The sequence below is a fragment of the Amblyomma americanum genome, chromosome 2, assembly GCF_052857255.1.
Source record: "Amblyomma americanum isolate KBUSLIRL-KWMA chromosome 2, ASM5285725v1, whole genome shotgun sequence".
NCBI lineage: Eukaryota > Metazoa > Arthropoda > Arachnida > Ixodida > Ixodidae > Amblyomma > Amblyomma americanum.
In genome coordinates this window covers 13,759,184-13,868,960 of record NC_135498.1, presented here as the reverse complement: position 1 = coordinate 13,868,960, position 109,777 = coordinate 13,759,184, and the positions used below count along the sequence as shown (strand labels likewise).

General features: G+C 47.1%; 4 protein-coding genes across 20 annotated transcripts; 2 read left to right on the top strand and 2 right to left on the bottom strand.

The window, feature by feature from the left end:
- Window positions 1-2,253: 2,253 nt before the first annotated feature.
- On the bottom strand, window positions 2,254-14,920 carry Aldh7A1 (aldehyde dehydrogenase 7 family member A1). The gene is made up of 8 exons (XM_077653205.1): window positions 14,706-14,920; window positions 13,599-13,844; window positions 11,269-11,547; window positions 7,285-7,590; window positions 5,330-5,506; window positions 4,443-4,649; window positions 3,773-3,865; window positions 2,254-3,034 (listed from the first exon to the last, which is right to left on the bottom strand). Exons 1-8 carry the CDS (start codon window positions 14,880-14,882, stop codon window positions 2,915-2,917), a joined length of 1,605 nt encoding a protein of 534 aa, XP_077509331.1. The 5' UTR covers window positions 14,883-14,920; the 3' UTR covers window positions 2,254-2,914.
- A 156-nt stretch (window positions 14,921-15,076) lies between these two features.
- Window positions 15,077-19,442, top strand: geminin (geminin DNA replication inhibitor). The gene is made up of 6 exons (XM_077653210.1): window positions 15,077-15,217; window positions 15,284-15,382; window positions 15,439-15,556; window positions 16,268-16,350; window positions 16,428-16,517; window positions 18,757-19,442. The coding sequence occupies exons 1-6, from the start codon at window positions 15,200-15,202 to the stop codon at window positions 18,793-18,795; spliced, it is 447 nt and encodes a 148-aa protein (XP_077509336.1). The 5' UTR covers window positions 15,077-15,199; the 3' UTR covers window positions 18,796-19,442.
- Srrm234 (Serine-arginine repetitive matrix 2/3/4) lies at window positions 18,914-95,198 on the bottom strand. Of its 17 annotated transcripts, XM_077653187.1 has the most exons (17): window positions 95,045-95,198; window positions 91,541-91,789; window positions 82,647-82,757; window positions 53,750-53,914; window positions 50,355-50,441; window positions 49,064-49,141; window positions 47,918-48,001; window positions 46,783-46,917; window positions 43,434-43,554; window positions 37,917-38,242; window positions 37,267-37,428; window positions 36,622-36,765; window positions 35,757-35,849; window positions 32,395-32,493; window positions 26,972-27,079; window positions 24,603-24,634; window positions 18,914-21,135 (listed from the first exon to the last, which is right to left on the bottom strand). In XM_077653187.1, exons 2-17 carry the CDS (start codon window positions 91,777-91,779, stop codon window positions 20,987-20,989), a joined length of 2,133 nt encoding a protein of 710 aa, XP_077509313.1. In that variant the 5' UTR covers window positions 91,780-91,789; window positions 95,045-95,198; the 3' UTR covers window positions 18,914-20,986. The 17 variants fall into 17 exon arrangements, with proteins under 17 accessions (XP_077509313.1, XP_077509316.1, XP_077509327.1 ...); XM_077653188.1 differs by lacking the exon at window positions 24,603-24,634 and having other exon boundaries at window positions 18,915-21,135; window positions 32,395-32,490; XM_077653189.1 differs by lacking the exons at window positions 18,914-21,135; window positions 24,603-24,634 and adding an exon at window positions 25,328-25,717.
- Window positions 95,199-95,252: 54 nt separating this feature from the next.
- On the top strand, window positions 95,253-108,432 carry thoc6 (THO complex subunit 6). Its single transcript, XM_077653206.1, has 13 exons — window positions 95,253-95,388; window positions 95,879-95,997; window positions 96,088-96,158; window positions 96,986-97,037; window positions 97,175-97,264; window positions 100,371-100,419; window positions 100,499-100,579; window positions 101,281-101,383; window positions 101,993-102,045; window positions 102,199-102,267; window positions 103,783-103,896; window positions 107,469-107,594; window positions 108,195-108,432. The coding sequence occupies exons 2-13, from the start codon at window positions 95,891-95,893 to the stop codon at window positions 108,273-108,275; spliced, it is 996 nt and encodes a 331-aa protein (XP_077509332.1). The 5' UTR covers window positions 95,253-95,388; window positions 95,879-95,890; the 3' UTR covers window positions 108,276-108,432.
- Window positions 108,433-109,777: the final 1,345 nt, after the last annotated feature.

Sequence of the window (109,777 nt, the reverse complement as noted above, 5' to 3'; positions counted from 1 at the left end):
CCAGCGCAAGAGGCAAGGTCGAAGGGAGAAGACAACACAACGGCGTCTCTTGCGCTGGTACCATGTTCCATAATAATGCAAACAACCAACCAGCCCAGCTGTCTACCCTTAGCAAGAATGCAGTGCAAGAATATCAAGGTTTAACGAAATGTTCTTAAACATATGACGACTGGCACCAATGCTCACAATCTGTAAATATGATGACACACGAAGCATCAGGAGAGGGGACGAAAGAGGTGCAAAACTGCTGAATGAAGAAAGACCGCCATACATAAGGCCACCACTAGCAAAGGCTACTCCACTGAGAACATTCGTGCCGCCAATTAACTTTATGAAGAAGCTGCAATTGAATTAGCCAACACATATGACAGGCAACGCCAAGCGATCACTGAGGCAGCACACTAAATGCCCCAATAGGCCAGATTAGGCTCATTCCTAATCACGGTGGACGAATATAGTTATAACATGTATCCTACATAGCCCCTCAACAAAAAAGCGTTTGTATCCTATTTTTTGCCCCATACTCAAGGAAACAAATAGGGGGGAAATGTGTACACTAATGCGCGGAGTATGCCAGCTAGCTACATTACACAAACGAGGGACGTTGCATAATAAGTGTGCTGCAGGGCGCCTTGCTTACCGGCTGTGGCTGGAGTATGCGGGTGTGATTTCACCGAGTGCCGAGGATGGTGGGAGCGCGCAGCGGCTCTCCCGCTCTCGGCACATCCCACGCTCAGAGAGGCTTTGCTGCAATAACTGCAGAATTAATTGTGGTGCTCAGTAGCTTTGTGAAGGCTGAGAGCACAGTGGAATACAGTCTAATCTGGTATATACCTAACTCAAAAGGGACCGCAAAATAGTGCGGTATATAAAACATGGCGAAATACAAGCTGTCTAACCGAGAAGGAATAACACAGAGTACCGATACTATAGTCGGATACAACTCAAGAACGCAGCAGTTTTTCCCCACCAGAGGATCCCCTTCCAGCCATTAGCGTACGTAAGCAGTGTAGTGTAGGGTAGACAGGGAGTGGTGGCGAAACCTGCCACTAGCCTTCGGTCGGCTAGGCTGGCTTCACCGCATGACAAGCGGTGTAACAAATGCCTGCTTTTCACCACGACAGCGGTGTCAAGTAAAAAAATGAGCACCAAGAGCACGAAATGTGTTTGCTGCGTTTGCTCTTTCCTTGTACACTGTACGATACAACAGCTATCCTCAAGCACTCCCTATGTTCCCCCCGTCACGCGCTTTTGCAGTGGTAGCGCTGCCAGCGAGGTGTCCAAGGCCGTGCAGCCAACCCGACTCCGCGCGCAAAAGCTGATGGCGAGAGTGCCATTAGAAGCACCACTTGCAGGTGCGTGGCACGCCATTAGATATATTGGGTGTTCCACTGAACGGCAGTCCGATAAATGCGAATAGTGCTGTACTTTTGCATGGGACTGTCAAGGGGACGCTCAGACTTTGATATAAACAATAATTCGAAGTATCCACGGTCGACTAGTAGCCTTAACCTTTGAAACAGGTGGACACAAGCGCCACTGTCGTGAGCACACTCGTGTCCTGATTACCCTTTCACTAGTTTCACACGATCCTGCGTGGTCATCTAGACGATGCTACATGGACTACACCAGTGCCCTCTTTGCAGCCGCTTAACCAGTCGCCGTTACTGGTCACATGGCTGCGGGTACCGAACCTTGCCCTCACGAGTGCACCCGTTTCCAGGCCCATCTGTACCACATGGAGACGGGCACCACATTTCAAGAGTCCACACCCAACCATGTTCCTTGAGGTGCATGCCCAGCAGCACAACACTACATAGCAGCTGGAGGAGAGTTTTCGATTAGGAATGGTACAACACCAGTGACTCTTGCCTTAACAAATGCTGTAAGAGATGCCAGCAGAAATTTAATGAAGCCACATTTCCCTGCAATATTAACACATAGCAAGCATGGAAGAGGCTGACTGGCACTGCCACCCTCTACAATGGCACTCCTCAACTTTAAAGAGCTAATCAATTACACTGAAACATGGCAGTCAACTGTTTCCAGCAGAAAGGAATTCTTACAAAATGCAGTTTGACATCGAAATTACTTTTAAAGCAGAGATTTTTGCTTGCAAGCAGGCTACTGAGCTGAAGGCGGTTGGCACAGAATGCAGCAAGTGGCATATACAACTGTCAAAATGTTGAGACACCAGCACTAGTCACACAAAATGTGTATGGAAGTTAAGTAAATGCATATTTGAAGCAAAGCTTGCTTTTGTACAGAAAAGTTTATTCATGACTGATGGAAGACAACCTTGGTCAGATGTCAGGCCTCCGATAACAGACTTGCATCGGTGTAAACTGCAGATGCAATACACATGCCAAAAGAACGGCACTGAACAATACAGCATACAATTCCTGGTGCACACCACCACGGGTCAACAAAAGTTAGCAAAAATTTACCGTAACTACTTGCACTGTAAAGAGGTACAATAATACCACGCAAGTTCCTGAAAAAAGGGATTACAAAAATATATATAGTGTTCTTGTTTAGTATATAACAAGTCTAGGGCAATACACCCTTTCTTAAAAAGTGAAGTGCTCCCAAAAAGAAAATCTCACGGAATGCAGCCCCTAGAACAAAAGATAGAGTATCAAAAAAGCCTAAGATATTTGCTTACAGCATTTTGTCCCATTGCACACAGTGTCAAAGTGATACCAGGAAGTTTTTCCCCCAAAGGCCCATGGAACAAACAGAAGGTCGCCATTAAGACAGTGGCCAAAATGAATAGTACTATATAACTTCCCCACCCCCGCCCCATGATGAAGGAAGTCTGCTCTTGTAGTGCTCCAGAGAGTGGGATGCAATGCAGCCAAGCAGCCCAAGCCAGCAGGCCGCCAAGACTGGACCACTGACTGATCACAGCCTCTCACTGGAACTTAATGCCCTGTGCCAGGGGCAGCTCCTTTGTGTAGTTGATGGTGCACGTGGATCGACGCATGTACTGCTTCCATGAGTCGCTTCCCGACTCCCGGCCACCGCCAGTGTGCTGCACATGAAAGCACAGCATTAGCAGTGCACATGTGCGCGGCATCAACAGAAAGTTGCACTGGAACTAAACTCCGATAGCATCGACGTGGCCTAGCAGCAGGAACATCCTTATGTGGGAGGTGATGGTTTGATTCCGCGAATTGCTGAGTACCCATCAGCTCCTCAATGGGCACAAACTTCCCCATGGACTGGTGCTCAGCTCTTCAGGGGTGAAATGCGAGGGAAGAACGGGTCTTTGACCCACCTCATGCAGGATGAACATGCTGGCCATGGTGCTCTTTGGCTGAACTGCCCTTGTGCCATTAAACTCAAATCGTTACTATCATCACAAACTTATCCCTGAATGGCACCACTCAAGAGGCAGCATATTACAGAGCTGGCCCTTGGCAAGTAGTGCTGAAAAAAATGTGCCTAGCTGAATCACAACAGCACAATGAAAAAGCTCGCAAACATGTGCTTCGCTTCCAAGGAAGAATCTTTGCACTTGCTGGTGAATTAACCTGAAGAGTAATTTATATGCTCACGCACAAAAGCAGGCCCTGTGCCTGACGGATAAGCTACCAAAATTCACCATCAAAGCTTAGAGTCGTGTCACACTCGGCACACTACGACACCAAGCAGCCAAAGCTGTCACAAAGTCAACATGTTGAGAGTTGTGGAATCCACATATATCCTCTTCCCAATGTGCATTATACAATGCAATGTGTATTCTAAAGACAACAATGGCACATCTCACCTTTTCTCCACCAAAAGCGCCACCGATTTCAGCTCCGCTTGTTGGAATGTTCACGTTCACAATGCCACAGTCTGAGCCCTTCGGTCCCAGCCACTGTGAGAACAAAAAGGTAAAGAAGCATTCGCAACGATGATGCAATGATGACGATCCCATTTGGTGCTTGTAAAGTTGCAGTGCAGGGAGGATTAGCCTCACAAAATATGACAGTTGCTCCACCCGTACCTCAGAGAGGTGCACTTTCTACCCCTGACCTCTAGTAGAAGGCCACTGGCCTCAAAAACTTCATAAGCAGTTTTGTTACATGCCTCTCGGTTGCAACATTTGTGACACCATGAAACATAGGGCACCTTTAAAGTAGTGCTCTACATACAATCCATGCTTCCGCAGTCGCCTTAAGACATTCCAGCAAATAAAGTAGACTCTCGATAATTCGAACTAAAGGGGATCGAAAATTTGTTCTACTTTTGCAGGTATTCAAATTGAAGGGAGCTTTCTTAATACACCTGATGCTACTGGGACAAAATTACCAGTTTAATTACAGATGTTCAAATAAGGAGTTTGAATACACAAGAGTCCACTGTACTATTTGTCAATTTAGGCGACTGCGGGAGACAGCCGCCCTGCCCCACTTGGAAGAGAATGAGAAGCCCAATGCAAGCAGCAGCCTCACCTTGAACACGTTGCCCAGGCTGTTTGTGAAGAGGCTGCTAGAGAGGCCCTGCTCCACTTCATTGTTCCATGAGATGGCCTGGTCTAGGCTGTCACACTTCAGCAGGTACACAATAGGTGCAAATGTTTCCCTGTGTACGACTGGTGCATTGTGTGGCAGACCTGTCACAATTGTGGGTTCCACGAAGTACCCATCGCCTTTCACCCGCTGCACATGAAAAGGTAAGTTCACTATGAACAACCAGATGGCATAAGGTTGCAAACAAACAGTGCAAAGGAAACATGCGTTTACAATGCGCGAAAGGTGGAGTTTACTCATCCTCATGAGAAGCCATGTGAGCATTATGTACTGCATCACACAGGAAAACAAGTACACAAATGACATGCCCCATCAAAAGCATGCAACTGCACAACGACAAACATACACCATTTCACGTATAAAAGCGCAGGTTGCATATGAGAATAGACAAAGCTGCATTTCACATTTACTAACAATGTTTCAAAAATACCAGCAGCCTCCACAAAAACAGGTGTCACTGATTAAAGACAAACAGCCAACAAATAGCAACCCTTGCGTACAGCAAAGAGGGAATGAAATGAACAAAAGGGTACCAAGGTCAACAGTATACTCCCACTACTTTGACAAAACCAGTTGACAAAGAACACTTCAAACTATTAGGAAATGATGAAAATGAGCAGTCCCTGCAGCTGATCCGAACAAATCGCACAGAACGCTGACAGCCGGGAAAGCAAAATGTCAAAACAGCTTCCGATAGAACGCACGAGTTCCAAATGCCTCGCTTCCCGCACATAAATCAACATCTCCATGAAACATGCGAGTGCCATGCAAAAGTGTGCAGTGCCGCTTTCGCATTCCATTTCGCTTACCTTGCCACCGCACTCAATGGTTCCACCAGACTTCGTTGCCTCGGCAACAGCTTCAAGAAATTCCTCCACAGCGCGCTCTGTGTGCAAGGGTCCGCAGAGAGTTGAGGAGTTCAGAGGGTCGCCCAGCCGAACCTGGCTGTACGCATTCTTGAGCCTTGCAAGTACCTGGTCATACACCTGCAGACAACACGACATGTGAAGTGAAGGCGCATTTGACAGAAGCTGGTAGCATGGGCATCACATTTTGAAGTGAAAGACTCAACGAAGCTTAGAAACAAGACTTCTTTGAAAAAAAGAAAAGAAAATCCAGTCAGCAAAATGAGAGCTGCCCGGTCACTGTCCTAGAGGGCACAGCACCTCCAGCCAAATTTGTATCGAGATGGTGGTTACTTGAGCCAGTTTGTGCTTATCTGCTAAAGAAGGTTTTTAAAATTTTAAAAACAGCGTGACAAGACAAGCAAGGGGACGAGACAGTGGCCTGACCCTTCCACTACCCTGTCTTGTTCCTGTGCCGTTTCTACATTCTGTAGCTAAACCTCTCACTGCTCACATCCAGTTGCAGGCAGGGGCATATTTTAATTCCTTTTGTTCACCCCCACATACTCTTTGCTCACACCCAGTCCCTGTCCTATACTGGAAACAGTTAATTACAGAAGCAAGACCAGCCACTACTCAGCACACTACCGAGGGCAGAACTGCTCTCGACCGTTGGTTGCGAAAGATTAGTCAAATTCCGAATTCATGATGAAAAAAATGGTATGGTTTTAACGTATTTAAACCGTGTATATGTGTGAAAATATGTGTTCAGCCTGGCTGGCTCATGGTTTTGCTTTAATGGGTCGCCTGCACGTCTGCCGACAATATTACTCAGGTTAAGCCCTGATCGAGGTTAAGCTGATTATCAGTTCGCGCTGTAGATGAAAGTTAATAAGACGACGATGTGCAATGCATAGCGCGAGTGTCTGTTGCAGTTAAGCAAGAGGTGCGATCGGCTGCAGCAAATAGCATAGTACCTTTGTGCAGTGGCCAGCGAAGCTGAGTGAAATTCAGTCGCGGCAACATGTATTTTATTTCTGCATGGGATGTTGCTGTGCTAGGTTTGGCTAAGGTCACCCGCCCATATGCTACAGCTGGTGCAATAGTCCTCCGAACTTACGGGCGCTTCATCCCATTGGCTGCAACTCGCACGACGCTCCTCCGAACTAACTCAAACTTACTCTAGTTACTACGAGGCTTCACACAAGATTCTTGGTTGGGACAGCATTAAGTAGTGCTTTTACACTAGATAGAAGCACTAATGGTGGCAGCACTGACAAAAACCAAGATTAACATGCTCACTGTAGGGTGAAAATTACTGCTGCAACACAAGTTTTCAGCAAGCTACACAGCCCAACCACAAAACCATGCAATTAAGAGTACCCTTTGAGTACCCTGCAACTAACAGTCGAACCTTTTTTCTGTATGGAAATTGTAGCAAGTGTGTGTCACCATATAAGTTTAGTCGAAATCAAGAGGAAGAAATGGGCTTAGGCAAGGCATGCAATGCGAAGGCAAGATAACCGCTGGTCCTTAAGGGCAACGGAGTGGATTCCAAGAGAAGGCAAGCGTAGCAGTAGGGGGCAGGAGGTTAGGTGGGCGGTTGAGATTAAGAAGTTTGCGTGCATACAGTGGCCTCAGCTGGCAAAGGGCAGGCTTAATTGGAGAGACATGGGAGAGGCCTTTGCCCTGAAGTGGGTGCCGTCAGGCTGATGATGATGATAAACCTAAAATGTTAACACTGAAAAATGAGGTGCTTAACACTGAGATGAGGCAATAGTCCTCAAAGAAAAGAATGTTCATGCGGAACAGACATCTTCCCACCACACACTCCCATCCCTGTGCTACAGTGCTAGTCCAGCAATAATGTTCATCACTGCACTCCCCAACTTCAGTGCCCCATTTCAATGGCCACCCACCTTGTGGTGGGCAATGATACGGCGGGTGGTGGTGCAGCGCTGGCCTGCAGTGCCCACACAGGCAAACAGCGCGGCGCGCACCAGCATGTCCAGGTCAGCATCCTCATCCACAAGAATGGCGTTGTTTCCCCCAAGCTCCAACAGGGGCCGCCCAAAACGCTCCTGCACTTTGAGCGCTACCTGGCGCCCCACCTGCGTGCTGCCCGTGAAGGAGAGCAGGCGCACGCGGTCATCGCGGGCCATTGCATCACCAATGGGGGGGCCGCCCACAGTCAGAGCGCACACGGCGCCGGGCAGGCTGTTGGCCTGCAAAGTTAATAGGGAGGGAGAAGGTGCAGGGTGTGCTACTACAGAACTGTCCACAGTGCACCTTAAACCACACTCGCTGCGGAACTCCCGCTAAAAGGCTGCTTGACAAGTGGTGCACAGATTCCATTCCTAGGACTTGATGAACTGACCGAAGACAAGCGCAAAAGTTTTTGCTGAGGATGCGGACTACAGCGAGTATAATGCTAAAAATGTAGCAAATGCAGGGCTGCCTGAAGGAATCACTTTAAACAAGCCAACAGCAAGGGCAAATATAAAGACTAATTTTTGCCGAATTATGATGCGCAGCAGCAAAATTTGCATAAGTAGACCTGTAACAACCATGTACGAGTATTATGTTGGCAACAGTACATCATCGCTGGATAAGTGAACAGTACAGAGAAGAGACTACAGCAACAGCATAATTAAGGGACACTACCTCAAGAAACTTCCAGATTTGCTCTGAAGACTGGCCCAGAGACAGCTGTTGAAGGACATTTAGGGCCCTTTTTTGGACAGTACTTCAGTACGCAGCCCACATCTGCTTTAAGCTGTAGCATTGTATGCTCGAGACTGGCTGCATAGTCAACGGCATGACTGCGACTTGCAGTCAGAACAGCTGCCTTTAGCACAACCTGTTTTTAACAGGCCACTGGCACTTTTCTTTCTTAAAGTAGCTACTTCATAAGTTACCAGGGGACAATACTGCAGTAAAACGCTCACACTATATAGATTGGTTTGATATATGGGGCTTAGTGTCTGAAACCGTCTCAGGCTATGGGAGACGCCATAGTGGACGGCTCAGGAAAATTGGGACCAACTGAGGTTCTTTGCTGTAGATGATGTCAGGACAGTGCGAACGGAACAAGGATGAGAGAGACACAAGAACACAACACAACACAGCCTGTCCTGTTGTGTTCTTGTGGCTCTCCCATCCTTGTTCCTTTCGCATCGTCCTGACATCTCTACAGCTATGAACCAACTAGCCCAAACCAAAGTACTTCTTGAGGTTCTTTAACGACCACACACATCGCACAGCACATGGGCCTCTAGCATTTCGCCTCCATCGAAATGTGGCCGCCATGGCTGGGATCGAACCTGTGTCCTCCACTGGAGGTCGGGAGCCGAGCATCACAACCACTCAACCACCGTGGTGGCATCTAGATTGGTTCTTGTGCATACTGTGCCACTATGATGGACCGCAGCAGCAGTCCCTCCAGTCAACATTTGCCTCGAAACAATGGCCCACGGAAAACCAACAGAGCACCAACAGAACACGAATCCCGCCCCCCCGCTCGAGAAAGTCATGCATTAAGCCATACTTACGTGGGAACTACATCTGAAAACACCAGAATATGAAGTTAAGACAAATTTTGTGAACACGCATAATGCATTTCGTGCCTTATGGATGGTAAGATTCCCATCACAAAGCCATACTCAGTCAGCAAAAAAGGAACATGCCAGCCTGAGGATGCAACACACCAGAGTGGTACTGAGAAAAAAAAGATCTGGGAATGCACAGGAGTGCTATACAAAGACTGCAAGAGCACTAGAAAAATTAAACATTTGCAAGAGGTTCGTACGAATGTGCTGATTGTGCATGTCACGAATCCCGCTTGAAGCAAGCTGAGGTGCAGATCCTCAAACAAGGCAGAGATAGCAGTTTGGAGTGGAGAAGAAGAGATAACTGCCACTGGCACCTCCACTGCACACTTTCTGATAATGATTACAATGTGTGGAAGTTGAAGGATGTCCATGTCCCCAGAGAAACAACCCAAAGAGATTCGAGACAACCCTGACTCAGTTGCACAGAATGAAACGCAGCATAGTAATGAAAATTTGCAGGATGAGACCTAGCTAATACAAAGCATGTATTAGCTTTGTGCCTCAAAATCTGCAGCAAAGACCACAAAAAAAGGCCAAACTAAGGATTTCAAGCACCTAATCTCAGAGCCTTCTTAATTCTTAAATACCTAAATTATGAAGGGATCAAAGAAATAATTAGCTCCACATTATGCTAGCCAATGTACTCTGCATTTAAAAAGCCAATGAAAGAAATTGCTAGCCCAGCTGAAGTTTGGAGAAACATGAATTCGAAGCAATGGGCGTTCAGTCCATTTTGTGCATCTACTCAGAGTTATGTGAGAGACCAACTTGAAGGCCTGAAACCAACTCTAAGGCTTATACCCCTGTCACACGGCATTCCTTGAAGGCCTTCCCAGCAAAAGCACCTCAGCAAATGCTCAAAGGAGCAGTGACGCAGCTACATACAAAGAGCTCACACAATTTTTTGCTTTTACTGCTTCCTTCAAAAGAACTGCAACAGCTACTTATATCAGCAGCAGCAGGTTCTGTGTATTTTCTTGGACAAGAGGGGCACTTGGTGGTGCTGCAACAATTTCACTTTCTTGAAATCTGGACGTAAAATATAAACTTTTGTCCGAAAGGCGACACCAGACAAAGCTTTCATACTTTTTAACGATGTTCTCAAACACTGTTCGCTACACGTATTTTTTGTTTTATTTTTTGACGTTGAACGGCATTGCGACTGCAGGTTCTTGAAGGCCGCGCCTTTGGGCTCGAGAGGTATTTGATGGGCGCCTTCGCCTCCAAGGCCCTTAGCAGCAAAGGTGCAACATTTGTGCCGTGTAGCTACACTCCTTACGCTTTTAAACATAAGGACCCGATTTGCAAAGGCCTTTGCAGTGCCCGTGTGACAGGGGTATTAGGGACATTTATCCAAATGTTTTCTTGTTTTCCCAGCAAAAGCTGTCAGAAAATGGAGACGTGCAGCAGAGCGCCGGCCGAAAGTCTCAAATTCACGCCTCCCTTATCTTCACGCAGCTTCCTCACAGAGATGCCGAACGTTTTGATCAGCAAGTGCTGCCTGCTGTGAACATGGTGACCACAGACTGTGCAAGCAACCTCTATTTAGTAATAAGTACCCAGTGTGCAACGGTGTGCCACGAAACTGACACTGGGCACTAAAGGGAAACTGGAAATGGAAAAGTTCTCTTAGCTACCCAAACCACTTTGGTATAGCATGCAGTTTCACAGCACAAGAATGCTTCCAGCCCACACAAAAGTTCTGCAATTATGTCTAAAACAAGTCTAATAAAAGGCAGCACAAAATGTACATCTATTTACACATACAGATGTCTGTGTGAAGCAGCAAATAAAGAAAAGGAAAAAATTATAAAGGGCACTGGATGCATGGGTAGAAGATTTGAATGATAAGAAAGATGGCAAACTTTGGAAGGATGACCCATTGCAAGGATGCGATGGTTGGGGTATGATGATGTGCTCAAACATAAGCCAAACCCTTGTCAATAACAGAACACAAAAAAAATGTTAGTTTTTAATGCTACCATAACAAGCTAGGCATGAAATAAGGTTCATACATAGTCCTCTTTCCATCTATATAACAACCTTGCAACCATGGTCACCTGCATTTCTGTCAGTCAAATCACAGCCACTGTAATATAATCAGCTTTTAATGATGTTGATGAATAATGCTTACACGGGGTATTTTACGTCCACCATGAGTGCATTACGGCAATCGCATGCCTTCACAATTACAGGTGCAATGCAAATAAGGGCAGCTGCGACAAGTAGGTATAACAGCTACCATTCAGACGCCTGATTTCTGCGGTTTACCTTAACCTAGGTCAATCTCACCTCAAGGACTTGCGAGATGATTTTAGTGACGGCCACGCCGCACAGTGGAGTGGTGCTAGCAGTCTTCCAGATTAGCGTGTCGCCGCAGACAAGCGCGATGGCACTGTTCCAGCCATAGACAGCCACAGGAAAGTTGAAGGCAGTGATGACTCCAACCACACCTAGTGGGTTCCAGGCCTCAAAGAGTGCGTGACCAGGCCTCTCGCTCGGTAACCACTTGCCTTCGATGGTGCGTGAAAGACCCACAGCGTAGTCGCATACGTCTATGTACTCTTGCACCTGCCAAGGAGAGTGCACTGACTATTTACTAGTGGCCTTTTCAACCGTGCCGTTAGGAAGCAAATGCCACAGATAGGCAACCAAGGGTCTCACAACAGCACTTATTCAGCAGCAGTTCTCTCCATGTAAGGAGCAATAAAGTTTGTCTTGGGAGGTGCACTATGCACAGTCAGCCCACACCAAACACATTCGGCTTAAACCTTCAAAATTCTAGCTGTGTGCCCGACATCCAGTTTTTCCTATTCATTTCGGCTGGGATATCAACCTGCATTTCTCATCCGGTCTAACCCATTGCCGTCAACAACTCTTCACGGCGGCATGCCAATCATGCTGATTTGTCCCCCACTGCCCTATCCTCCGTTTCTAAGCATTTCCTCCAAACATTAAGCAAATTGGCAAGTATTGACCAATTCATTGGCTACAAATTTTTCAAGGATGCAATAAAGCGGTGTCCAACACTTCAGACTGCCTCCCCAGCCCTTACTACGAACCATATTATTTTCCAAATTTCCTCCTGCTACGTTGGTCTGCCATAATTAGTTGGCTGAGACAAGTGCAATCACTCCAGTTAAACTTTAGTTTGAAATAAGTGATGCAGCAAAAACAATGCAATTCCTAACAAAAGCGAAAAAAAAAGGCACATGCTCTCTCACGCACACAGAGAGAAAGAGATACGGACAGAGAAATAGCCTAGAATAAGTGGTCTTGTTTGTTCTTGTCTGCATATATCCCACATCATTCTACAAAAAAGAAAAAAAAAACCACTAGCCCAAACCAAAGTTATGATCATAAAAGCCTCTGTAGAAACCTGTGTACTTAACCCTGCCTTGTAATAAAGTACTCTTCTGTGAGTGAATATAACAAGCCTTCCTGTTATATTCATGAAAGGCAGGAAATGATTGGCATTTCTGTGAAGCCCGTTAGTCCAGAAAGGGTGCATACTGCTCTGAACTCATTCAATGCAGCAACTTCCACATGCCATACGCTGCATGTAAATTAATAAAATGTCTCAACTTCGGTGTTCCAAGCTGTGCCAATGGCACACGCACGAAATGAGCCATTTCCACAGGTTGACTGTTCCCAAGAAAGCCACCTTTTGTTTCAGCGATATTAGAAGCAGGCAAGCCCATGCAACTTTCTCAAGGCAATGGTCACACAGGAAACAAAAGAAAAGTGCACTTGTGGTGCTCTTAGCTCTAAAATCCTTCTTTGCTGAATGCAATATTAGTAAGGCCTCTAAACACTGTCCCTTTGCCATTCCCATTACAGCCTCTTCACCAGTTGTTACTGTGCCCCCCTCCAGTATACAAATTTCTGCAGTCAAGGTCACCAACAGTCATACAGTAAGAGTTATTGTGGAAGAAATTTGGCTCCTTTCAACCAGACATATGGAACACCTACGTGATGCAAAACGTCCCCCAAGGGGAAATATTTTCATTATTTTCACCTCTTTACGTTATCTTGCAGATTTTTATCGTGAAAAAAGAAACTCTCTGCACCCAGAACGAAAGACTACAATCCCTCAACACGTGCCTAGCCTATACTGACACAGTGGGTAAGGAGGACCACAGGCAAAAGGGTTGTAATTGAGCAGGAGGTCTTTGCACATGCTTTTGCATGCCAGACCACATGTTCAGAAGCAGAAACAGCAAACATGAATGGGCACTGCTCCCTTCTAATAATAAAGGTAGGACTAACCACCAGCTTTGGTTTTTAGAGCCGGAACATAAAAACGTTTCCAACGACAATTTCACGAAAAGTGAACATTACTGCACAGATCTGCATAAACCACTGGCTTAAGACCCCGTTCATTAAACCTCGCTGAATCCCTTGCTCCCATAAAGAGCAAAGACAAAGGTGGCTTGCATTCAGACAAAGTAGGCTATGCCTAAGACCTGGGGTCAAATATCTTCCATCTCACTCAACCTGAATGCAATGCATGAGGCTGGGGTCAAAACCTTGCACCTCACACACTTTAACCGGCTATTATGGTCACTGCACTCTTCTCGTGAGGTTCATTTGAAGCTGCCTTTTCTGCTGGCTTCACACACCTCGCCTTCCCCTTCGGCCAGGATCTTGCCCATCTCAAGGGAGACAAGCTTGCCAAGAGGCTCCTTGTAGCGACGCAGTGCGTCGCCCATTTGGCGAACAATCTCTCCTCTCTTTGGAGCTGGCAGGTCCGCCCACTGCTGCCAGGCTGCTGTGCTGGCAGCCATTGCAGCTTCATAGTCGGCTGGAGTGGCCTGGACCACCTCGGCAATGGGCCGGGCATTGGCAGGGCAGTAAGACGTCAGGACCTGCAATGTCACAAGGCCTTGATGACTGTCACTCACATAGAGTGGATGCCAGGGGGCAACAGCCACCGTGATTAGGTTTTGGGATGTCACGAAAATGCAAGTGGGCGACAGTCAGAGGAATGGCTTAGAGACAATTAGTGGCAGCTGAACACCTATTTTCAAAATCAACTTGCCAACTACAACAGCTCAGCAGCATTAAGTTTTAAATGAACTGTGTACATATGAGTAGGAAAATGAGGGGCTCGTTATGATGCACACAGGAAAGAAGGTACTTTCATGACACGAAGGTGCAGTATGTTCAAAACGGTTTAAGTACTTCATAGGCCAAAGCTTGATTTTGCAGCGTGCTTCAATGCAGTTGCCTAACGTACGGCTGCGGGATAGAGATCTCGATGGAGAGAAGATTCCTTTCGGGAGCGCCCTGGAACAAATATGGGGCCTTATATCCTAAACATGCCGTGATGCACGGTACCACTTGTGCACACCACAGTACTATCAGCTCAAGAAGCTTCGACATGTGGAGTTTAACCCTTAGAGATGGACCTGCACTTGAGCAACAGAACGCAACCGGTTTCGGCGTTTCGGTTCTGCATCGACTACGAAGCCCGTTTTGTTTTTAGTTTCTACTTGGCCGGGAACGAAACAAGCCTGCCGCAAGCCTACTATCAGCCTGGCCAAAAGCCAGATTTCACAAACAAGACAAGAAAGCAGTCCTTATTTTACACTTGACCGTAAGGAGGGGGCAGGTAATGCGGCATTTAGATCGGTCAAGTAGGCAGAATGACGCTGCAAACCGGTGCCACATGTGCCCTTATCAGCGGCGACCTCCGGACGCGCCGGGTCATACGAGCATCCGCTCACCTGACCGCTACCTCGCCACTGTCCGTCGTAAACTCCCAGGTTCTTCTTTGAAAGACCGAGGTCCTTGAGAAAAGAGTACTCGGCCTCATCGATCAGGAATCCTGAGGACGACATTCTCCTGTACACAACTTTGGACGTAGCGAATTTCACACCACGCCGTGCTAGCAGCAGCCACATGACGCCCACTCCGCAGCCGACTACCAACTAACGAATCGGGCCGGGCCAAAACCAAGCCACAAATAAGCGCGAATCAAAAACTCCTTAAAAAAAACTCTCGGCAAAAATTGGTGGCGAAAAAATTTAATTATTAGATTACTACTGGAATCCTGTTCGCGGCTGATATTATGTTTTTATTTCTGCCGAATTAAAATTGATAAAAATTGCCAGCCGCGGGATTGCTACGTTGCTTTACTGGCGCCATTCTACAAGTTGCGAACGCGGTGTTGGTGGGACGTCTGCATTGCCTCTCATTGCTGTTTTCTGCGGCTGCAATTATGAAGACGACAACTAAGGTTCGTCCTGTAGTGACCATTTTAGAATTTGTCCAAATAGTCACCTTCTTGTTTATGATTTTGCAGGGTATGAAGCGGAAAGCGCTGAGCGAAGTGCAGCCAACCGCGTCTAAACAGTGTGGGCTTGCAGTCACTGACGGCGTGATGCGTCTCAATTTGGTAAAGGTAAATGCACGACGCGTATTGCTGGTTCGACCTTGTTAACGGCTCTTTTTCTTCAGAATCAAAAAAGGCTCACTTTCGACGACCCCGAGAATTCTGCTCCGCCAAAGCCTGGGAAGACTGACTGTGATGCTGCCTTGGAGACTCCATGCGATGCCTACGACTTGATGGTCAATGGTACTTGAAACTTATCCTCGTTGCCGTGTAATTTACGCGTGTCTGCACGGGTGTCCGTGCGAAGTACCGCCTTGGTAATGTGCTTATTACATTAGCTTTGTATTACCTTATCCTGTATGGCGGCATTACGCGCGGCAGGCCACCTATTTCATTGCCATTGCAGCATATTTAGGGACTTGCAGGGGCGCTTGCAGAAAGTTGGCAGTCTGTTCACGAAGCACACTGCCGTCCGCGTGGCCTGACCAAATGACGGAGCGTTCTGCAGTAGATAATATATTTACTTCGACCTTGGCAGACTGAGGTGTACCAGAGGCACTGCACCGTGGAGGTCTGGCTGGGAGTAGACGTGCTTGCCGTGTCCCTGCACTTGCTGGAGGCGTATATTTTTCCGACGCCGTAGACCACATTCCATTGTATGAGCGAGGGTCTGGCACACGTGTATTTTGTTTTGACTGCAATGGGAGCCCTTCACTACGGCGTCCCTCATAGCCCGAGTCGCTTTGGGATGTTAAGCCCCCCATAAACCATAAATTGCCACTATGCTTGGTTTTGAAGAATGGCCACCTCAGGAAGGCGTTTTCCTTGGGATGGCTGCTGTGCTAGATGTCCAAGCTACCAAACAGTTTATTGTTGCCTGCCGCGATGGGTGGCGAAGCACTTGGTGGTTGCCAAGAAGCTCCGTACAGGCACTGATTGCACTTCCTCGTGCAGAGCCAGTTCCAGCAGAGTACTGGCGGCAGCTTGCAGAGCAAAGGCGCATTGCCCTGGAGAAAGCTCTCGAGGAGAACGAGCAGGTAATGACTGTGTTGGTGCTCTCTGCAGCACCCAGCTAGCATTGACAATTGTTATAACCTGTCGTCCTTACTTGCAGTTGCAGGACCAAGTGGACTTGCTGACTGCTGAAAACAAGCACCTCCAGACCCTTGCAGACCAGGCACTCCCACTGGCTGAATTATTAAAGGTGACGCACAAATGCCAGCCATTAATTTTGCCTTTTATATTTTTTTCCGACATGCACTTCACTTAGTACTGCATGTTATTTCAAAATGCATGCGCTCTGCTTGTTTAGCTTACCTCTTTATTTCAACAAAATCTAGTTTCAACAAATCTACGCATGAACAAAATCTAATGAATCATTTGCAGTGTTGCTGTTATTTTATACTTGTTTGTATCAAATTATTCTGCAATGTATTTTCTATATTTTTTTATTTTCCTGCCGCTATGTCTTACGATTATGTTGTAACTCTCTCCTCCCCACTGTAATGCCAAACAGGCACTGTGGGTAATGTGATAAATAAATAAATAAATAGTAGTCCAGAAGTTTGCCCCTTTAGCTTAAATTAAAGGAAAAGCCTTTCTTTTGTTTCCAAATGCTGCTGCCACAAGCAGTTCTTTTTCAAGTCCCCCCCGTTATCCAACAGAAGTTATATTGAAGCCTATCCGAGTGTTTTCATATCACATTTTCTTGTTTGTGTTCCGACACTACTAGTACTTCGCAACTGTGTAGCTTCTGTGAGTGGGGGACATCAAATATGTTTAGTTGCAATTCTGTTTTTTAATGTTGGTAGTGTCCCTTTCGCGTGTCCTCAGTCTGTGCCTTGTACATAAGCAGCGTAGTCTCCTGCTTTTTTTTTTCTCTCACTGCTCTAGTGGTTTTAGTTTTAGTGTCCTCCTTGCATGTGGATGGTGCGGGGTTCAATTCACAGCGCCACTGGATACCCACCTGTGATAAAATGGGTCCATGCTTTCCAATGGCCTGGTGCTCTGCAAGTCATCATATCAGTCCTGCCAAGCCTCGGCCCTTACTTAGGCCCTTACTTAGGTGCAAATAGATATTGTAGTGAAAGATGCCTAAAATTACTTCATTGCAGTTTTGTTTTTGTTTTGAAAATCTCCCGCCAGCTTTTTAAGGTCAATCCTGTAGTGACTAACTCTCTCCAGTGCACAAAGGCGCTCAAACAAGGAGGCTGCCATTGTGGCAGGCATGCATCTCTGCTGTGCTGCTCAGCCCATGTGTGATGTCAATATTTGTTCCATACTGTTACGGAATGCCACCTTGGTACTGCTGAGTTCACCTTCAGTCTTGCTGTGAAATGCTGTCACATGCTTCAGGATAGTTGCCGGCCCAGCTTGACTGTGTGTTTGAAATAGGCTTTGTAGTGCAAGACATTGGCACCTTGAGAGGCAATCTAACTGGCTGCGTTCCCTCCTAGTGGTGCTTTAAAGCAGCATTTGGTAACTATGATCCCGAGTTGCAGTGCAATGAAAAAAAGGTTTGTGCACCTGTGATACATAGCTGGAAGCACACTCAGCATTCTAGCTTCCAGTCTTTTCTTCTCTCTGCCCACATTGCTCTTTGACCTCCAAAACCTAGGAACTTTGTGGCTGATTTGCACGAAAGTGGTGCTTGTAGCATTTTCTAAAGTGCCACTTATCCTGCATTCATCACCAGAATTATCTGCCCCTTGTGTTGAAACATTGCAGCAAATAACGTCAAGGCTACTACTAAGCGGTAGCTCAGTGGTTATGGTGTTCAGCTGCTGACCCGAAAGACATGCGTTCGATCTCGGCTGTGGCGGTCACATTTCGATGGAGCAGAATGCTAAAGGCTTATGTACTGTGCGATGTCAGTGCACATTAATGAATTCCAGGTGGTCGAAGTTATCTCGAGCCCCCCCACTACAGCGTCTCTCGTTGCCCGGGTCGCTTTGGGACATTCAATCCTATTAAGCCATAAGCTACTACTAAGCATGGAACTTCTATATCTGTTGAGGACATTTCCACTGATGATTACCCTGTGTCGCCTCCATGGCTTCCGACACTTTGCCAATAATGTTGGTTGGAGGCCAGGAATGGTATATCATGTCTACTACCTCAAATCTGTACATGGGCATTGAGAGACCAAGGCAATGAGAGAGTGCTTTGTAGGGGGCACAAAGGGCAAAGTAACAGCTGACCAAATTTAATTGGTAGGTTGCACAGTTACGTGCAGTATAGTATCTTCTTTTCATAGTGCCTATAAAAACAATCTGAATGATCCCCTCAGAGTGCTTACTGTGTCTTTTATATTGTCTAATAATTGCTTGAAGAAGCACAGTGATGTTCACTTAAAAAGCGCCTTTGAGCTTCCTGACAGGGGTTTTTCTTTACTATGTTTTGGAATCTTGACTGATTTGTTGGTCTTACCTGTTCTCTTCCAGGAACTAACTGGCGGGACTGAGCCATCCCTAGCAGAGTGAGATATCAACCCCGCCACCTTTGCCACATTTTGTAAATATTGTAAAATGCATTCTTAGGGTTTTTTTTTTTTTAATGCATCTGTGTGTATGAGAGCATGAGACAGATAATGCACATGGTACACAGTTTTTCAGTGCATTTATTTTGAATCTCTGGACAGTGTCTAGAATTTGTTTTATACAGCGATGTCAAACGCTCAGTTCTGAATGCATTGGCTTGTATGTAGTTATTAATAAATAGTACGAGCCCTACTGAGCTTCCCAAATCGATTAGAAAGTGTAAAAAATGGGGAAGATGTCGTGGAATGTGACTGGCCTGCAACTGGGCTGTATCAAGACAAAGTCCACTGCCTACTGTGCTATGTACATTGCCTTGTACATTTCCATCTTGGGAGAAATGTGTGCCAAGTTGTGTGAAAGAAAAGAAATTCATTGTGAGCAGTATGTATTCCTTGCTTGCAATCCATCGTACTTTGTCAATCAGTTATTGTGCACATTTTCAGCACAATAAATGCGCTTGCCATTCACACAGCATGCGTTAAGTTTATGGCTGATATCTAAGCATCTTGCAAAAATTGTCTGCGGTATCTATGTAGCTGAAACCAAGCACCATTGCTTGAGCACAATATTAAAGTGAATGTGTATCTTCATTATGCTGTGTTCTTGTTTCATTTGTTCTCAGAATAATTAGGTGCAAAGAATGGCCATATTCCTTATCTTTACCTAGGAATCGGGCGGCTGCCTTGCTGGGGTAGTTGCTTTAACAGCCAACCGTGGTGGCTAGTAGTAGGACTGTGCCAAGTAGAACAGCTTGAAGCAGGAATGGCGTTAGTAAAATTTTTCATTGACCATGGCATTCCATTCAAAAGAATAGTTGCAGTAGGCATCCGCCTCAATGCAGTTGCGTGGCTATGCTCAAGTGAGTGGCAATTGCAATTACTTTATTTGAAGGTATTCTACTTTGGGCACGTGGGACTTCACTTTACCATTTGTCATCCTGCTTATCTTGCATTGGAAATTCAATTACTGTCTGCCCATTCTGCAACTCTGCACTTTGGCATAGAGACCATGAACAGTATACATACCACCATTGTGATCTCTTAAAAAGGGTGGCCAGCCTGCAAGCGTGATGCTAGTGTAATGCACTCGGCAACTAGTGGCTGTTCCAGAAAAGTGCAATAAGTAAATAAAAGGAATGTATGCAAGAATGTCTGCAATGCCCCAGTGAGACAGCATGGACATTGAGCCAAACACAAAAGCAAAAGTCAATGAGCAGAGTTGGTTTTGCCCATACGTGCTTGGCCACTAACAATGTCAGAAGGGAGTGGCCATGCTAGCTTTTCTCCTTGCATGAAATAGCCGTTCTGTATGGCTGTTTTGGTTTTTGCCACAAGTAGTCTTAATGTGCCGAGTACTGCTGTGTTACCTTCTTGATTTATCATTCTCTAGTTGTGTACCATTGCATTTAAAATGGAAATGATTCTTATTCAGTACAATAATTTCATGTTTTTACGGTGTCACTATTATCAGAATGGGCTGATTCACATGAAATTATTGAAAACAAACGAGAAAAAAATGGTGGCCTTTTTTTTTTTTAGCTGTTCTGTGTGAATCTATTTCGGTAGCACTCAATGTTATCACATCCATGAACCATCTTGCACTTGAACATTTCTTTGCCATTCAAGTCTTGCATTTCACATTTTTGTTCAATGTCTTCAGTCTGATTTTTAGCAATCTTTGTGTTCACGTGCACATGCATCTGACATACTGACTGCAGTTTTGCTAAATGACAGGAGCATTTCTTTCTTGTGTTGACCTTCTTTTAGTTCCTCTCAACATTACGGAATGTTGAGGGAATGGTGTGCTGAGGTGGTGTTGCACATGCACATATAACTGGTTGACAGCTGACAAGACATACCACTCTGCATCTGTGTAGGCATATACCTCTCTTTTGTATTTGCTGGCTGTGCTTTCTTTTGTTGCTTTAAACTTTGAACCAGGCTGTATGGCTGGTGCAAAGCGCCTGTTAGAAGTTGTTTGCCAGTGCAACTCGAGATTTATGCCCGCTGACTAGACTGCAAAACCAGCAAAACATAAACAGAGGCTTTGACAGTATTGACAGTAAAATTCATGTAGACTGTCACAACCTCTGCCTGATGCCTGCCATAGCAGAGTTGCGCAAGTTATTGTAGCCTCATTTCCTTCTATCAACAGTTGTCCGATGAGTGCTCCGAACTGCTGGAGCGACTTGACGTGGTTGATGACGATGACCAGGATGCCGCACTGCATGAACTGGGGCTGGGCGGTGTCGGCCGTCGGTACGGCACTGGTCGCTTCCGTGCACTGCACACATACAACTCTGAGAGCCTGGCAGAGAAAGCACTGTTCCCGACCCAAGCACAGAACCTTTCCCACATGCTGTGTACAGCAGCAAACTTATGGGCCATCGCCGGACGATGCTTTACATCATGTTCAAGGACTCGACCTATGCATAACACACTGCCTGAAGTGTGATTTCATTTTTTTAATTCATGGAGGTTATGCAGGGTTTTTGCCAGGCAGCGGCTACACGAGTACAATTTGTCAAATTTGCAAGGACAGCATCATTTCTGCTGGCTGATGGGAGCAACACATTTGTTTAGAACTGCAAGTATTGTTAAACCAGACATGCAAAACACCAAACCAAAATAACAGAAGAAACTTTTTTGGCAATTGCTGGGTGAACCTGCTGTAGACCTCTTAGAGAGAAAATGACTTGTAGATCCTTGAAAGCAGAACTGAATGCTGCATAGGCTTGCCAGTGACAGATTCTGTACCAATGTGAGCCAGAGCACATGAAGTTGCAGAAATGATGTGGGGATGGGCATATCTTCTACATACTAATATGAAAGCATGTTAATGAGAATACAGTCTAACCAAAGGTATTAAAAGTTGGGTGTAGTTAGAAGTCTGTGCCTGTCAGAAAACAAGGCGCATGGTATATGCCAGTGGTTCTCGATCTTTTTAGCCTTGTGGGAACCCGAAGAGCTTTCAAAAGGTGCCGAGGAATCCCAAGTGCCTTGGCTGTGTAATACCGATCTCTCAGCAATACAGTACCCCTGCTTCCGGTTTCACCTCCCAGCTTGTGCAACAACTTTTTGAATGGAGTTTGTCAAAAGCATTTCCATATACAACCTAAAAGTTAACACACCCAAGGATAACTGTAGATATTTACATGCTGTTAATTTTTGTGCAATTCTGTTTTCAATGGTACAGCACCTTGGCTGTTGCCTGCCGGCTCGCCTTGCAGCTTTTTGAACAGCAATTTCAATTCCAAAGAATCAAAGAATGCGACCTAAATGGCACCACATTGCCAAGGGACAACGGTAAAGGACTCGTGTACTGCGAATTTGTGACATTCAAAGACGCAAAGCGATGCTAAATGATAGTGTCACAGAATTTTTTTTGTTCATTGCCTTTAGTTCACAAAACAAAATACAGACTGGACGAATCAACCAGAATGCCTGGTTTTAAATGCACTCTTATTCGGTCTCATAAAATTTCCCTTATTTTGTATTAGGTGGCACTGTTCAACCAGAAGGTGTGGGACTGCAACATTCAGATAACGGAATCATGCATCTTTCTGCTTGAGGTGCAAGAAAAAAGAAGCATGGCAGCTCAAGAAATGCGCACATTCAAATAATTACTGCCCGTTCTGTGAAACAGATTGCAATGAACAATTGCATACAGTGCGACAGGTCCCATAATAAAATGGATAAAGGAAAGGTGGGGGCTAGGGAATGTATGGACTCCGGTGCTTAGGGAACACCAAAGAGCGCTCCGCAGAACCCAGTTAGGACCCCCAGTGTATAAAGTACTTCAAAAACTGCACACATTGCTGGATTTCGAAACATGAAGCTCTTGGAAGTTTTGCAACTGGTGACGAGGCAGTGCAAATGTGTTGCAAATGACCTCAAAACATAACAGCTAATTGCACGCTAATTTTGAATCTGACAAGTTTCAACACGAAACATCTTAGAAAATAGACTGCTCCAATTCCTCCTCCCATCAGCCCAGACAGGAATATTCAAATTTGCTTTGCTTTTTGAAGTCCAAATGCAACATAATCTGTAAGCACAGATATTGCAAGCACAGAAAAGTCGCTGCCTGCACAGGTAAAACCCTTTAATGTGGCACTGCCTTATGATGCATGGCAAAGTGCCAACCACAGCTACTGCAATGCGTGGACTAGCAACAAAATCTTGTACATGGTGCCCCCGCCCTAGGCACTGAAAGCCTGTCCTTTTGGGGCTTGAGATTAGGCAGTCTCCAAGGGGCGGCAGGCCTTGCTATATAATATTGCTTTCTTACAGTGCTAAAGTCAAATCAGGCAATAACTCTGGTGCAAGAGCTGCCAGTCTATCATGGCCAAGCCAAAGCTTGCTGCATGTGCATACACATGCAGTGAAAGCTAAAGGACACAAGAACGGAAAATAAACCCGCAAGTCCTCACTTGGTGAAACATTTAAAGGAAATAGCTTACATATATGTCATGACACCAGGCATGAATCCATCCCTAAAATCGGGACCCCCCCCTCATGCCCTACAGAATTAACTTGGGGCCCCACCCCCAAACAGATTCTGGCTACATGCCTGCATGACACTGCAGTCATGCTATAGCCAAATAAAACTCAACAACTCTGCAGATGCCCCTCAAAGGAAGTCCTCCAGCCAATCGCATTGACATGTCCCATCCCCTTTCTTCTACCACTGCAAATGATGTCATGCTAGCAGGTCCAATGGGATTAATCACAATGCCATGAGAATCTGTAGATGCCTCTGGCTGAAAGGACTCCTTTGATGGGCACCTGCCACTTAATTCTTGATAATTCGATTATTTTTTCAGCGCAAAATTAGGTAGGACGTAGGAAAGACACACACATGGGACAAACGGACAAAAGCATTTGTCCTGCGTCTCTTTCCTACGTCTGCCTTATCTTGCGCTGAAAAAAAGCATTCGAATTGCCAAGGCAAACTAACCAGTCTTTCTACGCTTAACAAGTATTCATTCTCGAGTTTTCTCACTCAAGTAAGGCTACACAGTATTGACCTCCATGCTTTTGCAACTTTCTTAAAATATGGCCACACTTGCTTAAACGTACCAATTGTGATATTTCCATAAAAGCTCATCAAAATCTGGCACTGCAGTCCAAAATTTAGAGACTACTGAACTGTCACAATACTTGCGGTGTTCAAACTGCTCACCACTACTAAGAGCATGGATGTAGTGAAGAAAAAAACTGCAAGGTCCCATCAAAAGTACTGTGCCCAGCCAACAGATTGCACCACCATTTGTAATTGGTGAAGTGGCCACAGTGATTAGCCAAGTTTAAAAGCACTGCTTTGCAACTGATGCGATCAAAGAGCTCTGCAATATGACCATTGCTTTGGTCTGGAGTCAATTTCTCTGGCTTTCTGTAAAAAAAAAACAGGCTAGTAGAGCACAGGCATGCAGCTCTTGCAATTCTGGCCCAAGAACACGTGAATTTTAGATGCTCCTTACTCTGCTGCTTTGTGAAATAGTTTGGGATAAAGCTTGGCTTTAAGGCAGGGGGTGTGCTGCTTCCCCTTGAATGTCCAAGCACGCTCCCCTTTGGCCCAACTGAGCAAACCAAAAGAAACCAGGCAAACCCAGCATGGAAAAGCGGCCGCTGCCAGTCTAAAGCCGGCAAGGGCACGCACACTCTTCTACAAGAGAGGTCTGGCAAGAAGGCAGGCTCTCTCTCGTACAGAAAAAGGAATGGCGCAAAACAAAAAGAAAAGGGATCCACCTGTGTCCATCCTCTGCATTCCATGGGACTCGCTTGCAAACAAAAGAGGAGGGCACGCCAAGGGTTAGTGGCGACCCGGCAAACGGGAGCCAGAACACAGGGCAAAAGTGGGAGGAACAAGCTGCTCACAACAAAGGTCACACACCACCCACAGGTGCAAGGCTCTACGGCACACACGGGGAGAAACCCTCCTCAGCCCTGCTCCTGCTTGGTACCTGTTGGCTTCTACATATCTATGTGCACATTGAGAAGAGCCTAAGCAACTTTTACTAAATGCTACTCAGGCTGTCAAATTAATGCAACAGCTTTACAAGCTGCAATGCGACAAGCTTCTTGCAAAACCCAGCAGTGGCATTGTATAACCTAGCAGGGCGGCAAAGACCACCATTTTGCTACCTCCAAAATTGCACCAGGGAAAAACAAAGGAATAAAAAATAAAGCAAAAAATGTGTGTACAATCAAGGGCTGCCAATAAAATGCCTGTGAAGACTTGTTTCACGGCATAAAAGCCACAGGAAACAAACCCACCACAGGCAGTAAGCATGGTTCATAAAGTGCCCTACATGCAGTACTATGAATAGTGATGAAATTTGGAACATGCACATACCCAGGCTTATTCAGCCAAATTGCTTGTAGACACAGAGAAAATACAGTGCTCTACAGCAAAGTAAATGCAGGCAAGGAACTGCAAACGTAAACTAGAAAAAAGCAAACATAACACAATGTGAAAGCATGACATTTTATTACTCTTGGGATCTACTTTTTGATGGCAGTCGTGCCACTTCACATGACAACAGCGTGCAGTCCAAATGAAAAAAAGAAAAGAAATTCTGGATTTCTTTCCTGCTCCTTACACTGACCAATGGATACACATGACAAAATAGATACAAGATCTTGTCAGAAAACTTTGATACAAGAGTTGTCTCTCTGAAAGGAGCAAGACAAAGGTCTGCCACAAAACAAAGGAAGCAGTGCAGAAAAAAAATATAAGAGCAATGAAAGGTAAAGAAAACGGAGGAGCAGTCTTGTGGGGTCACCGCCTGCGGCGACGATGGCCATGCCGCGAGCTGCTGCGACTTCTGCTGCTGCTGTATCTCACTTTAGCATCAGGAGCCCTGGACCCAAACCAAGGAGCAGTCAAACAAAATCAAACAAAAAAGCATGGTGCACTCTAATACAACAGAAGCAAACAAAACAATTCCCCGGGGAATGAGTCCTGGTACCAACCATGGCTCCACCCAGTCTGTTCAACCACTTCAGTGGTGGGGGCAGGCACGAAAAATATGACTTATGAAAAACCTGCCAGCAGTAGTGCCGCTCTGCCACAAGGGTGATCAACCACGGTTAATGCATTACCTCCTCCTCCGATGCATGATATCGTTCACTGAACCACACCAACGGGTGGTTCGAAAACAACGGCAATGTTTGGCATTCAGTCTCTTTGAGCACTGGTCAGTGCCTCCTTAGAGCGTACAGCAAACGTTTTCCATTGAAAAGGCCGACTGGCACAGGCACCAATAATGCGGTACATTTTTAGCACACTGTAAGCACCAAGGCAGATGCAGACTTCCCGACTGGGTATTAAGCAAACAAAGAGACAGTCAGCAAACTGCTGCTAGAAGACAGCAGCTTTAGGCCTAACAAGCATGACCTTAAGCATTATCCTTGACAGACACTTTTCTCTGCACACTTCCAAGTGACCACAGCCACACATAGACGCCACTTGTTGCTCGTCCAAAGCAAAACAGCAAGCCTGACGTAACAGACGTGTAGGGCAATATAAAAGAACCAAGAAGTGCCCAGCAAGCCGAGAAGGGGGTAGGGATGCATTCCAGTCAACAAACCAAGAGAGCAAAAAGGGGGTGAAAAGAAAAAGCATGCAGAGAAGGCTGGAGACGGGTGCCAGATTACAAAATCAAGGCAGGGCCAGACAGCCATGAACAATGATGAAAAGGCAGCAGGCAGAGTGTGAGCCTGTGATGCACCAGTGAAGAAAGAGGAGGAGGAGCCTCCACGGTTTGCGCCACCCCAGGGGGCACCTGCTGTTAGTGCATTCCTGATGCTAAAAAGCAATCATGCTAGTCACATAAAGCACTGTGAAACGTGCAGTGCAATGTCACAAACCTCCTGATCTGTGCTGCCTTTGATGAGAAAAGTGTATCTAGGGTGATGCTACAACTTTGATGGAAAAAAACTTTTTTGCAAACAGCATAAATTTTCCGCCACTTAGGGCCTGCTGACTTTGCGACTCTCCACATTTCTATGCGCTGCTCACAATACTAGGTCTATTCGTGCACCACCTCTGGAGACTCCTCCTCTGTGAAAGTAACCCCAGGTGCGTTGCAACCACTACGAGTGAGTCCATTTACCTGGTGATGCGCCTCTTATCTAGAAAGCTCGGAGACCCTTTGCGACGCGGTATGGAGGGACTACGTGCGTACGACCTCGAGCGAGACGACGCAGACCTCGAGCAAGACCTGCGAAAAACCAGTGCCCCAGGCATGAACGGGCCCGACTGTACATGTCTGTATTAGCAAAGTGGCACTGCAAGAGCAAATTACAAGTGGGCTTGCAAGTCTCATGTAAGAAATTTCTTCAGCAGTATGAGGCTAGGAGGCAGTCTTTGGCACACAATGTGACAAGATTACAGCCCATCATGTATTAAGATGATCGGTGAATACAGGGCCTGATGAGAATTTCTAAAATGATTTACAAATGTTTTCCTGGTACCTTTCTCATTTATGCAAGTCTCAGTCACGGATTACCAAGAGTATTTGTATACTCAGAAGTGTACTGACGTTTTGGTTACCTCTAGTATTAAGCTGAATAGTTTCATGTGGTCTTATGACGCTCATGTACTGCAATTCACGTAGTTACCCGATTCTAACGCGGACCAAATGTCTGCAAAAATGCAAAAAGCACAGTTTGTGCAGAAGCCTGAAGCGACATTTATAACCCCTTCCTAATAACTTCTAGTCACAGCAAGCGTACCTGAAAGCAACAGACACATAACAATTGCTACGCAAGCAGCTGAAGAGAGATGCAGATCAATGAGAGTGTGCAGTGCACCTTCCATACTTGCTGGTAAGCCACAAACTGAAATGTTAATGGTACTTTAGCAACAGTACTTGCAGATTCCAGCGTGGCGTATGCTATACCTTAAGTCACTAATGAACTTTTTCTTGCGCTACCTATCACTCCGACAGGAAAGTCATGCGACCGTCATCGCGAGTGAGCCGGGTAAATAAAACACAGCTTGAATTTCCGTTAGCGAAACCAGTTTGCATACTGTTTTTTTTTTAAATGCATACAGTTCCATGCATCCTGGCGGGAAGTGGGACTTCGCGACTCGGTCCTGGAATTTGCAGTGGTCATTATAGGGAAAAAAAAAATTGACAATAATCATACAGTAAAACCTCATTCATTCGGCCTTCAAGAGACCAGAAAAAATGCTCCAATTATCCGAAAATTCAAAATATTGAATGGTCCTCAAAAAATGTGGAAAATGTTTGCGCCACAGTAATGTTTATCTAATGCACATCTGGATGATGGTCGTCTACATTTGCGATCACAACCAGGCGATGATTTTTCACAGTTTCGTGAACTGCTTTGCTTTGCGCACACAGCTGGCAATGTCGAAGCTCTGGTGCCTCTTCACTAACAGCCCTGTCGCATTTTGAGGATGCTTCACCTTACGGACCATGAAAAGAGAGTTTCAGAGTACTGGAAGAAGGGAAATGTGCATAGGCATTAGAACGGCGTGACGTCATCCCAAAATAAAAATAAAAGAGCAATGATGCACCTGAAATGCCGCAGCTGATTCACGCGCGCACCCGATGGCAGCCTCAGGATGATGTGAAGTTAAGAAAAGTGAAACCAAAAGTATGTGGCTGAGCTTAATTTCAACAATGGGGTATTCCGAGCATCGTCGCGCTTACCACAGAGTGCACGTTGAGGTGTGCGGGCACCACTGTTTCATGCAATTCAGGTAGGTCTATCTGGATAACTGCTGACTGTGCTTTTAGTTTGAATTATCCGAATTAACAAGATTTCATTGTACAATGTGATGTCGCATTTCTATGTCAGCAGTATGATTTTATTCATCTTTTGAAATTCATTTTAATTGTGTGTTTCTGAATTCACAATTCTTGCAGCGTGCCGCCTCCTCTCTCATCTTTCCGTCTCGCACTTCTTCACTCCACCCACACAACCCCCTATTCACTACACCCACAACAGTGCACTGCTAATGTGGGCTATACTGCTGACGCAGTAAAAAAGATGTTTGGTCTAACGTCTCCAAGATACCAACCATGCCAACTGCCAGCACAGAAAGGTTAAGCTGGCATGTTGTGATGGTATTCGCGCCCAAGCTTGTTCGTAGCAGGGCGCCTTTTTTGCATTCGACTAACGTGCAAAAGAGGCACTTTGGGGCTGGCAAAAAGCACGTGTCAGAATCGGGTAAATACGGTATACTGTGTTCAAAATAAGCTGTCTACTGTTAGCTAACCGATATTACAGAATAAGCACAGAAGTCCTGGCCCAAGCAAGACATGGACGAAAGAAGCAATGAGCAAAACAGATGCACGCAGTTCACCAGCCTTGGTTATTATGTCATGGCACGGGCAGGCTGAGAGGTTAGGCTGCATCAAAAAGCAGACAGATCACAAGGTACGAGAGAAAACAAACCACCTGCAACAAAACACCACAGTTTTAACAGCAAGCAAAACCGAAAAATGGTCTGCATTAAATACCACTGCAATAAGATCAAAGTAACAACATGTGCAGTGAGTACAAAACCTTCAGTGCAGTTCTGTTCATTTAAATATTCCTAGCATTCCACAGATGCAATAATATTCTACAGGACTCTAGAAAGAAAAAGCACCCTTATTTTGTTATTTTTACCAATACATTAAAATCTCACTAATTCCAAGATTCAAAAGTGATAGTAAATACGATGGAATAGAGTAGCAATTCGAGCTCTCTGGGTCTAACCCTTCACCCCATAAAGTTTACGTTCGGCAGGCAATCATGTGCCCATATCATCAACAGCCTTTCTCCATAGGCAACAGAAGTAATTATGCGCCACGACACCCTTACAAGTCACCAGACACGAAAACCAGGAATGGGGACAGCTTCTGACCAGTGTTGCAGCTTCAGCGAGAACAGGCCATCCTGACAACTCGAGTCTGAGGTGAGATGCTGATCTGCAGCTTCGGAGGAGGAGGTGCTGTCAAAGCCTTTCGAACAAGGCACCAGCATGCCCACGTGTGAGGGCTTGGGAAGAGAGGGACTCTTATGAATGTGAAGCCGGAGAATGGCGATGCCCCTTGACAACAAAGTCCATCAAGGCTTTGACTATCACAGCAACAAGTCTCCCCTTCTCACCTGAGGGACAGAGTCTGAACAAAAGCGGTGTCTCCTTTGAAACTTGCCCTGTGCTGTCATGATGGCCGCCCTGCTTTGGGCAGTGCTGGTGGGTCCAGTATGTCAACATGCTTCTTTTCAGGACATCATGACATGTTGATGCAAAATATGTTAAACTCACTCACACATTTCACGAGCAGTCTGCCTGTGAATAGCCCCAGTGGATCCAATTTTTGATCAGTTTCCAACTATCAAAATTGAATTAATGCCATTCTGGTTGGGCCCAATTATATGAGATCAACTGTAAGTTGCAAATGCCAAGAAATCTGCAGCTTCAGAGGATTACTAGCATGCATAGGAAAAAATTAATGCTTAGGAAAAAATTAATGCTGACTGATGACTAGTCTAATGAGGAGCCGTGAGACAGGCTTTACCTGATGTTAACTTGGCAAAGCGGGAAAGATGTATGGCCTCCTCACAACAGTCTGGGAAAGCTATAGGTTAGTTTAGAACACGTAGTTTGCACAAATTTACTTAGTGAAAAGTCGGTGTGTGTGAATATTATATTTTGACTGTATACAGAATTATTTATAGCAGTACTGCCAATTTCTCCTTGGTTCTTAAGTTGTGCGATATTTGTGATGACATTTCTTTAGTTACTTTGTGAATTTACTTGTGGTATTTTCTTTGCCTCCTGTTTGCATAAATGTACAGTCATGGACAAAAGTCTGCGGGATGCGGATTGGCAGAAAAAAATTTATTTCTGTGTTTCCTCACTAGCCAGTCATATTATTCTTCTAGCAGATGGAGACCACCTGTCTTGTCACTCTTCTATGCATTTAATTCACCTGCTGCGCCTAACAGCGCCGCAATAACTTTTTTTCTGCGAATATGCATCCCTCGAAACTTTTGTCCATGACTGTACATAACTGATGGTTACCTTGCTATTATCGTTCTGGAGGGATAGACCTGTGTGTCAGGTGCGGGTAATACCTTCGTAATACCTTGTGCCTGTCTACCTTGAGTTGTTTATTTTCTTGTATAGAAACTGAAATAAAACATCCCTTAGCTACCTCCAAAATTAATGCCACCTGTCGTTTCAACTAGGAGCCGTAGGAACTCTGCAAGCCAAACCTGCTAGTTCCTGATCCGTAGTTTCCAAGGTTTCGTGCATTCTACGTTGGGTTTTGAGGCGCACAAGTGGCTAAGGCTATCCAGCACCAAATGCTACACTAAAGTGTTTTTGTATTAATTGAGCTACATGTTTTTAAATGTCATCATTTATTTATAAGCTTCACTTCTTTTAGAAATATAAAAATCGACAAGGAATCAACAAATGTATTTTCTCCTGGAAGCAAGCTAGGATGGAAAGTGATGAGCTTGTTGCAAAATCATGAGCCAATGCTTTTTTTTCCTTAATGTCTCGAGCGTTTGAAAAAAAAAAAGTTTTTGTCTCGGAAATGAAGCCCAAATTATAGCTAAGCTGTGGAACTATGGTATCATTTGTTCAAAAATCCTGCATGGACGATGCAAATGGCTCGCCAAAGAGAGTGAAAAGCAGCTTCTGCTTTAGTGCTGAGCAATGGGCAGGACAATAGATGAAAAGCAATGTGCCCAGACCCCGCTCTGCGCATAGCTATCAAAGCTTGCCAAGTAACAAAGAAATTGGAGTTTAAACCTGTTTTCACTTAAAAGCTGCCTGAAACAGGAGTAGCGAGGAGTGCATATTATTGGAAAATCATCAATACGCCACATGTCGTAACAATATCCACTCACTTTACTTCTTGCCCGCAAGAGCACATGGCCCAGGCAAGGATTTCTGTCAGCGACAAACCTGAGCTGGATTCTCAGACCTGTAATGCTGAACAAATGCTGTTCTACCATGACGGCGATTCCTCTCTGTCCCCTACTTAAACCCACTCATCCCTTCCCTTATGGGGCAACGCAAGTCCCCAAACTGATTTTCACCATAACCTCAGCACCCAACCCGCAATGTCAGGATGTTTCTGCAACATATACTGAACCCATATTGATTTGCTGTGCTTCCCTTGATTCAAGTCAAAATGTGTGTTGTTTCTATGAAACATGCCTGGATATCCCCCTCATCCTTTTTCACCCTTTACTGTTGGGCACATTGCAGCTTTCACCACGCTGCATGCCATGTCCAAATGAGGAAAAACTGAGCTGCCTGCAGCTTCATTAGAACAAAGGCATGCGTGAGGTACACCAGTGACAGCCAAAAGACAGGCTGAGATGGTCCCCTGCACCTGTCACTCCTCCCTCAGTAAGCCCCCACACCTATTCGCCGTTCAGCCCTCACAGGAGATGAGAGACCCCAACCCTTGATGTGAGACACAGGGGCCCTATGAGACCCACCAAGTGGGCGAGCATGGGCCTTCCAGTAGGCTAGACTCAAGACAGAGCTCACCTGGAGCTGTGCGAGTAACTCCGGCTGCTGTAGGATCGGTCTCGTGAGCGGCTCCGCTCACGAGAGGGTGTGTGCCTGCGCTCCGGGCTGTGGGATCTGCTGATAGTGGGGGTAGGGGGAGGGGAGACATGGGTTGACAGCGGGAAGACGAACGCACAGTGGTGGGCAGCAAGAGGAACGGCAGAAGGGGGGCAGGGGAAGACCAGAAGACGGCTCAGTACGCAGTCACATACTTGCTGCCCCTTTCCTTGAGCAGCTGCCATTCTGAAGAGGACAGCGACTGTATTAACCAAGGGTTAAAAAAAATGAAAACTGGTTCTGAGGAAAGGAAATGGCGCAGTATCTGTCTCATATATCAGGGGACACCTGAACCTCGCCGTAAGGGAAGGGATAAAGGAGGAAGTGAAAGAAGAAAGGAAGAAAGAGGTGCCGTAGTGGAGGGCTCTAGAATAATTTCCACCAGATTAACGTGCACTGACATCATCGCACAGCACACAGGCGCCTTTGCGTTCTCCCTCCATCGAAACGCTGCCGCCGCAGTCAGGTTCGAACCTGGAAACTTCGGCTCAGTAGCCGAGCACCCTAACCACTGGGCCACCGCGGCGAGTTTAACAAAGTGTACTGCCTGCAATTTCAACATGGAGACTGCACTAATGGTGCTTGCCAACCAATGTCCCCCTCCCCTAACACTTATTCAAGCATGGAACCTAAGGGCACTGGACTAAGAGCTCAGCTACCTATCACTTTATATAAAGGCTTTTACTACCCCTCCAAGTATGCAGGAAACACCAACACCTGCTAGTATCTGGCAGCTGCATGAAAGCTATCTGTGCAGGCAGCATTTCTCCAGTTTTCCTTAAGCCCACACTACAATTTTCTAAACACCAAAACTCACACCCCATGGCACCCGTAGCAAGCTATGAGAATGGACAGATATGGCCCTTAGTAGTGGCTGCAGAACAGATGGAAACTGTGATGTCTCTCTAAGCTGCCAGTGCCGACAGCCCATTTTGTCCTACTGTGACAATGCTGCCCGTACATTGTCTTTAGCATAGCGCTGATTCAGCAGGCCCCCCAAAATTACTTTTTTTTGCTTTGGATGCAGCGAACGAACATCAAACTCTGACAACTTTAGCTTTCTACAGCAAGGAAAGCCTTAATGGAAGCGGTCTCTAGGTGCGGAAGAAAAACAATCAGGACACCCACCGGGAGACGTACTGAGGACCCAGCAGAAGGGACTCTGTCACCCCTCAGCTCAAATTGAAAAAGCCATCTTACTGTTTTGTCAGTTGTGCTCATCAGTGTATGCAGCAACCACTATTACTTTAAAAACCAACATTATACAAGGTGTGCCTGTGCTGAAGGCTGTTTTCTATGTGAGAAACTCTACCAAAAAGCTCGTTACTTCGAACTCCATGGGGTAGCTGACGCAGTTTGAATGAACTCAAGTTCGAACTAATGAAAGTGAAGAGAATATGCAGTATGCTGCAATCATGAAGCAATGAAGTAATAAGGTTACCCTATTTTATTGTTATAAAATATTGCATCAACTTCTGATTTCTTGTTCCCTGTAAGGCAATTGCCAACATCTGTTCTAGAGCCCAAACTTATCGGAAGGCCTCTTCTTCACCTTCAGAACTGAAGAAAAGCGGGTGGCGTTCTCTGCAGCCAAATTTGCAGCGGGAGGCCGCACTCGTGATGGGCACGCAAATTGCCTTGAGCTTGAGGTTGTAGAAAATCGAGTAGCGTGCAATTGTCCCTCGACGGCCACTTTTCGACCAAAACCATAGCACAACCTCCGTGACTCGCAAATTCACACATGTGAGTTGCGGAGGTTAAGTGACCGTTTAGGTTGCAAAGCGAAAGTTGCGAGGATGACCGCACGTACGCTGCAGACTTTCTAGCTTTCCGACCGCGAGTCGCAAACTTTCAAATCAATTAGAGTGCTTTTTGGCAACATCCTGTTTCAATGGCGCACCGGCACTAACTTCACGCATGGTTTCGATCCTCTCTGTAATTGTTTTGGCATGGTAATTACCACACATGGACACCACTAATAAACCATTACACCATGTCTTACCATACAAGTTGACTGCTACGGCTGCAACCAACTGCGCGGAACGTCATGCAAAGAGCACTGAAAATCTGGGGCAAAAAGCGCAGCAAACAACAGCAAAAGATCCAATTTGTTCATTATGCGCATGTTGCGGTTTCTTGCACGACCAAGTGGTTTCAGATTCAGAGAGCTGGAGGTGCTGTGCTGAGTCTAATTCGAACTCCCCCACAATCTCCCGCTCACCCAGACTCGCGTCTTGCACGCCGATTTTACCCTCTCCATATACCTTCCGAAGAGGCGGTGCAGCCTCGCGGGAGCGTTGCTTGGTTCGCCGCGTGCCCAGAGCACCCACGCATGGTGGTGCTAGTTCGAATTATCGGATGCACAACCCATTCACGTTTGGATTCATGGGCTACGTTTTTTACATAGACTCCAATGGAGCATGGATGGACAAAGTCACAGTTCGAATTACCCAGAAATTCAAATTAACGAAGTCTTAATTAACGAGCTTTCATTTTACCATTACCACACTTGAAAAAGAGCATAGGTGTGCTCATAATTCCCTAAAGCTAATGCTGGTCACCACTCAGAAAAGGCAATGTTTTGGCAAAAACAAAGCATTGCAGATACAAACTTGAACCAAATCTGCATGCAAAAATGTCACAGGAAATCATAAGCAGCGCCATAAGTAATTAAAAGCATCCTATAATTGCCTTGCTGGCACTGGTGCAAATGGCCTGGAAGCCTGCTGGAAAAGTCTTTTTGAATGACAGCTTCAAGACCATTTCACTTCAGAATGCTCAAGTAGTCTCTTGATCTCGATGCTCATGATGCTCGCTTTGCTTACTAGCTGAGGCAGAAATGGACAGCACAATAAAAATGCATCAAGGGGCAAAACCTAACCAGGCTAACGGTGACCGCATGTAGTAGTATTGAAAGCACTGCACAGAAGTCTGCTCTGGTATGTTATAGTCAGTAACCACTATGCAGAAGGCACAAAAAGTCATCAAGATAAAGTTTCCAAGCCATGCGCTGCTTACGCTGTTCAGAGATCAGCTAAAGCAAGTGACTTTAATCAATTTGGCACTGACCACTTCTAGGAAAATTCCTGGAGGCTGTGTAATATCTGAAAACAAATAACAGCTCAGGCAAAAAGGAATGGGCTCGGCCCCATGGCATCAATTAGGCTCACACCTACCCTTTACTGTTATAGCATCATGGCAGATGCCAAACTGCGTCCTCATTGAAACTGCTCTGCCAAAGTGCCACAACTAGGGCTGGCACACTCGAGAGCTGCTGAACTCACTTGCGGTAAGAGTTGTACGATGGAGAGCGCGAGTCCCTCCGGCGACGACGTGGTGAATCCCACGATGAATGCCGCCGACCCTTGCTTCGAGACCTGTGGGCAAAGGGTAAGGCAAGCTGCTCAAGCATGCTTTGTAAACAGAGGGGGCAAGCCAAGTAAGTTATGTTTGAGCCCGCTGAAGCAAAATTTCAGCTATAGTACAACAATCTATTTCCCATTAACCAATTATACAGAATAACGCAACAAATATTCCTCCATAACAAACATCTAAGTTTTTGTGAAGAAAAACTAATGCTATGAACTTATTAAACAATACAAGAAACTAAGGATGCTTGGCAATTTGTTTTTGCATGCACAAAAACTCAAACAGAGCTTTATACTACATATAACTTGGCTTCACCAAGAACCAGCTTCCAATGACAGTATCAAGTTTTAATTGTGCTGACATTCCCTTTGGGCTGAAGCATGGCCATTCCATCATGCGTGTGCAAGCATGTTGCCGCACGTTCTCTGCTGTGCGAAGCTCAGCAGTAGTTACACTTCACACTTCAAGTAACTCCCCAAGTAGATTCTCTTTGTCCCTGTGCACAAACAAGCAGCAGCTAAATGCATGGGAGGCATAAAGCTATGCCAAGACTATAAATCGACAAAAACGGCAGAGCTCTTCAGAGCACAAACAATGCACTTATTACATCATGCTTCGTCGTCCTCCCTTTTTCGCTGCTTCCTTCCCATCTTCTCTGCCACCTCCACTTTCCTGTTTTGGGCCTCCCGCTCTTCCACTCGGGCACTTTCGACAGTACATGCTAACTTTCCCACTCGGGCTTTCGCATGGGCTGCTTTTGAATCATGCCAGAGGCTCTACCTGGAACGGGATCTAGAGGAGGCTCGGTGAGGTGCAGGGCGTGACGGGTGCCCATTGGGCTGCTGCGTCTGCTGCTGTGTCTGCTGCTGTTTGGGAGATGGGATATCCACCCGAGGACTGTGCTCTTTGGGCTCTTTGGAACGCCTGAACGGTGTAGACAGAAAAAGGGAACCGCACAAAAAAACTTTGGTAAGATTCTTACCCAGCAAAAGTTTCATCAGTATAGTAGCAGGTTACCTGAACCTACCACATGCATTCCATCACTTTCATTCAGTGCAATGTTCCTTGCTCTGTAGAAAACACGCAAGGCTGCATGAACTGCGGTAGCAGAGAAGCAAGGCTGGCTTTCATTTAGTGCAGCATCGGGCTCAACAGAAGCAAAATTCTCACATTCCACACAGACATACAGTCACCAATATGTGGCTAACTACACAGATGCTACCGATGTGTTTAAGTCAAACGTGAGACGAGTGATAACGTCAACACATGCAAAACTAAGACATTCAGCTTAGCAGCACTTAAAGGCCTCTTAGCTGACACTGATGGCTCAGATTTCAGTGCATGTATGAAGACGATGCCATACCAGAGCGGCTTCAGTACAGATCTCTGAAGTCAGCCACCCAAAAAGGGGCAGTGGGGTCTTGCCTGTCATTGGCTGTGACCTCTGGCTCATCATTATCGTCGCGGTCCTTGATCTTCTCCTTGTCCTTGTTAGCCTTGCTAGGCTTTGCTTCTTTCTTTTCCTTGACAACAATCTCCTTGGCACGATGGCGGTCCACATCGCCAGTTCGCGGCGCCTTGCTTGGCCTGCACACAGAACAGAAGAGCTTTGCTTGTAGGAAGCTGGTGGACACACTGAACCTTTTTATGGGCAACACAGGAAGCCAACCATCGCCACCTGTGGTCCCATGCCAAATATCCAAACAGCAGTAAAATGCCAAGAAATTGGAGTTACAAGCATAGCTCCAAAAGCATGTTCTATGTAGTAAGCTGTAATGCTGTGACATCTGCTGCAATTTTTGCGAGCTACAGGGACTCGCATGCTGTCCAATACTAGGGACGTATGTAATACTAGGTAGGTTAGTGTATTGGAGATGTACCTGGAATGACAAATAGTAATAATAATAATATGTAACTAAGCATTTTGAACAGCACAGAACATGGCCACTGGTCGAGAGCAGAATGTGCATTTCACAAAAAATTAAAATATAAAGGCGAAGATAATGAAAGAGGGAAAAAAAGGAAAGATGCATGGAAATGAGGCAGGCTGAAGCTCGGTGAGGATAATGACTAACTTCTTCCGTGGCTCCTCCTCTTCCTCCGAAGAGCTAGACTCCTCTGAGGACGACTCTTCGCTTGATTCCTTCTTAGACTTGCGGGAGGACCGCTTTTTCTTGCTGCCACTAGCTGCCCTGGCGGCGTGCCTCCTGTGGCGGCTCTTTGGGGGTGTGTCATCCTCAGAGTCACTGCTGGATGCTTTGGCCCTGCGGCTGCTGCGCGCCGGCGGCTCGGACTGGCTGCTCTCACTGTCACTGCTGTGCGGCCGCCGGCGCTTGGAGGAGGTCAGCGCCACGCCTCCTCCCTTCCGGTGGCGCTCCTCCTCCTCCTCGCGGCGCCACTTCTGCACCAGGGCCCCAGATTTGTTCAGAAACCCCGCCCCACTGTATCAAGCACATGCTAAGCCATCATGGGCTACCTCCACCAGAACAAGTCGAGACCAGCATTCCCTAACTGACTGCCACAGTCTTGGCATGTACACTGCTTGCAATGACAGCAGCTTCATTTCTTCCTAAAACAGGCATCCACTTATGTAATACATGTGGCCAAATCAAACTGGCCTGTAATACACCACAGGGCTTACTACCGACGGCCAGGAGAAGCGTAGGACTAGCCTTTCTAGCCAATATAGCATTCCAATTCTAACCAAAGAGCTTGACTGCTACTTAATGGCAATGCTGCTGTCACTGCTAACAATTCCTGTCCTTATATTACACCTGACACTTTAGTGAATTACTACACATGCTAAACATACACAACATAAGTAGTCGACAAGGGCCTGCCAGGGTAATGACTGCAAACATAAAAAAAGCAACCACAAATTGTGACAAATATATGACCAGGTGTGCCAATGCATCACCATATGACCAGAGAATGCATGAATGTGCTTAGCGCATTCATAGAGGGCAAGGCATGTTTGAAGGGGTGCACTTTCTGCTCCCACGGAAGAAAATAAATGCAGTTGTCCACAGGACAGGAGAGATATTTTCATCACTGCTCTGATAAATCGTAACACTGTATCACATTCCTGGTTATTTTAATACAGGAGTAGTACTTATCAGTTGTGCTCTTAGCCCTTAACAGTATACTGGGCTTGTGGAAATAATTGTTCTTGGTTCAAAGCAAATTCGAAAATTTTGAATACTTTTGGCACACAAGAGATGTCAGACATTTCCAAGCCATGTATTTTTCTACCTTAAGGGCCATTACTTGAAAAGAAAAAAAAAAAAGAAGAGTACACTGAAGCTTTGCCCTGATCATAAAACCTTTGTTAACCTTTTGCAAAAATGGCCATCCGAAATTAGGGGAGTCAACCTACATGCGCAGCAGACTTATTCGCTGGGTCTGAGGTAAGCCCGGCCGAGGCGCAGGTATTATGTGCCTCATGCTGGTGCCTGTTCTGGCAATGGTTCATAAAACTCCACATATAAAAAAAAATGCCAATGTGTACTCAAAGCGATTCCGCTAACGAAAATTGGAACTGCACGTTGTATACCGAGGCTCTCATGCTGACAGTGACTTTCTTCCCCGGACGAGCAATAGGTAGCACGGCAGCAAACTTCAGGTAACCTCCGAAACATGCATTGCGCCGGAATCAAAAACTAAAGGACAGCTAGCAGTTCCGAGTCATTGTTCAGCCAGCCTGGTCGCGTGCAAGTGCAATACCAAACACTTGGGTAGAATCGAATATCAATATTTTACTGTATTCGACTGAATATTCGAAATCATCGAATAGTTCCACAAACCTACAGTATACTACTCATGCATAACCAACTTCTTGCATAGATTTCATTGTGTGTGGCATGTGCGAAAAAACAAGCAGATAAGATACAAATGACATTCTCACAAGCATTGTTGCTCCCCGCCAATTACCAATGCCTGCTGCTCCCAAGCACTGCAGGGAGCCATAAAGATGAACTACAGGGATGTTTGTTCAAGGCCTCCTTTGTACATTTGTCATTTCATTAAATATTAAGCACATGGCTTTCCCATCCGGTATATGCCTGCCGTGCAATGCACCTGGAATATCACCACAGCTACACAGGAAGCTCCATGGAAAATGACACAAGAATATGACATGCATGCAAGTTCCTGTGCACTGGTCAGAACACCAAACACTCTTACCAATGACAGAATTCTGGCAGCTTTAAACAAGGTTTCTCATTTCGGCAGTCAGCCCATATAAATATCAGCCAGCAAAATGACAGGCTTTGCTTTCTGCAGAGAGAACTTGGCATACATGCTACTGCTTTTACATTTGCACGAGTGTCTGTCCAAATGAAATTCAGCTGGAAGTACAGCACTCAGTCCGCTGGTTTTCCACCACTTGTCCCTTCCCTGGCTGCACAATGCAAAATTTAGCAGATTTGCCTAACAGCATCGAAATGCTTACAGTACTCTGCGGTCTAACAGTCTCCTTGCTCGGTTTCTAGACTGGTGTATGTTCTGAACAGCACAATGGCAGCAAATGCTACATCCGTATCTCAGGTCAAGGTATGCTATGAACTGGAACAAGCAGCTTAAGTGTACTGGAATGATAACTGGCCCAGAATGCCAGCGCTCAGGTGCAAGAGGGAAACTCAACACTGCATCGGAAACTACGAACAACAGTAACAGACTCTCGGACTCAGGTTTAGAGCTAGTCCCTTATGCTACAAGGCTTGCTTTCATGAAGCCAATGCACAAGCAGCAGAGAGGATAACAGCCCGACAAGCTCAATGTGGGTAAAGTAAAAGCTTGTTAATTAAAATTTCAAGGGACTGGAAAAAATGTCTGAATTGTCTGAGGCTCCAAAAGACTGACAACTGCTTCCATTACTGTAAATTTAATGGGTGAAAGACTGAGCAATGGTCACCTGCATTTTAGACGAGAGCAGTGTGATGACGCTGATTATCATTTCTCACATTTCCATCAATGCTTTATGGCAGCATGCACACTGTAGGAGCATTGAAGCAAAACTGCTCCAAAATGTTAAGGGCTTCCATGGCATCCTTCAAGACAGGATGAGGTAGTGGTGGAGCCCCCTCTCACAAGAGTCTGCGTCGTATGTGAGCAGTCTTCACTGCACATATAGCGAACGGCACATGACAAGTGCGCAGTTTCGTCATAATGCAAGAACCACGCAGATGGAAGCGAAGAAGACACGCAGTGTAGCCAATCAGCACCCGAAACGGCGCGTTGCTGGGCTCGGCTGGCCACCTGACGCATGGCCGATAGCCACTGTTGCCACGGGCTGGCACGAAGCTCAGAGAAGCAAAACCGAAACTAAGCTGTCAGACTGTTCCCGGAGACTGGGCCTTCCATTTTTTGTCATGCCTCCTGATGCACGCAATGTGGGAGACTTTGTAGCATGCAATTAGGTTTTGAGTAAGACTATTTTGCAGACTGCTTGCCAAGCCGCATATATTGGGATGCAGCCCCACTTCAGCAGCAAGACTCGTTTAAATTTGCGAGCATCTGATCCCACAGACTAACATGAACGTTAGCCAGGATCATGCCTGCAGCTCAAATTATCCAGTTTTCCGAATAAATGGCAGTCAAATTAAGAAGCTTTCACTCTATAAAGGCTAACTGTGCATCCCGCACTAATCCTCAATTCAAATAAATAAAAACTGGCCCTTGAATCCATCCCAGGAGAATCTCTGGCTTAAATTATACTTTAGTCTTTGAAGCCGAAACTGTGAACGTGATAACAGGAACAATGTGAAAAGAAAAGCAAAAAGAATTCAATCAAACTGCTGGTGTACACTTTCTGAACTGTGAACATGTGCACGTTGCCATCTTTTTCTCGCACTCCATAACGGCAGTCTGAGAAATGAAAAATAAATAAACAAACAAACATCAAAAAGGTGCAGCCCCAAGAGCGGATGAATGAAAAAAGTGCTGCAACTGAAGACATGCCAACATATGAGAGCAAGAGCACAAGAGATGGAGAGAGAATAGCATGTGGCTGCAAACACAAAATGTGCCCAGTCATGCAGGCTTCCTCTCCCAGTGATGCCCCACCTACGCCTTGTGGGCAAGCCCAGCACGTGTGGCGCATGTATGTTAGCACACTACAGTCGTCAGGCCTCCATCCCACCCCCCGGGCCACATCGGGGCACAAAAACAAGAGAGCCGAGCGGACAGAAAAACAGGCTTCAGGGCAGAGGACATTGTTTTGTGTGTACTTACGCTGGCTGTGCCTCCTATGTGCAAGCGACCAAGGCATCAAGACAGAAGGGCGGCACACATTTTAATCCAGAGAGACAGCAAACCTTCCTCAATAGTAGGGCATGCACAAACATCCTCACATAGGTTCTTCTACTACACTGCCCTCCGGAAGAGCTACTAGGCTATATGCTCACCCACACGAGAACAGGACATGCTGTGAGACCCCCTACTCCAACCCCCCTTGTAGTCTTTCGTAAAGGAGGGCTTCTTTTCTTCAAAACCCTTTTAATTCGCAGCACCATTAGCAGAATCCAACGAAAGAGAGAGAGAGAAAAAAGTAGCCAGATTCCAGCATTAAAAAGACAAGTGAGACAGGCATGTCACTGCCATTACCTGGTTGTCATCCTGAATGCCAGAGGATAGAAAGAAGTAATTATTTATGTTTATTAATACAGCAAGAAAAGTCCTTGTTGTTTGTGTTCGGGTTTATGGCACATTATACGGCTAAGGCTATCATGCACCACACACAAGGTAAATATGTTTCTTGGAGTAGAGGAACTAATTGTCTAACACGTTAGCTTGACGCTTTATTCTTTTAGGAATCTAAAGATCTGGTAGACATCTACAACTGCATTTTCTCAGAGAAGAAAGCTGGAGCAGAATGAAATTCATCCTTGAAAGAAAACTATGTGAGAAACTTATACATTAGCTTCTAGAGTTTCGTATGAGAGAATTAAGTTTTGTTTACTGTTGTCATGTCTCCACATAATTCATATATAAGGTGTTTCTTGTTTGGCAAGTATGAATCCGTGATAAGATGGCAAAGAATATAATGAGAAACTGATCCAGAGCAGCCCTCAAGCAGCACTTACTCATCGCACCATAGTGACCGTTGCCAATTCGCCACCACTGTAGCAGTCAAAGGTGCATAGTGCATGCATAGGTAATTAAGTAACATTACCTGCTGTTTCTGGATCAATGGTGAAAAAGAAAGATTTCTCACTTTCTGTCACTCGTGCAAATCGTCGCTCGTGCTGCTCCCGATCACAGTGCGCCTTTAGAAAAATGCTGAATCTGTAAGAAATCTCTCCACTGACAACTAGGCTACATTACAAAACAAAGGAACAGCCACCTATAATCTCCACCCAGTGAATCTACAGCAAAAGGCTCTAAATTAAAATTTACAAATTTGATCCCCGAATATTTTTGTTGGGAGGGAACACAACACAAAATGACATGTTCGCATCCAAAAACAACAAACAACAACAACAAAATAAATGTTGCAGGCATGTGGAAGGAACAAGTTGTAGGCGGAAGTGATAAAGATGACCAGTCATGTCTTCTGTTACTGCCCCCCAAAGAGAGTTGTGCCCCGAGCCCACCTTGCCATCATTGTGCCGGTCCTTGCGCGACTTCCGAGACTTTGAATTGCTGCTCTCTTTGACTGACTTGTGGTGGGGTCGCTTTGACTTTTTCTTGTGGTCTTGCCTGCTTCGCTCCGGGCTGCAAGCAGAAAGAGGGAAGACCAACACCAATGTAGCCGTGCGCCATGCAAACTGGTGTCGAACAGTTCCTGGGCAAGCAAAGGTGCTATTCATAATGCGAATGTAGCTGCAATAGCTATAGGTGCGGATTTTTAGATAACAGCAAATATACCAACAACATGTTTTGCCATTGACACAAGTAACATAGTTAAGTTACATGAGCAGAAGTGCCCATCTTCATCTGACAATGCTGTGGAAACTACTGGTGCAAAATCACCAGGCAGCACAAAACGAAGCACTGGCCAAGAAAGAGTCACACTAGTGCTCCTCACCTCATGGCTTCATGTGTTAAGATTTAAGATGATTGAACAAAGAGAAAGAATTGTAACACAGATCAGGAGATTAGGTTAAGTGAGGTATCTGCACAATTAATCATTAATTTAAAAACAAGAGATGAAACTTGCGGGAATGGCAGCCTGCTCAAATCTGTTCTAGGTGGCTGCCCAAGGCCCACCCTATCAAAACTTGCAAAGCCAAGTTAGCTTTGCCATTAGGCCTGTGCAGCCAGGGCCTAGAATAGCATCAGGCTTGTGGGTTGCAATCTAAGGACTCCATTCTTAAGCATGCCACTGCTACACCACCGAGTCTAGGACAAGAAAATCAGAATCAGCCACTCACACATACCCTCTGCTTCAAATAATACCTGTAATTACAAAAGGGGGAGGAGGGGTACTCATGCGTGACTTGGAACTCTTTCAAAGACTCAAATTTCTCAACCGCGGCTCACAATGGTCAAAGCGACTTGGCAAAGCCAGACACTAAAGTCGCAACAACAGCAGCAACAGCACTGACTGAACACAAGGCCCACCTTTCTTCCTACCCTCCAGAATAAAGCAAACATGTTTTTCCTGCGTCTTTTGGTAGCAAGTAACTTGTCAGCAAAAAGATAATCTGGCAACAGAGAATACACTGGTCCTCCACGCTGCCATGGATCCCCGCTAATGCATTTGCCCACGGCGCTGGCACAGGTACACACCTACTTCCCACACAGCACAGAATAAGCAACGCAATGAGTGACGCAGCAAACACCACTCAGTGTGGCTGTGCGCGGGCAAATGGGCACTGGGACATACCACAGGAAGCAGCACTGTCTTCATGTGTACAATGACACACCATAAACATGACTTTTTTTTTTGCCCCCTTTTTTAACAAGGAAGCTAGGGCCGCACTGCAGCAGCTAGGTGTACAGTTCCACCAGACAGCAGCATGACATGGTCTGCATACACGCATTCTTTCACTCAGCTGCTTAACAATAAGTAAATTAAAAGAGCCTGCTTTATTCTGACATCTTTCTTTATGCCCAAATATCCACATAGAAAGAAACAAACAAAAGGAGCACATTTCATGAATTTAGTAAGGTACAGAATATTTTGAACTCGTGCTGACACGCTGAAGTTAAAAAGATACTGACAGTGGCATAAAACAACAATAACAAAGAGAAGAGCTCCAGAGAAAGGCAAAAAAGCAGAAAAAGGAAAAAATGAAAAGGACTTCAAGTAAAGCAGACCATGCCATGCAGGCACGCTCTCTCCCAACATGCAAGGGATGCACTGCAGCACAGCGCTCAATTGCAAGGAAGCACACAAGACTCTAGATACGATTGTACTCACCGCAGTAAAGCATGAGTGTGAAATGCCTATCTGGAAGTGTGTTGGTAGCAACTTAAATGAATAAAAATCCAAGAAAGCCAACATAAAGCAAAAAAATTTCTGCCGAAACCACTCCTCAAGGAAGCACAGTTCCGACAAGGCATAGCATGGATAAACAAACACGATGGTTAACAGTTGCCGGCACACTGGCAAACCTTCAGTTAATACATTGAGAGATAGCAGTCAATTTCACACAAGTCAGGCACTTAAAACACAAACTGCTTGCAAGATCTGCAGAAATAAGTTCTTGATGTTCTTTAACAATATGCTCCACTAGGTAAGAGAATAAACCAGGGTGAGGCAAAAAATCAAGGATGTTATTTCAATTAAGACATAACTGAGAATGAATGAAGCTGCAAATTACAGAAAGCTAAACAAGGTTTTCTGCAGATATCTAGACAGCTTTACAACTGCAAGCTTACCCCCTTCTCATGCTGAATCAAGTTTCAAGCATCATATTGTGTTGTAACTATACGATCAAAACACAGCAAATAAGCACTGAAGGCTAGACAAGCACTTGTGATCAAGCCATGCCAGACAGGCAAGCGGAGTAAAAGTTTTCACATGCGAAGCAGAGGCAAAATGAACAGACCACATCAAAATTGATAAGCAGTGAAAAGAACTGTATAGTACACTTGAAACAGCACTTTACAGATGTCATGCTGCATTGCCCAATTGGGATGACGGAACAGGCCATTACAACCACCAGCGCCCAGAGACTTGGGCAGAATTTCTATCCCTAGGCAAGGCATTACCATGAATTTCTCTGCGCGAAAAAAAGAAGCTTAAGGAATTTTCCTGTGCAGGAGCTGCAAGATTAGAATGTCACAGAACAACGTCCAGTTATAAACACAATTGGAAATTCTTGCAAACTGGTTTTCAGATCAGTGTGTTGATGCTTTGCCACTGTACCAATGGAATCTTTTACACACCTCACATGCTGCACTTGCAAGCCATTTTCAAACACCTCAACAGAAATACACTGACATTACAACATAGTTATCTGACATACATGCTTGGAGTGTGCATGCTGAAATTAGTGGTGAAATGCGTGGAATAGGAGATTCATTTCTAACTAGAAGCTGACAACATAGCACTACAAAGATGAGCAACAGTTTCGCTTGAATGGCAATCTCACCAACAAAGGCATTTAATCTTGACCTCCGGTGACCTGAGAAACTAAACAAGACAGACTACAATCCCAGAGCTGTAAGCAAATTCAACTGTTGGTCGCGCATGAACCCCCATCAAAAAAAGTACCTGATCTGCAGTTTGTAACGGCACTAATCGCTCCTGAGTTAAATGACAGATGAAAATTTTATAGAGGAAAGACCCAATTGTCACTTTGGACTGTGCTCTCTTCATTTTTAAAAGCAACAATTGCCTGTCAATGCATTCAGGCAATACCTGACAACCCCCCACAAGCATGGACAGAGAAGCACAGGAGACTTTTCATGCAGGGATGCAAGTAGTAGGGAAAAACAAGCCCCTCTTCAAGTCTGGACTGAATGGACAAGAAGCAATCAAAAATGGGCTACCTGCTCTCCTCGGATGAGGAAGACTCGCTGTCTTCAGATGACGACTCCGAAGAGTCATCGCTGCTCTGGTCAGCTGAGCTGCTGGACTCCGATGGGGAGCGCCGCGAACGCTTGCGCCGGCTCTCGGCCACAGGGCTGCCGGAGAGTCCAAGAAACAAGCATGTCTCCAGAAAATCTCAGAAATCTTCGAGTCCCTTTCTTATTACATAGCAAAGCGGAAAACTAGAGACAGTACCCGTTTAAGCAGGCACAACCTTGGGACACTGTAAATATGCACTTTTACAGTCATGCCTGCCAGTTGTATGTATGGGGGCTCGCTCCGCTCTGTCCCCTTTAATTTGCTTCCCTGCGATGTCCCCCTAGTTACCTTAACAACGGAGGGTGCCTGAGTTGTCAGTGCCACTAGCACTGTGGATGGCAGGATTGCTCAGTGCGAGCGGTAGACAGCTCTCTCTCTTTTGCCTCGGGAACTCGATGCCTGCCGACGTTCCAGCACGGCGCTCCGCTTTCCGCCAGTGGGGCGAGGCCTTGTGGAAACTTTTTCCTACGAGCTCATCCCATCCGGCCTCGGCATTTCACCCCTGCCCTAGCGTGGGCGAACATTCACTCGCAACCTTGCTGGTGAGGTGGGTGACCTCAATTCCTTAGTCTATTTTGTAGCTAGGTGGCATTATTGTTGTAGCAATAGATGCCTTTCTGTGTCAGCCAGTGAAGTCATTCCTTTGCTTCCCTCAGAGCAAGGCCCACCATCGTAGGTGTGCGCTTGCCAACGTGTGTGATCACGGCATGGGGTGGGCGGTTTCTGAACTCTGTCGGCCGCGGTTAAGCGCAGAACGCATTTATCCCACTATTTAACCCCACATATGATAAGCCGGTTATTACTGCGAACCACTCGGTTTCAAAAACTATTTGCTGAATACAGCTGTCTAGCTTTTTTACAAAAAATCGGGCTAAGAACCAAGGCGTGCTAGAAGCCATATGCAAAACAAGACTGTTTCTTGCAGTCAACTTGACTGAGATGGCCGCAAAGTTTGCCAGAGATGTCCTTTACGGCTATACTCAAGCTGTCACTGTCACTTCAAGCTGAAGCCATCAAAGTGGGATGGAAAACTAGGAGACAGAGAACAAGCCACACCTCTTGCGAGACTTCCGTTTGGTCTTTGCTACCTGCTTTTTCTTAGGCTTGCTCTTTCGGTGCTTCACTACTGGTGATTCTGACCTGCAAGGCAACAACACCAGCCCTGATTAATTAAGAACAAAGTGATTTTTACGTTACAAACAGTGTCAAGCTATAAGGCATCGAGAAGCAGCATGCTTTCTACCAATTTCGACCAAATGGCGTCCTTTGCCGTGCACAAGAATATTGGCGTATACGAGCGCTCGCGTTCTAGCTCCATCAAAATGCAGCTGTTGCAGCCAGAACTACGCCCACTGCCTCAAGCTCAGAAAAAGGACGCCGCCACCACCAAGCCATCGCAGTGGCCAATGCAAGCCTTCTACACACTTATGCACTCCACACAGGTCCTAGAGAACACACTCAGGGCTAGAAGGAACCACTCAAGCTAGCTACCCAGAGAATGGCGAAAATTGTAGGCGACTTATTTACCACATTCTAATGACAAAGGGTTACTCGCACCAAAAACTGAGCTTCTATATGCTCGAAAAGACCAAGAACTGAGATGCAGGTGCCTACAGGCCATTTTCACAGGCAAGCTGTGGTGACGGGAACAGCATTTTTCTTTTCTCCAGATTTCAGAAGGTAGATCACTCTTCCATTCACTTCCAGACAGCCATCACTGTCTCCTCTTTTGCGCTCGATGCTCTTGCTAATGACAAGAGTTTGAATTAAGCATTGGGATTCCGTTTCTAACTCCAAATATCTCAGCACCACATCTCTCACTGCAAAGTATAAACATTTATAGGGACACAGACATTTTACTAAGAACAAAAGCTGGACAGATGGGTTTCAGTGTCCCTTGAAGGGACAAGTCTGAAACAGAACAGGCAGCTGGTTTCTGCAGTCTGCACCCAGAGAGGCAGTGAAACAAAGCGGAATTCCAGCCTCAATCTATTCTTGCACGATACACACGCACTGAAGCTTCTGCTATACTAATTAAAAAATGAATTTGTCATGCATTAACCCCCAACAGTTCAAACGGTTGCCAATGAAACAGACTGCCCTCTCTGAATGGGCAGCGCCGCCTTTCGCAGCGCCGCCAACATGCCCAGACAGCACAGTGGCCACGGCCCGACAGAATGCGGGGCCGTGGCGGGGACTTGCCTGGCCCGCTTCTGCTTCTTGGCGGAGGAAGAGGACGAGCTCTTCTTCTTCTTGGGAGGCGGCTCAGGAGATGGACTCCTACGCAGCGGCACAACAAGACCACAGCGCGCTCAGTGGTCGCCCGACAGTCGCTAAGCAAGCAGGCAGGTGGCACACACACACACAGTTAGGAAGCGTGACAGAGAGAACTATGCAGGCACTACTACAGCAGTGTGAGACAGAACACGAGCAGAGCACAGAGGGAAAGGATGCTCGGGAGGAGAAAATGAAGGAAAGAAAAAAAGGAAACCAAGGCAGCACTACTCACCAACTGGGCCCTGTAAATATCAGGGTTTCTTTTACTAACACAAAGACAAAGGAACAGTGTAGATATTGTGGTCATGGCATAAACATTTCATAATTTAGGCAACAACATTTGAAGTAAGGTGGAACACATTACATAAACAAGCAACAGCTGCAATGACGGGCTCAACAAAAGTGGCAGCTGGGCGAATTGGGAATTAATTGCAGCAAGGCAAACTCAGCCTGGCAAACAGAACAAAGGACAAGGATTGTCTCACAGCCGCATGTTGAATATTCAAGAAAGCATTTGTGTGAGGAAAGAATCGTGATCAGCAACTTTGTTGGAATGCATACCAAAATGTTATACCCAATTTTTATAGTGCAAAATTTACAGTTCTTCTAGTGTTCTTCACTGCCATCATGTGTGCATCTCGCATTCTGGAAATTTTAATGCGCAAATTGTTTACATCGGATGTTTGAATTTATGGATTCTAATCGGGCACCTATGTTTTCGTGAATAAAATGTTTTAAGACATACCTCTCCTGTGTTCTTTCCATTACTACTGAATTCCTTCTACTATGGCAAACTCTATTGTTATGGTACTGCTCGTCGTACTTTTAGCCAATATGCAACAACTTTCCAGTGCAAGCTTCACAAAATAAGGTTTCATGGTTTCACGGAGTTTAACGTCCAAAGTGACTCAGGCTATGAGGGATGCCGCAGTGGAGAGCGCCGGATAATTTAAACCACCTGGTGTTTACCGTGCACTGACATCCCATAGTACACGAGCCTCTAGCATTTCACCTCCATCCAAATGCAAGTACAGCAGCCAGGGTCGAACTCATCTTTCAGGCATGCGGCTGAGCCGCATAAACAACGAGCCCCCACGACGGCCTTGGTCATCAAGGCAAGGTTGCAACTAGCGCCAAGAGAAAAAGCCCACATGCTCTACTCACAAACAACCGCTCCAAAACTAGAGGCACGATTCTACACCGCTGCACAACTTACCTTTTGCTCTGTATCTCTTTTTCGCTTTTCTTTTTCTTCCTACTTTTCTGCTCGGGCTCAGGCGAGCTTTCAGAGTCGGGGACAAGACTGTAAGGAAGAGCACACAGGCACACATGCAAGATCAGAAAAAGACAAGCAAAGCCTTTCTGGAAGAAAAAAATGCTGCTGGTGCTTACTCACACCGCGTAATGACAGGAACCAATGCTATAGTGCTAACATGAGCTCTCTGCTTACAGTACTCTTCTCCTTTTCAATACAAAAAGTCCACAACAATATCCTTACAATGCTTTACACTATATCAGCCATCAGTGTAAGCTAATGCTGTTATCATCATGCACATGTGTGAAGTTGATGCCAAATGACATGAAAAGTTCACCATTTACTGAAGTGCGAACTTGTCAACCTCTCGGTCAGCGTGTAAAGTTTCAGACCTGTACAAAACATGGTTCTATTACAAGCTTTTCATTAAAACTGTAAATCGTGGGGTTTAACGTCCCAAAGCAACACATGGCTTGTGAGGGACTCCGTAGTGGAGGGTTCGAGATTCACTTAGACCACATGGGGTTTTTACAGCAAAAGCTGCAATAGCTTTGTTCAAGCCATTTATCAGAAGCAATTTAAGGGCACCACCATAGCCACGTACTGTGTGTAACACATATATGCAGGTGGACACCACGGCCACAGCAGCCAGTTATGCGCCTTTCCTTTCTTCAAAACCAATGGAGTTCAAATCCTCCACACCACAGCCTCAATTTGTAGGTGGACACCACTGCCACCTCACAGCAGGAATGAGGTGTCCAATGACCCAGTCAGCCAGCTATGCACCCTTCCTTTCCTCAAAACCAATGGAGGGTTTAGACTGCAAATTAGACAATGCTGGGAACTAAACTATTTACTTTGTGCAAGCGGACCCTGAAGTCTGAAAAGCGCAAGGAATGCAATTGCACCAGAGACTGCGAGCAGAAGGAGGCCAACTCTTAACCAAGCAGTCGCCTGTGAAATGTCAAAATGAGTCTGCCATTCCAGACCTCTCAGCCGCTAATTCCAATTAACTAACCGAAGAACGCAAGCAGAAGGCAGAGAATGCACGTGAACATATAGATGTCAAAACGGCCTGCGAGACGCCCAACAGAGCAGCAGTCAGTGAAACGTCAAAATGAGCTTGCAACTCGAGGCCTCTCAGCCACTGATTAGTGTGCTAAGCCAGTAAGTTTAGATTACTAGTAAACTTTTTCCTTACCACGCCATAGGTCATCGGTCATATGTGACCGACATTTTGAACCTGCTGCCATAAATTCAAGTCGGCGCTCATGGACAAGCTGAGCCACCTAGCTTGATTTGTAAATGATGAGAGTGGTGTTATTTGGTGCTTTAGAGTCTTTGCAACATAATGCCAAGATATTTTACCAAATGTGCCAGCAGAATTTATTATGATGATGTCAAGGAAGGCCATGCCTACTTTTCACCCGTGGAACCCATTCGCTACCAACTGAAAAAAAAAAATGTAAAAAAAAGGAACTACAAGCTCTGCTATAAAAAAACAAGAACAGAACTCAGAAAAAGTGCAATGTGCAGCACATTCCAGATCTATCTCCACTTCACGTCCTCACTCGACTGCTTTCTCTAGTGGCAAAGCAGTCTTATTTCCAACTTGAAAGGCCACAGAAAGTGATGTGTATTATGTGTGCAGCTGAAAATGAAACACATAGCAGTGTTTTGTATATTGAAAATTGCACACTGTCTACTCCTCGCTACCTCCTCTCATGGCCATGCACCTTCCTTACCTAATAAAGGACTTTCAGCTCAACTCAATTTTTTTTGTAATCAACTTCTAGCTCAGTGCAGCAGCTTATTTTTGTTTTGCTTTTGTCTTATCCGGTTTGTGTTGCCAGCATATTTAACCAATAATTTTTTGAAAAGTTTAGCACAAACAGCTCATGCTTTTATATAGTTCGATGCCTTACAATGTGCAATGTATTTGACACTTCTTTAAGAAATAATTTCGAACTTAAAACACTCAAAATCGGTCATTTTTTCGTGGTAACAAACGAGTTAATGTGCGGACATCTCACAGAGAACTCGGGCATCTGTTAATCTTCACCTCCATCGAATGCAGCCGCAGCGACAGAATTGAGCACATCCATGGCCGTCGCATTTCGACAGAGGTTAAATGGTTTCCATTACATCAACACACAGCCAAGTATGAGGAGATGGAAATCAGCACTTGAATCATATAGCCTGCCTTTGACAGCCTATTACAATAAAAAATTTAGCAGCTATGGGTTTTAATGAAAAGTCGTTTCCCGACTGAGGTATTCTGTTCAAACAATAGTTTTATTCTTTGGGTAGACTCATAACAAGCTTTTGACTACCAACAAGTAGTGCAGCAGAGTTCAAAAACAAGTTCAAAGTGAAAAGATAATAAGTCACCTGTGTGCTTGGCTCTGTTAAAACACACAAGCCTACAAAAGAAAAGCAGGCTTGCCTAAACAGTCATACCTTCCCACCAAAAAAAATAATTTTAACAGTAGATTCAATATAACCTTGAAAATACTATGTTCAACACAACAGGAACATCCTAGTACCCTGCCAGGTATGAAAAAACTAGACCTGAATATTTTCAGAAGATGACATCAAAAGGTGGCTTTTTTCGGCAGCTCAAGTTAGAAAAATCTGCACCAGTTTGCTTGATTCTATAGGGAGGTGTCAGATATAACGTCAGAACTTGGCACGCTCAAAAGTAATTCTTAGTGAACCAGCGCAACGGCACAAGGCCAAAAGGAGAAAACAGCACGAGGAACAGCACTAAATCAAGCATTCGTGATTTGCACAAAGCTTTGGTTCAGCACTGTGTCTTATCCGGTCTTCTCCTTTCGGCATTGAGCCACTGTGCTGGTTCACTTAGAATTACGTCTGACAAACTCGCCCACCAGTTCATGCTCTAGAGTCTAGAACAAGAGTCTTCAATCTTCAGAGAAAACCCAACAGCTTTCGAGAAGTGTTCACAAACCCTGTGTGTCATAGCTTCCATCCAGTCCTGAATAACACACATGCAAAAAAATGGACTGCAGATACACAGCACCTCATTAATAATTAGGGGATGTAGGGGGAAACAGTTTGGTCCGAGCAATTATAGCATGGTAGGATCTGAGGCACGCATGAATTTTTGTACCTGAGGAGCTCAAGAAAACACTCCAAGGAACCCATGGGTTCATGAAAACCCAGTTTGATAACCCCTATCCTAAACCAAAAACAAAAAGTTTCTACCCTCCAATCTCTGGACCGGCACAAAGCCACTTGCTCAATAATCTGGGAAGGGAGTTATAGCGCACACTTCTAGTCCACGACTCTCTACAGCACTGCTATGGAGAATTTACATCTGCAGCCCCCCTTACCTGTGGAGCTGCTTGTGGGCCTCGGCGGCTGCTTGAGCCTCACGGTTCTTGCGGTCTGGGTCCAGGGAACTGCCTTCCACAAAAAAGTTACTAATGCCCAGGGCCTCCTTCAGTTTGGCGTTCTTCTCCTGGTTAGCCTCAGCCATCTGGTGGGTCTCCTTGACACTGCAAAAATGGTGTTCACACTTCCGCTCGAAATTCAGCCTCACAAAGCAACCCCAACGCCCTAATTTTTTTTTTTTTTCAACCAGAGGCGCCACAGCCCATGACTATCAGCACAAGCTTGTAAAGCACAGCACACATAATAAAACTCAGCCATGAGATGACAGAGTTCAGCGAGGAAAAAAAATCAAGATAGCAGCATAGATTCTACTCGAGATTCATCAGACAAGAGAGCAGTTTTCTTCAAATTTTCAAGGCGCCAAAGTCAATGGTTGACATTTTCTCCACAAAGAGTGGAGGAGGGTGGAGACATGTTCTACTAGCACCACTACACTTCCACAAAGTATAACACAAAAAATCTTTGTTCCAGCCGAAATGCACAATCAACAGAGCAAACTTGGCAACAAACCAATCGGTGGCAACTGTACAACATTCAAACTGCAGCAAGGAACTTATCCACATCTCAGCACTGTTGCATACAACAATAGGAAATTTTCATGCAGCTTAATATGAACTTGACAGCTTTGATGCCAAATGGGGAAAAATAATTTTTTTTTTCTGGTGTGACAATGCTACATTCTCTAAAAGAGTGGCAGTGAACTACGGTGCAACAAAGAGCCAGCTATGACAGCATCTTTCATTGTGTCTTCTTGCAAACATGAACTGCGGTGGAACACTCTGTCCCTGAGGGTTTTCCGTAAAGTGACTAGTCTGCGTCCCATTTATTAAACACGGCTACAGCCCAACTGCTACTGCAGTTTCTGGACACAACTTCTGCCTCCTGAAAAAAAATATGAAAAACAGACAAAAACGAATGCCCCTAAACGATGCCGATGCATACAACTACACAAATTTTATCCATGAACTTCAAGGGGGGGAAGTACTAATAAGATTCCGCCATCGGTAGCAATGCACCGGACTGGCTGGTTACTTGCACCAGGAGTTTAAACATAACCCGGTTTAATTTGCTAACGATATTCTTATGCCAGCGTAATTCTGTAGATATGAGCTATTCTTGACCACTCATCCAATTTTCCATTTCGCTGCGGAGCAGATAAATACAGGCAGTTGCAGGCAGATGCGCCCGCCCTTATGGGCGACTTGGAAGATTCACGGTCACAAACGCACACCAGAAGGCCCGATGAGGGAAAGGAACAACCCGCGTTCGAGCCACTAACTGAAACACGCAAGCAGTGGCGGCAGTTACCGGATAATCGCTCCACGTCCCACCGAACTCGCTCGGCCGAGTCAGTCGAGAAACGCCGGAGACGCAGCCGCTCTGTACGCGCACAGGCCCTACCCACAACGTTAGGAGAAGAGACTCGCTCGGCCAGTTCGACGTCCTACGTGCGGGACGCAGTCGACGATCCCCTTACCCGTGCTGTACCCTCCGCGACAGGACCTGCAGCAACGAGGAGACCCCGCGGGGAGGCACGCCGAGCCCGCGCAAACGCGGGCAGACGCGGCAGCGCCTCGGCTCCGACCGCGGGGCGCCGCGGAGCCCGCCGGGAACGCCGCTTCAGCCGCGCCGATCGATGGCGCAGCTTCCACGGGCGCCTCTCGGGCCTCATCGCGGTTCTGCCCGCGGACAGCGCCTCGGGCTTTAGAAAAAGCGCGACGAAACTCCCCCGCCCCGACGACGTAGTACGATGCCGCGGACCCACCGCAGATGATGGCAGCCGTAGCCCAACGCGCTTCTCGACTGTGGTGCGAAAGTGCGTTGTTCGCAAACAATTGCCGAGCCCGCCGCCGTCCAGGAGCGGAAGCGTGGACACAGGCGAGGCATGCATCCGAGCGCCGCTATATACGCTCCTAACGCACTGTTCGGGCCTGGGGCGCGAAAAGCACGCCGAAAGCGGCCGGGCAACCCGGACGCCTTCGCAGGCCGGAAAAGCTGCTGCAGCGCAAGCTGATCGCGCTTGCCGCTTGCAAGGGTAAACGCACCTGCCTCGCGCGGGGGAACCCAGCTGCTCGGAGCGCCTGCGCAAAGAGCGCCACGTCGACGCGGAAACGAGCTGCGAAAGCCAGACGCGCTCCCTCGGGTTCCGACTCTCGATCGGGGTGCACGGCTGGCTCGAGCACAGGCGACCCCGGTGGCTACAGAGACGCAGATTTCATTTCACCACCACCACCACCGCGAGGACACGAAGGCAGGAAATCTGCTCACTCACACGAACAAAGCGCCACACCAGACGCGGAAAGGGCTGGGGAGTTCGAAAGCGACCACCTGCACAAGCGAGGCAATTAAAGCACGCCGGTAACGAAGCACAATGCGAGCACCAGCCCGAGCCAGGCGCCACCTGCACGTGAGGCTCAACGGGTGGATGGCTGCGTTGGGATCTTTATTCCGCTGATGCCGCTTTTGCTGCACGGCGCCAACTCGCGCCGATGTTCGATCTATCCGCGAGACGTGGACGCCGCGTACACGGGCTGCACTACGTCTCCCCCGTACACAATAGCGATGACGTCAGAGCCTTCATCACCCTGCGTCACGAAGCCTATCGGAGAATGCCCATGCTGCGCATCCGTGTCCCTTCCTTCGAACACCCACAGGGAGCTTAGCAGAGGCTGCGTCGACGTGGCGGAGCCTCCGAGACGGGGCAGCCGTTCCAGGACTGCGTCCGACCCCCCGGACATGGTTACCTGGTCACCTTCCTGCCGCCGGAGATGGAGAACGGCTTGACGCCGCGAGGCTTCTTGGCCGCCTCGGTCTCGACGGGCACGAATCGGCTGCTGCCGCCGCCGCCGGTGCCGTGCTTGGGGCTGGTCTCGGGCGTGGAGACCACCAGGCCCTCCTCCTCCTCCTCGTCGTCCATGGGCGGGAAGGACAGCATTCTCGTTGCCTCAGACTGCTCTTGTTCCACGGCGAAGACGACCAGCGGACGCCTCTTGGCCGCTGTTTTCGAGCGCGTGCCTTCTTGCGCGTGCGCTCGCACACAGCGTTCCCAGTGCCGGTCGCCAACCACCACCACCGGCGCGCGACTCAGTCAGTCAGCCGCGGTTCTCCCGAAGGAGGAAGAAGAAGATAAACAATCACGCGGCGCAACCGGCTCACGCACAGCTGCTGTCGCCGGGGGTCGCGTGAACCGCCGCCGGGCGTGCGCGGAACACGGGCGCGACAGAAGGCGACGACGACCGCGGCGCGCGCCTTGGGCCACCGCCGACGCCAGGGCGGCGATGCAATTTCTGCGGCGAGGGGCTGGGTAACGACGCAGACCCACACGTCGGCCACTGGCGGAACCGCCGCGACGACTGCCTGGCCAGCTGCTGCTCGCCGCGAGCGTGCGCGCACCGAAACAACTGGCGCGTTTCCCCTCCGCTGCACTCGCGCACACTCCGTTTATTCGTAAGGGAAAAAAGAAAAAAAATACAGTGTCATAAATGGGGTATTAGAGGAGAGAGGTACAAACAAAGAGGCCGAAGCGTGCGATGATGAAAGCCCACAGCGAAACGTGTCATCGAGGACGTTTCTCAGACGAGTACAATCGGCCAACACTTGCGGGTTGTATATACTTCTGGAAAACGAAACAAACGCTTTCAGTGGATGCTCTGTGCGACGATGCGACGCGAGCCAAATGCGCGCAGAAATAAATTGCGGCGACAGGATGCAGTTAGGAGATGTGTGACGCGACCATTGCCGGCTGTCGACAGAACTGCAGTTTTAAGATCTGGAGCGACTGACGCGGATAGTGGCATTGTGGCAGCTGCAGCCTCCAGATGAGGGATGCGTCTTCAGTTGGGGTCTGATGCATGTTTTACGTGCAGACGAGTGTCAGCCTGGCCGTAAACGCAATGTTTTCTGCTGTAGCAGGCACGTCTCGCAACGCACCTCAACGCAAGAGTGCGTTGCTAATGGTCTGTTTTGTACAGCCAACTAGACAAAGCACGTTATGGCACCAAAATTATCACCACCGACTTCGTGACGTCACGAGAGCACATGGGGCTGAACTCTTCAATCTGTGTGATAAAGAGAGACCATACAGAAATTCGGGCATGGTCAGCGACTGTTCTAGAGGCTGGCATATGGAGTCGCGGTTATTAGTACAGCAGTGAGCTAGTGGCGGCGCTTCTCCGACATTAGTTTTTCAAGCACCACGGGTCAGTTCATGTGACCGCCGAAAGTGAGATGACAGATGACCGGATAACGGTCACTATCTCAAACCGATTACAAAGCGCCGCTCCGACTGGTCAATCACCAACCCCGAACTGTACTTACCGTGGGACGTGGGGAGATTGCACCAATTTCACCAGTGACGAGTCACACTCGTCCGGCCAGATGTAGCGTTGCTCTCTCCGCTAAAGGCAATTTTGAAGCTAGAGGGCGGTAGTTTCCCATGAAACTTTTTTTTTTTTTGGGGGGGGGGGGGGGAGGAAATAACACAGTATCTGTCTCATATATCGTTGGACACTTGAACCGCGCCGTATGGGAAGGGATAAAGGATGGGCTGAGATAAGAAAGGAAGAGGTGCGGTAGTGGAGGGCTCCGGAATAATTTCGACCACCTGGAGATCTTTAACGCGCACTGACAACGCACAGCACACGGGCATCTTCGCGTTTCGCCTCCATCGAAACGCTGCCGCCGCGGTCGGGTTCGAACCCGGGTACCCCAGGTCAGCAGACGAGCGCCCTCACCACTGAGCCACCACGGCGGTGAAAAAAAAAAAAACGCGTTTCGCGCCTTTAGCGCGTGTATCGTTTCATGATGGCGTCACACATGAAGAATGCCGGCGGCGGCGATGACCCGAGAAAAAGGGCTACTTAGAGCAATTTTGGTTTATGGTTTATGGGGGATTTAACGTCCCAAAGCGACTCAGGCTATGAGGGACGCCGTAGCGAAGGGCTCCGGAAATTTCGACCACCTGGGTTTCTTTAACGCGCACTGACATCGCACAGTAAACGGGCCTCTAGAGTTTCGCCTCCATCAAAATTCGACCGCCGCAGACGGGATCGAACCCGCGTCTTTCGGGCCAGCGACCGAGCGCCATAACCACTCAGCCACCCCGGCGGCTTAACTTCGAGAAATTTTGACAGCAGCGTTGATGACAATCTAGAATTTGTTCCCGACAGTGACTCTCTATGCGAGCTGGATGGAGACGGCTTTAGATATGTCGAGAGCAACGGCGGTGACGCGCCGGGTAGCGCGCGTTAACTGCTAATGATAAAACCCTGTTAATGCAACAGCATAACTAGTCCCATTACGAGAGAAGCCGGTGGCGTGTGTTATGTGTGTGTACTCGCAGATGGTACAGAAAGTCCCAGCAAGAAATATATGGTCATGTCTTCAAACGGCCGTGGAACGTGCACAGCAAGCCGATCACCGCCATTTCAACACAATCATCTAAATCATATACAAGTTCACTTCCATCATGCGCGGCACAGCATCCCGCATTTATTTCTATATTCTGCATTTGTACATAGTGTATAACCCGCCGCGGTGGCTCAGTGGTTACGGGCGCTCGGCTACTGATCCGGTGTTCCCGGGTTCGAACCCGACCGCGGCGACTGCGTTTTTATGGAGGCAAAACGCTAGGGCGCCCGTGTGCTGTGCGATGTCAGGGCACGTTAAAGAACCCCAGGTGCTCGAAATGATTCCGGAGCACCCACTACGGCACCTCTTTCTTCTTTCACTCCATCCTTTATCCCTTCCCTTACGGCGCGGTTCAGATGTCCAACGATATATGACACAGATACTGCGCCATTTCCTTTCCCCAAAATCCAATTCTATACTATATAGGAAACGAAATGGCGCAGTAACTGTCTCACGTATCTCGGCAGACACCCGAACCGCGCCGTCAGGGAAGGGTAAAGGAGGGACTATGAGAAGAAAGAAAGGGGTACCGTAGTGGAGGGCTCCGGAATAATTTCGACCACCTGGGGATCTTTAACGTGCACTGACATCGCACAGCGCACGGGCGCCTTTTGCGTTTCGCCTCCATCGAAACATGGCCGCCGCGCAACCTGCATTGAGGTCGAACGCTCATGACGGCACACTAATGCTTTTGCCTTCACAGCGTAAGCAATCTTGAGTGCCCTCTGAATTTTTTATGTTGGGACGAAATAACATCTATGCCCTTTTGCAGTGAGTTACAGCGCATCGGATCACACAAATCCGGCGCATTTCTGTACGTTGTACCCCTTTACTAAAGAATGCACTGAGGAAAAGCCGCCCTCAAGAGCAGCATTTGTTTTTTAAATCTCTGTGTTAGTTCCAAGCAGAAAACCAATGAAGTAATACATTTTAAGAATCAGAATTCCAAGAAAAAAATTATGACTACTTTAAAAATTTGGCGATTTTGGTACAGTTTTTGGGAATTAATTTGGCGGTTAAAGACCTGTTTTGAGATTGTTCCGAGACTGTGACCATTCCGTAACTGCACGTCCTCACAGACGTTTGAGGAAGGACGGCAGGATCGCGGACAGAGGCAGCAAGAACAAGCACATGCTCCGCGAAACAATCTTTAGCCCGAGGCGTGGTTATGGGTCTCCCAGACTTGTACCAATCTTTTGTTGCGAATAAAGACCCCGGTGGCGATGGCATCACAACTGCGCTCCAGCGCAAGCCGGCCCTTTTCAGCCTGTGTCCGTCAGCACGACACCCACCCATGGAGTCAGAAAAAAAAAATGACAGAGGGTAGGAATGTACAACTGTACAATGCACTGCAAGCCTCAGCGTAGCTTGGGCTGCAGACAAATTCGAATCATGCCTTGAAACTGAGTTCAAAAGCTACGTGACCATTTTTCACTATCCTGGTGGCAGCAGCTGACAAAGGACAGGGTTAATTGGAGAGACATGGGAGAGGCCTTTCCCTGCAAGAGGGCGTAGTCAGGCTGATGACGATGACGATGGGTGTTAGCATAAAGTCGAGCACTGGTCTTCCGGCCATAGGTCTTCAGCTGTGAAATCAAGATGAGGATGGTCTTGAAAGTGTTCCTGCAGATGCTCTCAGCAAGGCTTCTCTCCGCAGTAAAGGCTCCCCAACCAACGATAAACATTGTTTTCCCTACGAGGGGCCAACCTCAAGTTTGGGAATGCGACTGCAGCGCCATCTCGCTACACTGGCGGAAAGAAACTACAACCTCTTGACCACCTGTGTGTGCATTTTACTCTTTACTATCGGCACAGCCAACCATCATGCAAACTGAGCGTGATCCGGCTTCTAACGGGGAGCGCCCGCATTATGGGTGCGCGTTCTCGGACGTGTACCACGTGGTGTGGGCATGCCCATCTAACCCTGCTTACCCCCCTTTCCCCTCACCTACACGAAAGAGCTGGGAGGCTGCCCTGCTCGGCTGCTCTACCTTAGAGAGCCAACGAGCTCTCGTGGCTATAGGGCCCGAGCTGCCGCGGAAGCCACAGGGGTCCCGGACTAGGGACCCCTCCTAGAATTTGTAAGGGGATGGCCTAAGCTTAAGGGCAGTCCCCACTCTCTTTCCTGTAAATAGCCTTGAATAAGTGTTTTCCACCGCCATCACACCTGGCCGGGGTAGAGTTCAAAGAAGCCACTGCCGCAGCAGTGGAGGACGTCATCTTCTTGAGCGGAGTTAAACGGCGACTTGAAGAACGGTACCGTGACTGTCAAAGCTTAAAGAAGTGGAGGAGACAAGCCATCCAGGCAATGATCCAGGTTGAAGCCTCCCCGTTCACTTATCGGAGACTGCGGCTACTGCTTGAACACAGCGGTAGCATGAAAGTACCCTGGTCCCGAGGTCACCTTCGACATCTCGCCTTGAAAATGCCCGAAGACCAGCCCTGCGGTGCGGACGCCCGTGCCGGGTTTTCCAAAACCATCAAGCGCGTCTCGACAAGATTCGCAGGACTCGGCACCTGAGCTGATATGTTTCTAAGCGTGCCCAACGATGCGAGGTTTGCTAGCACGCAAACAGACTTCCCTACAGAATACGTCATCACCAGACAGTGGGCCACAACCCAATGAAGTGCTGATATATCGTCGGACCTCTGCCAGCTACACTCCGTGTTCCTAAATATTAGGTCGACAAGTTACGAAGTTCCCCGGGCTTTTCGGCTACACTACGTGTGTGTTGGTGACATAGAACAGCCGTCGCCATTACAAGTGGCAACAGTGCTTGTGCTCGCGCAACGCGCACAATATTTGTCAGCGATACTTGTCCGCATGCAAGGTCACAAATTTTTCGCATCCGAAGGAAAAAAAAGCACCTTTTAAGCTCGCTCGGCTCACCTACGCCTAAGGACTCGTATAACGGCGACTACACGACAAAGCGTTACTTTCGACGATTTTTTTTTTGTGAAGGAGACAGACTTTAACCGCTTTGGAGACATGCAGAATGTCTTCTTCGATAGAGGAGACGCCTTATCAACCAGATCTTATCAACCAGTTCATGCGGGGGGAGGTCACTGCAGATATAATCTCAGGCGTACATACGCTGTATAGCAACACAACGCTAAAGAAGAGAGAAGCACCGCGATGTGAGACGGCAATGCCATCCGACGCCACCAGACCAGGGCAGCTATTCGACCTATAAAACGTACAACTTTTAAGAAGCGTTTAGGGATAACCTTTCAGTGTGTTCAGAAAAGTTTTCATGAAAAAAAAGAATCTTGGATTCTTCAGTTTTCATCGGCAGGCTTCTCTCTCGACCCACAAATCGGCGCGGCTGGAACGCCTGGCTGTTTCAATAAGTATACGCTCGTCTCCCCTTCTTCCGATCGCGTGATTTAAGTGACGTGTAGGCCAAGGCACTTTATGCTCGGCCAGACTCGTAAATTAGAGAGCGAAGTTTCTTCCCCTATAAAGCATGCTGTTTTCAAAAGAATAGCCAGTTCGGCTGCAAGACCGATTTCAGCAGTTGCGTTCCGAGGGCCGACAACGATTTAGTGAGACAGCTGGAAACAGCCGTGCACGGAACCCGGCGCGTTCTATTCGTTCTTTAAGATACGACTCATATTTCTTTTTCAACCAGCTTGCTTTTTTCTAACTTTGTACGTGCTGCAGTGACTGATGTTCACATGCTCACCTTAAGGAGGGAGGGGCCAGTGCAGTCGGAATCTATGCGACTGTATCCTCCATGTATAACATTCGCGCCTGCTTTCAAAGCAATGAAAAAAAAAACTTGGCCGTGATTGCGAGCTGAAGCACCCAATCGGAAAAGACTGCAAGTGCTGACCGCCTAAACGGTGCTGCACCTGAAACTGTTGTGTCGGTTGCGGAACAGAGTTGGGAAAAGGAACAGGGCCGCACAAGGTCCGACTTGCAATGTCGATTTTAACTTTTTTTAACGTCCTATTACAGCGATAGCTGTTAGGCGCCCGTCCCTGGCTTTCTCGCCGGCGTCGTCGCCGTCGGCGTAACCAATGGGTGCGTCAATGAAATCCACCCCACCAGGTGAATGTCATTAACGCATTACCGCACTCACCTCATATCACGGTCAATCTGGGTCGCATAAGTCTACGGGTGGCTCTGTTTAGAACAGCCGCCTGCCAGTGCAGGGGTGGATCACGTGACCACTGGCGCCTAAAATAAACGCCTAAACACCTATCGCGTTACACAGTCGTAACTGTCCTGTGAGTTTTCTGTCGTAGCTTTCAGAAACCTATAGTACAATGAGTTGTTTGTTTGTTTGTGTGGTTTAACGTCCCAAAGCGACTCAGGCTATGAGGAACGCCGTAGTGGAGGGCTCCGGAATAATTTCGACCACCTGGGGTTCTTTAACGTGCACTGACATCGCACAGCACACGGGCCTCTAGAATTTCGCCTCCATCGAAATTCGACCATCGCGGCCGGCATCGAATCCGCGTCTTTCGGGTCAGCAGCCGAGCACCATAACCACTGAGCCACCGCGGCGGTTGTTGCAAGAGGTGTACAAGAAAGTTTCAGAATGCGCGATTTCAATTTTTTCGAAGAAAAAAAAACTTTAGGGATGGTCCAAGTCGAAACCGTGCCTCTTCTTTCAAATACAAATGAGTACTTTTGGTTAAGACATTAGTAAACATCAACCCCCACGTGGAATTCGTTCAAATACAAATGAGTACTTTTGGTTAAAACATTAGTAAACATCGACCACCACGTGGAATTCGTTCAAATACAAATGAGTACTTTTGGTTAAGACATTAGTAAACATCGACCCCCACGTGGAATTCGTTCAAATACAAATGAGTACTTTTGGTTAAGACATTAGTAAACATCGACCACCACGTGGAATTCGTTCAAATACAAATGAGTACTTTTGGTTAAGACATTAGCAAACATCGACCACCACGTGGAATTCGTTCAAATACAAATGAGTACTTTTGGTTAAGACATTAGTAAACATCGACCACCACGTGGAATTCGTTCAAATACAAATGAGTACTTTTGGTTAAGACATTAGTAAACATCGACCACCACGTGGAATTCGCTTGCATTCAGTAATATGCGAGTGAATTTCTTCTCTAGTGTATTTTCAGCTTCGGTAGCCGAAAGGTGGTAGCGACGTCACACGTGTCTATGAGATCGCGTGAAGGATGCAAAAAAATATAAAGCCTCGGGTTCGTCGTTTAAATTCTCTCGAACACGTAGGCTAGCCTGCTCCAGAAGCCGAAACGGCAGTGAGTGAACAAACAGCTATTATACTGCAGTTTTTGTAGCCTCACGTGACACCACGCTGACATCTGACGTCACGACCGCTGTTCGACTGCTGAAGCCTACACCAAAACTACACGGGAGCTGAAATTCTATTACAATTTATTCAGCGCGCGCAAGCGAATCTCACGTTCCGATCCATGATTACTAATGTCGTACGCATCACTTCGAAGCAAAAACACATGACGAAAAATTTAGTGTCTGTATACCCTAAGAGTGCTATTGCCCGCACCCCATAGGAAGCCATGGACCAGAACCACGGGTCCTGGTAGTCACCAGGGCGCCCGAAAGCTCCACTGTACTACGCCGGCACCATGGATGCAGAGCAACTGTAGCAGAAGCGAGAAGCGTGAGCGCACTCCCCCAACAATCACCGCGGTAATGGTGAAACATTTTAAGCGGCAAACCTTTAGCAGAACCGGGCAGCAACTTGCTGCCGATTCGCTTGCCCAGAGTGGCCGGGTGTGGGCACGCACGTGCCAGTGCGCATGCGCAGTAGGCGACCGACTGGTATGGTACACGTCCACGATAGTAAGTCTCCGCTGTGTTGAGCCTTTCTGAACACGGGTGAAAAACGTCAATGACCAAAGGCGATCGAGCCTCTTTCAAAAGTCCATCAAGCTCATTCATTAGCGTACAAATGAAACAAATAACGGAATTGTACAAGGTCGCTACGGATAACGCCGGGCGTTCTAGGCGTGGCCGCTGGAGGAAGAGAAACAAATTTCTCAAACGGACTCGAAAGCGGCCGCGAGCGAGTCCCAGCTCATGGCCCTGGTCCTCTCCTCCTCCTCGCGACCTGGGCGAAGCGGCGCGCGCGGACAGACAGTTCGAGATGGCTCGAGCCCTATCGAGAAGACAACGGGGTGGGGGTGGCGGTAACTCTGGGGTATTCTGGGGAGGGGATACTGGACGCGGGTTATGTTGCCCTTAGTGGTGGGATCACTCTTGGCGTCCAGGCGAAGGGGAATGGGGATGTGGAGAAACGCAGCTTAACGCGTGATGCGGCGCCTTCTCCCTTTCTCGGTGCCGCCACCCGCTTGTAGAAATTTAGGGCTTGGTTGTTTAAAAAGAGTGTCGCGTAGAGTTATGCGGTTCTAGGTCATGGCCTGCGCAGGAAGTATAGAAAGGTTACGGCTTTCGAGAAGCCGCGAAGCGCGAGCAGTGAGCTCAAGAGTTACTTATATTGCGTCAGCTTCGGTAGCGGAGCATTAATTGCTAGGTCAGTTTTGGTATATACGTGTGAAGCTTCTGTCTCTTCTGTGTGTATCAGTTTGTGCATTGTTGTTGAAGTGTTGTTATAGAGTCCAGTTCCTCTGCTCCTCCGTGTATCATCCGTTCGCCTATCATCTGCTAGTCTGTCCGCTACGAGTCGTATACGCCGAATCAACGTGCACCACGAATAGTGAGGTCGAACAGAAATAACCTGATCCTTACGGGGGCGTACGAAAACGAAAGGACTGTAAATGAACAGTCATCGCGAATTAACGTTCACGGTGCGCACACCAGAGCTCGGCTCTCCGACCAAGTGCCGACACTATTCGTACGGGTCCGGGCCGGCGGGGCTAAATACAAACGCTGCCGCCTGCCGATTCCTCCATTCGCTGGGCGACAGTGCCAGATATGGCTGCCAGGGGACTACGCATTTAGGACGTAACGCCGTGGCTTAATTCAGCCGGAGCGCTGGAGTGAGTTTCCTGCCTTCGCTTAAAGCCACCCACAAAAGAAGCAGTGACATCACACTAATATCGGCGGTCTATAGATCACATCACGGTTGTTCGAGCTGAACACAGAACGGTGGGTCATTTTTAAAGAGCCGATAACCGACGCTCAAAAAAAGAAAGAAAAAAAGAGAAAGAAAAGAAAAGCGCGCCTATCGCGAAAATGACAAGACACGACGACGCCATGGCTTCTGTGCAGACTCGCTTCTCGCACTATCTTCCGCACATTCGCTCACACAGGAAAACCGCTTTACTCTTCGTGACCGCACGCAAAAACGCAAAAGAAACGGTTTTCACGAAAGTCCGTTTCACCCACAGACTCCATCTCAGGGGAAAACGATTTATCCGGCCGCTCCGTTCAATCCTCAGCAGGAGGCCCAGAATGGAAAAAGGAGAGTGCTTCGAGAAGGGGGGCGTTATCGCAAAAAGAAAAAGAAGCGCCGTTTTTAACGCGGCGCTTCTCGGACCTTTTGTTACCGTGGAAGCGCAGCTCAGAGGCTATATCGGCACAGAGGACTCTCCCCGGCACGCTCAATGGCACGGAAGAAAGCGACGGCCGTCCGCACATCCGAGCGGAAAGCGGCCGATAACGCGGGCAACTCACCTGACGACGCTGCGAAGCAGGACGCGGGGTCTCGGCGGCCGACCCCTGGCCGGCGGCTCTTGGAGCAGGGCCCTCACGGTGCCCTTCCAGAGGCGGCGGAAGAGCTCGCCGTTGGCGCTGCTGCTGCCGCCCCGGGGCACCAGGCGAGCCGTGCCTCGGAACGAACACACCACGGCCTCGTCCATGTGGCCCCAAAGAACGAAACGGGCGGATCTCGCTACGCTCTTCTTCGTTCGACCACGTCCCAAAGTCCACCGAGACGTTGCCGCACAATCAACCGGAGTGACCTGAACTAACGTCCCCGCTGAGCAACCGCTGCAGGAGCACGACAACGACTACAGTGCAGTGCACAAAACAAAACTGTGAGAGAAAAGCAAGCGGACACGAACGCGCAACCGAATACGTTGCGGAATCAGACCAACTGAGAAGCAATCAACCCTCTCTATTCTGGAGCTGAGGTAGTAGCTCAGAGCCAGGAAATCTGAGCGAAGAACAGAAATATACAAACCGAGAGTTTTTAGGAAGTACTTTCAGCAAGGTTCGGATGACGATTCGTAACAAGCTACACAAGGCGAACCGAAAAGCGATCAACGGGCTCAGTGCATCAGCGTGCTAGTATCGCGCAGAGGAAACGACACAGCACAACGACTGCTGACAAGACGGTTCCCACAACAAGCTAAGCAGGAACCGCAGGTGGAACCAGCTCTGTTCGGAAGACTATAAGGTGAGACTGCAGCAAGGCCCACGGGACACGCAGTGGGCTTCCCCCTCTACGACGTGAACGAGTATACTGCAGCCGGTGGAAGACTTTGAAGCACCAATGGCTAACTAACTAGCACGCGGTAAAACGACGACCAAAACGCGCTTTCCGATAGCCGCCACAAAACAGCGTCTACAAGCTACAGAGAAGAGCGGAAGCTACGAACACAGCTGCAAACCTCACGGGTCGACCACAAACGGATATTCGCCAACGATACACAACACTCTACAGTGGAAGACTGACTGGTGGCGCAAATCGCCGTATATAGATGAGCGTACACAATGGAAGACAGTGGATTACCGGAGGCCACCGCGCAAATGCGGCAGGGTTCCCCGCAAGCTACGCAACGACGACGAACATACGCGGGCCACGCCGCGCAGGACTGCGATACACGGTATAGCGTTCTCTTACAAGTTAAGGCAACTCGCGGGCTGGAGATGTGGCTCACGAGCTTTGTGGAAGACTTGGTTTCAAGCGACGCGGGTTCCTGGCCTGCTACATGGCGGTCAGAGCTTGCAGGGCGACAGCGGTGGAAGCCGCGTCACGGCGACGGCGCGCACAGGACTCGCGCTGGCGACACACGCACGTCATAGCGATGCGCTAGGCGGATCGAGTCGGAGCGCTCCGCCGTGACTCCGGGAAGAACACCGAGCGACACTAACGAAAGGGACGGCCCCTCCTCTGGCGCTTGGCGTCGAGACAAAGCGCGAGGCGTCCGGACGAAACAGCGCAGAGACCTTCCTCCAGCGAGAAAGCCTACTGGTGACCGAGCCACGCAGGTCGGCTCGCATTCGCGGCTGTCCACGGAGCAACTCACGGCCGCGGGCCGACGAAGCGGCCAGTCCAGGCGTCGATGTCACATGACCGGCGGCGAAGCCCACGCGACGAAGGAAGCGAGAGGCGGCGACCGCACGGGAAGTCAGGAGCCGAGTCGTGACCACGGAGCGTCGGCTCCTGGGGAAGGACGCTTCGAGGAGCGACGCCGCCGCCGGGAAGCCAATTTTTTCCCTCGCGCGCCATGACTGGGAGGAGGAGGAGGAGGGGGGTGCCAGCCACTCCGGCGGCCGCACGCGCGGTCCTAACCAGCCAATTCCGAGACACGCGAGCCGCGGGCTCCGCAGCATCCGCGGCGCATGCGCGTTGGGGAGGAGACACCCTGAGGGAGAGGAAGGGACGAACATGCGTCGGCTCCCGATTGCGCCGCCGAGGGAAGGGAGATTTCGGGAGTCTCCACAAAAGCGCCACACCGGCAGGTGGCCGCTGCCCCGGTGGCAGTCCCGGGGAGTGTTTCTTTTTATTATTTTCTTCCCACATCTCACGTCTGAGGGTGTGGAGTGGTCCATCACCGGGAAGACCACTGCGTCTATCTACGCAATCAAGCCTCCAAGTATCGCTCCTGAAAAGGAACCCCTGCTCGCGATACAGCGCACTGATTGCGAGCCCCCACTAAGCGGTTTCCCTTAGCAGAAACGTCTTCTTGCAACCTGTCATCAGAACGGTATTTGCACAGTATATATATGAAGCGAGTGCAGTGGAAAATGTTGACTACCAGTAACCGCACGAAAAGCGAGTATTTCGTGGCGTCAATTACTGACCACAAAGAACCAAACCGTCATTTGAAAGGCAAACAGAAAAATAAAACGGAGGATGATGATGCTTCGGTTGCCAGCGCAAATGAGGCATCTACAGTGCGAAAGGGGAATTTCCCGAAAAAAAAGAGAAAAAAGCGAGCAGTCAACGTGGAGAACACACAGTATAATGCGAGTGGCACATCATCACACCGTCAGGAAACGTCTGTTGACGCTGTATGCCTACATACGTACGTGACACAACCACAACTCAGAATTTTTCTGGCTAATCAGATTAGCTAGTTCCCCAAATAAAACCGATTGTGCTGTTCTCTCTTTCATCGGTGGCGTCAGAAAGCACGGCAAGAAATTACATGCATTCCCTCTTCCCACGCGAGCGAAATAAAAGAGAGAAAAAAAGTTTTTGAATGGGGGATCTACAGTAGTAGTCCCTGTAATGAATGCCGTGGAATGCAAAAAAAAAAAAGCCCCGCCGCGGTGGCTCAGTGGTTAGGGCGCTCGACTACTGATCCGGAGTTCCCGGGTTCGAACCCGACCGCGGCGGCTGCGTTTTTATGGAGGAAAAACGCTAAGGCGCCCGTGTGCTGTGCGATGTCAGTGCACGTTAAAGATCCCCAGGTGGTCGAAATTATTCCGGAGCCCTCCACTACGGCACCTCTTCTTCCTTTCTTCTTTCACTCCCTCCTTTATCCCTTCCCTTACGGCGCGGTTCAGGTGTCCAACGATATATGAGACAGATACTGCGCCATTTCCTTTCCTCCAAAAACCAATTATTATTATTATTATGCAAAAAAAAAAGGGTTCGATTTTAAGTTGACCTTGATCTTGCATGGCGCCTGACACGAATGACCTGACAAAGTGTCAATCTGCTTTTTAAGTGCGTTAGCTCTTACTCATCACGTTTCTCGATTTCTTGGGGTCTGCTACCATGCACCTCCCTTCGGCGTGAAATTTTGTCAGATCAATTCAAGGTGGCGGTCCCTATAGTAAATCGATATAGCAACCCAATTGGTGACTGATTGGTGACGTCATTAGTATATCGAATTGGTGATTGATCAGTGTCGTCACTTATAAATCCAAGATGTCAAATGAGTATTTTCATCGGTATACCTCACTTTAATCTCATTCATATCAATTATAGTAAACCAAACAGCTAAAGCTCGTTACTCCAACGTCTTCCAGACAGTGGCAGCAGCTTTTTTTCAACCGCTTTCACATACAAACAGCGCTCAAGCACACAACAGGGGCAGCTACGTCAAATAGAAAATGAATGCATAAAACACAACTGCGTCTACGAGTGCGAACGCCAAAGCTAGCGATGTCAGGCCAGGCAGAAGAAGCAAGCGAATTTACGAAATTGTTGGCAATTACTATAGATATTTCGGTTTTAGTTCTTCGCTGTCACTTTAAAGACAGGCGCGGCCACAAAAAGAAAACACAAAGTTACAATGCGCCCGTTGATAACAGCAAACCACTCCGATTACAAGACGTAAACTAACGCCCTGCGAAAAAATTTTCGAGTGTTAGCTCTCATTAGCTCGTTTTTCCTCGCACGTCGTCAGCGTCCGCAGCGCCACCAGCCAGCTGCCTCAGGTGGCAGGTGAAAAATGGAGAGAGTGAGATCACCATCTCCACTTTTAGGGACAGGAGATAAAGGGAAAAGGGAGGCAACCGACTCCGCTGGACAAAGATGGGTACAAGCGTCCCACGGCCGGGCGCCCAATTTTCTATGGGGTGCGCGCTTGTGAAAGGCTCCGCAAACCCCGCTGCACCCTTTCAGGCGCAAACCCAGCTTCGAACACCCCATCCTGCAAAGGTGGCTCGTGTTACCGTATTCACACGGCGGTTCAAGATCGTACGCTCCAACCAGCGTGTCTAAGTATACGCACAGGTCAACTCCCACTGCTGTAAGCAAACTGTCGAAACAAAGTTCCCTTCAGAATATAATTGCAGTCCTCGACAAGTCCGGATTCATTCCCGGCTGTCAGAGTTTGCGAGAAAATAAACGGAGCGTGTCTCCGAAAATTTCTCTGCTTTCACACCGCAGCTAACGCTCAAACATTCGCGTTCCATACTCGTAAGCGTTCCGTGATTCTTTCACCGTTTACAACTATACGACGTCTGTGGGAAGGCAGCTTTTTTCCTGGCACATGTACGAAGAAAGAGTGATTGAAATGAACTACTACATTCCTCCTCGACAGCGGTGATCGATGCGACGTTTGACACGCTCCGCGTGTGAGGAATGAGGTCGTCGCGAAGATCAGTACGACGGAAAATAACTAACGAAACAAGAACAGCACGAACCGAGCAACACCACGTCTGGTGCTCCAGGGATCGAAGGGTAAAGAGTTCTTTCGTGTACTCTACGCCTAAGGATCGGCGACAGTTCGAAAACAACGCCATTACCAGCTACCAGCTGGAATAGGGGGGCAATCAGCTAGCAACCAGTCTCGCGTGTGGCAACGACTTCGGGACTTCGTCGATGCAAAGTCGTCACCGCTGTATGCCGCGGGAGACGGCCATGGTCATTCAGCGCACGATGAGCGATGCCTCTCTTCGCGGCCCAGAGCCGCGCCACGCATGCCTCTTCCACGGCGTAGCTGCGAACAGCGCTGAGCCACTCCGTGGGCGTTGCTGCGTGACGTCCGCGCACTCCGAACCCGTCGCAGCACTGCCGCCCGGAAACAGGAATAAATAGAAACGGGGCATACGCGCCAGCCAAGTACGCCAGGAGGAAGGGTAATGGAAGAGAAGTGATGGAGGCGTTCCACGAGTACAGAACGTGCTCAACCGCAGAGCAGCTCTGTCGTTCCATAGCGGCAGCTGCCACGGGCTCAATGCGGATCATTCCGCCGAGGCTCAAAAACACTCCTTTCAATCTACGAAAAGAAAAAGTTCGGTTTTAGTTTTGGCTTATGGGGTTTAACGCGAGTGAGAAAAAAAAGAGTAAATGTGGGCGATAGCAAAGTCGGAGCGCTTGCGATAATGTATTCATATACATTCCCTTTTGCGACGCACCCACGTCAGAGAAACTGCTTTAATATCTACAGCTTATGCATGCATGATCCTTGCTTATTTGACGGCAAGGCATGGAGAACTTGCGGTTCAAGCTCGCAAGCAGCGCCCTCATACGCATGCCCCCTTGTGCACTCGACGAATGGCTAAACACAAACCACTGCCAGTTAAAGTGGCAGGTTCCAGCCGGTTTTTGCGAGTAATCAGAATCAGCAAAGGCAGTGTGTGTGCGTCCGAACTTCGCACGTCGCGTTCAATACATGAAGCAACCACCCACGTCTGCCTTTAACTATCGCCTCCACCTTCACGGACCATTGAAGGCAGCGAAGGTAGTCACGAGCCCTCGACACCCACGCCCACCCCAGCATGCGTGCAAACCGACCTGCAGCTCAGCGTTACATTATTTACCCTTACTTAAAATAAACTGCGCAAGTATTTTTTTCTTCCCCCTGGTTTCTTGTTCTTTCTTCTTTTACTTAGAAAAGTGCGTGTGCTGCCGACTTGCAGACAACTTTCTGTGACTCTTACGCCTGCGCCAAATTCAGGACCTCCTTATTTTTTACGTTTACCTTGCTTCCTTTCTTCTCGACTGCTTCCTTGTCTTTGCTGCGACGAAATGTTTTCGCTACACATGTTTTCTTCTTTCCACAAACTGGAATATTAATTGTCGCTTTCATAATGCAGAAAGAATACAATGTTTCTTCACTTTTTTTCTGACGTTATTTTAAGCCACTCCTTATTAATTTTTCAGTTGCCATCAAGCCTGCCGCTAAAGCTTGCTGGTTCCGACTTCCTCTCAAAAGCTCACTACTTTTTAACACGAAAACGTTAAGGAGCTCGCGAGGGCTAGTCTAGGGCTACCGCGGCACCGCTATGCTCCACCGCGTCGTTCGTGCCTGGAAAATCCCAGGAGCACCAGCGGCGGAGGCCTTGCGCAGCTGCTCAGTCAACGTGCGGAGCCGGCACTGCCCCCACACCGACCCCCACGCGCGCGGCTAACGATAAGCGAGGGCGGACTGATAACGCTATCGCGTTCCACTCTTGAAGGCTAAACTTAAGCGTCCTGACATTTTTTTGAAAGGTTATATCCCGGGTTCTGAAGGCAACCATCACGTGTGCGACGTCTCAGCACAGCTACGACAATGGTCTTCGTCGTGGCACGCCGAGTCTGGAATAGAGGATCGCCACTCAACTCCTCAGGAGCAAGCTACCACAGTCGAAACGGCCGGCCAGAGCATCCGAGTGTCGACGCACCGGAGTCCCGTCTGCAAAGGCGGATGAACAGTAACGTATTCCATCACTTTTATTCCTTGCGTTCAGAGTCGCCTTCCCAGTCGCCCACGTTCAGAAGAATACACTCGCTTGAACGAGGCACGGGAGGCAGCACCGGGAGAAGGGGGCAGGGGGGGGGGGGGGGGGGGGGGGGGTCGCCGCCGTGATGGGCTTCTGGTGGCACACGCCAAATTGCAGGAGAAGCACGCTTTACAGGCGGAAAGCGGCCACCGCCACCACCTCGGTCGAATGAGGTGTGCTCGTCCGCATTCACAGATCGCCCGCTCCCAACCGAGCCAAGACCCGATGCGAAGAAAATGCAGAGGGACCCATCTTCCGTGCGTTCCGTGCTGTGTGGCCGGATCTCGCAACTTCTATCTGCAGCGTCGACAGTTCGAAGAAGGGACACACTAAGCGTCGTCGCCACCGTTTCGCCGACCGGGCCACAATGCCGGCTCTTTACCCGAGGCAGATGAGCGAAATGCGCAAGAAAAATCCCCCAAAATAATCCACCAACCAAGAAGAGGGCATACTGGCCGCGCGAAAATGTGCACAGCGCGAGAAAAGCACGCATGTATGGACCACATCATGCACGCGAAGCACGCCTTCCTCGAAAGGGACCGGCGGCATAGCCCTGCAACGCTTGTCGGCGGCGGCGATCCCTCCCTCCGCAGGAGGAAGCCCACTCGAACACTGCGCAGATTCCCGGGATGCGCTCCGCAGCTGGCGAGGAAGTTGAGCGCAGCCAGCGGAGATGTCGACGCATCTTGATCGCCCAATTGTGCAAGCAGACGCGCAGTGAAAGAAAGCGGCTGTTCAATGCGCGTTGCCCTGGGTGCACCCGCGCGGACTTTCCGGCGGCGGACGCCGTTATGAATGCGTGGTGCGGCGCAGTGACCGCCGAAATATACACGTGCTTTCCCGACAGCGCGAGTGGCGCACCCAGCACCGGACGGGTACGCTCAGTGTTCGGCAGCGTCTGAGAAAAATGCGCTGAACGGGGTGCGACCGAGTAACACAGCTATGAACTAGCTTCAGCCAGAGCGAACGAAAGAATCCGCCGCGAGAAGACACTCGTTCAGAAGTGAATGAATTAAAAGGGGGGGGGGGGGGGGGGCGGTACGCCGCTTACGCCACAATATGGAAGACCCGCTGCGGGCGATCCGGAGTTGCACGTTTCAGCTAAGGAGCAGCAGTAACGTCCCGCGTTGGTCCCGCGATTTATTTGGCCTAATGGTGTGATCCGCTTCGAAAAGTTTCACGCTCGCGAAATATACGTCGTTTACGTCAAACGTTTCGCGCACATGTTGCAGCCGGAGACGGGTTCTCCGAGAATTCGACACAATGCAGCTCGACTGCGACACTGCAGCGGCAGGCAGGCAATAGGCGGCGGGCCGCTCAGTTTCCATCCGCCACTGCCGAGATCTAAAACGTGGACGTAGTGAGGGTTATGCGGTCTCCGGTGTCTACAGATTACCTCGCTCGCTTTCGACAAATATGGCAAACCCGCGCGCCGAAGCCCCAAACGCCGCCGCCGTGGTCGGTGCGCGTGACTACTTATATAGGGACCATAGCGTGACTGCAGCGGAAGCGCATGTATACGCTACGCAGCTCCCGAACGAGGAGGACGCCGAAATGTTCCTCTTCCTTCACTGTGGGAGCGAGGGATTCCTTCGCCTGACGACGTCTAGTCCCACAGGAGGTGCATGGGCTACGCTGCGCCGCGACGCAGATTCCCGCCGCGAACGAGAGTCTTGCGTACGAGCAAAAAGGGACAACAGGGGCACTTAGCATACCGGAGGCTTATTAGCGTAGACGTATACCGGTATGGATATGGGAGAGGATATGGGCATGGATATGGATGTGGATATGGGTATGGATATGGGTATGGTTATGGATATGTTTTGCAGTAATGCGCGCATTACTGACTACGCAGTCAGGTTGATGACGATGATACTAGTTAATGAGGCCGGCTGCGCAATCGCAGTGGGCCCGCGTGGCACCACCCGTGGAAGTGTCCGGTAAACCGGTGTGCGTCTACGCTAATGCATCTCCGCTATGCTAAACGCCTCCAATACTGAACGCGAAAGCCAATGCCCGCGACTTGGGGGGAAACCGCGGCCTTTATCCGCCACAGCGGGCTCTCTGAGAGGACCGACCAGTGCGGCAGGAGACGTCACTCCTCGCGGTGTGAGCGGCACAACAATGGACAGCAGCCCACGAAGCAGCTCGCCGCTCAATTATAATCGGCCGAGGCGCGCGAAGTGAAAGGCGGCCATCGCGCGGGACGGTGATTGCGTCTGGCGCCTGATTTGCCGCCTGCCTCGTCTTTGTACTTTGTTCGTTTTTGTTGGGCGTACATTTTTGCGAGAGGCACTTCAGTGCCCTTCGCCGCAGCCAAGACCGTAGAGCGCAAAAAAGATAAAAGCACTCCACGAGAAAGGGGGGCCTTAATGGCTCTGAGCGCTCTACAAGACTGCATCGCCTATCCAGAACAAGGGGCGAGCGAAATGCGTACAGCTCTTCGCACGACCCCCATCGTTTTCCGCCACAATGGAAGGCGAACAACTAAGCAAGCAAAAGCGCGAGCCTGTGTCTGAAGAGGCCTTCTCATTTAACTCTGCTCCAAGCACAAAGCTGAACAAAGGAACAAAGGGAAGCCAAGGTTCGCTATTCGAGAACTATCTTCCTCCTTCTGTTCTGCCGTTAACTCTGTTCCAGCAACGTTCACACGAGGACCACGGGGTGGATACACGACCCAAAAGCACAGGCGGATGATTACGAAGTTCCAAGCGGCAACCAGCACCGGTTGCCACACTTGGCATTTAAGAGCCCGCGTTGCTCTGCATGCGCTCGAAGAAAATCGCAACGAAACACTGTTCGGCACACGCAGCCACCGTTTCCTGAAAAAGTCGCGCTCGAAAAGCGGCGACGAAACCAGCGAAAAAGCAAAAAAAAAAAACAGCCGTGGCAACTCGGCATTCAGGTCAGAAGCAACGCGACCAAGCAAAAGCCTTTCCGCTCAGCTGTGCCACATGTTTCCGAACGCAACCCGAGCGGCTTTCCCCCGTGCCCGGGTGCGGCGGGTCCCTGCAGCTACACACACACACCGCGACGACCTACCGTTGCATCGAGTCCGGCGAGGTCCCGGAGGAACGATGTGGCGCGCGTGCAACGAACGCTTCAGGAGGGAGGAGGGAAGGAAAGGCTGTGTTTCAATGCGCGCGCGCCTCGCCTCGCTGAGAGCCGAGAGCAGGTGCGGACCGCTGGGAGGACGATTTACGGCCGGCGAAACGCGGCGTATTTACTCCGGCGACGCGCGCGCGTAACGAGTCCATTCCGCCTTCAAAAGTTTGACACGCGACTCGCGAGATAAGGCAGAGCGCGCCCGCGCCTGCCACTCGCGAGGCGCCCCGGCCGGGTAAATATAGAGGCGCGAAATTGCGACCAGCGACGGCGCAGGTAAACGCGGGCGCGTCGCGACGTCAATCACGGACACGGACGCGCGGCATAATAGTGCGCCGCCGCTTCGATGTACCCCCGGCAGTGAGGACGCGCACGAAACCCCCCCACCCCCCCTCAAGGCAACCCGGCTCAGTGCCTCAAAGGTTGCGACGTTCGGCTGCTGAGTAAGAGGACGCGGGTTGGAGTGAAATTCAAATGACGGCCATGCGTTAAGAACTGCAGGTGGTCAAAGTAAACCCGGAGCCCTCCACTACATGGAGTGTGCCCCAAGGGCGAGACAGATACGGGGTCCTTCCTTATTTCATAACCAACTTGTGGTCCCAGTGAAGCGCTGCAGCAGTATAGACACCAAATTTTTGGCTGCGTGTTTTCCTCGCTATAATGATTAGTAAGACACTAGTACACACAAACCACCGCGTGGTACTCGCTTATGACTGCTAAATAATATGTAACTAACTGAATTTCTTCTCTCGTCTGTTTTGGTTGCAACAGCCCAGCAATGGCTATGACGTCAAAGGTCAGTATGGGTCACAGGAGGCATAAAAAATACCTGCAATATAATCGCTGGTTCGTCATTTTAGTTCATTACTGATGCTAAAGCCAGCCTGCCCCAAGAGCCGGAATCACGAGTGAAGAAGCAAAGATAACGCTGCAGTTTTCATCATGTCTCGTCAAACCTATTATGACCTTTGACGTTATAGCCATTGCTTGGCTGTTGAAATTGAAACCGAAGCAGTTGAGAGAAGAAATTCCATTACAAATTACTTAGCAGTCATAGGCAATTACCACATGGTGATCTATGTACACTGTAAGGAATGCGCATAAAATTACAAATATTTTATAAGAAGACTTCAGTTGTCATACATAGAATATCTGTTAAAGACCCTTAACAGAAACCTGTCCGCAAAAAAACCCCCCAGTATTTTCTGTTCTTGCAGTAGCTACACCAGAAGTTCCAGAAATTTTGCTCTGCTAAATAAAAAATTGTTTTTAAAATGCATGCAACTCATTATAAATCAGTTTGCATATTTAAAAAGTAAAACAGCGAATACAGGCAATTTTTTCACAAACGATTATGTAATTGTGTGCTCTGCGTTTCAGTGTCTTGCTGCAGTCCGGCATTCTCCAATATGGTTGCCCTTGTACTGCACATGCCTTCGCTGCTGGTTTTGCCGATCGGACTATTTGTGAAATAAGGTACGCTATGCACAATTCTGCCCGAGTAAAACTGGTGTCGCCGGACACTGGACAGCGCTTTACACATAAGTGCGCGCGTCCCCACCTGTCATAGTGGTCGTTATCCTTAATCAGGTATTTCGCAGCTGCTTACGCGACTGCACTCAATGACACGGCTGATTGAGAACGGCCCCAACCGTGAGTACAGATGCATGCAATATGAAGGAACATGTGAGCATGTGGCGCACTGGGCACGTCTAAGCGGCTTTCGTCACTTTGAAGAAAGGAAGCAAGCGCCATTGAAGGTGTATATTGTGTATTCGACAAAGCAGGATGGCACTACACACTGAAGAACTGTTTTGAGGCATGCTGTTGTTTGTGAAATTGGACGAAAGCCTTATCATGCTTACGATAACACTTGCATCCGGATTTTAGAGCACCTACAGGTGTGTGACCTTACGGTGGCGCGCATTCATGAGTATCGCTTCACACTGCCCGTACCTGTATACCCGCTGACAAGCGCACAATAATCGTGCTAACAATGAACCTGGAGTACTCTAATTAGCAAGATGACCTTTACTTGTTAATTGACAGATGTATTAAATTTCGCCATTTGAGAACCAACCGTGGTACCTCTGACAGCGGCTAGAAAGGATTTCTGCATGTTCATATCAATAGTGTTGGAATCATGCTTTATTACAAGGGCCGCCCACAATTAAACTGTGACTTTGCGACTTCTACAATATTACGTGTAGTACTACAATGTGTAAAAACCTAGATAAGGCACCTAACACAGGCTACACAATTCTGTCCTCGCATGAGCCTCAGACACTTGCAGATTTTTAAAAAAGGTCACTGCTATCTCTGGATCCATAACGAGCTGTGAAGTGTGCTGCGTATAGTATTAGTCATTCTTCTACAATATTTCTTGTTCATTATGTGACTGATATGGTTCAGACATTTTTGTACGCCAATCATTTACATGTCCTTCCTTCCAGCAGAGCCACAAGAGTTGTAGATATTTGGGAGCAGCTTTCAAGAGCCAGCCCTGCCTTGCAAGAAAAGTTCCTGCACTAATAACGTCGATTAAGAGCTTCATGGTTCAAATGGATCCTTCCCCGCATTCTTGAAATAAAAATTTTACACATACTGTCTCTAAGGTATAACATTTAAAGAACAAGAAAACAAAAGCTTTACATAAAATTTCAGTTAGCTGAAAAGACGAAGCCTGGTAAATAACAGAAAAAAAAACAAATTTCACAAAACTCTTTTGTACATGACAAAAAATATGTTAGAAAACAGGAAAGCTGTTACAGAACAACAGAACATTACAGAATATTTCTTCCAGGTCAGCTGCCAGAAAATTTGTTCTTTTCAGCAAAAATTTTTTACAATGTACAGTAATGTCTTAGGCATCATTACAAAGAAGAAAACGCGCAACTGAAATTTGGTGTGTACACTTCTTTAAGAATGGGCATGCCCCGGTTTGGCTGGGAGCGACCTTTTTTAATGGGCAACAATGCGAATTCCATGCTGTGCCCCTGCAGATTCAGACACTGTCACCTCAGGCGTATGACATCGGCTGTGAAGCAACGTATGCCTGAGGCAACGTATACATTGATTTATATTTGGAGTCATTCTTTTGGCCAGCGAGGGACGCGAGGTGTGAGGTCGATTTATATGTACCGCTATACCGTAGACATTGCGCATTGTCACCTTTATATAGTTTTTTTAGGATGTGTTCGCAAAATTTGCGCGTCATTTGCGCACCCGCTTTTTTGAAGCCTTAATTTTAGGAAAAAAGTGCGCAAACTATGCAAGTAAAAACTTGAGCTCTGCTTTAAGGGTATGACACAATAGCATAAGGGACTAATTCCGATACAGTCGAGCCCACATATAATGGCCCCACTTAAGACGAACTTTCGCTTATAACGAACGAGACCTACGCGACCGTCAAAATATACATTGTTTCAATGGCACAAAATCACACATATAACAAACGTTATTAAGCACACATATAACGAACGTCATTAAGCCCTGCTGATCGGTTACAGCGAACGGACGGTGTAAACCCGACGCCGCGATGCGAGATAACCGTGGAACCGTGCATGGACAAGGGCATCATTTCTGAAGTGCGGGACGAGAGTGACGCGGAGGAATCAGATGAGGATGAAACTTCAGAGCCAGCACCCATAAGCGCACCTGTAGCAATGAGCTACATGGAGAGCCTCAGACAGCTTGTCTATGCCAAGGGCCTCGGTGATAGCATGCTTCTGCTTTAAATAAACTGGAAACCCTCATCGGATCTGCACTGCAGAAACAGATGTCCATCATGGACTTTTTCGCAAAGAAAAAATGTTGTGTTTTGACAAGCAACTGTCTTTAAAGCTGTGGTCCACTTATTACGAACTTCGGCATATAACGAACGGACGCCGCATGACGCTCATGTTCGTTATAGGCGGGCTCGACTCTATATACAGAACGTCATTCTCTACTTTACATTCATAGATTCCTGGGAGTCATCATACCCTTCCTGGCGCAGTGGTGCAGCGGTTAAGCGATGCGCCACTGCCCTGCGATGGCAGGTGCTCCCAGCAGTGGGCCTTGTGTGGCCCAGGTTGCTCTTCCCGAGCGACCAATCATTAATGCAGTAACTGCCACCTGCCACGGTGGTCAGATTGGTCACTATCCAGTGGGCAGGTTGTGATGACGCCGCAAGGTCACGTGACCTAGGTTGCCCACCTGCCTCCTATAGGCTGCTCTCAAGGGACCACCTGCCAGAGTCATGCTCGTGATTTTTCGCTCACAACGCCGACGCCGCATTTTCTGGACAACGGGGCCTTTAATGCTATCGCATTAATACGGTACTCCCCTGTAGGCAAACTATTCCTGCTTGTGGTTACACAAAGCCTTTTGCCGCCTGTTTTACGCATCCTGCACGACGACCCTATATGTGGTCATCTCGGACCAGCTTGAACACTCTGCCGTGTGCAAGAACGGTTTTAGTGGCTGAAAATGTGCTCCACGATTGAATGGTACGTGGCCAGTTGTATGCAATGTCAGCATCACAAATGCCCTGCAGCCGCTCATGCTGTTTTGCTGCAGCCGGTGACACCTCCCCATGCTCAGTTTGAGCAAGTCGGCGCAGATCTGATCGGTCTGTTTACGAAGTCTTCTTGTGGCAATCGCTGGATCGTCGTCTGTGCCAATTATCTTAGTCACTACTGTGAAATGGCAGCCCTCCCATCGGCCACTGTGTATCAAGTGCCCCTGTTTCTACTCCACAACCTCATCCTACACTATAATACCCCCCCCCCCCCCCCCCCCCCCCCCGACTTATAAGTAGTGGCCGAGACAGAACTGACTGTCTCAGTCACTTCACGGCGGATGTTGTGGAGGCACTCCTGTGTCTGTGCAAGACAACTTTCTGCCACCCCATGCCTTACCACCCACAAACAAACTTCTTGACTGAGTGCATCAACAGAACTTTAACCAACACGCTTTCGATGTATGTGGCCTCGGATCACAAGAACTGGGGACACTGTAGTGCTGCCTTTTACCACGTATGCATTCAACACTGCAACCCATTAGACGACAAGGTATAGCCTTTTCTTTCTCCTGTATGCCCGGCCACAGCCCTACACCCTGCACACCAAATTGCCTTTTTCCACCAATGACGACCTCCCATCGCAGACCCCGCACCCTCTGCCTTGCCAAAGAAGCACTGCATATCGCCCACCTGTGGACAATAGCTTCGCAAGAACACTCCAAGGAAAGCTACGATGAGCACCATCGGCACGCCACCTACACTCCAGACGATGTGGTCTGGCTTTGGTGGCCGCTCAGGTGGCGGAGCCTTCACCGAGAACTGTTGGCGCAATATGACGGGCCTTACATCGTTATTACTCACCTCACTGATGTGACCGACGGGACTGCATGTCCTACAACTGGTCGCTGTTCCACAAAAATAAAAATTTTGCACGTGGCACGGTTGAAGCCATGGCACCCTCGTGAGTCCCCATTGCTTGCCCCGTGGGCATCGGCTACATAGGGGGAAAGTGTAATGGCCACAAAGGCGTTCAAGTGCTATGTGTGTACGAAAGAGACAAACAATCCTGGCTCTCTTGTGCAGGGCTCTCAAGGGACTCGTAGCTGGCACAGGGCTTCTGACTGGACTTCGTCCTTCATGAGAGCTTGAACTCATAACAATATAAACAAATCACCTTCTTAAAGCTGCAGAGCACATTCACACGTTGTGCTATGTACCTTACTCCAGTATCTTTTACATAAAGCGCTTCGACAGCTTTCAAAAGATAACACAAGGCCAGAAGACGTACTGTAATAGGTGAAATCCATTTGTTCAAAAAAAGAAAAGAAATTACTGTGACATCAGCACTCAGTACCAGGTGTCCTGAGTGCACAAGTTGCTCAACAGAGCTCTTGCACCCTTTTAGCACCTTCTGTGAAACAAAAATAAGGCTTCAGCCATGACACAGCCTTCCCCATAGACCCCAGAGAAGAGAGAGCCAGCTTACATGGGGCGCCCCGCTTCATCCTTCGGAGTTGGGAAGTCGAGCAGGTGCCCCTGCTGCTGCAGCAGTTCCCGCAGTTCATCCACTTTGGCTGTAATCTCTTCTTGGTCGTAGCTGCAGGCACACAAGTTTCAAATATACACAGCAATTAGTGGAGCAATATGAAGAAGCAAGAGATAAAAATAAATTTTCGCTTCCGTTTGACAATTTATGCAAATGAAGCCAAAGCATGGTGGGCATAGTGTATGCTGTACCACTTATTAGTGGAGACGTGTTGTGTACTTGGTGCAGATCCAGTATCGAAGAAATAGCAGTACGCAAGACAAGCACTGACACAGGTAGTGCTTAACTAATGACTGTCATAGGCTCTGTGTCGTGTGTTTGTTATGTAAGCCTTATAAATTTCTCGCCTAGAGTTTACGCTGCAGTATCCCAGCTCCAGTTATGCTGACTGAAAGCAAAAGCATTTATTGCTTCTAGGAATTCACTTACTCAATTCACTAACGCAGCAGCAGGAATAGGAAATGACACACATTTCACTGGAGGCTAGGAAATATGGAAATCCGGGCCCTGGGCCCGGGCCCGGATTACGGAACTCGCTCCGACCGCTCTACAATTGAGAGCGCTCTAAAATGCCCGCTCCTATTGGTCACCGGTGCCATTTTGAAAAGTTGCGTCACGGGAAGCTGCAATGGCGTCACAAACGAGAAAAAACACATGACGTTGCACACCGAATTATGCCCGCAGTTTTAGACTGTTTTTTGCGAGTGCCAAGAGTCGGTCTACGGAGTTTTAGAGGGAAAATGGCGGCGGCGGCGTCTGCTATCTATTGGTGGCGGAGGCGGCAACATCGGCGCCAGCATTGACGGATGGTGTACGAGGACATGGATGACTTGCCAGACGAGCTGTTCCGTCGCTTATTTCGACTGGATAAGGAGAAAGTGGAGTGGTTGTGCGGCGAACATGCCAACGAACTGCGAGGCGTACGGATGAGCGCTTTGTCGATGCGGCGGCAGGTGCTGTGCGCTCTCCGTTTTTTTGCCACCGGGGGCTTTCAAGTGTGTGTCGGCAACAAGCAGACCGTCGGCCTCGCACTACCGACGGTCAGCAAGTGCGTGCGGTGTGTGGCTGAAGCCATATGCAAAGTCGGTGCACAGAAGGGATGGGTGCGTTTCCCGGTGCACTCCGAGAAAAAGGCGGCGCGAAGGCAACCTTCCTTCGCCGCGGCTTCATCCCCGGCGTCGTTGGCTGCGTCGACAGCACGCTGATTGCCATCAAAGCGCCGCGGGGAGACCCAGCAAACAGGACAGCAGTCTGGAGCCACAAAGGATACTATGTGGCGAACACCATGATCGCGAGTAGACTGGTTTTCTGACCGCGTGTGTTCAAAAGCCGCGACCTCGACAATGGAAGTTCACAACTAAGATTGTCTTCCTGTGTTTCTCACAGATCTGCGACGCAAACATGAAGATCCTTGCGGGCGACCCTCGCTGCCCGGGGTCCTGTCACGATGCCTTTTCTTGGCGTTATTCATGGCTGCGTCGGAAGGTGGAGCGCGGACTGCTGGAGGATGGAGTTTCTTCTGGGAAAGCATGCAGCCTGTTGATCATCGGGCCACTTCGACAACATATATTAAGCTACAGTGCTGCGTAGTGGCTCATACCTAAATGAGATGCGTTATAACATGGATGACATGTAACAGTATAACGTACCGTATTTATTTTTGTGTATTTACTGTTACTACCGGAGCAGTGCCACAAGACACATTGTTAAAAAGTGAACCGTACACAGTACATCATTAACCTAGAAGGCTGTGCTTACAGAGGTACACCTTAGTCATGAATCTTCTGCACACCTATGAATTCTGGCAGCATTTTAGTTTTGAGCTGCTTGGTATGAATCATTTATTACATAGACAACAACACACTTCACTGCAAATATTGGTCGTGCAGGAGACAGCGGATACCCACTGGAGCCGTGGCTGCTCACGCCAGTGTCAGGGCACCCTGATGCAAACACTGCAGAAGGGCAGTACAACGCAGCACATGCCTTAATGCGATGTGTTGTGGAACGCTGCATTGGCGTTCTGAAAAGCCACTTCCGGTGCCTTCAAACGTACCGGACACTCCACTACGAGCCGGAGTGGGCGGTGGTCATCATTGCAGCATGTGCTGCGTTGCACAACATCTGTCTAGAGGAAGCCCTGGCAGCAGACGAAGACGCCACTACCGATGAGCCCGACAACAATGAGCCACCTCTGCTTGCCGGGTACTTGGTGGGGACAGGAACCCGCATGACCTACCTGCATGGTAGAGCCATGCGAGACCGTATCAATGGCCTCTTTGGCATAACTCGTCCGCAGAGGCAAGCACACCTGCAGATGGTACGGCGACAGCGGCAGCGGCAACAGCAGCGGCGGTAAGCTCCACACCGTCTGGCAGCTGTGGTTGCAATGACTCACAGTGCTGGCGTGGCGAGTTGTCGCAGCCACTCTTGCTACTGGCAGTGCCATTGCCTTGTGTTAGTGCGTGAGCCCCTGTATGATATCATGCCCTTGGCCACAGGTAGCCACATTCCAGCATTTCTAAAATACTTTTTCTTACGTGTGCTTGAAAGCCTCCAGTGGCAAGATATGTAGTGCACACACCAGCAGCTGCTCCACCGACAGTGTTCACCAGTATGCCTTTCAGTGCATCAGCAAGCTTGCCGCACAACTACTGCACTGTCTCCTCCTCAAGTCGAAATACACGCCGGAACAGCTCGTCCAACAAGTGAAATGCATCCTTGTACTCCTTTCGCCCTTGCTTTCGTCGACCTGCCCATTTAGCCATACAGTTACTTGCGGCCACTACGTGTTTGATGAATGTGCACGAGGAAAAAGTGTAGTGTGGAGACTGCAAGGCACCAGTCAAGCGTTTGTTTTTGCACCACATTTATTCATTGGTCTCAATAATTTTTTTTGCCACAGCTGTTCATACCAGTTTCCCAACTGTAACACACAGCAGGGAAACAAAAGCATGTAGCATCAACAGTGATTCCCATATGCCTTGTCGAGTGCTGCGCAGAGATTGCACAAAAAAAGTTGTATCTTACACTGCGGCAAACGGGTGAGTTGGCTGCACATTTTAAAGGGCGAACAGTGCGAAAGACATAGCCGGAAAGCAGAGGCAACACAGGATAAGCGCTCGTCCCATGTTTTCTTTGCTTTCCGTCTAAGTCTTAATTAAGCACTGTTTTCCCTTGAAAAAAGCTTCATCTTGACTGCAAATATGACTGCTAGTAATTACAGGTTTGGCATGTTGTACATACTTGTAGGCCCGTTGTAGCCCAGGTTAGCACTTTGCTGAAAAACATTACATAACTGGCGGAATGCACAGCAAGTGCTACACAAGTGCTCTTCGTAGATTTTACTGGACTAAAAAACCATGTTCCGCGTACAAGACACACGAGTATCACAGACGATGATGCCAACATGGCTGCGTTTAAAGTTGTAAATGGACCGACCCACAAACGAGAGCCATTAACATTGTTGCATCATACCTTTGAAGGCAGAGCTCAAGCGTCCCCCAAATATTTTTTGCCTGCATTCAACACCAGTTCAAAAGTGACTTTGGATGAATGCTGGCAAGCCTCATTTTTCCTCGGGTCTCTTGAGGATAGAACATGTTACAATGCATACAACGGACACTGTACGGAAAAGCAGGAAAAGTAATGCGAAAAAAACAAATGATTCAGGAACATACGAACAAACTTTACAGGCACAAAATCGAGGTGTTCAAAAGTTATCCAGAATCCCCATATTATAACGCCCCTCATAGCTACAGCCACTTCAGAACACTTTGCCCCACATATTGGACTTGCAAATGAAAGAAAACAAGCACTAGAAATTGCACCTTTTGCAGTTGCCACAGCTGCAGGTAAACAATTGAAAGAAATGGAAAATAAAAACAGTATATGAGGCTCCCACACCTGGCAGGGCTTAAAATACATAAATGGAAGAAAATAAAGTGTGTGAAGTGTCTGGGCCTGCAGAGCTTGCAAGAAATAAAAAAAAATGATGCTATAGCACATGGCAGAGGTGATCGTGAATAAAGACAAAAACAGAAAATTGACAAAACACAAATAATGTAAATAAAAACAAACATAAAACAGCACTTCAAAAACAGAAACTAAAAATGGTACATCTCTGCAACTGGCAGAGAAGCAAACAATGCAAATAAAAATAAACACACAAAATGGAAATTTTCAAATGCAAACTAAAAATAGTCCAATGAGTCTGCACATGGCAGAGAAGTAAATAATGTTCTTGAAAAAATATAAACATACAAAGCTGTTCTTTCATAAATATAAAAATGCAAATAAAAATGAACAATTCAATGTGGTGCAGGTGGCTCAAGCTGCTTTTGTAAGATGAGCGTCAGCAGGTTCAAGTTCCGGATGAGCAGCTCTTGCTGCCCATTTGACGCCTGCACAGCCTCTGCCACCTCCCGTATGGCCTGCATGTAAAAACAGCTCCAATTACAAATTATTACTGACAACCAATATTGAGATCTCGCTTAAGTTTTATGTAAAATGTCAGGTGATGAGATATTTTGGACAAAGTATGGTCGTAGAAGACTCGTGTCAGCTTCATAAACTCAGCTGTCTCAACCACATCCCACAAGAGGCGTCAAAACAGAAGTAGAGGTGCTCAAAAGAGAGCACTGATATTTATGCTTAAGTGACAGCTTCGACTCTGCAAAGTGCAGTGTGCGCAGTGAGTACACACCTCCAGCATGCTCTGCTGAAAAGCAGCGTCCTGGCGGTTCCGGGCCTCAGTAAGGTCTGCCAAACGACGTAACTCATACAGAGTCTGGTGCAGCACCTCATTGGCCTCATCGTCTCGCCGTCGCTTCCCAAGAAGGCTAGGCGTGGCGCGCGGTGAGGGCTGCAGTGGGGGCTCTGGTGTGTGCTGCTGTGAGGGCTGAGGTGAGGGCTGTGGCGAGGGCGCCGGTGTAGCTGTCGGGAAAGAAAATGTGCTCGTCACGCAATACGTCATGTGGTAGAATAAGCAAAAGCATTTGATACACTGTGTTAGAGGACTTGACATAAATATACAGGACAGCAATCTCGGGCAGCATTGTTGTAGCATATTTCATGCGCACATTTGCTAGACCACTAGGAGATATTGCAGCCTCACTGCAAGAGAAATAAACATTCTGCACAGCGTGGCAAAGCCAGAGAGAGACAGTTTTGAGGATAGTGCAAAATCACTGCAGTTATTCGGCTAATGCTGCAAATGCTGCCAGAAGGGATAGCGCTATTGCTTTCAAGCAGCTGCCAGAAAGGGTAGTATGGAGCTTGACTAATGGCAAGCCAACTCACGGTCTGTGGGGCTCAGTGGGTCGTGTCGACAACTTGACGACGGTCCCCGTTCATCTTCTCTGCTGTAACAGGGTAAAAAGTGTGGCTGGTTGGTACTGGCAAACCATGAAACTAAAGAGCACCAGCAAAAGAGAAGCAATCAATAATGCTCAACCACTAGTTTATGCATTCCTGCACGTCCTCCGAGACTAAAATAAATCACAGATGGAATAAACAGTGCTTACAAGGTGGAAGGCATAGACATCATGTTTTTAAACGGCCGACCCCTCGTTGTTGAGAATCGACGCGAGCTGGTTCCACAGCTCACGCTTTTTAACAGCTGTGTATGAGTTTGTTAGGTCGGCAGAAGCCCGAGCCAAGAGCGGATGGCTCTCCATAAACTCTATTATGATTAGCTCTTGCTCGCTCGACATTCTTCGTGTTGGCGCCATTTTGAGACTAGAATTCCCGCGCAGAGAATTGCAGCAGCGAACACAGCAGGGAAAACAAACAGGCAATAGTTTCTGTTCCGCTTTTCGAAAGCAGGGAATAACAGTTTTGGAAAAACCTTTGCTCTGGGTTCGGGCTAATATGTTTTTACAGAAACATATGCGTGTGCTGCGCCGCAGCAACTTATAGCACAGCCAAGAACGAATGAAAACAAGCAAGGTTGTTAGTGTGCGCCCAACCGCCTTGCTTGGCTCTTGCTCCTTCCCAACTGAATAATTTGTGCCGGACATTTATGAGGCCAAAAAAGTTTTTTATCCAACAAACCGTGCTTCGTGGACGTCTTGTATTCACTAAAGCAAAAGAAACAGAACCCAAATCATATACTTGGCATATGGCATCTTTAAACCAATAACACAGACTTACCTCAAGTTGTGTTCGTCGATTTTTTGGGCCCGACGTTTCTTGCAGGTTCCTTTCGGGAGGCCTGCTGGCTTCACTGGCTTCGATAAGTGTTATCCGCGCACTTAGGACAACCAAATAGAACCTTGATTTCAGACGACGTGTAAAAAAGCAGGAACTAGCCGTGGGATCAGCTGTTTTCTTGAAGGCCGCCATGTTCACTGTTTACATCTGCCAGCGCGCCCTCATAGCAACAAAAGTTACCCCCGAAAGCAGTTATTTGCAAAAGTGAATGTTCTTCTTGTTTTGCATCATGTCAGTGAAAGTGAAATACACTTTTTCGAAAGAATAAAACAATACTTATTTTATTCACTGCGTGTTCTTATAAAAAAGTTAGCATATGGCCCCTTGCCATGCAAATAGGCCTCTTGTCAAGCAAATAAATGCTTCCGGGGCGGCACCCTACTAGCCATTGGTTGATTCCGCGTTTCGTCACGCGTTGACGTCTCGCCTTGTCGTCAGTCAGCTCTACAACTTTAGAGCGAGTTCCGTAATCCGGGCCCAGGTGTCACAAGGTGAAGCAGTGTTCTGGAGGGAGCAAGGGGACCAGCAGATGACATGCCCTACTGCGGAGTGCACCCAACATCCTGTCTCCATATTCTCATGAAAGATCCCTACAACGGATCTCAAACCTAACATCTAGTTCAAGAGATGGGGTTTCGACCATGCTGAGATTCGTACAATGCAGGTACATTCCCAGGACATTCCCGGGTAGGTGTCCTCCATAAAAGATGCTATAGTTTCTCCAGGTGTCACTGTGTTCGGTACAGGCCCACAGCATGGGAGCAGCAGAGTCAGGTATGTCGCATGTCGGGCACAGTAGTGAGGTTCCTGCTTTTATGAAGATATTGAATTTAAATCTGGCATGGGGGCTACCCCAATCTGCACGAAGTGTCACTTTCTGCACTGAAAAATGCGGTACTGCCTCCTCCCTATGCACCACTAAACAGGAAACATTTCATTTGAGTGATGAGCTTCGTTGTTTCATTGTGAACCTGGGCAGCTCATGGTTAAATTGAATTTTAAAGAGGCTCTCCCACCCTTCTTACTGAAACCTCAATAACGCTTGATCAGCCCTGTGGAGCAGTGGTTAGCAGCTGGGGAATTGTGTATGCTTGAGATGCTTCCTGCAGCCCTGAAAGCTCTTGCTCAATAAAGGAGCCCCTCACTTTGCTCAACTTCCCAGCTATTCCTAGCGTAGTTCCTAGCTCTTGGATTAGCTCCTTTTACCCTGGGGACCTCCTCTCACTTCTCCAAATGTGGTGACGCCGAAACTCCGCAGCATCTGCTTTGCTTATATACAACAAAGTGTAACAATGCATAGCAAAGTATGGTAGGGGGTAAACAGCGCTGGTGCACCTACTTGGCATTTGATTAACCATGCAAATCGGCTGTAAACTTTTCTCAACGGTAGAAATAAGATATCAGTGTACACGAATAAGTATGTCTAGATGCTCATCATGAGCAAACAATTTTGAGCTAAATCCGATAACCCATTAAAAGGCAAGTGCAGAGGTTCATCATCCAATGCCTTGCTTATTTCCAAGAACGTTGTCGAGCTCCTAGGACTGCAGCTGTACTGGAGTAGTGCCATCTTGTTTTCTAGTACTTTTTTACCATGTTAATGTCCACAAGGTATTTTACAGTTCTTCTGTGTTTGTTGGATGTCTGTACATGCCTCTCAACATTAAGGAGCTGTTTAATGCAGTGACATGTGAGCCTTGGTTAGTGAAGGTTTCTTTTCTTTTTTTTAGCTGAAAACATTGCCCGGGTGCATATTTTTTTCCATAACCTTTAGTCGCTTTAATTAAAAATATTCTGGTGCACAAGATACATATCAGCCAATTTTCCTTTCATAATATTCATATTTCTTTCTGGCTTTTGCTCTCAACTTCAACAGATATTTCGACCTTATAATTCTCTTTGCAGATTACAATTCTGAATTTAATTTTTAATGTCTATCATTCAGAAGAACATTGATGTTATTATGTACTCGTACTTTCCAGCATTTTCCATTAAAAATATTTGAGAAAAAAAAATAACTTCTGTAACATTAAAAAATTGCTGCTTTTTATGAGGAAGCAAACATTTTTTATTGTTGTTCGAGGTATTTATCAGTCAAAGGATTGAAACATTTAGGTGCTGTATATTATGAAAGAATCAACTTTTTGTATATTTCAGAATTTCTCGTCTGTTCCTTCTTTTCGTGTTATAAGCCTAATGTCATAAATATTTACCATAATTTTCACCAAAGTTTGTATTAGACAAATAAAATTTAACATCGCTGCCTTATATTTCTACATGAAATGCATACTATCAAATGGTACACTTATCTGGCTTCATTGTAATGTGCAGCATGCTAATTTAACAAATATGATTTGTCCACCAAATATAATAAACAGAAGCTGCAGAAAATGCCCCTTTTATCCACGGTAGAGAATGAGTTAACAAAGGATATGTCTCCTGGCTTTATATTCAGCCGAAGGCAAACTACATAGCACTTTTCATGACTACAGTGCTTTGGAGCAGCTCTTACTGAATGAGGACAATGTATTTAATAAAAAAGTGCCTGAGTACCTAGTTTCTGCTTTCATTCTTATAAAACTACACTACCTTGAAAGGAGCTCCAACATCAAAGCCCTTACCCTTGATCCTCCATAGTCTCTTGCAGCTCCAGACACTTGATCTCTAACTTGCGCTTGCGCTCATGGTCGAGGATCTCGGAGTTAGCCTTGCGGATGAGCTGCGCATCCAGGCGCTGGATGTCTTCCTCTGTCTTGTACGCAACCTTCTCACGCGAGCGTTGCACGAGTGAGAGATTGCGCTGGACATAGCCGTTGGTGCCACTGCCACGGGCAGTCTGCAGTCCAATGCCGTTGTACATGGCCTGTTGCCTGCACAAATTTTTTTTCAGAAAAATACATAAATGAGCTAGCCCCCCTTATGACTGCACACTCATCCCTAGAGAAGAATGCAAACCAGCATATAAGACACTGGATTTTGTGCACACAGAAGCATCACCCACACTTCAACCTCAGTACACCCAATATTATTGCAGTGCGATAGCTCTTTCTAACTGCACTACACTCTTCAGGTGCAAAACAAATTTGCACAAAAGACTCTGTAACGTCTGTTCAGCTGAACATCATGGAAGGATTGTCAACATTATTGTATGATGTGCATGGCAGAGGAAATCAGAGGGCTTGTCTTGAACATCTATCATGCCAACTTATGACAGAGGCTTTCTCTTAAATGCCATGAAAATAATGGAGGTCAGCCTAAGCTCAGGTAGTTTTGTGTAAACCTGACTCTTGTAGCACTGGAGCTGCAAACCAACTTCAGCTCGAGCTGGTCAGCGTCATCAGCAGCTATAACTATTGCTACTGCACTGTGGCCTCAGTTGCCATTGTGACTCACGACGGTGGGTACTCAGAGCGGATGTCTACTTTTATGAGGAATGAATGGCAGCACAGTAAGCGAAACAGTCAAAACAAAGACACCAGAAACATCCATCAACAGAATGCTGGAAACTAACAATGTACTTTGTTTAATTTCCGGAAGTGTACATAACACAGTAGGGTCCCCCCCAATGAGTATACAATCACCAATACTAACATTGAATAAATTGACGCCAGGGGTTTTCATACAGGCCGCATGACATATTTCAATAAGAAACTGCAGTGGCAGTCATGAATATGACCTGGCAAATGTAATGTTATTTGTAGGCTCAATTATTAGCAAATGCCTTTAGTATCAAGCATGTCTACCAGGCCCTTTTTAGCTATAAACATGAATTAAAGTGTTAATGGGCCATTTAGCAATTATCTAATAGTGCCAATGAATGTCCATTTCAGATGGCCATGTCCAAAAATGACTACTTCTGAGGTTAGCACCTGCTAAAGAATATTTTTACTTTCGTGCAACATAATGCCATGTTTTTAGACCCAGTTTAATTCTGAAAGGCACTTTTAGTTTCTTAATACATACTAGGCTTGGCTCAGTTAGCTGTTTTTACCAATGAAACTTTGGCACAACGCCCCACAGCCTTAAGCATTTTTCGAAGGATGAATCTGTGGCTAACAAATTTAGAACCTGTGCTTTCTGCATCAGAGTAGTTAGGTGTAAACAAGTGGCTGGGCAGAACAGACCAACTGACCATGCTAGAATACTCCATGTGTTATGTGATGGGAACAGCAACAAAGAGCTGCATATGAAGTAAACACTCCTTTAATTCTCTAAACACTGATATAGCCGTGGAATCTTATGAACACAAGGAATCGACAGCATTTTTCACAAAACCTTGGGTGGCTATTTTTGGCTTTGCATTGCCTAAAATAAGGCCTTAAGTGTTTTAAACAAACTTTTATAGTGCCTGAAGGCATTGTTGCTAGTGAACATAATCAGCTTTTCCACTGCTTTTTCACTAGCTGAGACTGCCATCGGCTGCTCTTTCATTGTTAACTCTTGTTAAGATATTGATCATACTATCTCGGTGCAAAGGATGTCGCTGCACTGCAAAGCTCCAAAGAGGTACTGCAAAGTAGAGAGGTTCCACTAGAAGACCCTGCATATGATCAGAATTTAACAGAACCCAGCATATGTAGTGAGTTAAGATTTAGCACCCCAAAAACCACACATGAGCTATGAAGGATGATATACTGGAGGACTCCATGTAAATTTACATCCTTTGAGGTTCTTTAATGTGCACTTACACATCACACCACACATGGACACTTTTGCATTTTGCCTCCATCGAAATGTTGCCACTGCAGCTGGGATTCGATCCTGCTACACCATGCTCAGCAGCCGAGTGCCAAAAGCCACTGAGCCACCGTGCAGAAGCTGTTCCGATTTTAAAGAACAGGAAAATGCACGGATACCCATAGGACACAACATCGACTTTAGCAAATGCTACTAGTTCATATCATGCAGGCCGACCACATGCATAACTGTGGCCAGTGCCAGACTCTGAAGCAGCCCAGACTGCATTGGACCATTTCTGTACACAACTCCAGACTACTACTAAAAGCCTCGACATCAAGAGCCAGTAATGCTGGCCTCAGCTACCATGCATCTCTGTAGAAAAGATCGACCACTGCTGTGCTTCTGAGCCCTGTGGTCTTGTGTATATAAGGGGCTTTATATATGTGTATATAGTGCTTCATGGCTTAAATATTATGCAAGCATGCGAGTGTGAACAAGCAGAATAATCTAATATGTGCCCCATCCTGCCCCATGATTTGTAGCCACTTGTCTACATGTGCTTACATCCAATCAAACGGGCACGATCCGCTGGTTAGTCACGCGTCACAAGCGTTGGAAGAGTGAAGCAAAGCAAGTGCCACTGACAATGAGAAGCATTCCCTCCCATGAATTTCCCATCTTACAGTCCTGCTTTTTGGGCGTCGTTACGAACGCAATTACGCACCGTAAAAATACCGGACCAAATGTTCCCTCCCTGTTTTTCGGTGGAGAGGAAGATGAAGCGGCACGCGAGTTTTTCCAAAAATAAGAGTAACGGGCAGCGAAAGCAACACTAGCACACTGTGCAAACACTCCCAGGAGATAAGTGTGCAACCCTCTGCTATCGCTGCTGCCAGCTAGACATCATACGCATCAAAAGGCTACAGTTTTGGTCTAGATGCCGTGAGAGCGTTTCACACAGAGGCTGCCATTCGTCATGCAGTGGCTTAGCGACCATCTGTGCAAACAAGCCCGCCCTGTGAGTGAGATCTTGCGCCACACGACCGTAAAAATATGCGCCGTAGAGAGTCCAGCCCGCTTCCGCTTGGTCGGCAACTTTCCACGCAAGCTGAAGTTCCACGGTGAATAAGGCCACCACGAAAACAAGATGTACGAACGCAGAAAGAAATTTGCGCGCTTGTTTGCGCGCTAGAGCTGCAGTCCGAGCAAGCTCGGACGACCGCCTCGGTTAACTTGAAAGCTGCCCGAAAACTATGCGCTCGTGTTACTACAACAGGCAGTAAGAGCATTTCTAGTTGTTCCTGCTTCGTTGTCGGAATGTGTTGCCGCTGAGAAACCGGCGATGCCACGATAACACCAATTTGTTTACACAGACCGGACATGAAAACGGCAATACGCTGACGCGCGTTCACGGCCGTCGCAAGTGATTAAACGGTATTACTCACCGCTAGTAGAAGCTAGTGCACCGAAAATACGTCCACTGCTAGTGTAGCGATGATAACGAAACGATCGCGCACAATATACGACGCTTTTGCGTACGTGACGTTATCCCTCGGCCATCGAGGCTGGCTGCAGATGGCAGAAGCAATAGAGGCGCACAAGCGGAAAACAAGCAAGAAATTAGAGAAGGCACAAAGCCGGATACTGAGCCAACGCAAGCCATGTCTCCATGGCAGCGAGCTCCGATCGCCGCTGCGGTCTAATGCACGCGGCCGCGGGTGTAGTACAACCGGTAAAACAGCGTTGGAGCGGTTCTGTCTTTAATTAGGAAGTTCGACTCCTGTGAAAGGTTTGCTTTTATTCTCTAAATTATATCCTGCAAACATCCGTATGTATTATGTGAGTGTAGACAAAAGAGTTTGCGTGATTCGGCTGCCCCATGCGATGTGACATTTCTCGTGATTAGAGTACACTCCACTACACGATATTTAAATCGGCTGCCGAGACGATTGTTTTATTAATTTTTCGTGCCACGGCGATACTGCAGGCTGTACAAGGTTGCGGATTAATTGCAACCAGCTGGGATTCAATGCGCACCTAGATCTCGGTGCACGGACTTGGTTGCTTTTCGCCTCTACAGAACCGCAACCGGCGCGGCCGGTATCGAACCCACTACCTAGGGCTTGCCGGGCGCGTAGTAGCTGAAACGTTTACAGAGCTCGTATTGCTTAAGAAATGAAATTGAGATTGTAGATTTTTAAGAATTCAGTGTTTCTTCCTTTTGTTACGCCATTTCACATTCTTTTCGGTGCGACATTCCACATTCTTTTTCACAACAGGTCCCCGCAGTCATGACGAATTTGCGACGGTACTACACCGTGATATATGCCCAATGCTTTTCCCCATGCAACAAGTACCTTGTGGCGGCAAGCAACTACGGAGAGATTGCTGTCTTCGCGTAAGATGCTATCTGCCCCCTGATTTATTGCCTTTCACTGTGGCAGTAAAGACAACATGCTAAAATGTCTATACCGTTACTTGTTTTCAGAGTTTCTCACTTTTTGTCGGTAGAAGAAAATGGAGAGAATTCACAGAGAGACCCGTTCTACAAGTTTACAGGTGGGCTTTTCATTCATTTCATTTATTTTTGACAGAAACTGTTACAGTGGATATGCATATACATATTTAATTTTTTTTTCTGTCCGGATAGCCGAGGCAAAAGGCGTATTCAAACGCCTGACAAGGCCTCGGAACCGTTATTTGCACACAACGCCTCAAACAACGGCGCGACGATCAAAAGTAACACTGCAACAATGAGAAAAGCAAGAAAGCATATCAAGAAACAAAAGCAAAAAGGTTGTCTTGCACTAAGTACAATATTAAATGACGTACACACACTGACGAAAGCAAAACGACCAAAACATAAGGTTACACACAACTGACCTGCACAAGGAATGCATGCAGTGACCTTACAATAACACTATGAAGAATAACAATAATAATGATGCACCTTAGTAAAGCTTCCATGGTGTTTAAACCAGCAGCTAGCTCTCAAGGGCGGAATATTGGGGAAGTGTGCTATCTTTGACGATTGTGCTAGTTGTGAGGTAGCCAAAACAGACAACACACACTCATCTGCAGAAGTGAACAGGCAGATACTGTCAAACTCATCTCAGAATTAGAGGTTGCTAACTTTAAATTTTTGTAGTCTTAGCTTCACCTTCTGATGTAACGGTTTGATTTGCAGTCTGTGTTGTCTCACACAGTTCTGTGCCATCACGCCATGGTGTTTATGCCTGCCTTGATGGTCTTTAAATTGCATGTTATTTTTACTTTGCTTGGAAACAAATAAAGCCAAGGAAGCTGCCTCGTGGGTTTACATTCTGCCTATGTGACTTTTGGCTACCTGCTCCTTCTTGACATCTCTCATGCTTTCAATCTTACAGCACACTCGGGCAGCATTTTTGCAATGGTCATGTCTGAAGACTTCTTGATCAGGTGAGCTCCTCTTTCTGATGAGCTTGGAGGAATACTTTTCAGTGGATTGTTTCTCGAAAACAACTAATTGGTTGTTTTCAGCTATGACCTCAGCTCATAGCTGAAGGTTAATAAGCAAAACTTGATCTATTCTGCAGCGGAGGCAGCGGTGAAATCTTTGCTTGGAACTGGGACAAGCTAAAGAAGAAATCCATGGATAAGTGCTGGGCCCTTAGCATACCACAAGGGTAGGCTTCATCTTCACTTCCAAAATCTCTAGTGTATGGCATTAGCATCTGAAGCAAAGTCAGGGTTTTGCAGCCGAACAGAGGCTTGATTCGGGATAGTTGTTGTGACTTTAGTGCTTGAAGACCCTGCGCAACCAACTATGCAGTACATGTGGGCTTAGGAGCCATAGTACATGAACACTTGAGTGCAGCTAGCAATTGTAATCACGAAACATTTAAGAATGAAACAAACGAGTTCTTTGTTTTTCTCTACACCAGTGTACTACCTTTACTTCTTTCTTGGTCAAGAGTCAAGTGAGGCCCGTGAAATGCTGTTCAAGAAGCTTAACTTCCTTGTCTATGAGCTCAATTGAAGATGTACTCACTCATCCATGCACCTGTTGTGCTTGTTTTTACCAGCAGTGGATTTGTGGGTCACTTTTGGAGGAGGCGAATAGGGAGGGCGATCCCACTCAAATTCGAACCATACATTTCTTCGACCTTTTTCATTGAAAAAAAATGGCATTCAGCGCAATTTCCTATGTAAAATTTTTTGCTTGGTGGGGGTGACCCCCCCCCCATTTTCCCTTTTAAAACCGCCCTGGTTTTTACAGCCCCGTGGAAATCTTGATTGCCCAGGATTTTGATGTCTTTCAAGGACCCGTACAACTCCTCAAACTCAGCGAATTTAATCATAAAATCAAGAAAGAGGACCTCTCTCTCTCTTACTGTCTTATTTCTTTGACTAATTATGGTGATATGAAAATTTAAGCTCACGAAATATATGAAGAAGTCGAAAGCATAGCTGTGTGTGGGTTTGGATAACGTTCCAAAGCACTATGCATCGGCAGTGGTGCATGTCTCATTGGCTTGAGGTATTTGCAACAGTTTAGTCATGGTAGTAAGTAAAATATACCCAATCTATGTCGTGCATACATTGCCTAGCATATCTAAGGGAAAAATATATGCTCATTTCGTTGCCCTTTATTATGCAAAGATAGCATCATCCCATAGCTACCTCATCTTTTACTGTTGCTTCATGCTGCAAACAGGTAAATGCTTTGCTGTCCATGTCAGTTGCACATGTGCTGATTGCGTAGGCTGGCAGAGAGCCAAGTGTTACCTTCCGGCTAAGAGTCTACCCCATGGTTTCAATATAGCTGTTGTAAGTTTTCTTGTGAGGTATATTTTGTTGAAAGAATTTCAGTTTAGATGACATTGCAGCCTTTTGAAATGAGCTTTTTCAAGCACTTCGTTGTGCAGAGGTTATCCTATTTTGACTAGAGAAATGCCAAAAATGAACAAGGGCCTTAAGAACCTACTTGTTGTTTGGAACTACCCTATTGGTGCAAACGTTTTCAGCATGAGAGATGTATGGTCCATGCATGGTGCATAAAGTTTTGTCCGAATGGACGGTCCACTCATTGGTGCAACTGCCATGTTTTTTTTCTTGGCAGATTGTCTGTGGCACCACAGCAATTACCGTATTTACTTGCATATTGGTTAGTATGTCACAGGAGTCGACCCTCTCTAACTTAGCGAACTAGAAAAGAAAAAAGTTTGAATGTTGTAGAGGTCAACCAACTGAAATTCTGAGCCGCAAACATGCTTTTAAGGCAACTGGCATAGCACACTGCAGATGCAGTGGTGCCATGAGAGGTCACTGGAGAGGCGCTCTGGCTTCTTTCCCCGGGAGTATCTGATGAACCTTTCGGCAACATTGAAATCGGAAGCTGTTGCTCAGTTATGACAACTCTGTGCTTCAGGTGATGGCTTGCTAAGTGTTGCTGAGAATGGTCGCCCACATCCGGTAGGCAAGACTCCGTACAGCTGAGCGACAGAAAGAAAGAAGTTTCATTTTTACGAATATCTCTAGTGTTTGTGGGCTAGGCACTCGCGGTGCAGTGAGGCTGCATTCTTCACTAGCACCTTATTTGATCTTCTGTGCACTTCTCTTGAAAAATGAAAGGACTGTGAAACTCTTGCACAGTAATATTGGAAACAACTGCTCTAGTGTGGGAATGCTCAGAGGCAGCCAAAACAAAGGACTTTCTGCAGTTGCATCATTGGCATTGTTCTCCCTCATTTTTTTCTGAGTTTGTAGCAGGGTAAACGCCTCGTCCTGGTTGTGATTCGCATATGAATTGATCCCTGAAAAATTTTGGAAAGATAGGTTGACCTATACGCGAGTAAATATGGTACTGGTGGCATTTTTAACCCTGTAATGTTCAGTCAGTGAAAACATTAGGCAGCAATCCTGGCTTTTCAGCATTTTGTTGGTGATCAGTCCTGCATTGCCGAAATTTAAAGACTTATTCAATTTAGTAAGAAAATCAGTACTACTGGGAAAATAACATGAGCAAATTAGGCACATTCCTAAATGTCTAGGAAAGAAAAACTGTGTGCACATAGTTACCCATGCACAATAATTCAGTAGCAATATTCAAAATCACTCCATCAGGTTCCAGTGTAACAGTACAGCTGTTTAAATTTTGTTTCATTTTGGGAGTAGGCTTAGCTTTTACAGTGAATGATCTTTCAGCATGCATTTTTCATCTCTAGCAGCTGACATTTTCACTTTGCTTTCAAAATAGCAAAAACTGTTCTGTGAAACACTGCGAAAATATTTCAATGTTATGCAAACATGAAAATACTGCCATTTCTACTGTGTGTACTATACATGATAAGGTGGGCATTACAGGGTTAGTGGGCTTGAAGAGCTAGCAGCTTTACAAGGAAACTGATCAAGCCAGACATTTGAACTTAGATGAACCAGTGTACTGATACAGTGACAGGGGCAAATATAAGGGGTACAGTTCATTAACAAGTAATTTTATCAAGGAAAACTGCGAGATCCCCACCATCCCTCCCCTCCTCCCAGGACCTCTCCTTCCAGGAGTTGCCCATAAATCTTCTTCTGTATAATGGTGAAGCACGCTTGCAGATATAATGATGGGAGAATGCTACTGTTGTAGTAGAAGAAAAGAATTTATCATTTTATTTTTTCTCGAAATGCTGTTTGTAGTACTGATAGTCATACCACGCAACTTCCTATTCCCACTAATCATTGTTAGAATTTTTGTGTTCTGTGGCATGACGAAACAGTGTGTGATCTCTGTCTTTCCAGTGAGAGTATTGTGCAGCCTGAAGTCAATGCCCTAGTCCTTTCTGGGAGGGTAAGTACAGTGATTTCACCTCAAGCTCATTACTATGACCACAAAAGCATGGTCTTATATTTCTTCTCTACCATTCCAGGATTCGGAGCAGAAGCTTCTCATTGCTGGCTGTGGAGATAGCAGGATATACGTTTGGGACATCGAAACAAGGACGCTCCTAGTGAGTGGACTAATCAAACTTTGCAAAGCATTTTTTTCCTGCTTTGAAACACTGGACCTGCCTTATTGAAATAACTGTTTTGTTTCTTCCAGTATAATGAATCATTATCGTGAAAAAGGTTATCTTAATGGTTTTTGCACATCATCACAGCATGTTCCAATGAGCAGGATTAGAAACCTTTGGCATTTCCTGAAGGCAGTTCATGTTTTTACAGAGTTTCCCCTCTTAGGTATTAGTTCTTCACTTATGCATCTGTAGCTGTTGATGATACACTGGCAAATGAATTTGTGAACTGTGATGGTTTCCTAGGGAAACTGTTATAAAAAAAGTTTGTGCTTAGGGAACTTACGATTAAGTGGAATCTATCAAAATCTATGTGGGGGCTAGTCAGTGGAACATCTTAAGTAAAATTAGTGCAGTGCAAGAAAACAGGGACAGAAGAGTAAGACCCAAACAACAGGACTGGCGCTGATCCTGTTGTTTATGTCTTCCTCTTCTGTTTCTGTTTTTTTTTTTTTTGCGCTGCATTATTTTTACTTCATTTGATTAAATGGACTACAGGTTCAACTCCTGAGCATTTCATTTTAAGCAGAAGCTATAGACTGTAGATTCAATACAAAGGTCTCGATGTTATATGCACTATCAGGTTGTGGCACTGTCTATGCTGTTTTCTCATACCTTGTCGCTTTCTTGCCTTACAGTCTACGCTTGACAGGCACACCGATTACATTCACGACCTCGCCCTGGCATCAAACAACACACAGCTCTACTCTGCTGGTGAAGATGGTGCCGTTCTAAGCTGGGGTAAGCAGTTCATTGCTCGCTGAAGAGCATTTTGAAGAATGGTATTTCACATGATTTAAAGCCAGGGCTTTTGCAAAATGTATGGACTGTAAGACCAACTTTCTTGAGCTACGCAGGTGCATTAGGTAACTTTGGCATAAAGGTAAGAAAGGTGTAAAGAGACACAGATGATTGCGTGCCCGGTAATAAGTGTAATTGATATGATTTTAAATTTTTGCAACATTATTTTCTGTACCTGCTTTTAGTGTGTTTACTACAATTGTAGAAGAAGCAGTCAGAAGTTGCAATACACAAAGGTGTATTTGTTGGTACTGCTTTCTAAGGAGTACCTTCGCTTAAATGTGGCGTGTTCAAAGTATAATTGTTTTTGCCCAAGCAAGAAAATCCAAGGATTTTTTTTAGTCAAGAGACGAGTTTCACTCAAGAGCATACTTGTTTCATCGTACTGAACAAAGAATTTGTGTCATCATTGCTGCATTGTTTTTTTGGTGTCGGCATGCTGTATCCTTGTCTTGTTCAAGCAGGGCTATATGACACCCTTGTTATTTTTTGGTGCTGCTTGGAAGCAGCAGCAGCGTGCTACAAGCTTCAACTTGCTCTCTATTGCAGATGTTCGAACCCTCCGCCGAGAAGTCTTTCACATTGAGCCTTTCAAGCATGAGGTATGTTAGCTTCCGGGAACTTGTGGCAGCAGCTTATACTTTGTTGTACTCAATACTGTGATGTTGAAATTCCGGTAAAAAATTATGTATATATGTAATGAAAGAAAGGGTCCTTGAGGCCAGGATTCACATTTTGGCTGTTATTAATTGCAGGATTTGCAGCGGCCACGGTTCGGCAAGTGGATTGGATGTGTTGCTCTGGAAGCCGGAGATGAATGGCTGGTAAGTATTCATTAGCCATGCAGTCGCTCACACACATTTGCCTGCTTGCAAGATTGGGTAAAGAGAAAAGTGCTTTTGTCTAAGTTACCATGTCCGTTGGCCGGCATACACTTTCATCTGTCAAGATCACTTTCTTTTTTCTTTTTCAATGTACGTGATGAAGCACACCTGTGGTGGAAAAGCACTTCCCTGCCCCTCTGTGCATACAAGTAGCATGCAGTACAGCCGCAAAGCTCTGGTGGCTAGAGCACTAGGAGTTGCCTGAATTGTTGTCAAGTTGATTGGTACAACAAAAGACACCCTGCAGCATGTTGCAGTGTATTTTCCAGGTTGTCCAAAAATGTTACATTCTGGTTCAGCAGCTGATAGCTAGGACAGCTGCTGTCAGCAGATGTCGTGGTTTTGTGGCAGCATGTCGGTCTACTCTGTGGAGACCGGAATGAAGTGAACAGTGTTGAGTTTATTGAAGGTGTGGCTTTAATTTGTGCAAGTAGAGCACTGCACGGAATATGTCCCTTTCCCCCAGTGCTGCAGTGTAGCAAACCGGTACCTTCTCCTGGTTATTCTCTTGCCCCTTTCCTTCTCCCTTTCTCTCCAAGTTGTACAGTGTGGCCTGGCCTACATACTATATGACAGTTCTACGGTGGACTTCTGTCAGGTCAGCTTTCTGCAGTGCAGCCAGTTGAATCAAAACAGCAGATCAAGTTTGAGTGGTATCTTCCAGCCTGTCTGTCCAATGTGCTGGAAACCTCATATGAAATATGAGCCCTTAATGTTTGGTTGTTTGGGATGCTTGTGCTGTAGAAATGCAAGGAAAGATAAACTTCTGATGAATAAAATGAACTTAATAAATTGTATACAGCAGTAGCATAGCGTGTGTGTACTCTTAAATTACAAGCAGTAAATGCCAAATGCCAAGCTTTTTAATTTCCAAGCTGTGGCTCAAGCTACATTATATGAAGTGCCAAGCTCAGTGTCCAAGTCTTCATCCTCATCTTGCAGGTCAAGTCACACTGACTGATTCCATTATCGTGCACAATTTTAGGGTATTTGGATTCTGCATACCGCTCACTGCCAAAATGCAGTGCATAAATTTCAGCGTCCCTGAAACTTCAATCTTCCCACAAAGGCACGGTCGTGTTAAAAACATGCAGCAAGAAAAGAATTTCTTGCAAGATACTTTCTAAACCGGCGAGCAACTAGTGCCATTTGTTGTGAAAACTACTGTACAAAAATTGTCAGCCAAGCATGTGCCACTATCTGTTGATCCATATTTAAAGCGAATATTTTCAAGTGAGGACATTGAATTGCAATCTTTGGAAGCGAATGAGTTAATGTGTGCCCTGAGATTGCTAACTCCATGGATGCATACTAACTTGATGTCTCTGGCACTTGAATTTCACCGTGGCAAATGAGTCATTGCTCAAATGGAGGATATAAGTTTTTTTTTTCTTGAGAGTGTGCATTGAATGAAAAAAAAAAATACAAGGTGTGCACCTTTGCTCACATTTTCAGGTGTGCGGTGGTGGCCCCAGCTTATGCATCTGGCACATACCAATGTCGTCTCCTGCCACACGCTTGGTAGATTTGGCAAGGCCGGCTCATGTGGCACATTTCTACGATGACATGGTTAGTCAATCTCCTCTTGCCACTGTCCAGGACTTGTGACCTCACAGTGGCTTTCCGCATATCTGGCGATTGCACTGGGCTGTTAGCAGCATTGCTGTTTTGCAGCTTGTGCTTGGGAAGGGGGAAAGTGTAGTACATGAACTCCTGCTTGAAAACAGAGACGCAGAGGCAGTTTTTTGGAACTAAGAAAAAGCGTAAGAAAAATTTGAGTTTCCCACCAGTGCAAAAACAAGTTTGCCAACAGGACATTTAAAATCAATATAAGTTTTACAAATAGCCATTTACTAGCCTTTTCTCAACTCTTTTAGGTCATTATTTTGGTCACTTTTAGGTCTTTTAGTCATCACTCACCATTTCCATGGAAAAAAATTATTTTTTCCTTATAAATAGTCAGTGGTGGTCTGGAGAAAGGTGTTTAATTTGTTTTGGTATAAGAAACAATGAGAAACCTCCACTACTTAATTTTAAGAGTATCTAGTACACATTTGTATACAAAGTGCCTTGGTGATCACAAATATATGACAAGGGCGAGTGTGTGACATTTTTTTAACCAGGGTTATAATGAGGCTCGGCACTCCTTAAGCCAATGAGTGACCCTGATTAGAATAGAATAAGATGAGTAATTACTCGGCTCTGCATCCACGAAAAATTTTGCTCGTTGCCCGAAGTTCCCGTGCGACTACCCATCAGACCCCCTACAGGCCATTTCTGGTTTGTCATGTTGCTCCTTTTCTGTGATCTGTCTTCACCTTAGCAAGCACGCTGGCTTGGTCATTGCCACTGCCGCTGCACCGACGCGGCAGAGAAAATATTCCTTCATTTATCTATTATTATTTATTTACAGAATACTGCAGGCCCTTCTGGACCCTAGCAGGATGGGCGATACAGTAAAACCTCGTTAATTCGAACTCGAGGGGGACCGGAAAATTGTTCGAATTAAGCGGAGTTTGAATTAACGAGCGGGTGCTAAAAAAAGCGGCCATCACGCCCGGCAACACGGGCCGAAGCTAAAACAGGCATATCTGAGATCGTTATCTCTTACTACGCGCTACTACACATTTGCGGCGGGCGATTGCGCGAATTAAAATCATAGAGCCCGAATGTTGAAGGAAATAATGTTAATTTGTTTATGCGGTTGGAGCTAACATCAAAATGCATTCGCGTAAGCAGCAAGCTTAATGATTAAATATGACACTATGCTTCAAAAACATGTTTATTAACAGCAGATTGGCAAAGCATATCAAAGAGAAAAATAATCGGTGATGCGCATTTGTTTTCGTTTTCTTTGCCGTGACTCGACAAGCATCGTCTGCAACTTGCCCAACAGCTCCAACGCAGCGTCCGAATTATCATCGGCGGAGAAGTAGCGCGCAGCCAGATCGAGTGCTGACGCTGTTTCACATGCACTCGGGGGTGGCAATGGATCGTCGCCTCCGTCGGACTCGTCGTCGCTGTCAGCTGTGCTCGCCGCGCCGGAGTTGTGCGGCATCTGGTCACCGCAGGCCGCTTCAATAATCTCGGCATCGCTTAACGACCCCGATGTCTCCACGCCGCTGTCAACGTCTACGAAGCTCTGGAAGTCAACACCCTCCGATAAAGCAGCGTAGGCAGGGTGCAGCGCGACGGAGTCATCACACTAAGCATCCAGCTCTGCCGTGCTGCAGGCTTCTGGGCCTTCAATGAAGCCGCACTTTCGATAACAGTTCGCGACTGTGTCCGCCTTGACAGCATTCCACGATGTTGCCAGCATGTCGCAGGCTCCGAGGAGATTGACGTCGTACGATTTTCCGCTGTCCATACACACAAGAATCCGCTCTAGGAGGTGGCGCCTGTACAGTGTTTTGAGGTTTTTAATAACCCCAAGGTCCATAGGCTGCAGCACAGCCAACGGTCACGACCGCCTCGGCGCAGCGGAAACCTGCAACGGCTTGCGCCGGAGCGACCGTGGCCGGAGCATAGGCGGCGCCCGCGGTAGGGTGGCTACCCGCATGACCGCGCGTCAGCCAAAAATAGACAAGCCAATGCTTCGACGCTCCGGCAGCGAAAACCTGCTACGGCATGCACCGGAGGGTTGGTTCGGGCAACGAAATTCACGTCTCACCTCGTGCGTGCTGACATGCGTGCTGGCTTATTTTTTTTCTCATCATTCTGCTTTTTTTTTTAATTTTCAGCGCATTGTATTTGCTACGAGGTGACTTCTATATGCGAGGAGCAATGCCAGCCATCGGCGCCTAGTTCGAATTAACCGACGTGGATACCGGCATATTCGAATTATCGGGAGCTTTGACCCATTGAAATACACAGGGCTTTGCCGGGACCCGGCCGTCAGTTCGAATTAACCGGAAGTTCGAATTAAGCGATTTCGAATTAACGAGGTTTTACTGTACAGTGCAAATACAAAAAACACTGAAAAAGTTTGAAATTCAATGCTGATAAGTTTGATGGCGTTCGATGAAGTCTTTGTCACGTAGTGCTGTCGAAGGTAAAGCATTTCGTTCGGTTATGGTGCAAGGGAAGAAGGGAGTATTTAAATATGTTAGTTCTGCCAGTGAACGGAGGTAGTGAATCAGAGTGGCAATGTCTTGTTAGCCGTGTCGCGGAAAATGTCTTAACATAGGGATCTGGACACATTGACAACTTGTTATGTTTGCGAATGAAAAGAAATAATCTGAGAATTTTGTATCTTACTTGTAATTCCTTGGCTGTGAGGCAAACCTACAAAAGTTAACAAAAGAAAACAATATGCTTGTTGGTAACGAGCGGGCACTCTGCAGGATGAGACGCATGTCAAGTTGAGTATGAGCGAATGACCCCAGGCTGGTGCACTTCAGCAATCAGCACAGAATCACCTATGGTGCACCTGTTGAATTGCACAATTTGCTCACTTACAAGCAGATCGATGGGACAGGTTACAGGAGTGTTTACTTAGCTGGAGTGTGCAGGCATCGAATGAAAGCGCATAACCACTGGTACAGGTCATGTATATCTTCTAGCTGTCACCATTGCTTGCTTGAGGTTTGCCCACTAAGCAGAAGAGCGGGTAACAACAGTCCTCGCCCCTCTGCTTCATTGTGTTGCTCTCTTTTTCATGAACATGGAGCTCACTTTTTATTTGTGATGTATAGATGCATTACAGCTGAACCGTGAGATAAAGTGCAGCACTCTTCAGGATCTTTGCTCCTTTTGATGGCTACTAGCAACATGGAGCACATTGTATATTGTTTCCGAGAAGCAATTTTCATTTGTGGGCTTAGTAGCAAATGCAGTATGGCTTTTAAGCAACTCCTTATGTAATACTTGATATTTGTGACACACTGGCAGCTTAAGCAACAAGCTAAGCATAGGTAGCATGAAGAGCTGTCTACTGACTTCGTTGCCTGGGCATTCACTCATGTGCACACTTGAATTTGTTTTGTTTTCTGTATAGGAAGCAAGCACAGTTCTTTTTGTAAGCTTCTAGTAAGAAAACCTCTTGTGCTAAGTTGTTCTGGTTGTATGCATCAGGTGAGGGTCCCATGCTTCCCAAGCTTTCTTTCATCCTTAATTCTCTCGTCCTCTCATTTGCTTTCCAGGTGGTGGCAGGAGGGGGCGAGCCGAACCTTTACCACTGGACCTTTAGTGGCGACCTCAAAGCAAAGATAGAAACGTCAGCTTCAAGCTTGTACAGTGTTGCTTTTCAATTGGGCCCACCCCAAAAGGTAAAGACCTGCTTGCACACTAAAAATTTTGTGTTTGAAAACGTCTTGTGTACACACTGAGAATACATTGTAAGTGTGACTGCTGAGTAGGAGACATATGCTGGCCTAGTTGCAATGGGCAAGAGCTACCAGGATTATATTCTGGTGCTCAGTAATGAGATGAAATTTGGAAAGCATTTGCTTAAGAAACAAATCCCTGGATATATTTACATAACTCAATAGGGCGGCTAAATAGGAAATTGAAGATGAAATCTTTCATGACAAGTCCAAGAGACATGCTTTACTTTTGGAGGGAATATACAGTCGCCGACTGATTTTTCGGACCCGAAGGGACCCGAAAAATGGTCCAAATAATCGAACAGTCCGAAAAATCCGTGAAGTACAAAAAAAATCACTTTATTGAAATGAAATCGGCTGAAAATGTCACTGATATTACCTTGCGGAAAATTTTTCTTGCTGGCGACGAGTTGCGTCTTTATTTGCGCCAAAGTTGTGCTTTCACTGTACACGCTACACAGCTAGGTCACCGCATTTAGTACTCTGTATAGTGCATGGTACTGAATGCAAATTCTTAGGCTGTTCTTGTGTTTTACTTTTCAGGGGCTGTGTGTTGCAGGTTCAAGTTACAAGATTGAAGTTTGCTCAAATTTTCTGTATCGGGACTTCTCCTTGCACTTTTAAGCCATCACTTCTTTTCACCAGTGCCATCATTAAAGTTTAATGCATAGTCAGGCATTCATTCTCAAGTTTACTGCAGAGCAAGGAGCAGACTTTGTTATTTGTCCCTGATAAATTTTATCAAACCTGCTGTCGTGTAAATAACAACAAAATTGAAGTACATAGCAGTAGTCACGTCCTTCATCCAACAAGTCCTTCATCCAGACAATCGTGCCATACACTGTAAGAGGAAGTTGGTTGCTTCACACTAGATTTGGTTGCTGCATTGTTTCTAAACATGGAGTGCACTTGGCTCTCATTTTTGGAGAACTTTAAGCTGTGAAAACTGTGCACACTGTAGACAGCACATTCTTGCATTTGGCATTTTGCATGTTCCGTGAATAAGAAACACATGGAGAGTTTTCACCACTAGTGATGTGGAGCCTCGAGCCTCTCAATTCCTAGCAGGGTTTCTGGATGACAGGTTTGTACGTGGCTTCTTATATTCGCTCTTTCAGCGTTTTCCCAATGGCATGGCTGAGGCGTCCATTCATATGGAGACCTTGTCTTCAGGACCTATTTCCTTACAGGGACAATCAGCTGTACCCTTGAACCGTGCTAGTGCTCAGAGAAGTGTGGGCAGAGGTCACAGCACAGTGTAGGATGACAAAGATCACAATGTCTGCATCTGGCTGAATGTGTGTATAGCAAATGTCAGCATTGTTTTTGTAGGAACTAAGGAATAAAGCCTCTCCATTGCATTCTCTGTTGACCACGTTAGCTAGCACCAACCTCCCCATCCCCCACAACGCTTCTTCCTCGCATAGCTTTCCAGCTTCTGATCTTGAACGGAAGTGCTGCCATTTTGTATACGCAAGGCAAGTCTGCCGGTGGCTATGTTCCATCGCTGTGGTTTTCGTCGTGCTGCCTACCGAGCGCAAAACAGGTCAGTTAGACTACTAGAGGCCAAAAACAGTGCGGCAGCGCAATGACACAAGGTCTGCTCAACGTTGAACTTTGCTGTGCATAGGTAATCGAGGTGTATCAAGGCATGGATAGCACAGATACAAGCAGGTACAAAATGGAGGACGATTACTGGTGGGAAACAGAAACCAGAACCAGAAAAGCCGTACCATACGTGGATGCGGAAAAAAGGCAGAGGTGCTCTTTGAAGATTGGCGGTACTTAAAGGTACTTAAAGCGTTAGCAACCATAAAAGGGCTTTAAAGGAAAGAGAGAGACAAAAGCAGTTATATTTGAAATGACGTACCAAGTAGTGTGGCACGGGTGCTTGCTAGTGCTTCCTCCCACCAGCTCACTATGGGGCTCTAGCATGTTGAGCTATATTTTCACCTTTTCTTACTCTGCTGCGCCTCGCCATGCTTGCAAAGTACAGCAAAGCTTATGTTTAGTGCCATTCTGGGGTGCCTCAGCTGAGCATTCACAGGATGAATACTTCCTGGGAGGTGCTTTGGCTTGCATTTGAAGGGAACAGGCAAACCTGATGATGTCTTTTGAGGCAACTA

Coding starts and splice junctions, on each gene's coding strand:
- geminin (XM_077653210.1), top strand. Junction 15,557..16,267: donor CTACGACTTGATGGTCAATG/GTACTTGAAACT, acceptor TTCCTCGTGCAG/AGCCAGTTCCAGCAGAGTAC. Junction 16,518..18,756: donor CACTGGCTGAATTATTAAAG/GTGACGCACAAA, acceptor GTTCTCTTCCAG/GAACTAACTGGCGGGACTGA.
- thoc6 (XM_077653206.1), top strand. CDS start 95,891: ATGACGAATTTGCGACGGTACTACACCGTGATATATGCCCAATGCTTT. Junction 100,580..101,280: donor TCGAAACAAGGACGCTCCTA/GTGAGTGGACTA, acceptor CTTGCCTTACAG/TCTACGCTTGACAGGCACAC. Junction 103,897..107,468: donor CACATTTCTACGATGACATG/GTTAGTCAATCT, acceptor TTTGCTTTCCAG/GTGGTGGCAGGAGGGGGCGA.
- Aldh7A1 (XM_077653205.1), bottom strand. CDS start 14,882: ATGTGGCTGCTGCTAGCACGGCGTGGTGTGAAATTCGCTACGTCCAAA. Junction 11,548..13,598: donor TGGCCGAAGGGGAAGGCGAG/GTGTGTGAAGCC, acceptor TCTCCTTGGCAG/GTGCAAGAGTACATAGACGT. Junction 5,507..7,284: donor GTATCATTGCCCACCACAAG/GTGGGTGGCCAT, acceptor TGTTGTCTGCAG/GTGTATGACCAGGTACTTGC.
- Srrm234 (XM_077653187.1), bottom strand. CDS start 91,779: ATGTACAACGGCATTGGACTGCAGACTGCCCGTGGCAGTGGCACCAAC. Junction 35,850..36,621: donor TCCTCTAGATCCCGTTCCAG/GTAGAGCCTCTG, acceptor CTTTGCCCACAG/GTCTCGAAGCAAGGGTCGGC. Junction 21,136..24,602: donor AATGCAGAGGATGGACACAG/GTGGATCCCTTT, acceptor GTATGTGTGCAG/TGCACGGAAGCGACCAGTGC.